Genomic DNA, 109,657 nt, shown 5'->3' on the forward strand with positions numbered 1-109,657 from the left:
AGTCAGGTTCTCTGAAGCCCCTCTAGGTATTACATACTTCCCTTCACTGACCCCAAACACTCTGGCGACGGTCATTCCAGAGCGATGTTTACCTGGCACAGGTAAATACAACCTGTTGATGAGCATGACCGGATATGAAGAAACCAACCAATCAACGGATCTGGTTCAAGTTTGGGACCGGTAGAACGTGCTGGTGTGACGTAGACCATGACCGTGCTCATCAGTCATCTCATGTGTAGCCATGCGTATAAAAGTGTGGCAGAAGACTTGAACCTATATATATATATATATATCTTACACAGATCGTAACGGCAGTTAACAGAGATAAGGACTCTTTAAACACTAAGCAAGAGGAAAATGGTTCTGTGAATCAATATTCGTTTGGATCCGTACCAGTACACCAAAAAGTTTGAACAAGTTGTAGTGATTTTTAAAAGACTTCGTTAAAAAGGTTTGTTTCGAAGTAAGTGATGTTATTCAACTTATATTTGAGATTTGGATTATACACCACTTTCATCCGATTTTGTATTTGAGATAAATCTTATATTACAATGTATATTTTCATGGATGTTTGCTACCAAGAATTTAGGTTCCTACTTTTTAATTTCTTTTTCAATTTGCCAAACTCCAAAACTCAAAATAATAATTATAATCAAGTCCTAATTAACTTTGGTCAAGGTGAATTTGTATATAGGTCAGACAGCGATGTTTATTCATATCAGGTACTATAGAGATACCTAGGGAATAACTACGGCCATTCTACAGTGACCCGGAAACGACGTAAGAATATTTTGCATATTATCGTGACTGAGATTCTATTTTGGAATACAGATTAGTTATGATTTGCTTTGAATATACAATAAGGATCAATTAAACTATTGTTAGAAACATGAAAAAGGAGGAAGCAATGAACTCACTCTGTTACCAATAGGTCTGTGGTTTTTATCGGCGAATATCATTCATTGTGGTGTAAATTATACATATGATAGGGACAAATGTGGTATCAGATGACTGTTGCGTTAGTGTGTGACGACACTTGTACCCACAGAGTGGGATCATGTAATCATGTAGCTTGATATATGAATGTATAGTTATATTTTGTTATTATTTTCAGCAGAAAACGTTTTTAATGTAATCAAATATTGCACAATATAATTATACAGATCATAAATACTGGTACTATTATAGGAATGATACGGGTCCCCTATCTAATTAGCATGAGGCCAGTGCTCTATTAGATATCGTACGCATAATGCATACAGTTAATCAGTCTCATTACATTGATGTCATATACTGGGTGAACCTGAGTTCCACCTGACGGTATCAATACCACTATAGTACGAGTCACACTCCCATAGATGAACCACTATCCATCATCCCTATTAAAATATTACTATTATGGTCGCCTTTCCTTTGGTGTTATGAACATTCATGGCGATGCATACTGATAATTACAAATATATAAGTGATTTATGGTAATGACTGAGAAGCGCCTGAAGCTTGTATATCACAGATCCTTAGAGCTATTCTGCTTAGACATACACCTTTATTTTGCTGAAAATTATCATATTCTTTATTTTTCTAATCGAAACATTTTATGGATACCAAGGATACGAACAAAAATGAAATCTCACTGATTCATCTTTTCGCCAATTACAAAATTTTCAAAGATGTAAAATTACCAATTTTACGAAATCATATTTATGATACACATTCATCAAAATAAATTTCAAATTTTCACTGTAACGATATATTGCTTAAAAATTTGATATTTGGAAACATGTAACTTATTGATTAAGTAAAATATAGCATTTCCATTAGAGCACATATTCTAGGGTACATATTGCTGGAAATACAGCGCCTTATTTCATACCTTCGGCTTTTGTCGGCATTCCTAACACACGTACATCATCTGTGATGTTACTAGCGTAAGCGCACATGTGTTTTTTTACGTTTTCCTTCTGGCTAATATGAGCAAATCGTGCTGGTATATGTCCACAGAGCGAGTATTTGAAACATCTAACTCACACATTGCCGTAATTCAATATTGTGTATATCAAATATTGTAATGTGCATGCATTATTTTCTTTGTAGATCCAGTCTGCTGGGGTCGACCACATGTTTTGTTTATGAAAAAAATTGTTGACATTTGGTTTCACATCTCTCGTGTTACTTCGAGATTGTCGCGACGATATTCGGAAGAGTTCGGAATGATTCGGCATCTTTCGAGCTTATTTTTGACGTGTACACGTTAAAAAGATTTTTTACTTCTATAATTAAAAATACTTCCAGTGCTGCAACTTTATAAAAAGTGGTAAAAGTAGAAAGTTTAAACCTCGTACAGACGGGGGAAAATGTGTATAACACTTAAACAGTTTTCACTATGACAAAAAGAGCGAAAGTGATAGACCATACAACTTTAAACATACTAAAGATGGGACTTTAAAGAACGAAATCTTAATCCAAACTACAACCAATTTAATAAATTATTAAAGCAAATTTTTATCATATAGACAATGCTAGTAATAGGGTATTCCAAACGATTTAACGTCTCCATAGAAGACAAACACTATACAAATCAGCTAAACTATTCCCTTGTCTGTCTATATAACACAGAAGGCAACCAAGCGAACTGTATAATGTCTTGTTAACAAAATGTTTCCCTTTTAAGATCATGCTACAATAAAACATGTCGGTCTGTCATAAAAAGTAATGGTGTAAAGCCTGTCTGTAAGTCCTTCATAAACCTGAAACTTGCCGACAGATACAGGGATCGTGGTCAATTATTACTGGTATCTACAGTGACACGTAGTCAAGTATTACTGGTATCTACAGGGATCGTGGTCAAGCATTACTGGTATCTGGGAGAGAAGGATTGAGCAGTGAAATGATTTTACTATCTGACATTGATGACCACTGTTATAGTCCCATTCATACTTAAGGCAATATACAAAAGGATAATGTGTGAGAATTTGTATCTCAAGAAGACTCTAATGTATTGAGTGCTTTGAAATTTATTCAAGGATTGGTTTCCATTTTTAAATATTTCTGTACCTACATAATATAGTTATAAAACATTTTTCAACATAGTATCGATGATGTTAATAGATGTAAATTGATCTTTACAGTTAGATATGTATTGTTATTTTATTATTTCTGTTTCAAATAATAGGGATTGTCTTTCATCAACAATGACACACCTCGTAACGCGTTGTTTCTGATTAAAATCACGAAATATTAACTTTAGTAAGATATTATTTTAAGGGTGATTGTTAAATTTGGATTTGGATTTGAAAATAAATCTTAACGAAAACTCTACCCATGTGCAAATATCTGAATAGAGGATTCATTCAAACAAAGTATTCCTAATTGGCTGTGTGTAATACATGTTTACGATGTGATATTTCAGACTTTAAAATCTAGGAAATAACTACGTATACTGTACTTACTAACTGATAGGTTTATTTTCTATTGATTGTTGTTATATTGGTATTAAATTATGTCACCAGTTTCACCTTCTTGCTGTATGACTTATATGTACACGTTTGACATGTATGTAATGAAGTGACACATGGAGTCATCATAGTTATATAAGATCAAACGAGAAGTCGACATTCATGATGAGAGTTGTGTAATATCATTAATAACATCATCACTGGCAGTCACATGGATTCGTCACACTATTAATTACAGCCGAATCACCAACAGATATAGACACATCAATTCATAGTTATAGGGAGGCAGTGTATCGGCCGTACGTGTCATATCATATCATATTGTAACTGCTGATTTTGTTCATGTGCGTATGCCATGTTGTTCATAGATTTCAGAAAGTGTTGGTACAGCGGTTTTATAAAATGTTCATAAAATTATCTTTATCACACCGATTTTGTTCATATGATTTGACTGACTTGTGTCAGGTGGTCAGGTAGCATTATCTCAGGCTGATCACACTGAAGAAATGGTTCATATTACATAAATTATAACCATTACATGTAGTTATACGTTTTTGTTAATGATGCAAATTGGGTTCTGATATATAATAGCTTCAATGCTTTCATAAATATCTAGCAAATTCATAGTATGTTTGATTAAGAGAGGATTAATGTTCATTTGAAAACTTGTTACAATTCAAGGTTTTAGACATTGGTATGACAAGAACTTAGTCCAATAGGATTTAATTGGTTATGTTCATTCAGCTCATGCTCACAACAAGATAATTAAGAGTTAATAATACATACTTTGTTGTTGAGAATCTCAGAAATACGAGTTTCACCTGCAAGCAAAGATGTGTAGCATGGCTTAATAATAGAAAAGGGCGTATATATTTAGATAGACAGCCTAAGGAGTAACCACTACGCATTATTATTATATAAATGTGGACCGAGACACTGTAGTTAGTTGTACTGCACAGCATGATTCCATGTTAACGTTGTGTAGACATACGCATCGTCATTGTTTACAACAGTATCGAACCTATATCAATCTAATTGTGAACGATGTTGGTACATTTAGGAAAAAAGTTAAAGCATATTGTTATTTTATCTAATATATACAATGGAATAGAGCACAATTTCCAAAACTCTTCATGTTATGAATGAGGTCAACATGAAAACGGTTTTAAAATTATTTGACACTCAATGATAAATGACAGTAAGGTGTAAACCTACGCTCAGAATTCGTTATCGGTATCTCGAGATCGGCAATATATCGGTAAATCATCTTCGAGTAATTCAGTCAAGAGAGTAGGGATTATGTTGTAAGCATTAAGATTAACGAACTATTCTAAAATGGGTGTTATTTGTAATTTAAGTTTGGTTTGGTTTGATTAGTTTAACGTCCAATTAACAGGCCCATTACCTTTCCGGAGCAAAATATAAAGGTTTCTTAAAAAACATTAATAACATCAGAAATCGCATACCAATGACCTAAAATAAGGTTACGACACCAAACATATGCAAAATTTCCTGCGTAATATATGAAACAGTGGCGAGTCAATTCGCTGTTTTGCCGTCTGGCGCAGTGATAATCAACCTACGCGCGGTATTTAGGACGACGGCGGGAAACATAATACGACCCGCGTTATGAAAATAAACATTTTATTTATTTTAATCAAATCGTTCAGAAGGTGATGATAAATGTAGTATTAACGGTAAGGTAATAATTTTTAAGACTCTTCAAAATTATCGATCTTGTTTTACATTCCCATTCTAAAAATTAAAAGCCGTTTCGGAAAGGTAGTAGGCCTTTAAGGACGTGCCAGGTTTGTTGGTGGAGGAAAGCCGGAGTACCCAGAGAAAAACCACCGACCAGCGGTCAGTACCTGGCAACTGCCCCACATGGGATTCAAACTCGCGACCAACAGGTGGAAGGCTTGTGGTCATATGTCGAGGCAGGTTAACCACTCGGCCACCGCGGCCCCAAACTAAGATGATTTAAGTTATATATTTTATCTTATAACAACTACACATGTGTTGGCATTACATGAATATTGTTCTTTAGCTGTTGGGATTAGGAATAAATCCAGGTGTAGTTATTTTTCGCACAAGAAACGAATTTTGGCAGTTACTTTCCTTCCAAAGTAAATTGAACTCGGATGTTAGCTAAATTATTGTGAAGCGTCAAAGCTAATTATTATTAACTTTTAAACTAATTCTGATGATACCATTTAATATTTCCTTATAGCTTGACATATCCTAATTTCATGCACAATAATATTTACTCATCAAGCGAAGTAAAATCTGAAATATACTTCCTATACTCTGTATATTTACACACAGTTAACCAAAGAAAATCAGTGTGATGACCATCTATGCGTCTAATATTGGAATAATACTATTACAGAATGTAAAACGAAAATTGGTTGAAGGTAGTACTGGTATAGTCTGTCGTTTGAAGATTAGTGGCTGTCAGAACTGGGTCATTTGAATAATTAATTATAGTCTATAAGAATTTTATAGTCACATTTATAATATAAATAAAACTGCCTAGTAATGTTCCTTTGTTAAACGCCCACCAGAAAACACACGAACATGTACATCATGCATTTTTCGAAGTCATAAAAATAAAAGTGACGTTTCAAAGGAGGTCCAACTATGTCACTGAATTTTTTATTAATATATTCCGCATGATTAGGTCACACGTTTACTGCAGTTCTATTGAGATTATACATTATTCCTTTGATACCTTATGGATTTCAAAAAATGGTTTTGCATGAGGAAATTGACGAGAAGCCATTCATTTGCATTAATGGGTTTGCTCTATGGTAAAATTCTTAGGAAGTATGTCCCTTAACAAACCATACAACAAAAGACAATATTGGCAGCAGCACAACATTTCTGTATAGGTTACAATTAAATATAGTCATATTCATACCCAAAATTATGCAATACAATAAGTTCTTATGACAGAAACATACTGAATGCTATAACATAAATACCTATCTATAACATAGATACTTATCATGTGTCTTTTTGTGTTTTAGAATTCCAGCCGACATGGGTACCGCCATGTTCGGTTTACTTGTGGGCGTGGCCACCATCACACTCTGCTCTGCTTTGAAGTAAGTTTTAATAAATGTTCTTTGACTATTAATTTATTATCACCCAGATTATGCGTATTTATGTCATGTGTTATATAACAATTTATAACGATGTAAATGTTCTATTATACTACGTCATGAAATTCTCCTTATGTTTAAAAATATCATAATAAATCTACATTTCATTGTTTTTTGTAAGTATAAATTGAGACTTTCATTCAGAACTATAAGTAATCAATTTAAATCAGTAAGACTTTCCCAATCTGGATGAAACCTTTATAAATGTTATTATCTCATTATTTCTCTAAGCAGAATTTTGCGAACATGTCATTGTCTTATAAACAAAATGAAGTTTCGATGTTATACAAGTGTATAAACTACGTAATGAATGGCGTAAGCCACAGTGGTTCAGTGCACTTCCATGTTTAGTGTTAATGGATGAGGCGCAGTGACTCGGTCGCATGGCGAGAAGACTGTTATCATGACCCTGCTATGACCGGAATACAGATATTTCATTTTAACAAAGTCTACCTGTTCTCTTGGGCTTTACAGTAAATGAAGATGAATGAGCCCCGCTCAGTGACAAATCAAGTAATTCCTGACAAAACTACCAGACAAAAATAATTAATTAACATTTCCGAAAGGAGAAAAAATGAAATAACAGGAAATTGTACTGGAGCATAACATTTCAGCGTAATATAAGAACATAAATAAAAAAAACCCAGTTTAAATAAACATTAGAACTATTCATTTGTTACCGAAATGAAAGATCTTTTATAAAGTAAAAAAAACCAAATGTTTTTCATTGTTCTGATTTTTTGTTGTGGTTTTATTCTCTCATTGATCACTATTACAAAGGTCGCATTTCCTGGTGTAATAGTTTTTGTTTGTACAGGCGTAAGAACTTTGTACCAACTGACTTAGTGTTAGCGAGTTCTGAGAGCTCCAGGTATTTCGACAAAGTTATGAATTTTAATGACTTCATTATGACATATATGTTTATGTACATGGCGTTACTATCAACATCTTAATCCACGCTCAGTTTTTCTGAGTTCCTGGCATGGCCATCAGTCTTGATGTGTCAGTGGTGAGAAACAAATGAGGCCGCATTTCAGCTAGAAACGTGTCAGAGTGTATATCACACTCGCTGATACCTCAGTAGTGACCGCTGATATTACGACAGAGTTTAATGTACGAAATATCACCAGCTCTTTTCAATTAACATTCAAATAGTTGTTTTTTAAAATCGGAGTAAGTCCTCATTCTTGACAAGTTACATATCAATGTCATGTATCACTCAACAACATTCGACTAGGATAAGATATTCGGTAAAAAAGTAATTGAATATTTTTTTTCTCCAGTGCAGTTGTGTTCTCCATAAATAAGATAATTATGTATCATTAATGCGGTAGAAACGCGTCATTTTAAAAAAAATATCAAAATCTCGATTTTATCAGACATACGATAACCCATTTTGGGATCAAAATGTTCAGTTATATTTCTCATATAGTTTTTTTTTATTTATTGCTTAAAACCAAAATTTGAGATTTTCTAACGTAAATCCATTATTAAAAATGATAAAACACATTCCATTTGAATCTTATTATGGATTAAAATAATTGATTTTAATTATTTATATACCGAACCTTTTCTTACCATTTCACCCTATACTACGATTGTACCGATTATAGATATGATAAATGTATGTTGTCGTTTTGATATGCTGACAAAATGTTTCTATAGTATGGAAGAATATCTGTGGTTTTAGCGCATTATAACTAACCAACAACAGGCATTATTTCCTTTTTAAATTCATAAATGTACACATTTTTAAATATGTGTCGTACACAATTAAACAGCATGACATGACATTTCCATAAATACACTATATGTAATGCGTTATCATCCACATAATTAAAATACATGTTTTTTCCTATTGTGTATAGTTTAACTGTACTTTCGGCATGATCGTTTCATTAATATGTAAATGACTTAGCCACGGTGGCATCTTTCCTTGCAACGTACCACAGTGTAATCATCCTGTCTAGGTGTAAATGTTATGTAACGCCCTATTTCATTTATGAAAATGTCAATAGGATATCTGTAGCACCTTCACTTCCAAATCACGTATCGAAGTCATACCGATTTCAAATAATTTCAACACAAGATTTAAATTCTGTTGTTTATAATTAGATATTCTAATGCGATAATATCTGGATATTTCATTTCTAGTTTAAATATTTCACCGTAAGAATTGTAGGAACCTTACGAAATTGAAATTAATTCACTGGATGAAATCTCGCTGCAGGAATTGCATAAAACTGAGTTGCCTTGGATATTAAGTGGTTTAACAACAATCGAGCTATCCCGTCTTACTGGTCAATGATCAATGATGTCAATGATAATATAGCCTAATTAGAAACTGAAACAAACTTTGATAGACACAATATGACAATTACATATCGATTTAGAGATACCGCCGATTAGCCCCACTTTTCGGTGTTTTAACGTCATATTTTGACGTAATATTTGTGCGGTCACAATTACCAAACAGTATATAGTATTTTACCGACGTGGTTTTGATATCTCGAAACCCTCTATTTTAATAGCACATCCGTAAAATTTGAATTTAAGAAGTTAGTTGTTATATTTGTTTTGTTTCTGTCTAGTTCCTATGTAGTGACCATGCCAGAAACCATCCGGCCAAACCTTGACACCAGGGTATATGTTCACATCCTGAGGTCCGAAGGCCCAGTCGACGTCACGGTGACGTTACAAAGAACAGACCAGGATAACGCCACAGTGGCACAGAACTCAAAGAGGATTCTCCAAACTACCGACCCCAATAAAAATGGTAAGGTAACACATAACTCAAAACTCAATTGTTCAAGTGTGTGATAAAAAAACCCACCATAATGATATTCTCAACTTATAAAACATATTAATAAACCAAATAAATACAATGTGTTCCGAACAATTCTAGTTTTCATATACACTGTAGATTTTTATATTGATAAAGCGTATTTCTCTTGGTATATTTTCTAATCTAGCTATTACAGGGAATTGACATTCGCCATGACAATTACTGTTAGAAATGTCCATACGGATGTTTTGTGTGATTACCATAACCTATATAATGGCTGTATATATACTTGATAGTGATAAAATTGAGCAAAATTAATGATATGTCGCGTTTGAAGAGACAAGAATGGTGTTAGGTGCATAACGTTATTATCTTCATTTTAATCCAGGGTTTCCATATAGTCTGTCATACATATGACGGATATACTGTGTGTTTTCACAATAATTACATTCTGATGGTTCTTATCCTGGTTTTATTTTACTTTTGTTTTGTATATAAATGACAAAGAAACTTATATAATAAATTATATTCTTATATAATTATTAAATAATTTCTTTGCTGCTTTGTTTTTAAAGTATATATTCAGAATGTTAATGCTGTGTTCAGAAATAATATTCAAAATCTTACGATATTGGACTGGATTTGTATCTGTAATGAGTGTACGTTTAATTAAGACAATGCTAACTGTTGTTGTTTTGGTTTAGGTGTATCCACCCTAATTGATGTCCGAGTTCCCAGTCACCTGACTTCGGGGGAGTACGGAATGAAGGTTGAAGGCACTGGTGGCCTGAATTTCGCTAACTGGACACAGCTGAAATTTGATAAAAAGAGCGCCTCTATTCTAGTCCAGACCGACAGAGCCATGTACAAACCTGGACAAACAGGCAAGTTTGAGAGTTTATCATCGAAATGTGCTTACAATATGTTGATATGGTGATTTTCTATTCAGCTATAACATATCAAAGAAAATACAAAAAGTTAGATTATTGTCTCACAAATTAAATTTAGAAACTGGTAGATATAGATATATAGACAGACAAAATCGAAAATGTATGTTTTGTGATAATGATTATATTATAGTCGAGTACCATTTTATAATTAATTGTAAACATTAGTAAGGTATTAGAAACCGCTTTGTAAAAATATATTATCATAATAAACCTAGCATGGCAAAATTTGTTCAACTTCGGGAAATAAGAAATAATAAGGAAATATCTAATTAAGGAAAATTTATTGTTATGGTATGACAAAATGAATAAATACATGTACTACTTGAAACACTCTACGCTAGCTTATGCGTGTTTTATTATATTATTAACTAAGTTTCGTACCACTTTGCACTCAATATAATCATGCACCTTTTCTAATGAATCATAACGTTCTTAGAAATAGTAATAAAAAAAGAATTTAATTGTGAGTTTAGAAGAGTACTTTTTTAGTATCATTGAATAGTACATCTTTGAACGACTTTGTGCCATTACGGAGATGATTCAATTACTGTGATCAGTTTACTTAATATGAAATTGAGCTTACAGACATCAAATAACATTAAAATATTTACGGGAATATATATATATATGTAACACAATTTTAATATCATTTTCAACTATACTAAATGTTTCGCATACCGAAAATTAAGATCATCAAGATTAAGTTAAACATAAAAACCGACGTAATACTGAAAATGTATATAATTAAGTTGGTTATTATTTAAATATCAGCTGTTAATCAGGCTTGTAGGTTCTCTACTGAAGTTTTAAGGTAGATTATTAGAGCAGGTGCTGTCTCAGTATTGTGTGTCAGCATTATATCAATTAGGTATGTTAATAACGTGTCGCTACAAAGTATACACGGCCAGGTAGCCCCGGGTTATCATAAATCACCTTAGCTACAGGTATGTAGATTAACTGTCATCATAGCCAGTAACGGGAGAAAAATGGCTCCTGTCACAAATCTATCAAAAAAGCTGTTCACTTGATCAAAACAGATCACTGATAAGATATGAGCTTTAATTCAGTACATTGAGGTGTATCAAATTATAGTGCATAGCCACCTGTGACATCATATATAACCTAATATATACAGGACCATAGTATCAAATGAGTGAAAATGGTTTCTCGTAATGAAAATTAAAACGAAATATAATTATAATGATATTTCAAGATTGATGTCCCAGAAAACACATCATGTTGTTAGCTGTAGAAAAAAGGAAAAGAAAAATGTATCAAGATATGAAAGAAAAAAATGTGCCATGTCATTTTCTCTTTCATATCCAGATACGTGGTTCGATATATCTCTCTCTCTCCTCTCTCTCTCTCTCTCCCCCCCCTCTCTCTCTCTCTCTCTCTCTCTCTCTCTCTCTTCTTGTTCTACATTTTTACATTATTTTAAGCACTGCTGTAAATATATCTTTATTTACAAATATCTATTCTAACCAGTTTTTGTGTAGTAGTGCATGTTATTTTGAAATATTGAAACTACTTTCACTTCAAAAAATGTATCACTATTATGCCCTATTTAATAATAATTTATTATTATACAATATTTTTAATTGCTTTATCAAGATCAAGATGTATAAATATTGATTTTTGCATATATTCGTTTTTCCTTGAGATGGGTCAGAAGATAATGCTTATCGCATTTATTATAAACTATTAAGTTAATCCTTACTCATTGTGCTTTCAATATTTCAATTTCATGTGCATATGATTTTATTTTAATACAATAATGAGTTGAAAAACAATGCCTTATAAATGCCAATTCTAGGTAACAAAAGCTGTATATGATATATCCTCATTTTGTATATTATTTTTTATGGTTTCAGTACGCTTCAGAATTTTCGGAATGTTGCCGGACCTTACCCTACTGGACAAACCTATGGATGTATCAATCTTTGTAAGTATAGCATGTACTTCGGGCACCATTGAATTTAAATACTAACTTGAAAATACTGTACTGACATTTGTAAATTGTACGAACATCAAAAATGCAAATCAAAATGGTTTGATTTAAATATATTCCTTGTTGCCATTACAAAAACATGGGATTAAAACAAATTATTACTATTACAACTTACCAACTCCTTCTTCAGGATATATAAATAGATAGTGATTTGCTATAACACTCGTACTGAACTTGTAACGTAAAACGTGAACATGAATGTGTCTGAGGTAATTAACATATATACAGATTGTATTATTTCTTTTAATTAAAATATATTATCATAATAAACCTAGCATGGCAAAATTTGTTCAACTTCGGGAAATAAGAAATAATAAGGAAATATCTAATTAAGGAAAATTTATTGTTATGGTATGACAAAATGAATAAATACATGTACTACTTGAAACACTCTACGCTAGCTTATGCGTGTTTTATTATATTATTAACTAAGTTTCGTACCACTTTGCACTCAATATAATCATGCACCTTTTCTAATGAATCATAACGTTCTTAGAAATAGTAATAAAAAAAGAATTTAATTGTGAGTTTAGAAGAGTACTTTTTTAGTATCATTGAATAGTACATCTTTGAACGACTTTGTGCCATTACGGAGATGATTCAATTACTGTGATCAGTTTACTTAATATGAAATTGAGCTTACAGACATCAAATAACATTAAAATATTTACGGGAATATATATATATATGTAACACAATTTTAATATCATTTTCAACTATACTAAATGTTTCGCATACCGAAAATTAAGATCATCAAGATTAAGTTAAACATAAAAACCGACGTAATACTGAAAATGTATATAATTAAGTTGGTTATTATTTAAATATCAGCTGTTAATCAGGCTTGTAGGTTCTCTACTGAAGTTTTAAGGTAGATTATTAGAGCAGGTGCTGTCTCAGTATTGTGTGTCAGCATTATATCAATTAGGTATGTTAATAACGTGTCGCTACAAAGTATACACGGCCAGGTAGCCCCGGGTTATCATAAATCACCTTAGCTACAGGTATGTAGATTAACTGTCATCATAGCCAGTAACGGGAGAAAAATGGCTCCTGTCACAAATCTATCAAAAAAGCTGTTCACTTGATCAAAACAGATCACTGATAAGATATGAGCTTTAATTCAGTACATTGAGGTGTATCAAATTATAGTGCATAGCCACCTGTGACATCATATATAACCTAATATATACAGGACCATAGTATCAAATGAGTGAAAATGGTTTCTCGTAATGAAAATTAAAACGAAATATAATTATAATGATATTTCAAGATTGATGTCCCAGAAAACACATCATGTTGTTAGCTGTAGAAAAAAGGAAAAGAAAAATGTATCAAGATATGAAAGAAAAAAATGTGCCATGTCATTTTCTCTTTCATATCCAGATACGTGGTTCGATATATCTCTCTCTCTCCCTCTCTCTCTCTCTCCCCCCCCCCCCCTCTCTCTCTCTCTCTCTCTCTCTCTTGTTCTACATTTTTACATTATTTTAAGCACTGCTGTAAATATATCTTTATTTACAAATATCTATTCTAACCAGTTTTTGTGTAGTAGTGCATGTTATTTTGAAATATTGAAACTACTTTCACTTCAAAAAATGTATCACTATTATGCCCTATTTAATAATAATTTATTATTATACAATATTTTTAATTGCTTTATCAAGATCAAGATGTATAAATATTGATTTTTGCATATATTCGTTTTTCCTTGAGATGGGTCAGAAGATAATGCTTATCGCATTTATTATAAACTATTAAGTTAATCCTTACTCATTGTGCTTTCAATATTTCAATTTCATGTGCATATGATTTTATTTTAATACAATAATGAGTTGAAAAACAATGCCTTATAAATGCCAATTCTAGGTAACAAAAGCTGTATATGATATATCCTCATTTTGTATATTATTTTTTATGGTTTCAGTACGCTTCAGAATTTTCGGAATGTTGCCGGACCTTACCCTACTGGACAAACCTATGGATGTATCAATCTTTGTAAGTATAGCATGTACTTCGGGCACCATTGAATTTAAATACTAACTTGAAAATACTGTACTGACATTTGTAAATTGTACGAACATCAAAAATGCAAATCAAAATGGTTTGATTTAAATATATTCCTTGTTGCCATTACAAAAACATGGGATTAAAACAAATTATTACTATTACAACTTACCAACTCCTTCTTCAGGATATATAAATAGATAGTGATTTGCTATAACACTCGTACTGAACTTGTAACGTAAAACGTGAACATGAATGTGTCTGAGGTAATTAACATATATACAGATTGTATTATTTCTTAATTATATTGTACAATATGTTTGTTTTAACATATTTTACGATACATTCATCTCGAATCTAAATCCGAATATCCAATATGTGCTGATTTATGTTTGGAAGCAATAAAGGTCTGCTGTGTTTATTCTGTACATGGTAAGACAGCATTGCATCTCACTAAAATGGTTTAAATTATAAGGGCATTAGTCTCTAAAGTAATTGATTGACTCCCTGGAAGGGGTATCTCTAACCCTTGGGAATCTCAAAGTTCGCCATACTGTTAACCCTGAGAGGTGTTTCATTTAATTTGCTCTAATTTTAAATGTCCATGAAAATTGATTTTAATTGAAAACATTGTTTGTAATACAACTTCAAAGGGTAATTCAGATACGTATTTCAAACACTATTCTTGTTATTTTTATGACAATATATCTCGCATATACTGTAAATATTGGTATTGTTACATAAAGTAGCAGATACAGTTGTAGCGTTCGGTCGGCTCATATCTAGTTCTCTGCTCATATTTAGGATCCCAAGAAAAACAAGATCCAACAGTGGACAGGCTTAACTGACCCTAGTGGCGTCATCAACGGCTCCATGGTGATGTCTGACCATCCGGTGCTAGGCGACTGGACTATTAAGGTCAACCAAGGGGTTAGTATAACAAATAGTTAGTCTGACATTGTACTAATCACAAGTTCAAGGATGAACAATGTGATTTTTTTCACTAAAAGAGTTATGTTTGAGGAAAACGAAAAGTAAAGTTTATTAAAAAGAAATAAATGAATAACGCTAATATGCTATCTAAATGATTTGTAATCATATTTGAAATAATTTTGTAAAGTAAAGCGACTGAAAGCATGACTAATAGCATTATACTATCAATACCTACCTTACTATTGTAGGCGGAAACACGGGAGAAGACATTCTCTGTGGCTGAATATGGTACGTCAATTTAGTTGTATAGTTTTATGATTATCATATGATTCTGTAGCTAAATACGTAACGTTGATATTGTTAACTGATATGTCATATGATTTGATATATTTTAAAAAATGACATAATGTAGTGTTGAACCATGTATATTATTGATACAATAAGATGAAACAGCAATGAGGTTTTTTTTAACTGTGTGATGATTTTTTAGTCCTTCCAAGTCTCCATTCCTTATTGTTCTCTGTTTTCTGTATTACCTAATTATTCTTTGGTTTTCCCAGTACTGCCGAAGTTCGAGGTTAAGGTTATTCTGCCGCCTTTTGGAGTGACAACGGACAAGACCATAACAGTGAAAATATCTGCTATGTATGTACTCGTATCCTGTTTGTATAGTTATGTATACTAGTATGACAAATATAGATAACATATGGCCAGTGTATAAACATCCAAACGAGGGTGTTTTAGACAGGGTAAAAAGTGCCTAGATTTTACAATACACCGTTGTCTTTCTGTCCTGAGCCATAAAAAGTTGACATTTTAAAGCAGTGCCATTAATGTATATTTTATCCGGCCGCAATATCAAAATATGACTTAATTAAATACGTAAAGACGTTAGAAATAATTTCATCTTTCCATTAATGTTTTACTTAGAAATAGGTAAGAAGAAAAAACCAATGCGCTCATTGTAATATGAGCTGTTTTCCGTCAGTGTCAAATACCGCTATGTGGTAGGTGTATTTGACAATGTCCGGCGAATAAACTTTTTTGATTTAGATGAAAACAATGTGGAACTATTAATATTAGGTGTATTATGTTTTCATGATATTTTAATCTTCCGTGTTGGAAAATGAATGCGATGGATTTAATTAAATATCACGTTGGCATTAAACTCATCATGCAGATTTAAAAAGGAGAATGTTTTGGATATTTTACGATTTCTTATGCAAGATACCATTTCGTGATGGTAACAATTGTTTTGTTTACATATTACGTGTATTTTTTTTTAAACTAATTAATTTGATTTCATTTAATGCTAGTTAATACACTCAAGCTTAGACGAAACTCCCTAAACTTACTCTCCTATTTCTAGAAAACACATTGGGTATATCGTTACGCACCATCCTCTTGTTTGAAATTTAACTTTGGAATTACAGACGTTTTGTTTATACGTGGTTTTTATTTTTTGTGGATCAGGTATACATTTGGAAAGCCAGTACAGGGATCTGGTGTATTCCGGATAAAGAGGAAATATGTCAGCTGGTGGCTACAGAGAAACAAAGGTTACGTAGAAGGCATCGATCATCATTTCAAAGTAAGTATGATTAGAACTAAAGTTCAAATGCATGAATTCGAAGTCATTCGCAAGAGGGTACACATTTTGTAATTGATTATGAACTCAAAGTCATTCGCAGTAGAGTACACATTTTGTAATTGATTATGAACTCAACGTTATTCGTAAGAGAGTACACATTTTGTAATTGATTATGAACTGGTAGTCATTCGTAAGAGTGTCCATTTTGTAACTAATTATGAACTCATTTACAAGTCATTTACAAGTGGATGCAAATGTAAATTGCGTTTTGGATTTACCATCCATAATTAATTCTAACCATATCTTGATATATTGTTCAAAACGCTATCACCTTTGCTGCCACTTTTGATCTTCAAACTATTACCTAAATCTTAAATGATATTATTACTGAACAAGTATTTTATGAGTATCCTTCATTACGTGAACGTACATATATGTATAATTGACTACTAATAGGAGAGGAATTAGTATAAGCTCTAAGCTTGTTTTCCCATCCTAGCTGTCTGTATGTATTGGTGTATATGTATGTATATATTTGAATAAATATTGTTTAAACTAATTGACTACTCCGTATTTCAGATAAATGGTGATTACGAGACAAAGATATCCCTGGATGAGATTCGGAAGATTGACTCTAGTCTATCGTGGACGGAATTTGTTGTCCAAGCCAACGTTACCGAGGGCATTACAGGCTTAAGGATGAACGACAGCGAGGAGATCATGTTCTATAATAGCGCAGACAAAATCAAGTTCGCAGAATCTCTTCCCAGTAACTTTAAACCAGGCCTAAAGTACACCGCCATCGTGAGTAACGGACTTTTTTTTAATGTTCTTATACTCGACCTTTCTCTACAATAATACCTTATAATTTTGGTCACTTTAAGTTTAAGATCAAGGGAACTGAAAACTTAGTAAAGTCAAGCCTGGCTTTAAATGACTCCAATGGAACATCGCAAAATGTCCTTTATAGACAGATGTCCTTTATACAAATGTGAATTATACAGCAATTGAAGTAAATGGAGTTGAAAGAGTCTGTCCTATATAGAAAGATGTCTTTTACACAAAAGTGTCCTTTACTGCAGGTTTGACTGTACTATAATAATTCAATTCTACAGTTGAAATGCTTTTATATATTAAAAACAGAAAAGTATCTTTCGTTGTTAGATTCAGAAATATATTTCTTAAGTATTCTTGTCGCATACAAGGTTAATGTAAACCTTGTTGTGTCGTTTACATAGTTACCACGTTACATCCTTTTTATACAGTTGCGAGTAACACAAAAAGACGACAGTCCTATTCCCAATGCATTAACACCAGTCCAAGTGAACGTCAGTTACCAATTCCCGATTCCACCGAAAACCACCACACCGCCTCCACCAACAACCTCTACTCAACGTCCATCAACGCCACCTATCGATGTCAATGGCACAGACGGGAATGTAACCGTTTTCCCAGTGATAGAACCAATAGATACATGGCCGACATTTGAGCGACATGTCTACCCGAGATACGAGACAGTTTATGACGACCCTCGGTCTTTCAAGATCCCTGCTGATGGTCTTATTGACTTTGATATCATGGTACCAGAGAACGCCACCTCCGTCAGCATTATCGTAAGTATATATGGAAGGCATGTCTAGTTACACTGTCTGTTAATGGCCTAGCATGGAAAAACTTGAGCGTGTATCCCGTGGAAGGCCCCTCAAGGAAAAATCGAAATATTAAGCGTAATAGGTCCTCTAAAAAGATTTAGAACATCACTATACCTTGACTCAATTACGTTGTTATAACCCATTTCTGTCAAATAACCCTACAGAACGCTTGTGTCAATTACTGGTTACTTTTGATAGTGTAATCAGCATTAACTTTTACATGTTTGTATAAGAATACAAGAATCTTGTCATAGTCGGGATACTATCTCAAAATTCAATGTCCGTTCTTTAGGCGAGATGCAATCACATGTGTTTCAACTTTATTTTACGAAAGAAACGTATAAAAGTTGTAATTAGAGTTTTATTATTTTCTTAAGATATGTATGAACTTGAACTGTAGTTGTGTTTGTATTGTTTTTGTAGGCCGAATACAAAAAGGAAAAGGATTATAAAGACCTCAGTTTAAGTGAATCTCCATCTAAGAGCTACGTTCAAGTCAGTCTTCTATCAGACAAGCTGAAGGTGAGATATGTAATTAAATTTGAAAGTTTTGTATATACTGTACACATCATTAATACTATGACATTTAATATATATATACATTTCTTTATTCGTTCACGATTGGAAAAAAAAGGTTTTTAGTACCATTATGCAAATATGAAAGCAGCATCATTAATATACTCGGGTATGCAATTTTAAAATGGTTAACTCTGAAGACTATATAACTTTGAGGCTTATATTGACAGTGTTGATTGGCGTTAATATTCGATAATATTTATCAAAGTCAATGTAATTACAATAACTAATATCATATATTACCTTTACAGCCTGGAACCAATGCAATGTTTGAAATAAAATCTACACAGATTGTTCCCGAGATTCGATATCAGGTAGGGATCTTAGTAACATTACTCAGGCATGCTTTCTTTGAAATGATATAAATAAAATAACTTCATAACTTATTTATTTTGAAAATATATAGGTACTCATTTACTGTGTGTTGACAGTAATTCAAATATTACTAGAAAATGTGAATGTGATTTATACCTAAATTAATTACTGTTTGTATTGTTTTAATTATCTATATGACATTATTCTTCGTTTTGGCTTCGATGTTTCTATATCAATTGTTGTAATGACTTAACTAATTGAATAATACAGTGACGTTTTGTATCTAGTAATATTGTGCTAATTTGGAATAAACTCATAGTTTCATGATTCATTAACAGATTATATCCAAAGGCATGGTTCTAGACGCCGGTACATTTGATATGCAACAGCAAACAGAGGGTGTTTTCCCCCTTCTGATAACCGCTGACATGGCTCCAAAGGCGAGAATGATTGTACAGTATGTCAGACAGGACGGGGAAATCGTGGCTGACGGAATCACCTTTAAAGTCAATGGGGTCTTCAAAAATCCTGTAAGTATTTAAGTACAGGGATAAAATGCATCCTGACGTGACTTTAAACGATATTTTGCAATAAAATCGACAGATACAAGTACATCTGTAGTCTTTTAGTATAATATCTCAGAAACACCAGTGACAAAGAGAAACAATATTAAGAATCCTACTCTATCCTGATCACGAACTCACGACTTACGGCACCCACTCACCTAGCCAAACATATATACCTGCCGCTAACACCACTGCGCCACATCCATGTCCTGAAAAGGACGTTTCGATGGTTGTACCGTTATTCTGATCACAGTGACAAATCATTGATTATGTGACCCACACGCATCCATGTATATATATACACATGGATACGAATGGCAGTTATAATGAATGTAGCCTTATCATAGGTTATACCTTTTATTTCTTTGTGTACTGATATATTCACTGCAGGCAACGGTTAAATATCATGTAACCATTATATATGAATCAAGGTTTAGAACAGTTACAATGGCCATCTTTAGCATACATTAATTTAATTTCTATGAATGTGTATTTATTACTCTAACTTAGTATACGTAGTTCATATAAATTTCAAAACTCTATTTTACTATTTGCAGGTGGCCATCAATTTCGATAGAAAATCAGCGAAACCAGGAGAGTCTGTTCGTGTAGATCTGGAAGCATCACCAAATTCTCAAGTCAACGTACTGGCCGTAGATAAGAGTGTACTTTTATTGAAAACCGGAAATGACATCACAGAAGATGAGGTACTTTGATTTAGTCTGGGAATGAATGACTTAGTTATAAAAACGTAACAATGACAATACAAGAAGAATGTTTTAATACTTAATTTTTAATGTACCCTCACTGAAATCAGTTTCAATTTTTGGCGTTTTATTAAAATAATAAATCAGACGTAGAAGTACTAATAATTTAAGTTCCCGATACGTATGTAGCAGTCATTTCACTATATAAATTTTAATTTAATGTTACTGGGAAACCCGTTCTGAGTATATGATGTAAATATATATTTGATGTAAAACAAAGAAGAGTAATGAGTATAAACTGTCGCCATATCTACAGGTAACTAGTGAGCTTCAGTCGTACGATAATGGAGGCGGAGACGCATTCCCTATCTTCTGGTTTTGGAGGTGGCCCATATCCAGCGGCGGCCAGGATGCGGCTGGAGTCTTTGATGTAAGATTTGATTATCTTCCTTTTGATTTTTACAATTAAGCATTTGCATATCAAAGATTTACCGTCCATGTGGGTAGGTATTTATTGACGTGATATATTTACGAGCATAACGCCATATTTATCATAGGATCTAATTTCATTCACAAAGTCATAAGATCACAGTCGATACATCATCTCAGGGGATATAACTCTGTAATATACAAGGACAGAATAAATGATGACATTTTTAGAATAAAAGGATCGATACGAGTAACTTAAATATAAATGTGTTCTTTCATTTTCCAGAACAATGGCATTAAAGTTTTAACAGATGCTCTACTTTACAAGAAACCCAATGAATGTACGTATACACATAATATTTTACTTTGCTAGAACTATATATAAAACTTATACAAATACAAACTTAAATTGAATAAGCAGGACATTAGTTATACATATATATTGTGAAAACATTTGTTATTAGTAAATTAACCATATTGTAAGATATTGAAATACACTAATTAACTGAAAGCTTGATTGACGGGCATTTCTAATCATTGACTTCACATGTTTCATACATACGTACCGATAGCTCTCGTCTTTACAAGAAGTTCTTAATTACTTTGAGTCATTTGGTTCATCAGACAAAATAATAAATTATAAATTGATCAAATCGTTTAATATATATATAATTGACTAATTGCGTACAATACACTATTGCATAGTCTATAAATCAATTATGTATTATCTATGTATAAATATTGTCTGCTAATTTGTAAAATGTAAATTTACTTGTTGCTTTTATTGTATCAATCACCTGGTTGTTGCAAGAAAATATGTTTTCCTGTATTGGTTGTAAAAGCTATGCTTCTGGGAATTTCTATCATTTATGCTACACCGAAGAAAGCACTGCACACAACTGTTCGTATAAAACACATGCTCGTTGTTAACGTCGTGCACGCTACACGAGACGTCGGCGTATTCGTTTTTCACGTTTTGCATTCATTTCGTGCACATGCATTCTTTATCGCTGGATTCCAGGCGTTTGCTAACATTTTAAAATCGTCTTCCGGTCATATCGGTCGCATTTCATTATTCGTGAATAGTTGGAGAGGCATTCACTGCATTGTAACTGCATTTACCGAAGTTGTAATCCTTGAAATATCACACCACTGTGGCTTTAATATTTACACCTTGCCATTTCTTTACTGCCTATTCGTTTCCCATTGTGACACATCGGACTCGTTCTTTATATGTTGGCTGTGGAATAAATGCTATATATTGTCAATCGAAACTTGTATAATCATGTAAAGTATTTTTTTAAAAGTTTATTTGTAAATCATTTTAAACTGATAAAAAAGTAGTCTTTTGTTGTAGTTTGCTTTCGCTACTATTGCGTTTCTTAGAAGTAATGTATAGACAATCTTAGTAAGCATACTTGCACATGCTTTGTTCTACGCAAGTTTTAATGCTTTCTATAAGGGGATGGCCGGCTCTATGACACTCCTATGATGGCCTTTGGAGCTATGGAAGTCATGGATTCGCCTATGGATATGGATGTACAAAATGCACCATCGCCAATGCAAAAAAGCAAGCCACAAGGATCGGAACTGAAAAAACCGTCGCGAGTTCGAAAGAAGTTCCCAGAAACATGGCTATGGGAAAACATTCAGTTGGGGTATGTAATTTTCTATCATAGTTACTATTTAATACTATAGGGATCGGACGACCAGTCATGTTTAACGATGTTGCTCGTGGCGGTGGTGGGAGAGTGATGATGATGAGAAGCTCATCTACGGCCAAGGCGGCCAAACCAACAATGGTAGCTAACGTGAAAAGAGTTAGGAAAAAGTTCCCTGAAACCTGGTTATGGGAAAGTGTGTCGTCTGGGTAAGTTAATGAGATATTACGTGAATGTAGGCACATCATCGATTATAAATTTCATAATGAATACGTTTTATATGTTACATATTTATTTATATATGTTATGTTATATCTTATTTTCTTTTGAAAATTTTGTTTTAAATACTTAGTGACTATGTAAGAATTTACCTTATAAAGATGTAAACCGAATACCTATAAGCCACTAGATTCAATGTAACGAGCAGACTTAATATATTTGTTCAATTTTGTTCACATATTTTATCTACAAATATGTAACGACATACAAAAATAACACCAGAAGGTTTTCTTGTCATAGCATTGACTTTAATAAAGCACTCATTTTGTGTCATTACGTGTTGACAGGACCACGGGACAAACAGAACTCTCTGTGACCGTTCCTGACACCATTACATCCTGGGTAGCTACAGCTTTCGCTGTCAACAAGGACACTGGTCTTGGGCTCTCACCTAATCCATCAAACGTACGTATATAGCTGATTACATCATGAAAACTAAAACTTGGTCTCTCACCTAATCCATCAAACGTACGTATTTAGCTGATTACATCCTGATAACTAAAACTGGAGTTGATTAGATATACTTTCAAATTACATCTTCATTGTATTTGTCTGTTATATCATCGTTAATAATACGTTTTGAATGGCTTGGTTGTTTAAAGTCAAGATTTTGGTTGCTTTTACAAACTCTACTCTAGTCCGTACCCGTTCTAATTTCTCAGCAAGGACTTGGTACCAGCTACGGCGGAATTATGAATTTAAAAATCTTTATACTACGGAGTTGGCAATTATCAGTTTAAAAGGAAATATAGCTTTTCTTTTGTGCTTGAAATATAAATGAAAGATTGTTTTAGTCTACATTCAAGAGTTATAACTTGCGTTAAATATAATTTGGTAAATACGTTCTGACAAGGTAGCCAATTAAAGGGGAATACCTTGTCTTCAGAAAATTTTATAATTTAAACCATTCTTAATTTCCAATGTAAAATATATTGGATATTCACATCTATAATGCGATTTAAGCACAGTATTTGCAATGTTTGATTTTCTTTGCAGCTGGAAGTGTTCATGCCATTCTTTATTCGAATGAACCTTCCGTATTCCGTCGTAAGAGGAGAGTTACTTGTCTTACAAGTGGACGTATTCAACTACAGACGACCAGCTTGGGTAAGTAAGCGGAATTCTGTATTATATGGAGTTGATACATAATGTATCAGCATAATGAAATCCTATTTCACTTGCAAACAGTACAAATATTTCAACTACTGATTACAACAGATCATTTTTGTTTGTTTTTATCACCTTTTCTATCGGATATAATACTTATGTGTATTTGATCTATTGATTCTAATTATATAAGATATTTTACAGACCTTGGTCGTCATGGAAAACAACCCAGACATAAATAACGTCATTTCTACTGAGTTTGGCTGGACAGACTACTCCACCAGAGTAGGGAGGTGGATGTGGGTGAGTACAAGGCATAGCAAGTGTAACGAAGGTCAAACTGGACACAAACTCATAACTGATCTTTGCTAATACTTGTGGTTATACTTTTAGGAATTCTTATAGAAGTAGTCACTTGTAATTAAATATTTATGTCTGTGCATGTACTGTATTCAACGTAGCAACACTTTCATTATCTTTACAGGTTGAAAGTGGAAAGGTTTCGTCTGCGTTCTTCCCAATTATACCTAGAAAAGTTGGAGATTTGAAAATAAAAATCAATGCTTTTGGATTGAAGTTCTCTGACGCCGTGGAAAGGAAATTGCGAGTAGAGGTATGGTTTTCTTTTATAATTTTTCTTTTAAAATTTTATTTAAAAACATTAATTCACGAATGACGATATTCAATTTTCTGACATCTGATATTAAAATGATCTAGTTAGATATTATTATATTCAATCTAGCCCTAAATACTTTCAATTTATTTAATTCAAAGAAATCCGTATTCTTGTAATTAGAATTTAGAAATGCATATACATTTAATGCTAACCGATAAGTTCCAAATAATAGTAAAAAAAAAATGGATGATGCCTTTTACTCGATGATTTAAACAACTACCTCATTATTTTCCTGTAGCCTGAAGGTACCCCAGAGGAGTTTAACAACCCCGTCCTTGTTGACCTTTCCTCCGCTACCACGTTTAGGACCAGGGTCCCAATCGACTTCCCTCAACATGCCGTTGACGGTTCCAAGCGCGTTCGCGCTGCTGTTATCGGTGCGTATTTGCTGCTGAATGTTTTCATTGATTCGACATTTTTTAAGTATATATATATGTCTAAATCCACTAAGTATAAAAATTGTCTCTAGAAATATTTTGCCTATGGTTCTTACCAGGTATTGTGATGAGTGCACTCTTTCACTCTCCTTTTCATATCTTATTGTTACTATGACATTCCTTACCAGGTGATGTCATGGGACCATCTATCAATGGCATTGAGAAGCTCCTGAAGATGCCCTACGGATGTGGCGAACAAAACATGTTGAATTTCGCCCCTAACATATTTGTCCGCCGTTATCTGAACGTCACCGAAAACATGACTCCGGCTATTGATGCTAAATCCAGACAATACATGATTAAAGGTGAGATTAATTATTTGATAACGAAACTTTTTACAAATTCAGTGTTCACAATACATATATGAGAGCAAATCTCCTTAATTGTACACTGTATGATTTATAAAGCACATAGTTAAGTGTTTACATGTAGTATATCATACATATGATTAAATCAGTATATATGCTCTATTGTTGGCCCAAAAATCCTTGTTGTCGATGGGCCATTAAAGTAAAAGACAAAAACTAAATGTGTTATTTTGTGTTAAAGGCTACCAGACAAAAACTAAATGTGTTATTTTGTGTTAAAGGCTACCAGACACAAACTAAATGTGTTATTTTGTGTTAAAGGCTACCAGACACAAAATAAATGTGTTATTTTGTGTTAAAGGCTACCAGACACAAACTAAATGTGTTATTTTGTGTTAAAGCTACCAGACACAAACTAAATGTGTTATTTTGTGTTAAAGGCTACCAGACACAAACTAAATGTGTTATTTTGTGTTAAAGGCTACCAGACACAAACTAAATGTGCTATTTTGTGTTAAAGGCTACCAGACACAAACTAAATATGTTATTTTGTGTTAAAGGCTACCAGACACAAACTAAATGTCTTATTTTGTGTTAAAGGCTACCAGACACAAACTAAATGTGTTATTTTGTGTTAAAGGCTACCAGACACAAACTAAATATGTTATTTTGTGTTAAAGGCTACCAGACACAAACTAAATGTGTTATTTTGTGTTAAAGGCTACCAGACACAAACTAAATGTCTTATTTTGTGTTAAAGGCTACCAGACACAAACTAAATGTCTTATTTTGTGTTAAAGGCTACCAGACACAAACTAAATATGTTATTTTGTGTTAAAGGCTACCAGACACAAACTAAATATGTTATTTTGTGTTAAAGGCTACCAGACACAAACTAAATGTCTTATTTTGTGTTAAAGGCTACCAGAGGGAAATGACCTATCAACACAGTGACGGATCCTTTAGTGCATTTGGTGAAAGTGACAAATCCGGAACTACCTGGTACGTTACTAATTACAGTATTATTTACTTAATAATTTTAAAATTGCCTTTATATCCGTATTTCGTATATTATAAGTTATTAATATGTCCTTGGACATTATGTAGTTGTTGATTGTCTTTATTCTCTGGTGTTGACTTCTGTTTCGCTCAACGGATGAACCTTCTGTCCCATGGCGGTACCCTCACTCTCTCTATTATTTCTTTAGATTTCACTTCTTTTTATGTTGCGATTCTTCCTAATGTTTTTTTTTCCTTTTCATAGTTTGTTAAGGTGTTTCCAATGTGCATTTTAAGATATTTTGTGATGTTTTACGATATTCAGATATTACATCTAGCCATTGCATGAAAGACACATTCTACAATTTAATCAAGATATAATTTCGTAAAATCTTGGTAGGAATATGCTGGTTTTTTCATTATCCAATTCTGGTTGTTACGATCATCTATTTCTCTGACCTGATCACTATAAGGGTGTAGCACCTTTCCATTGACAGGTTGACAGCGTTTGTGGTGAAATCCTTCGCCGAGGCGTCTGATATGATAACGATAGATAACGATGCTGTTGTGAAAGCAGTCAGTTGGTTGGTCGATCAACAAAATCCTAACGGAACATTTAAAGAGCCTGGAAAAGTCCTCCACTCGGCCATGCAGGTACGTACAGCAGGTTACCGTAGGCACGGTATGTTTGAAAACTTTTCTACCTGTGCGATTATTCAGACGAATAATACATGAGAAATAGCAAAAGTAAAATGTGTACAGAACTAAACTATAAACGGGGTAGAAATGCATTAAATCGGTAAAGTATAACAATGTGTTTGTATGTTTTACAGGGCGGATCTGCGTCCGGCGAGTCCTCACTGACAGCCTTCGTTGTCATAGCAATGATTGAAGCTGCCGAAATGATCCCCGGGGTAGGTTAATAAAATCTTCAATAGGCAGTTTATTTATATTTAGTTAAATATGATACAAATATACGAATGAAGAAATATTGCAGCTGTAGGATTTTCGAATATTTTCTGACAAATGATTTTGAAAATGTAATTTGTTATATTGAAGCTCTTTTAAATAATCTAATCTAAGTCTAATTCTCGCATCGCACATCATTGTTACCAAACATGTGAAGTATTATTACTATATCTTACGATATAATATCTGAGCCTCTAATCAATATTGAAGATATCTTATGTTTTTATATAACTCAGTCCTTTATTATTTTGAGCTAAATGTCTAAATTGATACCTTACGATACCAGGTGAAAGAGGCGGTTGCCAACGCGACAGCCCTTGCCGTACAGTTTCTAGAGGATGAGGCGGAGGCAATGTCTTTGTCGCCATTAGATGTGGATATCTACGAGGCGGCCATCATAGGATACGCTCTGTCCCTGGCTGGAAGTCCACAGCTTGAAAAGGCCATGGTTCCCATAGTAACAAACGCCAAAATACAGGGTTAGTAACTCAGGAAAATGTCTTATTTTACGATAAAAGTTTTCTCTGAATCATTTTGATATCAATTTATTATTATTATTGATTAATTATGTCTTTCTGTTTAATTTTGTTAGAGCTTAATCTGTAAACGACCTATTTCATATATATTACATACAGCTGTTATTTCTATCCATCGTGAATAATTCGTGAATTTTATTTTCCTCCGATTATTAAGGTATCACTTTACACACTGTTTGCATATTTTTATACAGATTATCATTCACTCTGAAAGTACTTTTTATAGCGGTAGTTTTTTGAAGCGCTTTTCGCACTGTCTTTGAAGCGGTAATTCATGTACAGGGCTTAACTTTGTAAAAGGGTATTTTTGGTATTGATTTATATCCGCGCTAATAGATTATAATTTCTAGTTTTCGGCATTTGCGCTAAAATTCGACTACGCTAAAATAAATCCTTTTATAGTATCACATAAATGTGGCCAACTTAAATTTTGTTCCGTCTGAAACAGATGGAACGATGCACTGGGAACGGCCAGAGGAAGAGCCACAGGTTGTCTACAGAAGATGGCGTCCACCCCATGTACAGTCGAAGGGCATAGACATTGAGCTTACGTCATATATCATGATGATTTACAGCAAGAGAGCCGACACAGATAACGCTTTACTTATATTGAAATGGCTGTCGGCTCAAAGAAATCCAGAGGGAGGGTTCTCATCTACTCAGGTACACAACAAATAATAAACCATATTCAACAGATAATGTTCACAATATTCAACAAATAAAGTACACCATGTTCAATAGATTCAGTTTACAATAGTAAACAGATAAAGTTCTCAATATTAAAAGATAACTTGCATTATCTTATACAGATAAAATACTCAATATTCAACAGATAGAGAAGTATGTTTTGTTTTGGACAAAAGAATGATTTTCTTATGATTTTTTTTCATTTACAACTTTAGTCACACCGTAATAACGAAACTTGTAGCCATGTAGTCTATGACTAACGATTATTCACGGCGGTTATTTATTTTACACTTTTGAATGGTATGATTCTGCTGTTTCTGTTCTCACAACATTTTCGCGGTTTATGATCATTAGCGAAATACGTAAAATTGAATCGTACGCGACAATAAGATGTTATACAGTAAGCTACACCTGTTTTACTGGTAAAATGTGATATTGAATGATGGAAGAGTTAATTAAATATAATTACAGGATACCATCATTGCATTACAATCTCTTGCTGATCTGGCAGCGCTGATTTACAAACCCGACTTCAACATGAGAGTACAATTGAAAAATGTGGAAAATCAAGCTGTGATACACGAATTCCAAGTGTCACCAGCTAATGCTCTGATGTTCCAAACTACAGACGTAAGTGGACCATGTGTTTATATGTAAACCTCAATATTTACGATTGCAAATATCATTTTAGGATTTTGTGTCAATTTGCACATATTATATGGATATTGAAGAGTGAGTGTTATTATAAAAGTGATGAATAGCTACATACGCCCTACAATATTAGAGATGATACCTAAAAATAAAGAATAGATTCATACATTATCAAATTACTATTTGTTGCAATCAATATATGAAATAGTGTCAATGTATACATCAGTTATTAATTGGAAAAATGACAAATGTAGCTTCTGAGACCACTTGCTGACATAATTGTTTTTTCTCGATATCAATAGATTCCAGAAAATGTACGACTTGTGGAAATTTCGGCCGAAGGAATTGGAATGGCTGTTGTAGAGGTAGGTTGATTATGTCAGAACATGTCAGTAAATGTAAATGTTAAAATAATTTCTGTATAAGTTTAGTCTATTTACTTTTTATACCATGAAATCATCTATAAAGTAATTTCTTTAATCTCAAAATAAAAAGTCAAGAACTACATCTTACAAATTCGATTAAAGACTCTTGACCGAAACCATGTATGCTTAATTATGAGAATCATTGTTCGTTGAATTGTCTAAGTTGTTCAGTCTAATGGCGAAACAGAAAGTTCAGTACTAGAGTTTTAGACATGTAAACCGATTCCTGTATACTTAGTTGTCGGTATAATTGTTCCAGATCGCGACTTACTTTAATGTGATGGATGACCTTAAGACGAAATCCTTTGATGTGAACGTGACCCTTCAGGAGGAGAGTATGACAGGGTTCCTCGTACAAGTCTGCGGACGGTCAGTGTGTCTACCTGTATAACTTATGACATGATTATTCAAATATATTTGAACTTCCTGTTTCTGCATATTCCATACTTTGACTTTCATAAACACGAAATACTGCCATTTTTAGTATATCTAATATTGTTTGTGTATCTGTTCTTGTTAGTACATCTAATAACAGCTTGTGAGCACACAAGTCCTTGCATGGCATTTTATCTTGCTACTTAGTTATTCGTTTTTTATTGAATGCTACTCTGTGTTATCCAGTCCTTTAGTTTGAATTACTGTCCTCATTTTCAACTCTTCCTATAATTATCTTTTTATGTCTCTGAATGCTGTTAAGTTTGTTTTGTATGAGTATTGTTTAGATTCGATAAGAATGTGGTATGGAATGCATTCCATATGTTATGATAGTGAGATGCTTCATGAAAATAATATGCATACCGAATAATTATATTGTTATGATGTTTTGTACACAGGTGGATGAGGAAAGGTGCCAGTGGTATGTCTATTATAGAGATTGGCTATCCTAGTGGTATGCAACCGGATGTTGACACACTAAATACTGACAGGGCACCGGAATACAAGCGCCTGGAGACTGCTACTAGAGGCCTTGTTCTTTACTTTGACGAGGTATGTGGTACTGTTACTGAAAACTCTCCGGCATTATCAGAGATATCGATTTAAGGTGCAGACATAATGACTTTACATCTAGTCCAAAATAATTACGCTATTTGCAAAATTCTTAACCATCCAACGTACTTAATATTTAGCATTGCGAACAAAAAGTGCAAACATGTGGGTCAGTGAGCAAAACTTTAGAATTAATATTATATCGAATGTCTGTCAACGCATATTGTGTGGTGTCGATTTTTGATAACATCCGGGTCTTTATAACCCCAGATTGAAAATCCATGTAACACGTGTTATAGATACCGGTATATATGTTAAAATGGAGAAATACTTTCATATATGATTTAATCTAGACAGGTCGCCATGTAAAAAGGTGGTATACACGATAATACAATTGTTCATGAACTTTGATTGGTCAAGATTCCCGTCTCGATTCCTCTCCAAACTAATAAAATGATCAATGGATCATTCTTGATACTGCATACAATATTTTATCCGAAGATGTCAGTTAAAGTAGTATGTGGTCTATACGGTATTTCTGTTTTGTTTTAGTTTAACAATGAGGCCCAGTGTGTCAGTATTTACATGGTAAGGACAGATATGGTTGCCGAGCAGAAACCCGCACCAATCAGGATATACGATTATTATGACACAAGTTAGTAATTTTCAATATCACACCTTTATTTCATTAGGTTCATGTTTAACGAAACCACAATGAGTGCTTGGTATCGGATTAGTGAACTTATACAGAATATTATAATTTTCATATTGAAGAAAGCTGGTTAAGTAAAGTTACATTATTGTTATTTCAGCAAGTAACTGTCGATAAATTCACAATTCAAAGTATCCAACAAACTAAAGTTTAATTAAATTGATAAATACTATTGGACAGCTTTTTAACTTATATATGATAAAACTATTATGTATTGGTTGCCAGTTTCATATAAGTACCATCATGACCTAATAGGTTTGATATTTTCGTATTATATGACACCTCTATAAAACGATATTTTTGCATTAAATGACACCTCTATAAAACGAAATGATTTCTGTTCAGGTAAACAAGCGACCTCGTTCTACTCGTCTAAAGTACTAGCTGACTCGACTGTGTGCGATGTTTGTAAGGATTGCTTCTGTAGACGACGGAACGCGCCCTAGTAATAGAACAGGTGAGCCTAGTTGTACAATGATAGGTTTTCAGCGGGGGAAAAGGTAAATGGCACACCTATTAGTAGGTAAAAGATCTAAGAAAAGCCTAGTAATACACAAAGGGACTCTGGTGTACATTTATAAATGTGATATATCAAATGAGAAAAGCAGAAGTAATGATGCATATTATACGTAAAACAATGCGATATTAGTAAGCTGCTCCAACATACAGCATTCGTTGTTCATTTACGTTGTTTTATTTTGTATTTTGTATTATCGTGAACTCACTGGATTGTGCATAAACATATTCTCAGTCCCTAGGATAGTGTGGACACTTATAACTTCATACCTATTATTTATAGGTACAGCGGCTACACCATGTCGAGTTTTAGTGATCCCTACCAGACGATGTGGAGAACATTTAGCGACACAAAGTGCCATTATTGTTTTACATCTGTTTAATTTAATGTACGCTGTAGTAATCTATTTCTCACTTTTATTGTTAATACATTGAAAAAATGCATTTGTTTTTAAAACATTACAAATACAGCGTCAATGTGCTTTCAGATGCCACATACGTTTTCATTGTGTTTGGTTTGTAGATATTTTAGTAAGCAGGCTATCATATGATCAATCTTCAGCACATATTTACATTATTGGATATTCATATCATTACAAGTTTAACGAAAAACCTACTTGAAAGTTGACAAGACCAGCGAAGTTAAATATGGTGTATCATATGTTTCATTCGATACAATAAGACTCATTAAGACTTCGCTATAAGATATATGATGATAAGGCGTTATCAATGTATTATATAACTATACTTAATGTAAAAATAGTGTTTTGTCAATATTCACACTCACAACCAGTACCCATCTTCATTTTTCAAGCCATATACATGTACAGTCATCACATACTAGGTTTTCCTCTTTTCCTCAATTATTCGTCACGTTTAAATAATGTTATATTTTATGTTTGTATATTGATAATATTCACAGTTGATAATAAAATTGTGCTTTATCACTATTGGTTTCGTTGATTCACTTTTACTAGTACGAGGTACTACTGTCATATAGGGATTGGATTTCGTTTTTATGTTAACCATGCTTGTATGGAGCAATTCCTCTAAGAATATATTCTATGGGGCGCGTTAACGAAATCCAATCCCTATATTTACACTCACACGACTTTTTATTTATATTTGATGCAATAAAATCGTCAGTTCAAAGTGACGTAATTATTCAATAAAAGTCGGTCAAAAATTGGAGGAGCTTACTCAATTGAACAGCGAATGATGACTCTTCACGTAAAATAGAATTATTCATCCACGACGACAAAAAAGTTCAATATTTTAGTGTAAAATAAACATGACAAACAAAATAAATTTCAGAGACAATTTTATTTAATCAGATCAGAACTTTAAATAGGTATTCAATTTTGCTAAAAGTTAATATATTTCGTAATAACATAAAGTATTTGTACTCGGCCACATGTGTGAACTCGGTGACCGTTATTGTGCAGCGAGGCGAAGCTGATGCACGCTTACACACTGGAGTTTGCCGAAGTTGTCGAACACCGCTATTCAAGTAGCTATTTTTTGTTTGAGATTGTCGTCTGACTTGACGATATTACATCCTTCGGAGCCATGTGATTATTTAATCTACGCTTAGATCCATCGCCATCGATAGATGGAACAACTTCACTTGTGTTCGATGGATACAATGTATTTGTGGTGACGCGTAACTGTCAACACGTGGATTAGCCTACTAGCGGTGCATGTTTTATAATACACATGATTAAATTCTCAAAGAACAAAGACATGAGAATATGTTTATAACTGACCTAGCTCTGTCAGAGGGTCTCACATCCGTCAACCCCAAAGACTCGATCGTAGGACACAGACACAGAGGTAATGTTTACATTTGACATCCATCATTTTTCGGATATTTTTTCCCGTTTCTTTATACAATTGTTAATTTTTAAAATGATTGTATCATATACAAATATAAAACATATATGTATTGTTTACATCTTTCAAAATTCTACGAAAAACAACAATATTCACGTAATGTTGCGTCAAAATGTTAACAAAGCCATGTGTTGCTTTTTTTTTTTAAAGTAGCCCCTTTACGTTGCATAGAACATTTTCATACGCAAGTTCAGAGTTCAATGTTACCATGCAGTTATGGTAAACAAAATCGGCTAGTACTTACGTATAGTGATCAAGCCTAGCAAGTGTAAATATATGTATTTGTTTCCGTGTAGTCAATCCGTATTTATTTACTGTTTACGGTTCATTTTTGGTCTGTTCTTTCATAATTGCATTAAGACATTGACAACCTGTTTAAGTGCCGATGGCTTGGGATTTGTCCCACCAATTGTAGACATTCTGCTGTTTGTTCTTTTCATTTTAAATGTATTATTAGATAGTGGTGGATTACGTGACCGTTTCGCTACCGCCTCGTCCCAACAGATTTAAGTGATATCACTGGTAGCATTTATAATAGTAGTTGTATTAATGAATACAGATTTTGCCAGGAATATAATCAAAATTTAATTGTCATATCTGATATCTTGTATCACAACGTACAATCATTAAAATGCTTCATTGTAGGATGCATACTTAGCATGCATAACTTGTTGGCACAATATTTAATAATTACTTTTGCATACTGCATAATTTACTACACACTTGGAGGTAAAATGTCAAAATATATAAAATGATACAGAAGCTGTCCTTGTTGAACAAATAAATATCCACTGTCTGAAATTACAGTGAAAAAAATATCCAGCAACTTTTTACTGCGATTCACAATTTAATATAGTGTGAGAGTAAATACATAGTGCATAAATACATGGTGAACTTAATGATGCATTCTTAAAATATTTCAGAATCCTTTTCGGGAGACACTATGCTGCCAGTACTGAAAATGTGTTAGTTTTTTTTAAAGCTAGAGACTTGAATAATATCATATTATAATAGATAAAATGCACATGTAGGTTTTAACTAAATGTTTATAAATGCCCCTACAATTATTTCTTACAGTGCCCTACAACCTGCCTGATAAAATAACAATATGTTTTTAGACTTTGGAAGACATCGATACATAAAAATTTAATATAAGAAAAATAATCTGGCTCTTTTATGCTGAACTGTTAATTATCTTATCTAATTTTCTTTGAATATAAAAAGCATCGAATCTGATCATTTCAAAACAATGCGATTGCGTATTCTAATGGCATAGAATTACACATTGTAATTGTAAATATAAAATGTTAGGAATTGTAACAGATAACAATGCTACAAAAGGAATTAGCACAATTTTACACCACGTACTTAATAAAGGCTAGATTGTAATACCTCTCAGAATCTTTATCATTCAACCGGATCAGATGATTACAGAAATGTCTTAACCCTGTTGGATTAGATTGTCAATGACTAACTGATGATAACAATACGCAATTGGTGAGCGCAGAATATCACAAACGCAAAGGTAGGCAACTAGCCTTCAACAATAATATATGATATTGAAGGCATACATTAAAATGCTTTGTTTACGTTCCTCAATAGCCAATATCTGGATTGCTGAAGCCTGTGCTATTGTTAGAGAATGTCTGTTAAGTTAGCGCCCTTTGTAGTATCACAGTTATAGTCTGTCATCCATCGTGATCTCTGTCATTTCTACTTGAGGAATACCGTTCTTTTCCTTCATTGACATGTGGTCCTCTGGAACATAGCCATTATTTTCAGCACCATGATACTCCTCGTTGGCTCGCTTGTACGCCTCCGAATATCTCCCTGTCCTATTCTCTTCCTCAGCAGGTCCCCAAGAATGTAAGGGAGTTGTTGCTTCTTTAAATCCCTTCAAAAGAGAAATTCAAAATTTCAAAAAAATATCATCAAATGCTATGTTAAAACCTAATACGTCGATGTCGAGATACCCAAACGACGTAGGTAACGTACAATGTACTGTCGATCAGTTCCACAACATTGTTATGCAACTCACCAAAATACAGCGTTCATTCATCTCAAAGATGTACTAAACACGTGAAATAATTATTTATTTTGTCATACATACCCCGTATCTTATCAGCTGGATTACTGCCACCACGAGGATCAATGCTATCGGTAGTCCGACCATTACCCAGCCGATTCCTTGTGCCCAATCCTCGAACACGTAATCACCATAGGCTGAGGGTACAAACTTTACCACAGAGGCCACGAGAATAGCCTGGAATAATTAATACTTATTTACCACGGAGGCCACGATAATAGCCTGTAATAAGTAATACTTATTTACCCCAGAGGCCACGATAATAGCCTGGAATAATTAATACTTATTTAGAAAAACGAGGAAGTATTACATAAAGAGGCAAACATCATATTTTTCAATTGTTTTTGTTTTCTTTGGATTTTTTAATCAATATTTCTATTGATAATAAATCAAATAAAAACTAAAGCGACTGTTGTATTGAGGTACAAGTACCAAGAGAAACCTTATTTTGAATAATAATTATTTTTCCGAATTTATTAGGTTTAGTGAATTTTTTGTACTGAAGTATAATCCCAGAAGTTTTAGATCCATTTACTAACACAGTCGCTGCATCTATATATATTACAGTGGTTTAAATTTCGCTCAGAACATGTCAGATGCGTACCAGTATGATTAAAGGTGATATCACTGCCCATGTAGCTCTCCAAAAAATGTTAGGTCGGAATCCGAGCATCATTTCAACATCGTCACAGAAATTCGTCAAACCTTTTACAAACATACATAGAATAATGTTTATCATATTGATATTATATAAAAGGATTATGAATCAATTAAAATTCATTCACAACATGTTCCATCTATACGTGTGGTTTGTATGTAGTTTACTTTTCGTTATATTAACGTAAGTAAGTAATATTTTATTTTCTTCATTTTTATAACTTTCCACTAAAAAGATTTAGAATTATGTTTTGGATATGTTTTTTTTTCATTTTAGGGCCTTAACGCGGCCTATCGGTCAATCAAGTTATTTTTAACTTTTGCTTCACAGAGGGAGGCTTATTAACGAAACAGACACATTACGTTTGTTCATTTATTCATTTTTTGTTCAGAAAACCTAACAGTACCTGAGCATATTTTATATGAGAAACTCTCCAATCAATTACTTTTGTATAAATGGATGCAATGTAATTTTAATTTACCTGTTTTGATTTAACAGATACATATGTTAACCAGTATCGTATCACAGTGTTAGTGTTTATATGATATTCTACCAACCACGTGAAGGGGTATTAACTTACCGTAGGACCACATGAGAGCCGCCAACTCACAGAAAGCTATAAACAGGATTCCATACGATCCGGAGTAATCGTTCATCAGTGTTAACACCAATATACCACCCTGGATAGGAACAAATGTTATCAACGAATTAAATTATATGGTAGTAGTTATGTTCAAGTACACAGAAGAACTGATGTACAGGCATACAAAATATCACTAGTTTAAACAGGGTCGAAAACGATAACTCTTAAGTTTGTGTATACAAATATCATGCGATAACTAAATATGGAAATTAGTATGAGATTCCTTCTGCAAAAGGAAATTGTATTGATAATTAGATGAAATATTGTATCAAATCAGGTAACCCTTATACGTCTAGAACCAATGTGTCAACTATAAGATATCTCCCTTTCGACGACCATCATAGCGAATTAAGAGGAAAATATCGGATGATTGCGTTACCTCCCCTAATAATCGTTTCAGGAAGGAACATTAGCGGATACTTACCTGTGTAACGTTTGTTAGGCCCAGGAGGAAAAGTGCCATACAAACAAACAACACCCAGTATGTCTTATATTTCCGTAGGACGCCAGGAAACTCGTCCGACAAGGCACTAATAACGCCCTCCACCATACCAAACTGTGGAGAATTGTTTTATACTCATAGCTACTTTAAAAATTAGGGGAACACATAATCTAGATCTACTGACAGATGAAATTAAAAGTTAAGGTAGTTGTAAATGTCGACGTACAGTCAGTACAGGTGCAAAACAATTTCTTTCTACCAAGGTCAAATTGTGCTGTAATTGACCAATTCGGTACCTACTATGTGGTCTTCTTATAAGGATGGTCTTTATACAAAATGATCGCTAATGCAGGTTTGATTTATTTACACTATTATCGAGAAACTGAAAAGATTACAAATGATTATAATATGAACTAATTTGTAGCTACTGTTATTACAAATATTAAAAAATATAATGTTCAAGAACATCAATAAGCAAATTGTATATCTCAAATTACCTGGCTAGACATTCCCAGAAGCAGCAACATGAAGAAAAACAGGAATGCCCAGATGGGAGGGAAAGGCATTCTAGCGATACCCTCCGGGTAGGCAATGAATACCAGGCCAGGACCTGTAGGATAACATTAAAATTAAGAATATATATGATCATTGTATTATGTTTTGACATTGTAATCACTTCTTATTTTACCCCTATTGATATTTTATAGCAATATTATCCTATTCCGGGTTTCCAATACATCATGCGTTTTCCAAAACTTTTTTTCGGTATTTTCTTTTATAAGGTGTGCAGATATATACTGCCTTTTTGTGTAAGCTGATGTTTTTTCTGTATTAATTGATTGCTGATTAATGATTATCAGAAAGTGTTTATATCTGTTTACTAAATCAAGAAAACAAAATATTAGGAGTCTAATACAAACCTGTAGTAGCGACGTCCTTGACCTCCTTTCCCGTCAGGTGAGCCATAAAGCCTAACACGGAGAATATCACAAATCCCGCGAATATACTGGTTCCGCAGTTAATAATGGCTACCAAGATGGCGTCCCTAAAATTTCACACGCAATTAGAATATTAGTTATAGTCTACTGTTTTTTGTTTATGTTGTATTGATAGATGAAAGATATACTCTTTACACAATTTTACTGAAAATATGTCCTTCATGACTTCATGAATGCATCATGTCAGCAAAACAATATTAACCAATTGCTTTACATCAATCGTCTTCCAAATTTCGAAGGTAATATTTTAGCAGATTTCTAGCCTGACAAATTAGCAGTTGACCATATTCTCATGTGATTGATGTCATCAACATTCTTCAGCAAATACGTAAGCAAACAAAATATAACTTGAGAAGTCGTTATTATTTTTAGGTCACCTGACCATAGGTCATGGTGACCTATTGCGATAGCCTTTTGTCCGTCGTCGTCCGTCGTGCGTCGTCCGTCGTGCGTTAACTTTTTGTTGTGAACACGATAACGAGTAAATGTGAACCGAGATTGATGAAACTTTGTATGTAGCTTAATATTAACAAGATCTCGGACGAATTCGAGTTTCAGGGTTGCTAGGTCAAGTTCAAGGTCACTGCTACTATTTTTAGAAAATCCCTATCAGCACTCTAGCTCGGACAAGTTTGAGTGTGAAGATTGCAAGAATAAAGTCAAGGTCACTGTTACTATTTTTAGATAATTTCTTTGTCAGCACTCTAGCGGCTTCACTCCTTGAGTGATTTTGATCCAACTGCACACAAATACAAAGGACTGAAAAAGTTTGAGTTTCAAAGTTGCAGGGTCAAGGTCACCGTTACTATTTTTAGAAAATCCCTATCAGCACTCTAGCTCGGACAAGTTTGAGTGTGAAGATTGCAAGAATAAAGTCAAGGTCACTGTTACTATTTTTAGATAATTTCTTTGTCAGCACTCTAGCGGCTTCACTCCTTGAGTGATTTTGATCCAACTGCACACAAATACAAAGGACTGAAAAAGTTTGAGTTTCAAAGTTGCAGGGTCAAGGTCACCGTTACTATTTTTAGAAAATCCTTTTCAGTGCTCTAGCGGCTTCATTCCTTGAGTTATTTTGATCAAACTTCACACAAATTTAAAGGACCATAATATTTTCGACAAGATACAGTTACAGGTCAAGGTCAAGGTCACTATTACTTTTTTTAGGTCACCTGACCATACGTCATAGTGACTTACTGCAATAGCCTATTGTCCCATTCATATTTACTTCAGCTTCTGTGTTGAATATAGAAGGGAAAAAATTAACACACCATGTGTTAAAGTCCATCATAGCTATTATGTTGGCCCTTAAATGGCAAATTACTATTGGATGTCAGGTGACCGTTAAGGCCCATGGGCCTCTTGTTATTTATAAAGATGTAACATTTTACCTACTCACCTATAACAGTTATTTTTGAATTTGTTATAACTGGCCATTGTTATAAGGCTTCCGAATGCAGGACCTAAGGAGTAGAATATCTGACTGGCTGCATCTATCCAGGGCTGTAAAAGTAGCATTCAAGTTAGTAAGAATAATGTAAAGAAGAGAAAGTATGGAACAGATACAATAGTTAAACATATACAATTAATAATTTATAGTTTGTTTGTTCAGGATCGATTTTAATTAACGCTTTGATTATTTATTAATCAACGATTAACTGTAAAATCAAGAAACATGTTTTTCACAGAAAGGGTGATAATTCCTTGTTCTTACCCTTGGATTCGCTAGTTCTTCCCATTTGGGAATTATGTAAAACTCTATCCCTTTCTTATAGCCTTCTAGTGTAACTCCTCGGATCAGCAGAGTCACCAATACCAGATATGGGAAGGTGGCCGTGAAATAGATGACCTGGAATTCAACAGAAAACAATCAACACCACTGAATCGAATGGTAAGGTTTCGGTACAGCCCAACTTGGATCCAAAGTTTTAGAGCTGCACTGAAAGAGATGTTAGGTTGTTTTATGAGGAATTTAATGACAAGGATCAAACAAGATAGTGTTCGATATAACAATATGTAAAAATGTTCATCAGAAAGAGATTATGAGTTCAACATCTAGATGATCGGATGGTGTAGTGTTTAAGCCTTTCACCTAGACGGCCGGGGTTCGATCCGCGGCAAGGTCTTGAAAAATGGCAGGGATCACATTCTAATCACGTGCGTTTTCTCCGAGCACTCCGGTTTTCGTCTCAATATAAGGCCCTATTCATCCTTAAATTCGGGTCATCGAAAATGATTTACATAAGTTGTATAACCTTTTTTTCAATCGATGTAAAATAAATCAATTGTATTTTATAAGCATCTAGATTATTCCTCACAACTCACTCCTAGTCTGGCTGACATACAAACCTTAGTGTCGTTGCAATGGTTAAATACTGGTGTGCAGGGTGCAGGATTATGGATGTGCAAGAATACTGAAATAAGGATATCGCCAAACACATTACCAAAGCAGGCAATACGTATCAGGTACTGTGTGAGCCGTTGGTGTATGAATACAATATAACCGAACCAACCTTTCCGGACGATTTGACGCCTTTCATCAAAGAGAAGAAAATGAATATCCAAGCTATAAGCAGAGTAACTGTCAATTTCGGGCTGATTTCGCCAACACCTCCAATGTCGTGAACGTCATTCAGTCTCAATACAAAGTTACTGTAAAAAGAGGGCGAAACGCATTAGAAAACTCTCCGGTGGCGCCTCTCTGATGTTACGACAGCAAATCCACGACTCCCTGGTCCCCAGGTCCTGCAAAGAAAGTTCGCGCACACACACGGCGTTAGCCAGCTATCTATTAGTTATGGCCGAGAATAACATGCTAAATGAACCAGATACAATGATAACTTACGTAAAATATTCTTCGCTTGAGGTTTTGTATAGGCTCTCGTAGCTGCAGTCAGTGAGATTCTTCTTGGTAAACTCGTACGTAAGGTTTTCGTATGGAAGTCCGTAATTCGGGATGGTCTCTTGTATGCAGGATACGTTCATTCGTTCTGTTAAAGATGCATTTGATAAAACTTTAAATATCCCTTAAACTCGTACCGTATAATCATCATAGAACGTAAAACAATATCCATGGCGCTATGGTTGGTATAAGTTAATACCATTGCAATTAGCTTATAGACATATCAATAATTCTGGAGCTGCAGCATAAATAGATTGTTGTAAGTCTTTTGGATAATGGGGCATAATGATGAAAATAACGAGATTATTCCATGACTTAAATGAGCATTGATTTGACCGCTATACAGGTATTTAGGGTTAATATATATGATAAACATTAATACGCCAAATATGTTATATTTCCCTCTGTATCATTTACCTCCTAGAATACTTACCAAGCTGTATGCTGAGTTTCTCTGTGTCGTTCATGCCATCCTCTATCAGCGTGAGATTGGTGATACAGTAATCGGAGTTCCATGGGTTACCACAGGACGCCCATGGTACGTCACTGTCGAAACTGACCAGGGATACCAGTAGGTAATACAGAGCGTAGGCTATCACAACGTTATAGTAGATCGCTACCATTGTGGACACACAGACGGACGCGTACCCAATACCTGTACAAATACATGGAAAATGTCAGTACATGGCTATACAAATGATTTGTCATGATACGTAACCTAAAATTTTTTTTTATGTTTATCGCTTGTCCTTTTTACGCTTTATTAACAGTTACCAAGTATTTTTAGAACCTGACAGGTTAAGGAAATACATTCTGAATAGCATGAGAAAAATACCGTCAAAGCATGGCAACTGTTCCAGAGCATAAATGGATGGTAATGGTTAAATATTTTAACCACTTAACTTCACACCTCCATATTTTTCAACAAATAACGCTTGATAGAGTACAGAAGAGGTATATTCAGATCGCCTTACCTTTGAAGAGAGGGTTAACTCTCCAGATAGACAGTGGCCCTAAGGAAGCAAATTGTCCGAAGGCCAACTCCAGGAAGAACACGGGCAATCCGACAAACGCCAACATGAGTACGTATGGAATAAGGAAAGCGCCTGGAACCAAAAGGAGTGACTTTTATCATAACTGCAAAATATGACATATTTATAATCGTGCGATTAATCAAGAATATGGTAGGTATAATATTGGCTGAATTCCATCATTTTACCCCAACTTATACTCAACATGTTAAATTAGAAATATGGTTGAATTTAAATGAAAAACACAACCGTCAAATCAGCTACCTATAGGCCTATTATATACATATCCCCGATAGGTAAGTTCAAGCTAGAAGAAATCTTACCCCCTCCATTTCTGAAACAAAGGTAGGGGAATCTCCAGATATTGCCGAGTCCAACAGCATACCCCACACAGGACAGGAAGAACTGGATCTGATTCCCCCACGCACCGCGCTCAACATCCTGTAACATACGTAAACAAACCGATATACAGCTCATTTATCCACGTTATCTTAAAGTGCAAATATACCTGGCCCATATCATTGTAAAGCATATCATCTAAGCACAAAGAAATTTGAAAATAATAATTTCACAACCCATGGATGTCCATGAAGTATCAATTTGTTATTTTTTAATTGAAATGCAGGTTTATCAGAAAAAATAATCTTGGACAAAAAGAAAAAGTAAATAAGTTAAACTAAAAAGTGGACAAATAAGCGTTGGTTAGTCAGGAAAAAATAAATGAGTGTTCACTGAAGGACCAGATTAGATCAAATTTACCATTTCGAAGAAACGATAGGAATATAAAGCAAACCGAGAGATAAAAATATATAATATGACGCTGACATTAAGATAGCATACACATTTAATAACGAAACCCAAAACCTGAAACAAATGTTACCACAAAAAGATAACAAATCCCCCTCCTTCTATCACTTGTTATCTATAAGGGACCAATATACATGTTTAAGGGTTTTTAGGTCTTCGGAGTAGCCGGTGATCCTCTATGGAGGAATCCCGTTGCCGTAAAATTATCGTGTCACAATTTGTAAGAAGAACCGGTGACAACATAGTTAACTGCGACGCAATATTATTCCAAATCATATTGTTTCAAAATTATCTACTAATAGACTTTGACTTTTGTTTGGTTTTTTTTTTGTATTTTTAAAGCATTGTCATGGGCTACGGCACCGAATGTAACAGGGCGAGAGTAGTGTGCCGCCTGCTAGACTCGATACCGCGACCCCAGACTGCGTTAAAGCAAAATTCCCTCCAACGTCAAGCTAGAAGGCGACCGTATCACTATTTACAATTAAAAAAACAAAATTTTTGTAATCGAATAGAGTTGTGCTTATAGGTATCACTTCCGACAATCTCCCCATTAAGTTTGACGTATATCCATCCCACACTTTTTGACACATATGACTCAAAGTTTGATTCTATTTAAATGCCAATATGTTCATGTTTAATTCAATATCAAATACTGCTAATATCGTGAAAATAAGAGATGAACTTTCTCACACCTATCGCTTTCATCTGAATAGTTATATCTATCTAGAATATATCTTACAACAGAAAGTGTGTATTAACCTGCATTAATTTCTACTTTATAGTGATATTATCTAGATACATATGCAAATTAATCTGATAAATGAAAGTCTCGAATAAAGGATAGAGAAATCAGCAATATGTCATTGATACTTTTTTTCTTTATTAAGGACGTGTTTATTCTAAAGTTCGCTGTTACGGGGAGCCAACAAGAAAACAAAAAAGACGATTAGGCAATTTTGACACTTTATGTCCGCACTGGACTGATGAATCTCTCTTGCACACAGTGTCACAATCTCCGATTGCACATTCAGCGTTGATAATGCAATAATGATGATAGCAATACATACACAATATGTTCACGACTACCTGGTATCCAGGTAAAATTGTATTGTTTTACCAACATATTTATCTTCAGTGATTTTGGGCGGTGAATGATAAATGGTTCCTTATCTCGCGTGACACACACACTCTGACATAGCTATGTTGTGGGGTAATCGCTACTGCCGTGGAAATTTTCCGCTGCGTTTTCAATCGACACAAGATTTTCCATTGAGAACTAGAAAAGGGCCGATAATTTCGTGGTATTCATATCCTTATTTCTGTTTTCTTCACCTATATTTGATATTACCTGTTTTATTAGCCATAATTATATGAGAGTACTTGTTCTATATTGTCTGATATGGAAGAGAGCATTTCGAGTACCGCACTTTTGTCTCGATGAGGTTGAGAAAGTCAAATGACACCAATAAAAATTTGAATGGTGTTGAAATATGACTTGGTCATCATGTTGTAAAACTATCTATCAATAGTACTTTAAATATGTCAATCTTCGACATCACGCCATACATAACTTTTACGAAATATTATTACAAGAAATATAGGTTTAACTTCTTAGATATTAGGAAATCGGTTTATTTACGTAGTGATGTTATTGTTCATACTGTGACTATCTGCCGAGAATGTAGGTTTAACTTCTTAGATATTAGGAAATCGGTTTATTTACGTAGTGAATTTATTGTTCATACTGTGACTATCTGCCGAGAATGTGACCAGCTATGACCTAGACGCTTGCGCTTCAGGATCGTCTGAGTCTCAGGCTTAGATTTTCTCCAAGAAGGAGGAAGTTTGATACCCGTACAACCAAACTAGGTAGTTATTTTACGGAATGACATTTAAGCGATATTATGGGATACTGTTATGGTTAGAAAAATCATAAATAGATTTTTTTCTTGTTGTAATATGAAACTACGAACTTTGGAACCGTGACATTTTCATCCACGAAAATAAAATAGAATCATTTTCTGTTTGAAGTATATGACATATACATAAAGTTCAGGAATATCTAAAGGATCATTCGACGATCTTATCAATGTCAAATTCACACGTAGACCTAAAACGCTAATGCTATCAGAAGGTATCTTCTATCTGTCATTTTATGTTAAAGTCATATATATTACCAGAAATGATTCGTAATGGTAGAAAAATCTGGGCTAGATTCCGGACAACTTTTGTGTTCAATGACAATGACGAGAAGAAAGAAGCGAACATGAACCTGTTACTGGGGGAATAATGTGATAGCGGTGTTATATGGCATCAAAACTGTAACAAATCTTGCTTTATATCGCCTCAGAATTTTATCAAGTAAGCTTCCTCCCTATTTCAAGATATCTATAATGAACATGAAATTTGAAAGCGACTAAATTGTCCAATACGAAAGCGCTGCATGCTATACTTATATTTTTACATGCTATTTTATAATCTTTAAATCTTTAGTTTTTAAATATTTTGCATAATATCAGCATATGCTCAAAATATATGTTATGTGTTTCGCCGATAAATGCAATCAGCACACATTTTGTCTTTCAACATCATGTGAAACAGTAAAATAAGTGTTTTTAAAAATTATTGGATCATCCTAAAGTAATTAAAGATATTTTACCTCGCAGTTGTTTAATGGGTTATTAAACCGATCAATCTCATTATAGATTATCAAACTGTGATATTATCAAATAAAACGGTTAACGATATACTAAAAGCATACACCATGCGAAATTGAACGACAAATTTGGCATCTTAATTTTCTTCACGAGAATATCAGTAAACGGGATTCTCACGACATTTACCGATTGGGAAAGTTTTTTCCGAATGATAAAAACTATCTACTGTTATCGATTTCAGTGCCGTATTAATAGTGACACTACATAAAGAGACTTTATCAATGACTTAACCGCCCAAACAAAAACTCCGCACAGCCGATAACGTACAAGGCTATGTTCTATCAGTGGTTTATCTAGGTTCAGATAATTACATTTTATCAGTATCATTTCTACTGAAACATATTCGAATCGTCTTGTTTAAAACACGCTGTGTCATCCTTCGAAAAATTGTTTCCTTAATATCAGCATGATTATTAAAGCATGTTAAGATCAATTCTAATTTAAGATGCATAGGGTTTGTTTTTTAAATACAAATCTTCTTTAGTTTATGTTGAAACACATCATATATAACTTTGCTTAAAAGTATGCAATATCCTAAAATTCATTCAAATCGTCATGTGCACTAATTTGAATATGAAAGATCTATTAAATCACCACGTGCGTTTGAAGGCTTGGAAATATTCCAGGCAATAAATTGCAGTAAACGCAAACATGTGACATTGAAAAGCGCCGTCTCTATGCCTGCCAAAGTGCAAATGAAAACTGTAATTGTAGAAGATACAACATTTTTACAGTTATAGATAAATGTAACAGCGACCTACCTCTGGGTTCGTCATATCGAACTGTCCGTGTCAAGCTTTAGATAATAGTAAACACAGGGTGTTGAATTTAAAGTTAATATCACAGAGGTAGACAGAACTCTGAGAGCTGATTGGTCAATCCTATCACAATGACGATATAGACCTTTTCTACCTGTTTGATTAAGTCCAGTATCTTATGTAAACATAGATAAAGCAATAAAAACAAGATATATGAAGACGGGACTTAAATCTTTAGAAAATAGGAAGAATATTCGCCAGATCCAACCGAAGATGGAAAGCATCTCATGATCATTCGATGCTTATTTGAGGGTTAACTTTAATATATTTTTTATGTTATAGAGATATAACACAAAAATAAACCACAAAGCTGTTCGTGATAAGGGTTCACTCAGATTGCTGTGGTATACAAAAATATGTCTACATAACATTAGCAAGTATATTTGAATTAAGCGTTACATTTCAATCTATTAAAAAGGTCTCAATTTTTAAGTCAATTAAATTGGGCGTTATAAGCATTATTGAATGATTCAATGCATGTTACTGAATGATCGTTAAAGTTGATTATAAAATACAATTCTACATGTATCTAATGCACACAGACTATTAGGCCCTTCATTTAGCACTGAAAATGAACGGATGTAGGTTTCGCTTACCGGGCACTATTTGTACAACTGATGTCACTTAAATAAATTGCTCTTCTTATTTCAACATAGAACTAAAAGAGAATTGTTTTTATGTTTCTGATAAATTTTGTTAGTTTTGCTATATTCTAGAATTAAAGTATACTTGTACCCGTGGTTTATCTATGAGACATAGAACTAAGAGGATGTAATCTTGACCGTTTCATGTCGTTATAGAGAGTAAACTTTGAACCATGTGATTCTATTTTCTTCTAATTCACACCAATCTGAGGTCGTTACATAGACCTGACTAGAATTAGATTTGGTGTTTATGAGGCTATGGAATTATTTCAAAGAAACTGTGTAAAGTTGCTTGTATTGTTTTAAATATCATAGACAATTTTTGTGCACAACGTATTCAGGGCCTGAAAGGAGCTTGAATACATTTCACCAAGAAAATTATGTCATGTAACATTTAGGTTAATTTTAAGACCCTTCTATGATAACAAAATAATGTCTGTCTATGTACTTGTCTAATTTACAATAATATTACAATACATGAGGAGTGAAGGAAGACTATAAACTGATGTGTTACAGAGACGAAACAGGATGTGCTTACAAATTTTCCTACACTTAATTGAACTTTTTATTTGGGGCAAAACAATGAATATCAAGTAAGCGAAAGCATGATCCACATGCTTTAAGATACAATATAACCATGGTATGGAGATAAGCTTCCAACTGTACAAAATATGGGGGACAGATCTAAACTCATCATAGTCCTACAATCCAGAAATAAAGGTACAGAAACAACAATTATATTGAAATACAAACTCATTATATTGAAAATAAACCGATCTATATACACACACTAGAGAAGGCAATCTGATTAAAACACAGATCCTACCACTCCGTTTATAGGTGAGCTGACAATATCACATTATCGGTCACGTTATTCTCTCTGTCCAATAAAAGTTCAAATGCATTTCTCGCTCAGATACATCAACTGAAAACGACATTTCGTCCCAAGATATATTTACACGCAGCAATGTTGTGTGTCTTTGGTCGGGATATCGATGACTATATACATGCATGGAAATGCTTTTGACAGCTCTCGTCCCTATCAAGATATTTGGAAGTAGTAACTTGATCGGGTAACTCGAAAGGTCACCAGAACATGAGCCGTATTGACAAGTTAACAGATCTCTATGACGAGGAGGGATAATAAAGATGTCTGTTTTAATCAGATTGTAGAGAAAGAGTTTTGAGTTCAATATTTGATTGCTATTAACGAACATTAACTGTGGCGATACAGATGTTTTCTGAAAGTCGTGTTATGTCGTATTTATCATAAAGACCTATATATACAATTGCCACTGTTTCTGTATCGATAAACTATGTTGGAGCGGATCTGTTTATTTCCATATAACTTAAGTGCAGAACATGACCCGATTCAGTGTGTATGGATACTTGTAAACATTGGCGGACTTCCTTTGACATTCTACAAAATCACGTGGCAATCTTTACAAAAAAACACATGTACGAGACAATCAGAGACATACATTAAAACACATTTATCTTTTAAAAATATGTTATTGCTATGTGACATGAATAAAATAACTGAAATATGAGAACTATTTTTTGTGACTTCATAGAAAAAAGGCAGGGTAAATACAGTCAACGGCACGCTTTTTTGAATGGCTGCTGTGCATGGAACAACATGATGGCAGTATAATTTTGACGGCGAATAACACAGGCCAATGATTGTATCTGACGTTTTTGTTAAATCAATTGTTTAAAGAAAAAAATTGTAAATACATGTAAAAGTCGGTAAATTGTACGTAAACGTAAATTAACCCCGTGCTCCATTTGTTTATCACCTCATAAACTAAGCAAAGTAAGAGGTTAATCCTTAAATAATGTCAGTGGTGTTATGGATGTCTGATTAAATAATGTCAGTGGTGTTATGGATGTCTGATTAAATAATGTCAGTGGTGTTATGGATGTCTGATTAAATAATGTCAGTTGTGTTATGGATGTCTGATTAAATAATGTCAGTGGTGTTATGAATGTCTGAGTGCGAATCCGCTTGGTTCAAATGTACATTGAACTACATTATAAATCTGTCTATATACTAGTACACTACTGACACACAATGAGTGCCGTACTCCTGCGCTGATGGAAAAATCCCATTCCAACAGTGTCAATGAATATTAAGTATATTAGAGTGTGATGAATTGCCTTCAAGGTTTCTTAGCAGATCGACTTGTGAAATATATCAAACTCAGTTGTTCATCGTATAGTCCCCTTACATACATGACTTAAGAATATTAAAAATATAACTAATAGTATGTTAATATGAATTACAACCTTTATCGTATCATATGATTTATAATTCCCTTTCTGTTTACATCGGGAATAAGTTAGATAATTCAGTGTACCCTTTATCGTAATTCCTCCTCATACATGAAATTTCGTAATCATTGTGAATCGTATCAACGTAACGGGGGTAATATAGGATAAAGCAGAACGCAATCATGTTACATGTATATCTGAAAATTGATACAAAGACGTTGAAGTCCAAATATCCGTATCTATCTGATTTTTTCATGATTTAGAAGAATTTTGAAGAAAAAACCCCATCTTAAATGTAAGTCAAGATGAACGATACTGATTCGGAAACTTTTGATAAAAAATCAAATAAATATTGAACATCACTAAGTGGGTCCCATTTTTCAGACAAGCCGAACCTAGCTGGCATTGTAATGTCATTACTGAGAACACCACGTGACTACCGTAACTACGTAACATTATTTCGAACTGTTCCGAGAACGAGTCATGAAATTTCCGACTTCCGTCCGGCAGCAATCGCAAATTCTATGGCGACCAGTTTAAAATGAAGGCATCTTTACAAGTATCGATTTTCAACAACTGCTGCGCTAAAGCTATTAAAAATTAATTATAAATATTCTTTGATATAACTTAATTTCAACTACATCTTCAAATATTAAATATATCGGGGTCGAATCTAACTTGACTTTTTGTAGTAGCCATTGGTCTTGTTTATTTAAGCTTTGAAGTCACTATTTTTTAATTTCATCGGGGTATGAAAGAAATTTCTTTCATACCCCGATGAAATTAAAAAATAGTGACTTCAATGCTTATAATTAATTTTCCAGGCTACTTTATAAAATGAAATACGTTTACACCTACGATTCCATTGATTTTTTTCCCAGCAACGTCAATATTTCTATTGTGACGTACGATAACGTCGGGTTTCCGCGCCATTCTCGGATATTTTTTTTCATCGTGGAATGAAAAAAATGAATAGGCCAATCAGAAAGCCAGAAACAAAGAGAAAATTAATTATTTACAAATAAAAAAAACAAAAACTCAATAAGCTTAAACGAAGCAAAAAAAAGATGATGATTATGAAATCTGATTAAAATTATTCGTTTATTAAGTGTTTAGTAGCGAAGGCAACGAACAAACCATGCACAGATGACTAGTCAGGCATAGGATAATGCTAAAAGTTCCTTATAAATTCATGGATATATTTGACAGGGGTTGAAATCTCATTCTTACAAGCGGTGTTTTTTTGTGCACGTCTGTATAACATTACAAACCGTCTGTTATTACATACGTTAAAACACTGCCTCATGTTCTACGTATTTTGTGCTTTGTACAATACTCTGATAAAATGTGTGGTGTGGCGATTTCTAGTAATACTCGATTTTGGAAAAAAAATCATACGCTAATTAAACTTTAGTACGATAAATACCTCCGACTTCTTAAATGGTAATCTTTGAGGAGACTTTTTTCAATCTCAACAACAAATTTGCCAATATTACATGATAAATTCCTACATTTCCGCTGTCATCACAAGAGTTCATACCAATTTTAATACGTGTGCTCTAACCCTATAACTTGATCCCTCACCTGTCATCTGTTATGATTATGATATGTCAAGGTAAGATAGCGGGTCAAAACAATGGTACACAGGATATGATCCCCGACGTCGTCAAATCCTACCAACCTCGCGATTCGGTAAACACAGCAGAACTTGAAGGGTTAAGAAATATTGACTTCGAAGGCTAATTTGAAACGAGGACAAGACTACTCAGGAATTTGGGTAATGCCGAGACAGAGTTTTCCATCATCTACATGTCGGGGTTCAACATCGGCAAGTCAACAACTGTTAAGTAAAGGTCATCTAGGACTGATCGTATACTTCTGTCTCTCACATTACGTAACGATAGTTCACAGCGCCACCTGGTGTAGAATGTGTCACTTTTGTATGAAGTTAAGCCGTAGTAGTATCACCTCCATGGGCTTTTTTGGTTTTAAGACTCAATTCCTCCACCACTACTACCACTGCCACCACATCAGGAGAACACTTTCAAAATCACATAAATTCACCATTTTCTATATTGTTTACACTTACGGAATATCCTTCCAGGAAATATCAAGTCCCTAAGAGAGTTACCTTTTAAATGATTCATGTACTTAGTATATATGTACAAGTACATATTACATGTATTAGTACAATTAGGTTAAATGTCGTATATATTAGAAATCTTAATTACAACCATTTCGCTTTTCTGTATGACATGTAGACTGGTTTAAATTCTCAATGTAACATTCCTTACTTTTTATGCTAAAAATTGACGCATTTGTTTTACAGTGTTTATTTAAGGCATGTAAAACTGTCTTCTATCATATATAACTGTCATCGTGTTACGATAATTCTACCTTGCCGAGATAATTATATGATGCGACCTAAAATACCACGATGGCAGAAATATAAATAAAGTAGTTATGCTTAAAAACAAAAACAAAACATCATCATGAATTGTCTATACAATAAACGTAGAAGTACTATTTAGTTAACCATATCGGTGGGGCGAAGGTATCTTACGTTGGTTGATTATCTTAAGAATTCAATCATCAGCTGACTGAAGTCAACCTTTTACGATATTATACAATAAGGTAATGTTCTAATGCCCTACCTGCAGGGTCACTATAAATAATTAATGTTATACGAAAAAAGTCATCTTTAATATCAAATTCGACATTATCCTCATCTACACCAGTAATAAGAACATCACTTTGTAAAAAAATCGATCCAATGATGTAATTCGCCATACTGCCATAAGATGAAATGTATCGACATAAACATATTTGGAAACTAAGCTAAAGTTTGATGCACCCATTGTAAGTATCACCGATGAGTAATGAGGTACATAGATCTGCCTTACAGAAGAACCCCATATGTTGTAGAAATCCTACTCATTCGATATAATAGATGACATTAGCAAATTAAGAGCAAAGCACAGCTCTTAATGTGAACCGACCACGAAAAGGACAATTTAGTTAGTTATATGGCGGCCGCCACTTAATTTATCTGGCGGCCGCCAGATAGCTATATGCCAGAAATTTAAGTGGCGGCCGCTATATAACTACTGGGCGGCCGCCAGATAAATTAAGTGGCGGCCGGCGGCCGCCAAATACATCATTTTCGCTATCCTAAAAAAATATTTCCGTACGTGAGCCTAATACGCTCCGTATCTTATCTATATAAAGTTTTTAAAGCAATGATTGGTGTGCATGAAATTTCTATATTAAATTATATGTCTTTTTTAATGTTGTTTTATGTTCAGATTATATTATTTATTGATAGCTGCCCGGCAAGTAGGGCATTAGAACAGTACCTGGTTCCCCGTTGCATGATCGTAAAAGGCGACTAAATTTGGGATATACTTTTCTTTTCGTTTAAACTAATTGTCTTCTTCCTAACGTCTCCATTGAACGACCTTACACCTTCTGCTCTTGCCCATCCTCGATAATCCAGGAATACCAAGGATGGTCCCTGTCCTGCTTAACGCTCAGCAAAACATAAGAGGATCGGAACAACTAGTTCGTCAGTTGTCAGTATGTCACCGGGTGGCATGTTACGTTCAGTGTCTCAAGCGCCACGCTTCAGTGAAATAGCACTATAAAAGGCAATAGTGTTTCTATTTTAAGATGACGCAAAGTTAATATAAAAATTATAACACATTACTTACAAGGTAGACTGTCCTTAAATTACATTTTTTTATCTATTTTTTGGTTAAAGGTGCTCCACCGCTGACAAATAGTTTGTTTTCTCTATCAAAATCAGGAGAAGACGAATTAGTATTTGATTAAACATAAATTATTGTTACAACGATGGGTATCGTTTTTAATAGTAATATTTGTTTTATAATTTAAAAATCTTCTCCAATGTTGAACTTTCAAGCAAAAAAGCTTTTTAAAGCCCAAGTCAAAGTTGAAAAATATCAATTTGCGAATGGTAGAGTATAATAGAGTATAATTAAGAGTCACTAAACAGCCAAGATATGTAGGGAATCAGTTATGTTGTAATGCATAATTCGAGTTATCTCCCTGTGGTCGTTGTAAGTGTTGTACTCCGCTTAAAATGTCATCTTTAGCTTTGCCCTGTCACCTTGAAAATTACTTCATGTATCACGTATCTGTGTGAATGATTTAAACTCACCGTTTTCCTTTTCGGCGTATTCGCCTTTTGAAATAGAGTTGACACCCACGACTCATCGATGAACAAAACGTTTAGATATAATTCTGGTATTTGACGGAGAACTTTACTTAGAAAGTGGATGTATATTATGCGTTATGTTTGATTTTTTATGATACAGAAATTTGAAAAAAAATGCATATGGAATGTGAAATCAAATGCACTACAGCTTGTTCTAAGCATTTTATACAGATATTTTTCTCGTTCTAAAGTGATGCGTTCAATCTCCCTATTGCATTTAGCAACATCCCTTCATTCCTAAACCCACATACCACCGTTAAATATTCCTTGTCTTGTTGCCACCTTACGTGGTCGTAGATATGATCTATTGGTGGTGATATCAACGATATTTGATACTTTTCACCACCAATAGACAATATGTACACGTGGCAACAAAACAAGGAATACCAAACGGTACGGTCGGTTTAGGAATAATTGTTTGTTTGTTTGTTTGATTAATTAACGTCCTATTAACAGCTATGGTCATGTAAGGACGGCCTCCCATGTATGCGGTGTGTTGCGTGTATGTTGTGCGAGGTGCGTGTTTTGGGAGACTGCGGTATATTCATGTTGTGTCTTCTTGTATAGTGGAACTGTTGCCCTTTTTATAGTGCTATATCACTGAAGCATGCCGCCGAAGACACCAAGCAACACACCCCACCCGGTCACATTATACTGACAACGGGCGAACCAGTCGTCCCACTCCCTGTATGCTGAACGCTAAGCAGGAGCATAAAATGTTTGTCAAAGCATTGTCTCTGATAGAAGAACTTGAAAGTGATTTAGTCGCTTTAACAAACCGCTAAGGAAGTATCCTGAACATATAATATACCTCGGTATCATGCACAAATATGTTAGTATTTATAATGAGTGTCACATGTATGTAATGACGAACACTACCACTTCAACCTGCACAAAAAGAAATATTACGGGGAAATTTATTTCATTGATTGATATTTTAGAAATGTTTGACCTTCTTATACGCATGAGTGGCATACAGGGAAACGGGTGCTGAGCACTCCATGAACATCATTCCGAAAATAAACGATGGCTAAAACCTGCCAAATGTTAACTATGATAACTGTAATACAAAAACTAAAATTATTCCAGTAACAACGTTAATTAATACAATACATAAAAAATGGATTGAATCAGTGCAGACATTATGTCTTATGTTCGGTGATCCTGCTGTGAGTGTTTGGATATTGCAAGCAGCTTCAACAACTCTTGCAGAGTTCTGTTGTCTAATCATGTCTTAATTTTGTCAGAAGAAATAAAGAATACAACAGAGAAGTCAGTACTGCTTAGGAAATCCTTTTTTAAATAAGGTACTAACTCAAAAGTTACATGGACATATGTATTTTTCAAATATCAAATTGGTTCTTTCTGGATTCTTCTACGTGCTGATAACATCTGTTAACAACCTCGACTGTTCAAACTACCTAAACGTCTCATGCGCGAGTATGATAAGAGTATCATCAAAAGTTTCAGGCAATTAGAAGGCAAGAAAAAAAATCTTTGGCTAGGCTCAGGAATCATCTACACTTCACGTTACACTATAAATATCAAGGAATAATTCCGAGCAGTTTAGTGATCAAACCTCAGCACGTGGATCCGGAGCAGACAGAATCATCATAAGGCTTGAAACTCTCTTACTAATGAAAGGATTCGACAGATTAATTACAGCTACCGGCCAAAACATTGCGGATTTGAGTGAGTTTTTATTCATAAATTTACCTTTCAGTCTTTACGAGGAAATACTTGTCTGGGTTAAGAATTCGTTTGACCGTGAGTGCGACATTACACGTGTTCGCCACCGGAACAAGGTCCAGCGCTTAACAATCGTCCACTACGACTACAGATAAACGTAATGATCACCAATGCCAGTGAGCAATACGTTAATGACACGAAGTCCAGGTGGGTGGTCAACCTATCAGATAAGATCTTGACTTCAATAGAGAAATCGGTATTGGAGCGAGGACTTAATTTTGCGGTAAGTCCCAATAATTCACCCATTGTCGATTTTATTACGGTCATAGAGACAGCATACAGGTACCTGGGCCCTAACTCGAAGGCAGCCTCTCACGTATGTACAGACTCTGTTAAGATCTTGAAAAAAACGAAACTACCTAATTCTAACTTAACGGGAGATGAACTGCATGTCCTAGCATCTTACCAGCTGAAAAGGGACGGGCTACTGTGATCATGTCCAAGTCTATGTACCAAGAGAAGATCGTGGTACTCCATGTGGATGAGAAAAAGCCTCTTAAGAAGGATCCTACTGCTAGATATACCACTAAACTAGTACGGCTTCTTGGGCCTCTTAAGGTCTAAGGATCCTGACTATTGACCAGTATAGTACTTATAATATCCTACATCCATGACGTCCCTGGAAGCTATTCCTCTTAGACGGATCACTTAATACACAGCTAGGTTCCTGGCCAAAATGCACTGGCAGGCCGTACAACTCACCACATCAAGACCAGCACAGAACTGGTGAAAATACTATCACAGTATAACCTGGGCCCAGATGAGTGTTTAGTGTTAGACGATGTGACTGCCTAGTTCACCAGTGTACCAGTACAGGAGAGCTTACGTATCATCCGACAGAGACTGGAGGTGGATAAGTCACTCGCCAAACGAACGATACTTTCTCCAACAGATCATGGACCACCTGGAAGTTTGCCTAGTACCTCTTACTTCGTTGTTGATTGTAAATTTTACCGACTGAAGGTGCGGCTATGGGGACCCCAGTAAGCCCGATCGTAGTCAACATCTTCATGGAACACTTCGAGAAATCGCTTCTGTGGACATTCGGGGACTGCCCAAGGTATTGGGGGAGATACGTGAATGATACCTTGGGCATCATACATAGCAATATGGTAGACGATTTCACTGACCATCTTAATAACTGTAACCCAGCCATAAAATTCACCATCGAGAGGATGAAAGACAACTCTATCCAGGTACTAGACACGTACGTTCGGCTTCGTGACGATGGATCCCTTGTGTTCAGTGTGTACCGTAAAGCACACATACCGACCAATATCTCCAATTTGACAGCTATCAACCGCTAGAACACAAACTAGGTGTTATAAGATTACTGACCCAGAGAGTCAAATCCATATGCTCCACTTAATCAGGCCAAAACGCAGGAAGAAGATCACTGAAGAAAGTTATCAGTGTTTCGGGCTAAATTAAGTGGGATTAGAACCTCCCAAGTAGCAGGACTAAGACCACTGAACGGGCACATCAACGCCAACAAGCCAAAGGATATATTACCCTACCAAACATCAGAGGCACGTACTTCGGAGGCCATTAACCGTAAAATTCGCACACCAAGCCCCATAATGCCATTCGGGGGATGTTGGTAGCACCCACAGACAAAACTACAACCATGAACAAGTGAGGTGCTATATACAAGATATCATGTGCTGACTGTCAATCAACATATGTGGGAGAGACGGAAAGACCACTCCGTAAACGGATGACTGAACACCACAGAGATTCATATCCTTTTGGCGCCCAAATAACAGATCACTCCCACAATGCCATACCAGACAACACCAAAGTGTTGGACCAAGATCCACGCTGGTTTCAGAAGGCCATTTACATCGCCGACTCCAAGCTTGACCTCGACCAGGACAAAGGACGCCACACCCTGCATGCAGCATATGCTAACCTTGTTAAGTCACATGACTAAGGGTTAATCCCCTGTCATATGACTGAACACCTCTAAGCCTGTCCCCTGTCATTAGGGCTGATGAAGCCTGCTGGATAGCAGGTGAAAGCTACCTGTGAGTAGATTGTTTGTTAAGTGAACCTGTTTAAACTTCGATATATAAAACACCTGTAGATCTTCTATTAACGCCTGTGCTCAGATTTGATAACGTCATCGACCAAGTGCAATGCCATCAACTTAACCTTTATATTTCTTGTGGAAATAACACATTGGTATCAACAGAACCATTGATTTCTCTATTGCATGGTTATACAGATACATTCTGAACCAACGTTGTGAAATTTATTAACATAATATATATGAAAAAATAAAGTTCAGCATAATCCAACAAATGATCTTATGTTAAGGATATTTAAATCATTTTAGATTTAGTAATTTTTTTTATTATATGGAATATGACATAGCAGAACTAGATCTGTTCCCCAGGATAATGAAACAGTCTTAGAATTTAGTTTTTGCTTAGCCAACCAAAATTCAAAATATTTTTGTAACGTCATCTGTGATTGGTACTGTCCAAACTTAAACTGTTTTAAACTTAAGACTGTTTCATGATCCTGGAACCATTTCAGGAGAGAAAAAACTGACCAATCACAGGCCTGTACCGAGACGTCCCTTCTTGGAAGATTGTAGAGAGCCCAACTTCAACACAATACCGTTAGTTAATTCTTTTAAAATACATTTACCAATTTATTGTGGCATATTAAGCCTTCAGTTCTGCTTTGATATAGTCCAAGCGTGGATATAGTAACAGTGATATAACCCCTGGGGTATTGAAGATGGGATAACAGAACACCTGGCTCTCTACTCGTTCTTATGGGAGGTCAAATCACGACACGATTATTCCAAAAACGTGAAATGGCAAATTATTTTAATGAATACTTAACGAGGTCGCTGGTAAATTGACCTCACAACCTGAGAATTATCAACTTCTTTTCCTAAACTGAAGAATTATATAGCTACTAAACTAGACAATGGTACTAGATTTGGTATTTCAGGAGTTTCTCCGGATTCGTAACCAAGTTTTTTTTTAAAAGAGTTGGATACAACAAAGCCACTGGTTTTGACGATATAAGTGATAAGCTATTGAAAAGTATCCATATTGAAATAGTTCCGTCTCTCACCTATCTCTTGAACCTTAGTATCATATCTGGCAGATATCCATCACAGTGGAAATTGGCTAGTCAGAGAGTTAATCCCCATCGTTAAAAATGGTAGTACTGCAGATGTAAGCAATTTTAGACCAATATCTGTTTTACCAATATTTTCAAAAACTCTTGAGAGACATGTTCATTGCACTTTTTACAAATACCTTTATGATAACCATCTTACTGTATCAATACAGCCATGTTTCTGTAAGAATCACTCCTGTAAAACTGCACTGCTAAATATTGTCAATTCTTGGAATATAGATTATGGTCTAAGTACAGGTGTAATACTAGTGGGTTTTAAAAAGGCCTTTGACCTTGTAGATCATAATGTTTTATTAGAGAATATGAGCATCTATAAAGTTGAAGCCAATTCCATGCTATGGTTCAAATCCTACTTTGAGGATAAAAGTCATATTATCACCGCATACACGGAATGCCGTCCTTACATGGCCATAGCTGTTAATAGGACGTTAATTAATCGAACAAACAAAAAAATCTTCTATCGAGTTTATGCAAAGTAACACACAGCGTACCTCAAGGGTCAATGTGAGTTCCCCTTATGTTTTTAATGTTTACTAATAACCTACTGTTACATGTTTCGTCTGCTACACACAATGCAGATAGACACCAGAGAGCATAAGTGAAGTTCTGCAATGAAACTTAGATAATGGTAGAGTCTGGTATACAGAAAACGAAATGTTGTTAAATGTAAAAAAAAAAAAAAAAAAAAATCATGTACAATTTGCTCTAAATAAAAGCAACGTAGAAATTGTGTAAATCTTAATTTATCTTTGTTAGTTGAACCACTGGAACATGTTAATAATGAGAAATTACTTGGTGTTTACATAGATGATGGGTTAATCATGTCATATCTATTTTATACTAGTCCATATTTACCCATGGAAGGCAAATTGAATATTATTATCTTATGTGTATTTCACATTTTTATATTGCAGTACAGTATGGTAAGGATGTAACTTAAATCTGATGGGCAAGCTTCTCAAGGCCCAGAAGCAGGCAGCTAGGTTTAGTATAGGTGTACCTTATGATACACCATCTCACGATATGTTTTACTGCCTTAAATGGATGTCCTTAGATGAAATGTTTTAAATTCAGAAGACTTTGTATGTTACATAAATGTTTTAACCAAAGTGTACCGGTATATTTTCTGTGATATTTTTTGTAATTGTTTAAATTTGCTTATTTTGTCTGTTAGTTTGAATAACAGATTTAGTGTTTTACTAACAGAAGGACCATGTGGTAGATAAGCCTTTGGCTTAACATGTAAATCCATTCTCAATAAATGAAGTTTATTTTTATCATTATTATGACACTACTGGCGCTATATCGCGTCAATATCTACACAATATCACATCTACACCAAACCGTATGTGAATTGACTCTATAGACAGATTTGTATGTAGTATAGGTAATTAACCAAAGCGTTTTACCCACATATTGAACGGCAAATGACTTTCCTACGATACCTTGACCTGGGCCATTAATGTCAATATTAGTCAAATAAAGGTTTATGTTAATGATAAACAGTATTCCTTGTAGATGTATTCATGTTTTGTTAATCGAATACGTTTTTTTTTATTTTCTCCTTAACTTTGTTAACAGATTATCTGTAATAGTTTATTAGATATCTTAAATCATAATTACCCGATTATGCATGCATTGCATGTTGTCTTAATACAACTAATCAAACTCAACGCCTTTTCTCCTTTTTTACGATTAATTTACTCGTCTTTTTAATCCTTTTGATATTTTGTAAAACGTCAAGAGTAATGAAGTTCTTCACTTTTATTGACATGTGTAGACGCCGATTTAAATCTGCATTTTGAATTCACACACACGTGATTTTGTGAAGAGGTGTGATGTTGTATACATATAAAGGGTAATATATGTAATTATCTGCTTGATTCATCCTTGGTTTGACGTCTTAATTAAACCTCAGCTCATGTAATTGATGTTAGCCGTATATTAGCATGTCTTCTATAGAATTAAATCTATTAGAAATTGTTGCAACAGACAGGCATAAGGACATACCTGGATATTTGGCAAAGCAGTTATCACTAGTTTTTAAGTGTCAAGCAAGATTACATCCACAAAAAATCTACCAGTACCTGCAGACAGCCAGCCAGTCAGACAGTCTGAGCACAGACTGACATCCTCATAATGTTAGTAACAAAACCGTAATTTTAGGTCTACAATCCAATAAAGCTCTTTGATAAAAGCTTTTGTCAACAAAGGCGTCGTGCTCAAGACGCTGTAGAATCAGATTAAACAACATGAAACAACATACAAGTTTGTTTTGTTACAGTCGGTAAGTATATATTCATATGGCTTTTGTCGTGGGTCTGGTTATATTGCTCTAATTGGTACAAGTTATATTCTATAACTATTCCGCATAAGTATGGCATATACTGTACCTAATTCTCCTATTACTTTGTACCGGGTTTAGGGATTGCAGTTTATGGGGTTTTTTTTGGCCAACAATGTCGTACGAAATAGTTAAAACATATCATCTCATCTTCTCATTCGATATCTGCTATCCAACCATAAACCACTTCCTCTTCTGGAATCACTGGTCTCATGCTTGTGGCACCTTGAAAGGGATAATCAAACATATCGGTTTGTTTTTATCAAATTATTTGTTAACTTCATGTCTTCAATCTTAAAGTATTAACCCCGGTTGTTGAATCTTTCAATATCATATATGTTTTAGTCTATGTTACCAAAATAGTTCAAGAGCTGATTTTCCTATGCAAATACTTATTTCATAAACACGCAGATGCCTATTCAATTTTGTTTAAAGTAACAATTGTTTTGCGGATATCGTGATAGAATACCAGTCGTTTTAACGCATGGCGTTCCTTAAGTGATATTTTCGTGAGATATGCCCCTATTAATTTCTCCTCCACCTTCACCGCCAGTATTTTATGCCACTGGATGTATGATAGCTATTTAGAGATGTTTGAGGACGGCATTCCTGAATCAGGAGTACTTTATACTTGAGTGTATTTGGGGGTAGAATTAGGTAGATAGTTAACCGCTGTCCTTGGCTCGGTCACCAGGCAGATCACTTTCGGTAGGTACACATAACACTCTCAGCTCTCTAAAGATTTGTAACGCGCCTTCACTTTTATATTTCCTTTTTTCTCGTTTAGAGGCACTCACCTGGCGTCTGGACACCTGGGTTTTCTACCTCTAGTGCATGGGTTACTTCATCTATAAGGTATGATTCTTCGAACATTAAATATGATATAATCATTAATTATATAGAATGTTCAGTAGTAAAATGTTGCTTACAAAATTAGGCATATCACCACGACGACCACAAAGATTGTTTGATAAGTTTAATCTCATACGATATTAAGTGATATAAATGGTTTAGTAGTAGGAATCATGTACTGGTGTTTTACGGTGATAGTTGATTTAAGATTACAAGCACAATTTTGTGTCAGGGAGCGTTTTACATATTCATTATATTATGTTGATCACAACGGCTGTAATGGTAATGTGTTAATCACGATGATTATTTGGAGTTTACGATGACTTTCGTTTTTTTATCAACTTAAGTTATCATGGAGATGCAAAGTCTATGATAAAATGGCTATCATGACATTGTGTTGTTTAAGATAAAAAGTTATCATGACATTGTGTTGTTTAAGATAAAAGGTTGTCATGATATTGTGTTATTTAAGATAAAAGGTTGTCATGGCATTGTGTTGTTTAAGATGAAAGGTTGTCATGACATTGTGTTGTTTAACATAATATGTTGTCATGGCATTGTGTTGTTTAAGATAAAAAGTTATCATGACATTGTGTTGTTTAAGAAAAGAGGTTGCCATGATATTGTGTTGTTTAAGATAAAAGATTGTCATGGCATTGTGTTGTTTAAGATAAAAGGTTGTCATAACATTGTGTTGTTTAAGAAAAGAGGTTGCCATGATATTGTGTTGTTTAAGATAAAAGATTGTCATGACATTGTGTTGTTTAAGATAAAAGGTTGTCATGACATTGTGTTGTTTAAGATAAAAAGTTATCATGACATTTTGTTGTTGAAGATAAAAGGTTGTCATGAGATTGTGTTGTTGAAAATAAAAGGTTGTCATGACATTGTGTTGTTTAAGATAAAAGGTTGTCATGACATTGTGTTGTTTAAGATAAAAGGTTGTCATGACATTGTGTTGTTTAAGATAAAAGGTTGTCATGACATTGTGTTGTTGAAAATAAAAGGTTGTCATGACATTGTGTTGTTTAAGATAAAAGGTTGTCATGACATTGTATTGTTGAAAATAAAAGGTTGTCATGACATTGTGTTGTTTAAAATAAAAGGTGGTCATGACATTGTGTTGTTGAAAATAAAAGGTTGTCATGACATTGTGTTGTTGAAAATAATAGGTTGTCATGACATTGTGTTGTTTAAGATAAAATGTTGTCATGACATTGTGTTGTTTAAGATAAAAGGTTGTCATGGCATTGTGATGTTAAAGATAAAAGGTTGTCATGACATTGTTTTGTTTTAAATAAAAGGTTTGTCGTGATATTGTGTTGTTTAAGATAAAAGGTTGTCATGATATTGTGTTGTTTAAGATAAAAGGTTTGTCATGTTGTTATGTTGCTTAAAATAAAAGGTTGTCATGACATTGTGTTTTCTGAGATAAAAGGTGGTCATGACATTGTGTTGTTTAAGATAAAAGGTTTGTCATGTTGTTATGTTGTTTATGAACTAGTTCATGTCACATTGATGAGTGGTGTAATGAATTTATCGTTTATCGGATAATTTGGTTATCTAAAAAGTTTGTCTTATATAATTTATTTTTTTGGATTTAGTTTAACTTGAATGACATTTATTTAGGTACATAATAACATGACTTTTACATTCATACACACACATATTAAATTATGTATTATTGAAAATTGATATTGTTTCTCAAATTGAATCAAAATTATTGTTTATACATTCGTATGCAAAGTGCAGACAACAGAGAGAATATGATAATGTAAATATTTACATGGCACCGCTTGTGTTGACAAGAAAGATTAATTACGTGTTGTAACGAAAATATAGATATTGTTGCGTTATTCATTTGGACATTATAAACATTATCATTTTATCCCAAGGGAAAAGATTCAATTTGACAAAAAAATGTTTTACATAGTAATGTTATTACCCATGCGTGTATCTTCAATTTACTTTATTATCTTCCATTTATGTCGAATTTCAACAATATTACTTCGTTTGTAAAATTCAATTATTGGTGAAATCAATCTTTTAAGAATAATTTGAATTAATGTATATCGCCGTAATTCATATTAAATTCATTACAGATTTATAAAAGTCATTTCCCTCTATGAATACTTATAAAAACAGCTTCATTATTTAATCCTCTACAAACTCACCTATCTACAAACATATAAACATAACTTTCACTCTTCGTGTATACTCATGTACTTATTCATAAACGGTATTTGGTCGATTAATTAAAAACGTCGGACGTGCTATATCATTATAGTATAAATATAATACGCTTTATTCACAATTCTTCGTTCATGTAAACATGAAATTAGAATTCTACAAAGGTTCACAGTCCGCTGACTTTGTCAGCAGGAATATCATAACTTAACAAGAGGTCTTTATCGTGTGTGCTCGCCTACAATACCGGTCTGTACACACAAACCAGATCTCTGAGTCCTTATACGAATTAAATTTCATTATATGTGTGGAAAGCGAGTACACTTAACAAGCTTTAGGGACCACATTTGAGAAACAGGGTTACATGTATCTCAACTAATTATAAATTCGTGTTTTCCCATTCATATTATGCGGAATTTAAATACTAGGGCGCCGGGATTTTTGGCAGTCAATATTTACAAAGCTTTTGACTTCTACTAGACACCTGAACGTGAAGTTAAGTTTATACTTACACCTGAAGTGGTGAAAATCCAAACTATAAATTAGGCCTCCTTGTTTTGTAACTGACCAGAACACTGTAGAAGTGTAATGGTAACATCTGCTTTTGCTCCAATCTAAAGGAGACAACATTTTCCCTCGAGTTTCATTTCGTCTTGTGCCTCAGATATATGTTTCATAATTTGATAGGTAGCCTCTTATTGTATTCTGTGTTTAGTTTGATTGGATGTGTTACAAAATAATTAAGTGTTAATGTGCATATTTCTTACTCATTAAAGTTCATTTAAACACCAATAACAATACACTGGCCTTATTGTCAAGGTGTTGAAGGGCTATATTTTCCACCAACACCAGATATTAAATTAGTTATGAAATTTTTCGTCTCTAAAAAGGCTCAATCCTTCAGTTATAATGTGTGTGTACCTATGTGACTATATCATCAGTTACATAGTGTGTACCTATGTGACCATATCATCAGTTACATAGTGTGTGTACCTATGTGACTATATCATCAGTTACATAGTGTGTGTACCTATGTGACTATATCATCAGTTACAATGTGTGTGTACCTATGTGACTATATCATCAGTTACAATGTGTGTGTACCTATGTGACTATATCATCAGTTACAATGTGTGTGTACCTATGTGACTATATCATCAGTTACATAGTGTGTGTACCTATGTGACTATATCATCAGTTACAATGTGTGTGTACCTATGTGACTATATCATCAGTTACAATGTGTGTGTACCTATGTGACTATATCATCAGTTACAATGTGTGTGTACCTATGTGACTATATCATCAGTTACAATGTGTGTGTACCTATGTGACTATATCATCAGTTACAATGTGTGTGTACCTATGTGACTATACATCAGTTACATAGTGTGTGTGTGTACCTATGTGACTATATCATCAGTTACAATGTGTGTGTACCTATGTGACTATATCATCAGTTACATAGTGTGTGTACCTATGTGACTATATCATCAGTTACATAGTGTGTGTATCAATGTGACTATATCATCAGTTACAATGTGTGTGTACCAATGTGACTATATCATCAGTTACATAGTGTGTGTACCAATGTGACTATATCATCAGTTACATAGTGTGTGTATCAATGTGACTATATCATCAGTTACATAGTGTGTGTACCTATGTGACTATATCATCAGTTACATAGTGTGTGTACCTATGTGACTATATCATCAGTTACATAGTGTGTGTACCTATGTGACTATATCATCAGTTACAATGTGTGTGTACCTATGTGACTATATCATCAGTTACATAGTGTGTGTACCTATGTGACTATATCATCAGTTACATAGTGTGTGTACCTATGTGACTATATCATCAGTTACATAGTGTGTGTACCTATGTGACTATATCATCAGTTACATAGTGTGTGTACCTATGTGACTATCATCAGTTACATAGTGTGTGTACCTATGTGACTATATCATCAGTTACATAGTGTGTGTACCTATGTGACTATATCATCAGTTACATAGTGTGTGTACCTATGTGACTATATCATCAGTTACATAGTGTGTGTACCTATGTGACTATATCATCATCAGTTACATAGTGTGTGTACCTATGTGACTATATCATCAGTTACATAATGTGTGTGTACCTATGTGACTATATCATCAGTTACATAGTGTGTGTACCTATGTGACTATATCATCAGTTACAATGTGTGTGTACCTATGTGACTATATCATCAGTTACATAGTGTGTGTACCTATGTGACTATATCATCAGTTACATAGTGTGTGTACCTATGTGACTATATCATCAGTTACAATGTGTGTGTACCTATGTGACTATATCATCAGTTATATAGTGTGTGTACCTATGTGACTATATCATCAGTTAATAGTGTGTGTACCTATGTGACTATATCATCAGTTACATAGTGTGTGTACCAATGTGACTATATCATCAGTTTACATAGTGTGTGTACCTATGTGACCATATCATCAGTTACATAGTGTGTGACTATCATCAGTTACTGTGTGACTATGTATATCATCAGTTACATAGTGTGTGTACCTATGTGACTATATCATCAGTTACATAGTGTGTGTACCTATGTGACTATATCAATCAGTTACATAGTGTGTGTACCTATGTGACTATATCATCAGTTACATAGTGTGTGTACCTATGTGACTATATCATCAGTTACATAGTGTGTGTACCTATGTGACTATATCATCAGTTACATAGTGTGTGTACCTATGTGACTATATCATCAGTTACATAGTGTGTGTACCTATGTGACTATATCATCAGTTACATAGTGTGTGTACCTATGTGACTATCATCAGTTACATAGTGTGTGTACCTATGTGACTATATCATCAGTTACATAGTGTGTGTACCTATGTGACTATATCATCAGTTACATAGTGTGTGTACCTATGTGACTATATCATCAGTTACATAGTGTGTGTACCTATGTGACTATCATCAGTTACATAGTGTGTGTACCTATGTGACTATATCATCAGTTACATAGTGTGTGTACCTATGTGACTATATCATCAGTTACATAGTGTGTGTACCTATGTGACTATATCATCAGTTACATAGTGTGTGTACCTATGTGACTATATCATCAGTTACATAGTGTGTGTACCTATGTGACTATATCATCAGTTACATAGTGTGTGTGTACCAATGTGACTATATCATCAGTTATATAGTGTGTGTACCTATGTGACTATATCATCAGTTACATAGTGTGTGTACCTATGTGACTATATCATCAGTTACATAGTGTGTGTACCTATGTGACTATATCATCAGTTACAATGTGTGTGTACCTATGTGACTATATCATCAGTTACATAGTGTGTGTACCTATGTGACTATATCATCAGTTACATAGTGTGTGTACCTATGTGACTATATATCATCAGTTACATAGTGTGTGTACCTACGTGACTATATCATCAGTTACATAGTGTGTGTACCTATGTGACTATATCATCAGTTACATAGTGTGTGTACCTATGTGACTATATCATCAGTTACATAGTGTGTGTACCTATGTGACTATATCATCAGTTACATAGTGTGTGTACCTATGTGACTATATCATCAGTTACATATGTGTGTGTACCTATGTGACTATATCATCAGTTACATAGTGTGTGTACCTATGTGACTATATTATCAGTTACATAGTGTGTGTACCTATGTGACTATATCATCAGTTACATAGTGTGTGTGTACCTATGTGACTATATCATCAGTTACATAGTGTGTGTACCTATGTGACTATATCATCAGTTATATAGTGTGTGTACCTATGTGACTATATCATCAGTTACAATGTGTGTGTACCTATGTGACTATATCATCAGTTACAATGTGTGTGTGTACCTATGTGACTATATCATCAGTTACAATGTGTGTGTACCTATGTGACTATATCATCAGTTACAATGTGTGTGTACCTATGTGACTATATCATCAGTTACATAGTGTGTGTACCTATGTGACTATATCATCAGTTACAAGTTGTGTACCTATGTGACTATATCATCAGTTACAAGTGTGTGTACCTATGTGACTATATCATCAGTTACACATGTGTGTGTACCTATGTGACTATATCATCAGTTACATAGTGTGTGTACCTATGTGACTATATCATCAGTTACATATGTGTGTGTGTACCTATGTGACTATATCATCAGTTACATAGTGTGTGTACCTATGTGACTATATATCATCAGTTACATAGTGTGTGTACCTATGTGACTATATATCATCAGTTACAATGTGTGTGTACCTATGTGACTATATCATCAGTTATATAGTGTGTGTACCTATGTGACTATATCATCAGTTACAATGTGTGTGTACCTATGTGACTATATCATCAGTTACAATGTGTGTGTACCTATGTGACTATATCATCAGTTACAATGTGTGTGTGTGTACCTATGTGACTATATCATCAGTTACAAGTGTGTGTACCTATGTGACTATATCATCAGTACAATGTGTGTGTACCTATGTGACTATATCATCAGTTACAATGTGTGTGTACCTATGTGACTATATCATCAGTTACAATAGTGTGTGTACCTATGTGACTATATCATCAGTTACATGTGTGTGTACCTATGTGACTATATCATCAGTTACATAGTGTGTGTACCTATGTGACTATATCATCAGTTACATGTGTGTGTACCTATGTGACTATATCATCAGTTACAATGTGTGTGTACCTATGTGACTATATCATCAGTTACAATGTGTGTGTACCTATGTGACTATATCATCAGTTACATAGTGTGTGTACCTATGTGACTATATCATCAGTTACAATGTGTGTGTGTACCTATGTGACTATATCATCAGTTACACAGTTGTGTACCTATGTGACTATATCATCAGTTACATAGTGTGTGTACCTATGTGACTATATCATCAGCTACAATGTGTGTGTATGTGACTATATCATCAGTTACATAGTGTGTGTACCAATGTGACTATATCATCATCATGTGTGTGACATGTGACTATCATCAGTCATAGTGTGTGTACCTATGTGACTATATCATCAGTTACATAGTGTGTGTACCTATGTGACTATATCATCAGTTAATGTGTGTGTACCTTGGACTATATCATCAGTTATGTGTGTGTGTACCTATGTGACTATATCATCAGTTACAATGTGTGTGTACCAATGTGACTATATCATCAGTTACAATGTGTGTGTGTATCAATGTGACTATATCATCAGTTACATAGTGTGTGTACCTATGTGACTATATCATCAGTACATGTGTGTGTACATATCATCATAAGTGTGTGTACCTATGTGACTATATCATCAGTTACATAGTGTGTGTACCTATGTGACTATATCATCAGTTACATAGTGTGTGTACCAATGTGACTATATCATCAGCTACAATGTGTGTGTATAATGTGACTATATCATCAGTTACATAGTGTGTGTACCAATGGACTATATCATCAGTTACATAGTGTGTGTACCAATGTGACTATATCATCAGTTACAATGTGTGTGTACCAATGTGACTATATCATCAGTTACATAGTGTGTGTACCTATGTGACTATATCATCAGTTACATAGTGTGTGTACCTATGTGACTATATCATCATTTACATGTGTTACTATGTGACTATATCATCAGTTACATAGTGTGTGTACCTATGTGACTATATCATCAGTTACAATGTGTGTGTACCTATGTGACTATATCATCAGTTACATAGTGAGTGTACCTATGTGACTATCATCAGTTACATAGTGTGTGTACCTATGTGACTATATCATCAGTTACAATGTGTGTGTACAATGTGTGTGTACCTATGTGACTATATCATCAGTTATATAGTGTGTGTACCAATGTGACTATATCATCAGTTATATAGTGTGTGTACCTATGTGACTATATCATCAGTTACATAGTGTGTGTACCTATGTGACTATATCATCAGTTACATAGTGTGTGTACCTATGTGACTATATCATCAGTTACATAGTGTGTGTACCAATGTGACTATATCATCAGTTACATAGTGTGTGTATCAATGTGACTATATCATCAGTTACAATGTGTGTGTACCAATGTGACTATATCATCAGTTATATAGTGTGTGTACCTATGTGACTATATCATCAGTTATGTGTGTGTGTACCAATGTAACTATATCATCAGTTATATAGTGTGTGTACCTATGTGACTATATCATCAGTTACATAGTGTGTGTACCAATGTGACTATATCATCAGTTACATAGTGTGTGTACCTATGTGACTATATCATCAGTTATATAGTGTGTGTACCAATGTGACTATATCATCAGTTACATAGTGTGCGTATCAATGTGACTATATCATCAGCTACAATGTGTGAGTACCAATGTGACTATATCATCAGTTATATAGTGTGTGCACCTATGTGACTATATCATCAGTTACATAGTGTGTGTACCTATGTGACTATATCATCAGTTACATAGTGTGTGTGTACCTATGTGACTATATTATCAATTACATAGTGTGTGTACCTATGTGACTATATCATCAGTTACACAGTATGTGTACCTATGGTGACTATATTATCAGTTACATAGTGTGTGTACCTATGTGACTATACATCAGTTACAATGTGTGTGTACCTATGTGACTATCATCAGTTACAATGTGTGTGTACCTATGTGACTATATCATCATTACAATGTGTGTGTACCTATGTCACATATCATCAGTTACATAGTGAGTGTACCTATGTGACTATATCATCAGTTACATAGTGTGTGTACCTATGTGACTATATCATCAGTTACATAGTGTGTGTACCTATGTGACTATATCATCAGTTACATAGTGTGTGTACCAATGTGACTATATCATCAGATATATCAGTTAATAGTGTGTGTACCTATGTGACTATATCATCAGTTACATAGTGTGTGTACCTATGTGACTATATCATCAGTTACATAGTGTGTGTACCTATGTGACTATATCATCAGTTACATAGTGTGTGTACCTATGTGACTATATCATCAGTTACATAGTGTGTGTACCTATGTGACTATATCATCAGTTACATAGTGTGTGTACCTATGTGACATATCATCAGTTACATAGTGTGTGTACCTATGTGACTATATCATCAGTTACATAGTGTGTGTACCTATGTGACTATATCATCAGTTACAATGTGTGTGTACCAATGTGACTATATCATCAGTTACAATGTGTGTGTACCTATGTGACTATATCATCAGTTACATAGTGTGTGTACCTATGTGACTATATCATCACTTACATAGTGTGTGTACCTATGTGACTATATCATCAGTTACAATGTGTGTGTAACCTATGTGACTATATCATCAGTTACAATGTGTGTACCATGTGACTAACATTCAATGTGTGTGTACCTATGTGACTATCATCAGTTACATAGTGTGTGTACCTATGTGACTATATCATCAGTTACAATGTGTGTGTACCTATGTGACTATATCATCAGTTACAATGTGTGTGTACCTATGTGACTATATCATCAGTTACATAGTGTGTGTACCTATGTGACTATATCATCAGTTATATAGTGTGTGTACCTATGTGACTATATCATCAGTTACAATGTGTGTGTACCTATGTGACTATATCATCAGTTACATAGTGTGTGTACCTATGTGACTATATCATCAGTTACATAGTGTGTGTACCTATGTGACTATATCATCAGTTACAATGTGTGTGTACCTATGTGACTATATCATCAGTTACATAGTGTGTGTACCTATGTGACTATATCATCAGTTACATAGTGTGTGTACCTATGTGACTATATCATCAGTTACATAGTGTGTGTACCTATGTGACTATATCATCAGTTACAATGTGTGTGTACCTATGTGACTATATCATCAGTTACAATGTGTGTGTACTGACTATCATCAGCTACAATTGTGTGTGTACTATGTGACTATATCATCAGTTACAATGTGTGTGTACCAATGTGACTATATCATCAGCTACAATGTGTGTGTACCAATGTGACTATATCATCAGTTACATAGTGTGTGTACCTATGTGACTATCATCAGTTACATAGTGTGTGTACCTATGTGACTATATCATCAGTTACATAGTGTGTGTACCTATGTGACTATATCATCAGTTACAATGTGTGTGTACCTATGTGACTATATCATCAGTTACATAGTGTGTGTACCTATGTGACTATATCATCAGTTACATAGTGTGTGTACCTATGTGACTATATCATCAGTTACATAGTGTGTGTACCTATGTGACTATATCATCAGTTATATAGTGTGTGTACCTATGTGACTATATCATCAGTTACATAGTGTGTGTACCTATGTGACTATATCATCAGTTACATAGTGTGTGTACCTATGTGACCATATCATCAGTTACATAGTGTGTGTACCTATGTGACTATATCATCAGTTACAATGTGTGTGTACCTATGTGACTATATCATCAGTTACATAGTGTGTGTACCTATGTGACTATATTATCAGTTACATAGTGTGTGTACCTATGTGACTATATCATCAGTTACATAGTGTGTGTACCTATGTGACTATATCATCAGTTACATAGTGTGTGTACCTATGTGACTATATCATCAGTTACATAGTGTGTGTACCTATGTGACTATATCATCAGTTACATAGTGTGTGTACCTATGTGACTATATCATCAGTTACATAGTGTGTGTATCTATGTGACTATCATCAGTTACATAGTGTGTGTACCTATGTGACCATATCATCAGTTACTCAGTGACTCTATCATCAGTTACATAGTGTGTGTACCTTTTTAACCATATCATCAGGTAATGGCTGACTACATTCCGGAAAGGAAAACAAACAATATAGTGTTTTACAATTACAATATCAGCATATATATATAGATGGCCTAAGATGAAGTTACAACACTACACAAATGCAAATTTTTTTGTGATTTTTTTCCAATGAAGAATAATTCCGCTGTTTTGCCACATGATGTAGTGATAATCAACTCGCGCGCGGTAATTAGGAGGACGCTAGAAATCATAAGACGACCCGTGTTATGAAAATTAACTTTTCATTTAACTTTTGATAATGTTTGACATGGTGAGTGTAGTCAGCTAATACCTCCTGAAACCTAATAAGGTATCAACTCGTTTTACAAGTACTCTACACGGGTGAACAGCAGTGGATGACATCTGTAATCGGATTATATATAGGGTATCAAGTACAGTCTAACCCATTAGGTAATATAAACATTCCGCGTGATTGACTTTAATACCATGTACCGTTCTTAATTAACTTCGCCCAAAAAGAGCGTCAATTGGAGTAATTTTACGGCCGTTACGGTTCAGCTATGAATACAACTATTTGCTTATGATTTACAACTACTGAACTAGCTCTAAAAGCAATCAAAATAATACTTTTTAAATATAAATTATTATATTTTTCCCGAAACAAACTTGAATTACTAATTTTATCATCAAGATTGAATTAACATTTAAGTATAAAAGATGTCACCTGTATATCATGTGAAGTTACTTAGCAGATATTTTATTATCGATAATATATATATATAAATATTTATCAATTAAGGACATTTGCTAAGGTCCATATAATTTTATACCGCTGTTATACACCCTCTGTCATTATTTAATTCTACCTCTACTTTTTATATAGGATATGAGAAATAATATCTCCGTTATAAGAATATATAACTGATTTCAAATCCAAATAACGTTTGCACATAGACACATCATATTAGTACAAGGACTGCTTTGTGCCACATCGTTTTTTCGTCTTGAAAATTGACAACTTCTGTGTCTTGTGTTTACTAGGCGAAAATATGAAAAATAAAACACGTAAAGAAGAAATTGAGGCACGTTAATTAGCGGCTTAAATCTGCATCTATTTGCTTCAAAACATTAAGTTTGTTATCGTTTTGTCTTCTTGCAACCTTATTTTACGGCGACTTCATTTTGCGTTTTTAAGTATAACGCATTTTTCACGACGGTGTAATTTCATGATTTTCGGGATACCTACTATAAAACAGAGAAAGGGACGACAGTCGCCATATTGGGTTTTTTACCCCCACGTGGATTAAAGTTAATTTTTTCACAATAGTATACCCTTTTTCCTAGAGTCAATACCTCTGACTAAACCACAGGGACCTGGCACGGTTTTTTTTAAACTAACAGTATATATAGATATATATATATATTATAGTATCAAGGGTATGAACTCGGCGGACGAGAAAAACGGACCTATTTTTTTAAAACCATGATTATTTTAATAAATGGGTTATATACAGTATTGACGGATATCTTATCTTAAAGAGAAATAATTCATCTTTCCATTGAGTGCTTGATGAACAAAATTGGCCAAGTATTGACGAAGTTATGGCTTGATGAATCGGGAAATTTACGAAAAATATGCTAGGTAGACATTTCCCTGTCCGGTCGAAATGTCGTCTCGGCTCTAATGGGCACCTAAAAAACCAAGCCAAAACCACAAAATCTACGCTTGTGGTGGTAAACAGTACCCATAACTGTGTTCATCCACAATCTCCTTTGGAGGTGTCATGACCCGTACTTTGTAGAAACTCCATTTAAACATCGTGTAGCTCACTTACTTTAACCGTCACCGCCATGTTCATTTGTTTTTCGGAACGCTTCTCGAGTTTACCTACAAACACAACATTACATAATTTGCATAATGTAGTCACGATATGTAAAGTCGAGAAGCGTTCCGAGAGAAAAATGAACATGGCGGTGACGGTTAAAGTATGTGAGCTACACGATGTTTAAATGGAGTTTCTACAAAGTACGGGTCATGACACCTCCAAAGGAGATTGTGGATGAAAAAAGTTATGGGTACTGTTTACCACCACAGGCGTAGATTTTGTGGTTTTGGCTTGGTTTTTAGGTGCCCATTAGAGCCGAGACGACATTTTGACCGGACAGGGAAATGTCTACCTAGCATATTTTTCGTAAATTTCCCGATTCATCAAGCCATAACTTCGTCAATACTTGGCCAATTTTGTTCATCAAGCACTCAATGGAAAGATAAATTATTTCTCTTTAAGGTAAGATATCCGTCAATGTTGTATAGAACCCATTTATTAAAATAATCATGGTTTTAAAAAAATAGGTCCGTTTTTCTCGACCGCCGAGTTCATACCCTTGATACTATAATATATATATGTATACTATTGGTTAAAAATTTTCGTGCCAGGTCCCTGTGGACTAAACCCATTGAATGACATTGCAGGGGAAGCCACTCTAATCGCTCTTCACTAGAACGTTGCTTTCGATGTCACAAGTCAGAAAGCGCCGGTAATTTTGGATTAAAATATTGCGTTTGACTATATAGACATCGTTTATATGCTTTTGCATGGTTTGTGTGTGATTATGGATTATCGGAGGACTGATGCGTGACTATGACTCTAGGGGAAAAGGTATACTATTGTGAAAAAATTAACTTTAATCGAGGTGGGGGTAAAAAATCAAATATGGTGACTGTCGTCCCTTTCTCTGTTTTATAGTAAATATCCCGATTTTTTAATAATTTTTCAAATCTCGTATTAAAAATAAAATCACATGACTGTCATATATACTCATCAGACCATCCACTAAATACAAAAATGAATGACAACATCCATTTTCATTGAGTTGGCCCTCTGTGATTAAGAGATGGAACATATTGGATTTGCTATTAATGATGAAAACATGTTTGTATCTACTTTCAGAACACCGCGATGGGTATAAGATCTGACACGTGATAATTAGCACGAGGAGTCACGAGTGATAAACATGTCGAGGAGTCAGTTTAATGACAGGATTCTCCGTGGATTCATATTGTCAAGTGATTCTCTATTCGAAATCCGACAACTGTTGGATAGACGACAAAAGACGAAATTTTCCGAAGGGCTTTCACCAGAAGCCAGGCTAGTACTAAAGCAAATGGACGATGACACTCGAGGGAACTATAATGTAGACTCGGATGATAATTCCGCTGGTGACAATGAGCAGAAATACTCAGGGGGCAAACGTGTCCAGATTTCAAAGAAGTCTCCGCGTAAATCTGGAAAGACAAGAAAACAAATTACATTTACAGACTCTCCTAGAGAAACAAAAGTTAAATTAACTACCCAAACAAGGGACGTAATCAATACAGAACCATCCTCAGCACGTGAGGTTAAAGGTCAAAGATCAGCAGACCTTCTGACCAGCGATCCAAACCCCGTCGACAAGTGTCGAGAGTGGGTAGCAGGAAACGACAGACATATAGTGGCAGGAAGTAAACTGGTGTCTACCTCACATGGAGTATCCTCCTAGTTACCCACTACAGACAGGGTGGGAGTATGTCACATAAATAATCCACATAACTGGGTCATCTTATAACGGTTTTCAATCAATTTCCAGAGAATTTACATGAAACAATTACGTTGTTCAATGAGACGCGACCTGAAGAATATGATGAGATGACAACATATTTGTTAGGACAAGGGAATGATTGTTACAAAAAGATTTAATTATTATTGGAATGTTTGATATTAATCTAATTGTGATAATGTACTTAACTAATATAATGTGCTCGAAATACTTGTTTTGGTATTAATCGAAGTAAAACGTTTTAGCGGTTTGTGTGCTAAGAAAGCATCTTTACTCATATCTATACTTGGTCATATATCGTTAGTGTAGCTGTTTAATCTAAGTATTACTCATATATTTTTGTACTTAACATGTTGTACACTTTTAATTAGACTGCAGTATGAAAATTTGGTACACTTTACATTTTTTATTGATTATTTATTGTAAAGAAACTTATTCTCGCGCGCGATTTGTTTCCTCCGACGAAATGTTGAGAACTCATAATGGGTGGGTATAGATTACTTATTAAATCGCCATAATAAGTCGTGTAACATGAACACTCGAAAATAAGTTTATTTACAGTAATGAACTGTACAGGTGATTATCTTTATTTTCATTAATACCTTTATTTTACTCCATTTTTAACTAACATGAGCATCAATTCATCTGGAAATTATTTCACACTGATGCTCAAGTATTGGAAATTAGGTTTAAAAGGAAACAACTCTGGCTGCAGGAAAATTTTTAAATTTCAAGTTAAGAAATGTATGAAAATAATATCTCGGTTGTTTTGACATGTTTAGCAAAATAGCAATCACAGTTAATCCTCGACAAATTGGTAGAACCTACTTGGAAATCCAAAATGAGTTAAAGTAATTAAATTCATTATAAAACTTGTATCAAGCGTTTGTCATCTTTGCTACATAGTATTTCATACACAAAAGTATAAGGTATATCGATTTCGAGAGGACGTTTGAAATACGGAAGTTCTCATTAAAATTCCTACATTTTTTTTTAATTTTGGACCTTGCAAGTCAGTTTATTAACTATATATTTAATTTATTGTTTTTGTATAATGACGCAAAGCTTTGGGTTCTTCAAAATGGTTTTATTTTATTTCATTGTAGGCCATGGATGTCGACAAGGGGATCTCATCTCTCTTTATTTGTTTATCATGTGTGTTGAAATCATTGGAATTCTTTGAAGAACTAATAATTTAAATGGAGACATACAAATATCAAAGAGTTGCATACTGCAGACGAAAAAGGTTTTTTTTCTGTATTACCATCTTTGTCGATTTTCAATTTTTTTATGTTGCCCCATAACATTTTTTACGATTTCCTAGACTTAGAACTTATTCGCGTCTATAAAACGGTGGTTGGGGAATAATATAAGTATAAAAAGTAACATGGATCCGGAGAACTGTAAACAGAAAACCCAGCTTCTTACCTTATAATATAACATCATCTTCGTTGTTAGTATCTTTATGTGACATTATATCTGACCTACTAAATAACTAATATGTTCACAAGTGAAGGTAGATAACTCTTTAGTGTATAACCAGAATTGATTTGAGAGATGTGTGCTTGATAATGGATATTATTTCCACTATTCATATGAAGATGTTTTGTAGAGTTTAGGATTTCCAACCACCTTATACATAATATTTACAGTTCAACTAATGAATAAAAATGCATACAACATTTGTCTTGCAGGAACTATAATGTAGGTATAAACCTAAATATATTTTCCAAAAAGTTAAGAGACTCTCATATACGTGCCTTATTATTCAATAACCCTTGGTTAGAAGAGTCTTGAAACATTTCTGATGAAAAAATAAACATGCATTGTGATCAGAATAGAGAGGAGGATTAACAGTTTTTCAATATATAATTCAACAAAGAAATGTTAATTCAGATATTGTGTAAACCTTCTTTCTAATTTCAAGATTTCCATTTCAAAACAAATTCGCGAAGATTAACATTCGCAGATTAAATAATATTTTAATGAAAAATTACCATCAATATGCCAGATATAGATATTCATTCACGGAGATAAACTTTCGCGATTGTGCTTGGGTTACTGAATTCGCGATTCTGCTTTGGTTACAGAATTCGCGAATGTGCTTGGGTTACAGAATTCGCGAAAGTGCTTGGGTTACAGAATTCGCGAATGTGCTTGGGTTACAGAATTCGCGAAAGTGCTTGGGCTACAGAATTCACGAATGTACTTGAGTTACAAAATTCGCGAATGTGCTTGGGTTACAGAATTCGCGAATATGATGGGGTTACAGAATTCTCGAAAGTGCTTTGGTTACAGAATTCGCGAATGTGCTAGGGTTACAGAATTCGCGAATGTAAATTGCACGCAAATGACAGTTAGTTTACAGTAGTGACAATTACCTTCAGTCTATCTATATTGATAAATATGTGTAATGCTAAAAGTACATTTGCATTTGATGGATAAACAGCAGCAGCTAAATTAACATTTAAATGCAGATTTATCGGAGAACAAGAAGGTATCCGGAAATCTATGATGCTGATGATGATGAGGAGGAGGAGGAGGATGGTGGTGGAGGTGGTGGTGGTTACAGGCGCGTAGCTGCCATTGTAAGCACATAAGCTCATGCATGCACATCATTTTGCCTTAGTATGTGTATTAAGGTCGTGAAATTCCAATATTCGAGGGATGATTGGAATGTACTGGTCAGTAACTTTGGAGGCTTATGTGTATGGTTTTTTGTAAAACTCGTGTGAAAGTGACAGTATATACATTGTAAAAGTATTGGAAATTAATAAATAAAAACTATATTTTGTTTTACCTGATAATATTCACGACTAGCCAAGCTCGTCTCCGTATCAAAATCAAATAAATAGTGTAGGTCAAAAAGCTACTTTGGTGAGATTAGGTCCCTCATGATGGACTGCCAGTTAAGTTTAGGAGGTTAATGGAGTTGTTTTGCATGAGAGGAACTTTAATTTGATTCAAAACTAGACATTTTGGGTTTGGAAGTCGTGGATTAGAGATCAATGTATGGAGAACATTAGACTGGCTACCAGTCTCTAGAATATTAAACAAATCACTAAAAATTGGCTTGGTTATTTTTGTCTCTACTACATGCCTGATTCTAGAAGTTTTAAACTAGGGGAAGATAATCTAGTAAAGAACTCTGCTGAGAAAGTCTGATCAGCAACTTAGGGTCTGGTGGCCAGTCTAGGAGAACATAAGTGGTCGAGTTTTGATTTGGTGATGCTCACATCTGTCTCTTAAAATGAACTCCCCCGGACCCCTTTCATAAACCTCCTCGCACCTGCGGCGCTCGCCTAAAAAAGTGGTTACACATCTAACACCCTTCCGCTACGCGCCTGGGTTAGGAAAAATAAAGCTGTATATGAAATGGCGTGATGACACTCCTAGGTGGTCGCACGGAAATTTGTCAATTCTAGGAAGTGAACTTTACTTGCGTAATGTGCATGCAAACTGATTTTGACTTCAGCTTGATGAAGAAGCGGAAATACCAGCGGTAGGAACTGCCAAAAATCAATGGCGATGACGTAGTGACAGCGATTCAAACGTAACCAAAAATAACGTCAGACCGGTATACCGCAGGAAACTTGTACAAACGACCACACCTCTCACACGGAAACAAACAATTAACGACAAAAGGAAGGTCTGGTCATACCTTCACGTGCTATTGTAAACACACAGCGATATTAATTGTAGTTGATATTTTATAGTATTTTAATCATGTTTAGAACATTTTGTTTCAAAATGTCTTTTATCAAATAATCCGATTACGAATGATAATTTCATTATAGATGCAAAATTCCTTGGGATTTCATTATAAAATTGTAACCAAATGTAAATATAAGCATTGAACGTCTTTCAGTTTGCATTCATAGCCAATATGAATGCAAACTGAAAGACTTTCAATGCTTAAATAACTTGAAGTGCATTTCCGTGGCTTCATTGTGACGAAATGACTTGTTGTCAGTGAACAATGACGTAATGTCAGGATTTGAGGATGTCATGAAAATGGCAACATCCGCTGTATTTTCGGCGTTACGATTATTTGTTATTTAGGTTGATGTAGTTATATGATAAAAAGTATCTTACTTGATTTGCTGAATTTCGCAAAAATAACAAAAATAAGCTAACACTCATTTGCAAAATTAGTATATGAAATAATCCCTTATTCAGATCCTATATTTATGAAACTAGTGACAAATACGAGCCTTTATAATTCAAAGACAACAGTATCTAAATGATTGAAAATAATAACGGAAACACTGTGTAATTTGTTTCATTTTGTTATGATTTCACTTTGGAATTGTATGATTACACTGATAACCTATTAGGATGGCAGTTATTGAATACACCGCCCACTACTAATAGGTCATAGAGATTTATTTCGGATCACATCCCGCAAGAGAGTTAATGTAAAGTAAGACTTTTAATTTAATTTGATAATTTAACGCTTTACTGTCTAGAATGCTACCATACATAGTTTTGAATTGCTCATAACGTTGCATATTTGACATTTCACGTGTAAGAATGAATATCTTTCTAACTCCGATGCTTCTGCAAGTGCATATGACCAGAACAAAATGTACTGATGTGTTTGAAACATGCATTACTTAGCCGGTACTTAATTTGTCGACACCGACAACAAGCAAGTGAAACTCCCCTAAGATACTGACCACTAAAAGTGGAAAGGTTTTAAGTACAATATTATTCTAAATCATAAAGAAGGAGACATCGCCGTGAATGTTGGGAACATTAAGGAGTGTTTAGGTGAGAAGTTTCGTTTACTAGTAAACAGTGGAGGTGTTACACAGTTTAGGATCACCAGTTCTACGTTTAGTGAGAAGAGGGAGTAAACAGTGGAGGTGTTACACAGTTTAGGATCACCAGTTCTACGTTTAGTGAGAAGAGGGAGTAAACAGTGGAGGTGTTACACAGTTTAGGATCACCAGTTCTACGTTTAGTGAGTAGAGGGAGTAAACAGTGGAGGAGATACACAAGTTAGGATCACCAGTTCTACGTTTAGTGAGAAGAGGGAGTAAACAGTGGAGGTGTTACACAGTTTAGGATCACCAGTTCTACGTTTAGTGAGAAGAGGGAGTAAACAGTGGAGGTGTTACACAGTTTAGGATCACCAGTTCTACGTTTAGTGAGAAGAGGGAGTAAACAGTGGAGGTGTTACACAGTTTAGGATCACCAGTTCTACGTTTAGTGAGAAGAGGGAGTAAACAGTGGAGGTGTTACACAGTTTAGGATCACCAGTTCTACGTTTAGTGAGAAGAGGGAGTAAACAGTGGAGGTGTTACACAGTTTAGGATCACCAGTTCTACGTTTAGTGAGAAGAGGGAGTAAACAGTGGAGGTGTTACACAGTTTAGGATCACCAGTTCTGCGTTTAGTGAGAAGAGGGAGTAAACAGTGGAGGTGTTACACAGTTTAGGATCACCAGTTCTGCGTTTAGTGAGAAGAGGGAGTAAACAGTGGAGGTGTTACACAGTTTAGGATCACCAGTTCTGCGTTTAGTGAGAAGAGGGAGAAAACAGTGGAGGTGTTACACAGTTTAGGATCACCAGTTCTATGTTTAGTGAGAAGAGGGAGTAAACAGTGGAGGTGTTACACAGTTTAGGATCACCAGTTCTGCGTTTAGTGAGAAGAGGGAGTAAACAGTGGAGGTGTTACACAGTTTAGGATCACCAGTTTTACGTTTAGTGAGAAGAGGAAGTAAACAGTGGAGGTGTTACACAGTTTAGGATCACCAGTTCTACGTTTAGTGAGAAGAGGGAGTAAACAGTGGAGGTGTTACACAGTTTAGGATCACCAGTTCTACGTTTAGTGAGAAGAGGGAGTAAACAGTGGAGGTGTTACACAGTTTAGGATCACCAGTTCTACGTTTAGTGAGAAGAGGGAGTAAACAGTGGAGGTGTTACACAGTTTAGGATCACCAGTTCTGCGTTTAGTGAGAAGAGGGAGTAAACAGTGGAGGTGTTACACAGTTTAGGATCACCAGTTCTGCGTTTAGTGAGAAGAGGGAGTAAACAGTGGAGGTGTTACACAGTTTAGGATCACCAGTTCTGCGTTTAGTGAGAAGAGGGAGTAAACAGTGGAGGTGTTACACAGTTTAGGATCACCATTCTACGTTTAGTGAGAAGAGGGAGTAAACAGTGGAGGTAATACACAGTTTAGGATCACCAGTTCTACGTTTAGTGAGAAGAGGGAGTAAACAGTGGAGGTGTTACACAGTTTAGGATCACCAGTTCTACGTTTAGTGAGAAGAGGGAGTAAACAGTGGAGGTGTTACACAGTTTAGGATCACCAGTTCTGCGTTTAGTGAGAAGAGGGAGTAAACAGTGGAGGTGTTACACAGTTTAGGATCACCAGTTCTGCGTTTAGTGAGAAGAGGGAGTAAACAGTGGAGGTGTTACACAGTTTAGGATCACCAGTTCTGCGTTTAGTGAGAAGAGGGAGTAAACAGTGGAGGTGTTACACAGTTTAGGATCACCAGTTCTACGTTTAGTGAGAAGAGGGAGTAAACAGTGGAGGTGTTACACAGTTTAGGATCACCAGTTCTACGTTTAGTGAGAAGAGGGAGTAAACAGTGGAGGTGTTACACAGTTTAGGATCACCAGTTCTACGTTTAGTGAGAAGAGGGAGTAAACAGTGGAGGAGATACACAATTTAGGATCACCAGTTCTATGTTAGTGAGTAGAGGGAGTAAACAGTGGAGGAGATACACAAGTTAGGATCACCAGTTCTACGTTTAGTGAGAAGAGGGAGATATTTTATCTTCTTCTAAGCCTTCATATAATCACAACACCGGATGATGTGGGAAAAAACGCCGCACAAGATGAAACAAAGTCTGCCTGACACCGAAGTCACCATTTACAGATGGAAAATATTCCCATTGTTCTTCACCTATACCTATAATAAATTCATATCTTGACTTTGATTTTGATTCAGATATACATATCTCCATTGATTTTTAAAAACATAAACCAGCAATTCATCCAAATAATTTCTATTTTTTTATGAAGATCATACTTTGAATAAGAGAATATTTGTTTCAGAAATTCCGGATGTTGCACTCTTGTTTTGCCGTTTCTTGAATAGCTATTATACAACATCTTTTTTACAAAGAATGTCTTCACGTGTCCGTCAGGAAGGACGTCAAAATATCAGATTATAAAACATGAATAAAATCAAAAAACAAATAATCGAAAAAACGGAAAAAAAGAAGAAAAAAAAAACAAATAAAGAAAAGGTTTTTGACCATTTCTCCTTCTCTCCGTAATCAAGAGACCAGTATCCCGGTGGTATTTCGAAAGTCAATTGATCATCTGCGGTAAAATTAATTATTACACAGATTCCAAGGTTTCAAAAACAGTTTGTTAGGTGTATGGTAAGTTTCCATTTTTTAATTTGCTGAAAATTCGGACCCTAAAATGAATAACTTTTTTGACATATAGGTACCTACAGTAGATATGGTCTAGTTCATAAAAGGCAGTTTGTAAACACCAAACAGAAAGTAAATTAAAAAAGAAGAGAGACATTTCGACCACTGTCTCAAGACGGCGAATTCCCCGAACACCAAATCTGGTAAAGATAAAGGGATGTGTTTATGTAGGGAACCCTTTGAAGTTTAGTTATAGTCTGTTTCAAAATCTAACACCAACTAAACAACTAGCAAACGCGAGGATTCTGTTGTTGCCTTCACCATCGTCAAACAGTAGAAATTGTTCACTAGTCGATGTCTCTGTCCATCTTCCATCCAGGTTGAGGTCGGCCATGGTTTTTGGTAGTGGTGGAGTCTGCTTACGACGAGCTCTGTAAAGTGATGACTTGGCACTGTAGAAGATTGGCAGATGCTGGACCATAGCTTTGGAAGAGTCATCCCAGTCGTTGTCTCGAAGTTGGTTGAGTTCCTCGTCGAAGATAGATGGTTTGGGTCGCACGGACTCTGCACAGCGGTTGCTAATCTGGTTCATGATCTGCTTGGCAACAACGTAGACTGGGTCAGAGGCACGTGTGTGAGGATGTCTTCCGAAATTGACTGGTATGTCGTTCAGTGTTGAGAGGGAGGCTGAACAGCCGGAAGTCGAGCATCTCCAGAAGGTCCTGTCGCCACTTTTACGAGTCTGTCTGTAGATGAAGCCGTCATGGGATAGGTTACGTCCGCCTCTTCTGTCGATGATGAACTAAACGTTGATCTGTGCGTTTGCCATTCCGTGTGTGATAAAATGAAATTACAGTTTATTGGAAAATTCTAGTACAGATGTTTTACAAAATCTATATTACTTAAAACTGAAAACTAAAGCAAGTCAGAAATTCTAAGAAAATGATGAGAAATCAAAAAATCTAGTACAGTAGTTCTATCAAATATTTACACTAAAACTGAAAAGAAACACAAGTATAAATCAATAGGAAACAGTAAATTGGAAAATTCTAGTACAGATGTTTTACAAATCTATATTATTTAAAATTGAAAACTAAAACAAGTCAGAAATTCGAAGAAAATAATGAGAAATTAAAAAATCTAGTACAGTATTTCTATTAAAGGGACAATTCATTCTAAGAGAACATTAAAATTTGTACATATATCGGAAAAAACCCAGTTCTAATGGAATTTAGATCAGTCGGTTTTACTGTGATGTGCCTGAAAAGCCCATGGTGGTGATATGTGTGTGAAATTTTCAAACTCGCTCGCTGTCCGCCATTACACATTGTGGTCGAACTTCTTGTATGCCGAACCCTGTCCCTTGCTCGTAGAGTAATGCAACTTTTGTCTATAACTGCTCAAATCGCTCTGACAGTAGTGTGTTTACCTTATTAGGTGAATTATCTTGCCTCAAAATCATTTTGTAACCTTCGCATGTAGTTCATTTGTTTAATGTGCGTGACTTTGGCTCGGGTATAGGTACAGCGCCCATATTCTACCTGCTTAATCGTATTGATCAACGATTTGATATTTCAACGATATTAATTAAAATACTTAACAATGACGTGGAATTTGTCAATGTTTAACGTTATTTGTTTCATAAGAAATATAGAACAATACATTTATACCATATTCCACTTCTTGGTTATGTTAAAGAATTAGCCTGAGTGAATTGTCCCTTTAAATATTTACACTTATAATGCTGAAAAATAGCACAAAATGTATAGACTCGGACAAAGTCTACTGATACAAAGACAACTTGATAATTCAATGTACAATGTTGACAATTCAAATATCAGAGCTAGTATGATTTTTTTCTGAAATATGCCACTGTTTTATACACTATTCTACAGCAGCTTGGCAATAATTAACTGTTACTGATTTACTGATCACCTATCAGATGAGTTGATTTACCTGAGATTTACCTGTGATCTTGCAATGAGAACAATTCTGAGATAGACTATAACTCACTACCAACACACCTTAATCCCTATGTAAACACCCCACCCTACCCAGAGTTGGTGTTCGAGGAAGACCCCCCTCAAGACTGTTAGAAGGTCATGAGTGGGTGACAGGGAACTATAATCGCCAAGGTCTGCCTCACGTAGAGTTTCAACGTAAACAGTCCAGGAATCTGTCTATAAATAAAGTGTTGTTTTTCTACGATGACATTTATAATCTAAACAATTTCCATATTTGATATTTCCAAATATACCGTAATTCTGACAAAACAATCATATTTTTTCTGAAACTTCGGACAGTTATCGAAAAATACTAACTCTAATAATGATTGAGCGTACATGTAACTGAGAATGTTTAAATGAAAACATGAGTTATGCAATCAATACATTTTGGATAGTGCTTTAACACTTGTACGATTGTTTTGGGAAACTCCTTTTAATATTTTCTTCTCTTGAAGTTGATTTCTCTCTATTTTGTATCCATTTGTATCCAGGCCATGTTTTTGTGAACTTGATCATCAAAATAATCAGATATATTTTTCATTAACTCAAAAAGGATGTACAGATCGAGAAGTGTTTGTCGATTTTTTTTGTCGAAACTGCAATCATTTTAAAACTTATGAATAATTTTATTCTTTTCATTGTTATCTGTGTACTGTCCAATATCCTTGGTATTTTTGGGGTATTTGTCACTGACTAAAGTATCTAAACATATTCTATTTGCTGTGCAGAAGATCTTCTAATTCTGGTACTATGATATATACCCATTTGTAAATATGTCAAGAAACCGTAGAACAATTGAACAATGTAATGTAATATAATATAATTTAATAATTAGTTAATATAATGTATATAGCACCAGATGAACTTTATTCTTGAATAATCGACATTTTACAAAATTAGGTCAACGTTTGCTATTTTTTGACAATATTTTCCAAATGTTTTATTTTTAACACATAAATGCATTTTAATTAAAAAAAAATTCAAAAATATAATTTGGTTCCAACAAAATTAGACAAAACAGAAAATTTACCCTCATGTTTAACCTCCAATAACTCACAAGGGACACCGACCTGACCTTAATTATACGTCATCTCATAATGTCCTTACCCCCGGGTATCTGAAAGCAAAAAATAATGCTTATCGGTCATGGCCGCCAGAGGGGCCCAAATTGACACTCCTCCTTTATTTAATAACAGTGCAGCAGAGGATGTGTAAAACATGTAAAATGCATCCACTAGAAATTAAAAAAAAAAAAAAAAAAAACCTGATAATTACAAGGAATCATTTGACGCAAGGCAATCATGATGTCCTAAATTGCATAAACTCTCTAAAATAACTGAAAATGAAATTTTGTGAGAAAACATGAAGCAATAACAGGATATACGTTTGTCTTTAACCTTTTGGACAGATGTCTCGACTTGTTGACAGGAAACGATATAATCCAATGTCTACCTCACAGGAAGGAGGAACCGGCGTAAACAGTTCATTCATAAAAATGAAAATAAAAACGTTTTAAAGGTTTATTACAGTTACTTGAAGATATTTGTGGATTGTTGTGGCAGTAATGCTGTAATGATTAATAAATGTATTCACATTTATATACCTTAATCATCCGTACATGAAACCAAGTTCAATGTGTTAAGTTAAACTTTATGTACCTATTGCATTTATATGTCTTTTAAAGTTTGACTGTTCCTGGTTCATGAATATGAGACTGGGCACTCTGTTTGAGGAATTCACATAACATTCCTTTCATGACTTGACTTATAATTCCAGGTTCAACACAGTTGATTTATTGCTAAAAACGCGACACCACGACAGCTGGCAGTCGCATTATTGAAGATGTGTGAAAAATAAAATCTAGTACGAAACTATAGGTGGATGGCATGTACTGAAAAAGTGTCTCAAAACAGGATGTGAGGTGAGAATTAGTGACAGACTTTAATGCGGACTTTCAAAATAATGCGAATGGATGATAGGAAACGAAGAAGACCTGTCCTGAAGAAACATCATACGTATGTAAGCTAGCGACTATATCGCGCACATGATAGCATATACTCACTAATCAGGATGAGCTCTTAATTTGTTATTCATCACTAAATACCCACATTTTGAGAATTATACTACTTTTAATTCATGGCTTTGATTTTGTAAGTACAAATAAAATCTGAAAATGATTTTTGCAGAACTGCAAAAAAATCATTAAATTTACATCAATATTACGGAAACCCCATATATGTCATTAATGTTTCGAAAACCCAATATATGTCATTAATATTACGGAAACCCCATATATGTCATTAATGTTTCGGAAACCCTATATTTGTCATTAATATTTCGGAAACCCCATAAATGTCATTAATATTTCGGAAACCCCATAAATGTCATTAATATTTCAGAAACCCCATAAATGGCATTAATATTTCGGAAACTCCATATATGTCATTAATATTTCGGAAACTCCATATATGTCATTAATATTTCGGAAACCCCATATATGTCATTTATATTTCGGAAACCCAACATATGTCATTAATGTTTCGGAAACCCCATATATGTCATTAATATTTCGGAAACCCCATATATGTCATTTATATTTCGGAAACCCAACATATGTCATTAATATTTCGGAAACCCCATAAATGTCATTAATATTTCAGAAACCCCATAAATGGCATTAATATTTCGGAAACTCCATATATGTCATTAATATTTCGGAAACTCCATATATGTCATTAATATTTCGGAAACCCCATATATGTCATTTATATTTCGGAAACCCAACATATGTCATTAATGTTTCGGAAACCCCTTATATGTCATTAATATTTCGGAAACCCCATATATGTCATTTATATTTCGGAAACCCAACATATGTCATTAATGTTTCGGAAACCCCATATATGTCATTAATGTTTCGGAAACCCAACATATGTCATTAATGTTTCGGAAACCCCATATATTTCATTAATGTTTCGGAAACCCCATATATGTCATTAATGTTTCGGAAACCCCATATATGTCATTAATATTACGGAAACCCTATATTTGTCATTAATATTTCGGAAACCCCATATATGTCATTAATATTTCGGAAACCCCATATATGTCATTTATATTTCGGAAACCCAACATATGTCATTAATGTTTCGGAAACCCCATATATGTCATTAATATTTCGGAAACCCCATATATGTCATTTATATTTCGGAAACCCAACATATGTCATTAATGTTTCGGAAACCCCATATATGTCATTAATGTTTCGGAAACCCAACATATGTCATTAATGTTTCGGAAACCCCATATATGTCATTAATGTTTCGGAAACCCCATATATGTCATTAATGTTTCGGAAACCCCATATATGTCATTAATATTACGGAAACCCTATATTTGTCATTAATATTTCGGAAACCCCATATATGTCATTAATATTTCGGAAACCCCATATATGTCATTTATATTTCGGAAACCCCATATATGTCATTAATATTTCGGAAACCCCATATATGTCATTAATATTTCGGAAACCCCATAAATGTCATTTATATTTCGGAAACCCCATATTTGTCATTTATATTTCGGAAACCCCATATATGTCATTAATATTTCGGAAACCCCCTATATGTCATTTATATTTCGGAAACCCCATATATGTCATTAATATTTCGGAAACCCCATATTTGTCATTTATATTTCGGAAACCCCATATATGTCATTAATATTTCGGAAACCCCATATATGTCATCAATATTTCGGAAACTCCATATATGTCATTAATGTTTCGGAAACCCCATATATGTCATTAATATTTCGGAAACCCAACATATGTCCGCATCTACAGTACTGTCCCGTGATATTTTACACTGTTTACCTGAAAATGGCCAAGAAGCCGAAATTTGTGAAAGAGACATTTACACTGTTTGAATTATATAAATATATATTCTTCCTCTAGAGAACAAGTGTTCCTGAATATGGTCGGCATCACCATGTGGTTTCATTTATCAAAACAAAAAAATTAACACGTACTAGCCATAGATGCATTCAAAGAGCCCAAAATGGCAATCCATAAAAATAGTTATAAGGACAAAATCAATTTCATAATTACAATCACATGTTAAGTATCATACTTTGAAACAGCATTGGATTTCAGGTCTTGAAAACATTTTAACTAGGTAGGAGAAGAAATTTATCTAATATTTTTCAAGATTTTTCAAAGATTGACGGTCAGGAGACAGAAAACAAATTCAGTTTCAGATTTTATTTCATTCTTAGATATATACGTAAACTCTGAAACACACAAGTATGTAACACACGAGGTCACTATACATAATATAGACATCCTTGTGTAAAGGGCACATAGCGTGACAGTACATCATATTACATGTATATATTAGTGATGGACATGTTCAGTAAATAGTTTTTCTTTTCTTTTTTCAAAACTTTACATATATTTGTCAAAACAGTTATCTGGTATGGTACATATAGTAATTAGACTTTCATAACACAAGGATTTGATCTATACCAGTAAGGTATATACATAATGTGCATATATTTTAAACGTTTCACCATTTGATTACTGCATTAAACCAATAATGTTATTCGTTTCCAACATCAGTAAAACACAAATTACAAGTGCTATTTACTTCAGGTGTTCCAGTCCATCTTCCAGTTTCTATAGGTAAATCCATGTTCTAAATTTTATGATAAAGTTTATAGTTTAACACGTTATCTTCTTAATTTTAATTTTCAAATTCTATTTTCAGATTTTTTGCCTATCTGTTGGCTTTAATTTACAAGATATGTTTTTCAAATTCAAAATTACTTTTAAAATAGAATAATTACGACCTCTTGTTGATTTCTCGATACCACTAAAAGCATTTTTGTACAAATTGATCTCGTAATCTTGTTTTATGATAGAATGTATGTATTCTCTATTTAATGTACATACATTCTGGTACTCCCATTTAGTACATCACCTAACAGAATACTGGATTCTGATTGGCTACAAACATTTCTACTATTTGCAATAGACATACAAACAAGTCCAATCTAAGGGTGATGTACAGTACTAAACCCATTATGGCCTGTTTGAGAGGGCACTATTGCCCTCTCAACCAAGCCATAATAGATAAATATAATTCAAATTCGTTTCCTAGAAAATATTTTTAACATTGTACATCCATTTATAAATTCCATAATAACATTTGTTTGCAAGTTTAACATCATCCTATATAAATTGATCGAAAGGTAATAAGTAGTGGTCATTTGTTTCAGAACATAATTATTACGCTTTGTTTTTTAAAGATGTGTCCATTTAGTAAATTGCTTAAATCACATTTGAATACAATGGTCTGTTCTTATTTATTAAATGTGTAACAGGAATAGAAACCGAAAAACACAACGGACGAAGAAGAAATCTATGGAGGATAATATGGATCACAATTCTAAGCGTTTAGTTTTATATTTTATTACAGTATCCATTAAAGTCCCATTATGTTTTCGTAATATATTTAATCGTTGAAAATTACCAAATTTCGTCAAATGATGGAGTTGATATCCTGATGGCGATATTTCTTAATTGAAATGTCGTAGTTAATCAGGATTGTAGCAATGATGGGGGATTCCGTGGTTACGCTCTGTTTGTGCCACAGGCCACACGTGGGTAAACATCACATATGAGAACCGCTATGTATCACCTTTGACCCATTGTATGTTAGTCAACTGATAGATATTGACAGAAACGCTAATGCATTGCCATCTTATTTTCGTCGTTTTTATAAACGAGTGTCTTTAACCATTGATTGAAAATCCTACTTAAAATCTTTAAATCTTTTAAAAGCTATAATCAGAGATTGGTCACATGAAAACATTTACGGAGTTAACAATGGAAAGTCAATTACTTGAGAATAAGCAAGTATTAAGCGAACAAACAGTTTTGCACGATACCATACAATGCATTCTACAATGTATACAGGTAAGAGCGAAGCAGGTACACCCGCTAGATAAAGAGGCAACTGAGGGGTATTCTCTACTTAGTAATACTTTGTTCTTTTGTAGTTTTGGCGTACAAGTGTGTGTTTAAAGTTGAATAGAGTAAATAGTTCCACTGAAGTATTGTGTTTTTATTTTGGAAAGAAGAACCAGTTTTATAAGGATGAACATTATAAAACATTGAATAAATCTAAACATGTTCTATTTCCTTGTGATTATCCGGGTACCTACAGGCACATAGGCTATTTTCATATTTACACATTTACGTGTTCTATTTATATATATTTCTATTGTCAGTTTTTGTCGAAACTGTACATATTTGAACAAAATTAAGTATAGATAAATTCATAAGGATCATTGATGTTTAGTTTGTAGAGCATTCATAAAAACATTAAGTGCCAACATTTATAGTTTATCACGTTACCTTTTAAATTTTAATTTTCAAATTTCTATTTTCAGTTTCAAAGGGCCATATTTCATTTCTATTCTGTTTTTTGCCCCATTTTCGTCGACTGAAATGTTCTCAAAATTCACATTTGAACGAAAAAATTGAACACTTGAAGCTTATTTCACATTTGACTTATTAGATCAAAAGAAAACTAGAAGAAGCATTAGAAGACTTAGAAGTTAATAAAATATAAAAGTTTGTACTTAAAAAATAGAAAACTGAAACTTTAGAGTTAAAGGATAACATAATATAAAAGTTAACGCGTAGAATTGTGACAAATATCTACAATATTGTTCGCAGCCAATTAATTTCGGATTTTCATGTGCACTGACATTTTCACGTACATTTCATGTCACGATTCACATATTGGACTTGTAGTTGAACCTTTTTCTAGGCAATTCATCTTCGCGAATTTTAATACCTCGGATTAATAATTTGGTATACAGAATATATAAGATTCCGTTATAAAAGCGAACATAAATGTGAAAGTCATTACATGTATTGATTTTCACTTTACCTTAACCATTATTTCAGATCTTTTCCTTCGTGATTTTTTTGTTATTATTGCTCCTGTTCTAGTGTGTGTGTCCTGTTCTAGTGTGTGTGTCCTGTTCTAGTGTGTGTGTCCTGTTCTAGTGTGTGTGTCCTGTTCTTGTTGTGCTGTGTGTGTGTCCTGTTCTAGTGTGTGTGTCCTGTTCTAGTGTGTGTGTCCTGTTCTAGTGTGTGTGTCCTGTTCTAGTGTGTGTGTCCTGTTCTAGTGTGTGTGTCCTGTTCTAGTGTGTGTGTCCTGTTCTAGTGTGTGTGTCCTGTTCTAGTGTGTGTGTCCTGTTCTAGTGTGTGTGTCCTGTTCTAGTGTGTGTGTCTATGTTGTCCTGTTCTAGTGTGTGTGTCCTGTTCTAGTGTGTGTGTCCTGTTCTAGTGTGTGTGTCCTGTTCTAGTGTGTGTGTCCTGTTCTAGTGTGTGTGTCCTGTTCTAGTGGTGTGTGTCCTGTTCTAGTGTGTGTGTGTCCTGTTCTAGTGTGTGTGTGTCCTGTTCTAGTGTGTGTGTGTCCTGTTCTAGTGTGTGTGTCCTGTTCTATGTTGTGTCCTTCTATGTGTGTGTCCTGTCTAGTGTGTGTGTCCTGTTCTAGTGTGTGTGTGTCCTGTTCTAGTGTGTGTGTGTTCTAGTGTGTGTGTCCTGTTCTAGTGTGTGTGTCCTGTTCTAGTTCTAGTGTGTGTGTCCTGTTCTAGTGTGTGTGTCCTGTTCTAGTGTGTGTGTCCTGTTCTGTTCAGTGTGTGTGTCCTGTTCTAGTGTGTGTGTCCTGTTCTAGTTGTGTGTGTGTCCTGTTCTAGTGTGTGTGTCCTGTTCTAGTGTGTGTGTAGTGTGTGTGTCCTGTTCTAGTGTGTGTGTGTCCTGTTCTAGTGTGTGTGTCCTGTTCTAGTGTGTGTGTCCTGTTCTAGTGTGTGTGTCCTGTTCTAGTGTGTGTGTGTCCTGTTCTAGTGTGTGTGTCCTGTTCTAGTGTGTGTGTCCTGTTCTAGTGTGTGTGTCCTGTTCTAGTGTGTGTGTGTCCTGTTCTAGTGTGTGTGTCCTGTTCTAGTGTGTGTGTGTCCTGTTCTAGTGTGTGTGTCCTGTTCTAGTGTGTGTGTCCTGTTCTAGTGTGTGTGTGTCCTGTTCTAGTGTGTGTGTGTCCTGTTCTAGTGTGTGTGTCCTGTTCTAGTGTGTGTGTCCTGTTCTAGTGTGTGTGTCCTGTTCTAGTGTGTGTGTGTCCTGTTCTATGTGTGTGTGTCCTGTTCTAGTGTGTGTGTCCTGTTCTAGTGTGTGTGTGTCCTGTTCTAGTGTGTGTGTCCTGTTCTAGTGTGTGTGTCCTGTTCTAGTGTGTGTGTGTCCTGTTCTAGTGTGTGTGTGTCCTGTTCTAGTGTGTGTGTCCTGTTCTAGTGTGTGTGTCCTGTTCTAGTGTGTGTGTGTCCTGTTCTAGTGTGTGTGTCCTGTTCTAGTGTGTGTGTGTCCTGTTCTAGTGTGTGTGTCCTGTTCTGTGTGTGTGTCCTGTTCTAGTGTGTGTGTCCTGTTCTAGTGTGTGTGTGTCCTGTTCTAGTGTGTGTGTCCTGTTCTAGTGTGTGTGTCCTGTTCTAGTGTGTGTGTGTCCTGTTCTAGTGTGTGTGTGTCCTGTTCTAGTGTGTGTGTGTCCTGTTCTAGTGTGTGTGTCCTGTTCTAGTGTGTGTCTGTGTGTGTGTGTCCTGTTCTAGTGTGTGTGTCCTGTTCTAGTGTGTGTGTCCTGTTCTAGTGTGTTCTAGTGTGTGTGTCCTGTTCTAGTGTGTGTGTGTCCTGTTCTATGTGTGTGTGTCCTGTTCTAGTGTGTGTGTCCTGTTCTAGTGTGTGTGTCCTGTTCTAGTGTGTGTGTCCTGTTCTAGTGTGTGTGTCCTGTTCTAGTGTGTGTGTCCTGTTCTAGTGTGTGTGTCCTGTTCTAGTGTGTGTGTCCTGTTCTAGTGTGTGTGTGTCCTGTTCTAGTGTGTGTGTCCTGTTCTAGTGTGTGTGTCCTGTTCTAGTGTGTGTGTGTCCTGTTCTAGTGTGTTCTGTGTGTGTGTGTCCTGTTCTAGTGTGTGTGTCCTGTTCTAGTGTGTGTGTCCTGTTCTAGTGTGTGTGTCCTGTTCTAGTGTGTGTGTGTCCTGTTCTAGTGTGTGTGTCCTGTTCTAGTGTGTGTGTGTCCTGTTCTAGTGTGTGTGTCCTGTTCTAGTGTGTGTGTCCTGTTCTAGTGTGTGTGTGTCCTGTTCTAGTGTGTGTGTGTCCTGTTCTAGTGTGTGTGTCCTGTTCTAGTGTGTGTGTCCTGTTCTAGTGTGTGTGTCCTGTTCTAGTGTGTGTGTCCTGTTCTAGTGTGTGTGTGTCCTGTTCTAGTGTGTGTGTGTCCTGTTCTAGTGTGTGTGTGTCCTGTTCTAGTGTGTGTGTGTCCTGTTCTAGTGTGTGTGTCCTGTTCTAGTGTGTGTGTCCTGTTCTAGTGTGTGTGTGTCCTGTTCTAGTGTGTGTGTCCTGTTCTAGTGTGTGTGTCCTGTTCTAGTGTGTGTGTCCTGTTCTAGTGTGTGTGTGTCCTGTTCTAGTGTGTGTGTCCTGTTCTAGTGTGTGTGTGTCCTGTTCTAGTGTGTGTGTGTCCTGTTCTAGTGTGTGTGTCCTGTTCTAGTGTGTGTGTCCTGTTCTAGTGTGTGTGTCCTGTTCTAGTGTGTGTGTGTCCTGTTCTAGTGTGTGTGTCCTGTTCTAGTGTGTGTGTCCTGTTCTAGTGTGTGTGTCCTGTTCTAGTGTGTGTGTCCTGTTCTAGTGTGTGTGTCCTGTTCTAGTGTGTGTGTCCTGTTCTAGTGTGTGTGTCCTGTTATGTGTGTGTGTCTGTTCTAGTGTGTGTGTCCTGTTCTAGTGTGTGTGTGTGTCCTGTTCTAGTGTGTGTGTGTCCTGTTCTAGTGTGTGTGTGTCCTGTTCTAGTGTGTGTGTCCTGTTCTATGTGTGTGTGTGTCCTGTTCTAGTGTGTGTGTCCTGTTCTAGTGTGTGTGTGTCCTGTTCTAGTGTGTGTGTGTCCTGTTCTAGTAGTGTGTGTGTGTCCTGTTAGTTGTGTGTCCTGTTCTGTGTGTGTCCTGTTCTAGTGTGTGTGTCCTGTTCTAGTGTGTGTGTCCTGTTCTAGTGTGTGTGTGTCCTGTTCTAGTGTGTGTGTGTCCTGTTCTAGTGTGTGTGTGTCCTGTTCTAGTGTGTGTGTCCTGTTCTAGTGTGTGTGTCCTGTTCTAGTGTGTGTGTCCTGTTCTAGTGTGTGTGTCCTGTTCTAGTGTGTGTGTCCTGTTCTAGTGTGTGTGTCCTGTTCTAGTGTGTGTGTCCTGTTCTAGTGTGTGTGTCCTGTTCTAGTGTGTGTGTGTTCTAGTGTGTGTGTCCTGTTCTAGTGTGTGTGTGTCCTGTTCTAGTGTGTGTGTGTCCTGTTCTAGTGTGTGTGTCCTGTTCTAGTGTGTGTGTCCTGTTCTAGTGTGTGTGTCCTGTTCTAGTGTGTGTGTCCTGTTCTAGTGTGTGTGTCCTGTTCTAGTGTGTGTGTCCTGTTCTAGTGTGTGTGTGTCCTGTTCTAGTGTGTGTGTGTCCTGTTCTAGTGTGTGTGTCCTGTTCTAGTGTGTGTGTCCTGTTCTAGTGTGTGTGTGTCCTGTTCTAGTGTGTGTGTGTCCTGTTCTAGTGTGTGTGTGTCCTGTTCTAGTGTGTGTGTGTCCTGTTCTAGTGTGTGTGTCCTGTTCTAGTGTGTGTGTCCTGTTCTAGTGTGTGTGTGTCCTGTTCTAGTGTGTGTGTCCTGTTCTAGTGTGTGTGTCCTGTTCTAGTGTGTGTGTGTCCTGTTCTAGTGTGTGTGTGTCCTGTTCTAGTGTGTGTGTCCTGTTCTAGTGTGTGTGTGTCCTGTTCTAGTGTGTGTGTCCTGTTCTAGTGTGTGTGTCCTGTTCTAGTGTGTGTGTGTCCTGTTCTAGTGTGTGTGTGTCCTGTTCTAGTGTGTGTGTCCTGTTCTAGTGTGTGTGTCCTGTTCTAGTGTGTGTGTCCTGTTCTAGTGTGTGTGTCTGTTCTAGTGTGTGTGTCCTGTTCTTTTGTGTGTGTGTCTGTTCTAGTGTGTGTGTCCTGTTTTGTGTGTGTGTCTGTTTAGTAATGTGTTCCTTATTAGTGTGTGTGTCCTGTTCTAGTGTGTGTGTCCTGTTCTAGTGTGTTGTCTGTTTAGTTGTGTGTGTCCTGTTCTAGTGTGTGTAGTCCTGTTCTCTAGTGTGTGTGTCCTGTTCTGTGTGTGTGTCCTGTTTCTAGTGTGTGTGTCCTGTTCTAGTGTGTGTGTCTGTTCTAGTGTGTGTGTCCTGTTCTAGTGTGTCGTGTCTGTAGTTTGTATAATGCTTGTTTCACTGATTGCTAAATGAAATATATTTTATTATTAATTTTCATTTTATTACAAACGGCTTACACCAGAGACTTAATCCGCAGGTTCTCTAATATTAACATTAATATGTAGTACGAAAATCAGAGGGGATGTGTAATAAAAATGTAGGTTGCAACATAGGAGGCGGTGTTAAAATAAGCGAGTTATAGAAAGGTAGCTCCATACTTTTTGGAAAACCCATTTCATTTTTTTCTAACTGGTCTTATTTTTTGTAAAATATATGCCGATTTCAAATCTGTAAAGAAAAATGGGTGTTCTCGAATTACTTTTTGGGATATTTAAGCTTGAAATATACCAACCATAATTTTCGTTATTTCCCAGGACCGTTTCTATGCGTAATTATATCACGTCTTGCCATATTTTTGCCCATAAAAAAATAATGAATAGATAAAAAAGGAAATGAAAACCCATGGTAATATATTTTTTTAATATCATATAAAAACATGGGGTCCTTGATCAAATTTTCACAACTTTGTAAGCTTGAAGTTTGTAACTCACAACCCTACCCCCATTTCATCCAGTGCTAAGATGGGTCATAATTGACTATTTGTTGAAAATCATGCCCCAAAAACGTTCCACGCAAGTTCTTGTGTGTTTTTTTTGATATTATATCTGGTTTATGTCTGTTTGTTTTCATGATTTCGATGAAGGTGTTTGAAAGGAAATCTAATTGCGATTTTTTTTAGAATTCCGGAATTTCGGTTCGGACGGGTCCTCTCTTATCATTTATTGCGACGAGCGTTTCTTGAGATATCAATTTTCACTTCATTGCTTTTATTTGATTAATCTAATGTTTCTAAACATTCGTTAATATCTGTAGACAGTTTTCACCTATTGGAAAAATATCCAAGATGAATGCCGTAGCGTATCGGAAACCATTCTGGAATTCAAAACAAACCTCCGCAGAATCCGGTCTAGCGTCATGTGAATTGGCGCGGTTTTCAATAGTATGGACCTACCGTAAAAGGTCCACGTCCGTCAGGAGAAGCACCGCGCGTGGATGTCCAAAGGTCACCAAGGTCTTTCTTAGATCACCAGGGTCTACCACACACGGAGCATCAGCGTACTAATGTAGTAAACAATCCATTTCTAAAAGTAAACCTTCTGTCAATAGGCGTGTTGTTGTTCGGTCTAAATGAATTGTTTGTTACAGAGATACTTATATTTATCCGACCAGAATACAGAAAGAAACACCTAGCTCAGAAATGTATTCCTGGAATTTAAAGAATCGAAAGTTATATAAATGATAGGCTTCCGTTACATGTGAAAACTAAATACACTATACCAGATTAGATGCAGTTCGCAACAAAAATGAGAAGAGTTGTGAAAGACATTCTAATTAAAAACTAATATATTTGTATGCGTTAGCGTAAGGTACAAACCTTTCTTCGGTGCAGAACAATGCTAATTTCGATTTACATTTTGTATGAAGCCTCTCTGTTCTGATCGTTGGTTTCGATTTACATTTTGTATGAAGCCTCTCTGTTCTGATCGTTGGTTACGGTATATCCTTTCCGGAACTTATCATCATAAAACTGAATTAGATATTTCAAGAGAAATGCATTCACTTGTTTATTCTAAACTAACATTACGCAAGAGAGTTCACTTCCTTGACTCTCCACAATGACGGAGAGTCAATTTTAGTGTGATTATAAGACGCGAGATGAGCATTGTGTTGATCTTGTCAGTCTGATAATGTGTCTGGATGAGGTGTGATGTTTTTTGTCTCTGACAGTATGTTTCAGTGTGGTAGCACTATAAAAAGGCAAAGAAAAACAACACGAACACTCTACAGTCTCCTAAACCACACACTTCACCGCATACACGGGAGGTCGTTCTTATATGACAATGTCTCGTCTTATATGACAATGTCTCGTAATAGGTTGTAAATAAAATAAACCAAGTCATCAAAACAGGATATGGAGTAAAACAGGATATGGAGTAAAACAGGATATGGAGTAAAACATGATATGGAGTAAAACAGGATATGGAGTAAAACAGGATATGGAGTAAAACAGGATATGGAGTAAAACAGGATATGGAGTAAAACAGGATATGGAGTAAAACAGGATATGGAGTAAAACAGGATATGGAGTAATACAGGATATGGAGTAAAACAGGATATGGAGTAAAACAGGATATGGAGTAAAACAGGATATGGAGTAATAAAACAGGATATGGAGTAAAACAGGATATGGAGTAAAACAGGATATGGAGTAAAACAGGATATGGAGTAAAACAGGATATGGAGTAAAACAGGATATGGAGTAAAACAGGATATGGAGTAAAACAGGATATGGAGTAAAACAGGATATGGAGTAAAACAGGATATGGAGTAAAACAGGATATGGAGTAAAACAGGATATGGAGTAAAACAGGATATGGAGTAAAACAGGATATGGAGTAAAACAGGATATGGAGTAAAACAGGATATGGAGTAAAACAGGATATGGAGTAAAACAGGATATGGAGTAAAACAGGATATGGAGTAAAACAGGATATGGAGTAAAACAGGATATGGAGTAAAACAGGATATGGAGTAAAACAGGATATGGAGTAAAACAGGATATGGATTAAAACAGGATATGGAGTAAAACAGGATATGGAGTAAAACATGATATGGAGTAAAACAGGATATGGAGTAAAACAGGATATGGAGTAATACAGGATATGGAGTAAAACAAGGATATGGAGTAAAACAGGATATGGAGTAAAACAGGATATGGAGTAAAACAGGATATGGAGTAAAACAGGATATGGAGTAAAACAGGATATGGAGTAAAACAGGATATGGAGTAATACAGGATATAACAGGATATGGAGTAAAACAGGATATGGAGTAAAAAGGATATGAGGTAATACAGGATATGGAGTAAAACAGGATATGGAGTAAAACAGGATATGGAGTAAAACAGGATATGGAGTAAAACAAGGATATGGAGTAAAACAGGATATGGAGTAAAACAGGATATGAAGTAGTACAGGATATGGAGTTAAACAGGATATGGAGTAAAACAGGATATGGAGTAAAACAGGATATGGAGTAAAACAGGATATGGAGTAAAACAAGGATATGGAGTAAAACAGGATATGGAGTAAAACAGGATATGGAGTAAAACAGGATATGGAGTAAAACAGGATATGGAGTAAAACAAGGATATGGAGTAAAACAGGATATGGAGTAAAACAAGGATATGGAGTAAAACAGGATATGGAGTAAAACAAGGATATGGAGTAAAACAGGATATGGAGTAAAACAGGATATGAAGTAAAACAAGGTATATTGCATAGACCTACCCGACAGAAACATTAGATGGCAGGAAATAACGGTCACTTCCCCTTACATCATCTTTTAGATTACCTTTTCTCTGGATATTCTGGCTGTGATATGTCCTAGCAAAAGGACATGTATTGATAAGTGTATATGTATATATTTGACAAGAATACGAAAATATATTTTTCGGAATCCATTTTTGAAAATTGTATTTTACAAAGAGAAACAAAAAAAAATATTTCAATGATTGCCATGGAAGGACGAAAAGAGCATAAAAGTCAATATGTAGACGGATCATTTTCATATTAACAGGACAAAAATATTTTATTTATAGAAAGATTTGGTCAGATTTAGCTATACTGCTTCCCATATTTAGGAGCCCAATCCCCTCTACCGCATCTACAGTTTCCTTGTTAGGTAAAATGAGACATCATTACGTTTGCTAGTACAACTCACTTAAAAAGACTTGTTCTAAATAAATGCTGTTCATGTCTTATACAATTATCCTATCAAGAACAAAAAAAAATATTAAATATGATAAGGTAGGAAACATAATAGCGTATAATAGAGCAAAACATTGGAACATTGGAAATGCCATGTTCACTAATAAAAACATATTCAATATAATTAGGTAGGTGGCATAATATTTTTTTATAATTTATTTTTATTCAGTCTTCATATGCAATACACATTGAACAATCTTTTTCTTATTATCATTCTCATTGTTATCATCCTCAACCACCTCTAGACATTGTTATCATCCTCAACCACCTATAGACCATACAAAATACTATCTTCATCCTCGACCTCACCTAGACCATACAAAATACTATCTTCATCCTCGACCTCACCTAGACCATACAAAATACTATCTTCATCCTCGACCTCACCTAGACCATACAAAATACTATCTTCATCCTCGACCTCACCTAGACCATACAAAATACTATCTTCATCCTCAACCACTTCTAGACCATACAAATAATTTCTTCATCTTCAACCCCCTCTAGACCATACAAAATACTATCTTCATCTTCAACCTCCTCTAGACCATACAAAATACTATCTTCATCTTCAATCTCCTCTAGACCATACAAAATACTATCTTCATCCTCAACCACCTCTAGACCATATAAAATACTATCTTCATCCTCAACCTCCTCTAGACCATACAAAATACTATCTTCATCCCCAACCTCCTCTAGACCATACAAAATACTATCTTCATCCCCAACCTCCTCTAGACCATATAAAATACTATCTTCATCCTCAACCACCTCTAGACCATTCAAAATACTATCTTCATCCTCAACCTCCTCTAGACCATACAAAATACTATCTTCATCCTCGACCCCCTCTAGACCATACAAAATACTATCTTCATCCTCAACCACCTCTAGACCATACAAAATACTATCTTCATCCTCAACCACCTCTAGACCATACAAAATAACCCTCTAGACCATAAAAATACTATCTTCATCCTCAACCTCCTCTAGACCATACAAAATACTATCTTCATCCTCGACCCCCTCTAGACCATACAAAATACTATCTTCATCCTCAACCACCTCTAGACCATTCAAAATACTATCTTCATCCTCAACCACCTCTAGACCATACAAAATACTATCTTCATCCTCGACCCCCTCTAGACCATACAAAATACTATCTTCATCCTCAACCACCTCTAGACCATTCAAAATACTATCTTCATCCTCAACCACCTCTAGACCATACAAAATACTATCTTCATCCTCGACCCCCTCTAGACCATACAAAATACTATCTTCATCCTCAACCACCTCTAGACCATACAAAATACTATCTTCATCCTCAACCACCTCTAGACCATACAAAATAACCCTCTAGACCATAAAAATACTATCTTCATCCTCAACCTCCTCTAGACCATACAAAATACTATCTTCATCCTCGACCCCCTCTAGACCATACAAAATACTATCTTCATCCTCAACCACCTCTAGACCATTCAAAATACTATCTTCATCCTCAACCACCTCTAGACCATACAAAATAACCCTCTAGACCATAAAAATACTATCTTCATCCTCAACCTCCTCTAGACCATACAAAATACTATCTTCATCCTCGACCCCCTCTAGACCATACAAAATACTATCTTCATCCCCAACCACCTCTAGATCATTCAAAATACTATCTTCATCCTCAACCCCCTCTAGACCATACAAAATACTATCTTCATCCTCAACCTCCTCTAGACCATACAAAATACTATCTTCATCCTCAACCTCCTCTAGACCATACAAAATACTATCTTCATCCTCAACCCCCTTTAGACCATACAAAATACTATCTTCATCCTCAACCACCTCTAGACCATACAAAATACTATCTTCATCCTCAACCTCCTCTAGACCATACAAAATACTATCTTCATCCTCAACCCCCTCTAGACCATACAAAATACTATCTTCATCCTCAACCACCTCTAGACCATACAAAATACTATCTTCATCCTCAACCACCTCTAGACCATTCAAAATACTATCTTCATCCTCAACCCCCTTTAGACCATACAAAATACTATCTTCATCCTCAACCCCCTCTAGACCATACAAAATACTATCTTCATCTTCAACCTCCTTTAGACCATACAAAATACTATCTTCATCCTCAACCACCTCTAGACCATTCAAAATACTATCTTCATCCTCAACCTCCTCTAGACCATACAAAATACTATCTTCATCCTCAACCCCCTTTAGACCATACAAAATACTATCTTCATCCTCAACCCCCTCTAGACCATACAAAATACTATCTTCATCTTCAACCTCCTTTAGACCATTCAAAATACTATCTTCATCCTCAACCTCCTCTAGACCATACAAAATACTATCTTCATCCTCAACCCCCTTTAGACCATACAAAATACTATCTTCATCCTCAACCCCCTCTAGACCATACAAAATACTATCTTCATCTTCAACCTCCTTTAGACCATACAAAATACTATCTTCATCCTCAACCACCTCTAGACCATTCAAAATACTATCTTCATCCTCAACCTCCTCTAGACCATACAAAATACTATCTTCATCCTCAACCCCCTTTAGACCATACAAAATACTATCTTCATCCTCAACCCCCTCTAGACCATACAAAATACTATCTTCATCTTCAACCTCCTTTAGACCATACAAAATACTATCTTCATCCTTCAACCCCCTCTAGACCATACAAAATACTATCTTCATCTTCAACCCCCCCTCTAGACCATACAAAATACTATCTTCATCCTCAACCTCCTTTAGACCATACAAAATACTATCTTCATCCTCAACCCCCTCTAGACCATACAAAATACTATCTTCATCTTCAACCTCCTCTAGATCATACAAAATACTATCTTCATCCTCAACATTCCAAACATCCTCAACTATTCATCGCAACATCAAACCACGTCATTTGAATTCATTCATTCAGCACTCACTTTATATATCCATCCATTCATTAACTCAGCACTATTATCATTTATTACATTTTTCGCAGTGACATATAAGGTTTTACCTTGAATATAAAAGCGATATACTTCACTCCAGCTAAAATATCAATTTTGATATTTCACTCGCTTTTGACCAATCCAAATGTAGCATTGACAGCTGAAAATAAAATTTTGATTATTACGTCATTAGTCTGTGCATAAAAATGACGTCATATCTTTGTGAAGAAATATGACGTTATGCTCACAAAATCACAACGTCATAATCGAAAGGGCAAACAACTCTGTAAAATACAATGGCTGAATAACCTTTGGCGGAACTTGTAGTGATGGTCTTCTGTAAATGAAAGCAAGAAAACAAATGTAATGAGTAGAATATTCCTTGCTTCTCGATGAATTCCAATAACATTTCGTCTCGTGAGATGAAGACTTGTCTCGTGGGATAGAGACATTGATATTTTTTGGAAACTTCAAAGTTTCCACCTCACTTGATGAATTATAACTGGTATTCATCAAAACGAAAAAGAAAGAGACATAAATAAGAGAAAATCGGGGGAAGGTAGGCTAGTCAGGATAACCTTGAGAATCCCATCTTTTAAAAATTCACCCGGTGGATGGTGTAGATATCAAGTATATGGTCGTTCCTAAATTGTGTAGGAATAATTGTTATATACATTTGTTTTTGTTGGACACAAGTTACTAATGAATATTAATGTTCACTAGAAAAGAAACGTTTCTTTTACATTAAAACAGAAGCAATCGATAGAGCCGAATGTCATTAAATAAAATGGTTCCGTAGTAAAAGCTACGATTTGTGAACACGTTCTTAATCTTTGACCTTTCGGTAATCACGACAATTTCCCTCAGTTTCAGCCCAAAATTACTTTCATTTTATAAGTTAATGAACTTTAATAAAAACAAAGACCGATAATAAATATTAAATAAATGATGCAGTTTAATTTTAATTCCAAACGAAAATAACGCAGGAGGTGAATTTATCAAAGTTTACAAAAATACAAAACATATATTTTTCGAAATCAAGCAAGAAAGGCTTCAAAATGTATCTACAGATATCATAACACAGGACCCAGATTCTTTAGACGTGACAGAACAAACATGGAACATCAACTTAGACGATACATTAAAGAAACCTTTTTTCAGTAGTAATGTTTATTCGTCTCGTTGAAATGTTTTAATTATATGTTTGACAAATGCACAAGTAAAATACGTTGCTTTGAAATTCACTCTTGAAACTTTTAAAAATAAAAAAAAAATGATTCAAATTACATTGCACAAAGTATATGCTTACATAGAGTCAGCAAGTTATGATATGATGCGTGTGCTATAAACTGATGGTAAGAATCCACTCCCTTACTTGAGGGGAAACAAGATTTGTCATCAACCAAGAAGACAGTCCACGCCAGATCTAACAATGTTTTATCAACATTAACAGTCATGTTGTATATTAAATCTGTTTCCATTCAGTGGCTTGGAGATGATAATGGCAATGAGAATATATCATTTCTATACACAAAGTAAAACATTTAGAGAATTATAGTACACGTGCAAATTTACTTGGTTGAACATAATGGACATTGGATAGACGTTGGAATTTCATATATTTCGAAGTAAATTTTGCTAGTGATATCAATTCCTCATAACCAACAACAACGAAATATACCAAATAAATTCTTAATGATATGTTTGTGAACGTGCATGAAAAATTGTTTCGAAGAACGAAGAACTTTTTCCCAGGAGTTAAATTTGTTGGACACAAAGTATTGTAAAGTGAACAAAATTTTAATTTCCTAAATTATATCATAAGAACAGAAGCAGTAAAGCTTATTAACGGAGTTCAATGCCATCATATATTATATATATTCCCCCTAGCCCTGGCACTAGACTTAGACAGTCTTATATAAGATATACATGCTGAATAGTCTGGGTTTCCCTTAGCCCTGGCACCAGACATAGACATTCTTACAAGAGATATACATGGTGTATAGTGTGATATTCCTCTAGCCCTAGCATCAAACTTAGACAATCTTACAAGAAATATGCATGGAGTATTGTCTGGGTTTCCTCTAACTCTGGTACCAGACTTAGACACTTCTTACATATGACATGGTGATATTGTCTGGTATATAGTCTTGGGTTTCCCATAGGAGTAATTATATGGATTTCCTCTAACCATAACACCAGACTTAGACATTCTTACAGGAGATATGCATGGTGTATAGTCTGGGTTTCCTTAATCCTGGCACCAGACTTAGACAGTTTTAAAAGAGATATGCATGGAGTATTATATGGGTTTCCTCTAACCCTGGTAGCAGACTTAGACATTCTTACAGGAGATCTGCATGGTGTATAGTCTGGGTTTCCTCTAGCCCTGATACCAGACTTAGACAGTCTTACAAGAGATATGCTTGGTGTATAGTCTGGGTTTCCTCTAACCATGGCACCAGACTTAGAATTCTTAGAAGAGATATGCATGGTGTATATTGTGGGATTCCTCTACCACTGGCACCAGATTTTTTGTAGGAAAAAACCCCAACTATATTGTCTTGGCACTCTGATAGACAGGAATATTGATGACATAGCCCATATCACAACAGACATCTATCTATAGGTGAGATAAAATCGATTTAACGTGTATTAGAAATAATAGCGTTTATTGTTTTTCGGACACTAATATTTTCAGAGATATTTCTGAGACATTTTTTTATCATCTGAGACGTAGGAGTATGTATAATATTAATGGAAAATCCATAAATATAGCAAAAAAATAGTACGTCAACAGTACGTAATTATGTATTTGAAAACAAGATAAAAATAACAGAATAGTGAAATCATTATATGGACAGGTCGGCTGTACGGGAGCGCCCACGCACACAGTATGATCAGGGGAACCATCAGATGGTCGGCGCTCCTAAACCATCTAAATATAGTACGTTGTGTGTGTTAGGGTAATTAATATGGCCATGTCTGGCTAAGTATAGCTCGTGGGTCTATTAATAGCAATTGTGTATTGCGTGGCTGTCGCCGGAGTTAAGACACCGAGACGTCGAGGATGCGAATCCAATAACATAGTGCGTGCCGATGGTGTAAGAGGGTGTGGCCAGCGATATCTACTATAATATACATAGTGTATACTGAAGGTGTGCTTTGATATTATCATGAAATTTTGTAATGTTACCATTAAACATTTAAGGAATAATTTGAATATATTTCTTTAAGTTATGTAGTTATATCACAATAAACTGGATGTACTCTAAATAAACCGCCAAGTACGCTTACTTTTTGTGTTATATATCCATAAGATTCTATTCAAATTAATTCTTATGATTCAATTTACTATATATAATTTCTTTAGAATTCTAAATTAAGGGACTCTTTTTTTATGAAATAATTACGCCGTTGTATCAGCCAATCACAAGCGACGTTACAAACGACGATTTCATTCTTTTTTTCCTTTATGGACTCATAAATGGAATTTTAAGCCAAGAAGCAAAATTAAGATATTGCATGACATTTATCAAAACTTAGTTATAATATACATACGCATCTTGACAAAACAAACATAGGTGAGCGTATGAAGTGAATTTGAATTATATCAAACGAATGTCCTAATTGTAAGCCCAATAAAACATAGCGATCGCGTTTTAATAATTTAAATAGTACATTCAGTTGTCATCATATATTGAATCGTTTAATCTAACGATAATTGGTTGACGAGTCTCTGTTGAGGAATACAGTCATGGAAGTACTGATGTAAGGTGAATACCCTGTAGGTCGGAGGCGTAGTAGTCACTGCACTCTGATTTTTTCCAGATCATTTATAGGAGTGTGGTCTTCATTCATCGCCGACGAATGGTGGTTTTTATCTATACGGAACAGGAGCAATCGAATTAGCATTTTCTTCAGTAACAAAAGTTACTTACATTACACTGTTACGATCATTGAAATGATTGAGATTCTTATTTCACAAAAGTATTTAATTTGATTAATTGTATAACAAAAACATCCATGGAATTACGCCCTGTATGGAATAAAGTACATGTCTGGTTGTGCAGACAACAAAGGCAAATCAATTTATTTTAAAAATATTTTTTTGTGTCATTTAGATTTTAAGATTGTGTATGCTATGTCGGTGATGGAGCATCGTTGATTATCAAGTCAAAGAAGGAGGAAGGACAAATAAAAGTAAATATCTACCTGGTAAAACACAAATAAGTCTTTATCAAAGGTAAATATCTATGTGGTAAAACACAAATAAGTCCTTATCAAAGGTAAATATCTATGTGGTAAAACACAAATAAGTCCTTATCAAAGGTAAAAATCTATGTGGTAAAACACCAATATATCCTTATCAAAAGTAGATATTTACTTTTGATAAGGATATATTGGTGTTTTACCACATAGATATTTACTTTTGATAAGGATATATTGGTGTTTTACCACATATATATTTACTTTTGATAAGGATATATTGGTGTTTTACCACATATATATTTACTTTTGATAAGGATATATTGGTGTTTTACCACATAGATATTTACTTTTGATAAGGATATATTGGTGTTTTACCACATATATATTTACTTTTGATAAGGATATATTGGTGTTTTACCACATATATATTTACTTTTGATAAGGATATATTGGTGTTTTACCACATAGATATTTACTTTTGATAAGGATATATTGGTGTTTTACCACATAGATATTTACTTTTGATAAGGATATATTGGTGTTTTACCACATAGATATTTACTTTTGATAAGGATATATTGGTGTTTTACCACATAGATATTTACTTTTGATAAGGATATATTGGTGTTTTACCACATATATATTTACTTTTGATAAGGATATATTGGTGTTTTACCACATATATATTTACTTTTGATAAGGATATATTGGTGTTTTACCACACATATATTTACTTTAGATAAGGATATATTGGTGTTTTACCACATATATATTTACTTTTGATAAGGATATATTGGTGTTTTAACACATATATATTTACTTTTGATAAGGATATATTGGTGTTTTACCACATAGATATTTACTTTTGATAAGGACTTATTGGTGTTTTACCACATATATATTTACTTTCGATAAGGACTTATTTGTGTTTTACCACATA

General features: G+C 34.8%; 3 protein-coding genes across 8 annotated transcripts; 2 read left to right on the forward strand and 1 right to left on the reverse strand.

The window, feature by feature from the left end:
* Positions 1 to 278: 278 nt before the first annotated feature.
* LOC138327571 (CD109 antigen-like) lies at positions 279 to 33,038 on the forward strand. Of its 4 annotated transcripts, none has more exons than XM_069273761.1 (36): positions 279 to 463; positions 6,485 to 6,562; positions 9,211 to 9,395; positions 10,109 to 10,288; positions 12,229 to 12,299; positions 15,177 to 15,302; positions 15,554 to 15,593; positions 15,866 to 15,950; positions 16,779 to 16,896; positions 17,476 to 17,700; positions 18,162 to 18,509; positions 18,972 to 19,070; positions 19,376 to 19,438; positions 19,778 to 19,969; positions 20,563 to 20,712; positions 21,029 to 21,142; positions 21,428 to 21,482; positions 22,604 to 22,799; positions 23,369 to 23,486; positions 24,078 to 24,188; positions 24,393 to 24,491; positions 24,673 to 24,801; positions 25,103 to 25,241; positions 25,430 to 25,606; positions 26,530 to 26,611; positions 27,106 to 27,262; positions 27,442 to 27,522; positions 27,864 to 28,056; positions 28,562 to 28,776; positions 29,272 to 29,430; positions 29,754 to 29,816; positions 30,136 to 30,245; positions 30,710 to 30,863; positions 31,416 to 31,518; positions 31,921 to 32,032; positions 32,375 to 33,038. In XM_069273761.1, exons 2-35 carry the CDS (start codon positions 6,498 to 6,500, stop codon positions 32,019 to 32,021), a joined length of 4,503 nt encoding a protein of 1,500 aa, XP_069129862.1. In that variant the 5' UTR covers positions 279 to 463; positions 6,485 to 6,497; the 3' UTR covers positions 32,022 to 32,032; positions 32,375 to 33,038. The 4 variants fall into 4 exon arrangements, with proteins under 4 accessions (XP_069129862.1, XP_069129864.1, XP_069129863.1 ...); XM_069273763.1 differs by lacking the exon at positions 22,604 to 22,799 and adding an exon at positions 22,840 to 23,011; XM_069273762.1 differs by having other exon boundaries at positions 279 to 451.
* Positions 33,039 to 33,399: 361 nt separating this feature from the next.
* LOC138327572 (sodium-dependent proline transporter-like) lies at positions 33,400 to 47,073 on the reverse strand. Of its 2 annotated transcripts, XM_069273767.1 has the most exons (15): positions 47,033 to 47,073; positions 43,068 to 43,185; positions 42,688 to 42,819; positions 42,147 to 42,368; positions 41,657 to 41,801; positions 41,325 to 41,463; positions 40,526 to 40,660; positions 40,211 to 40,314; positions 38,734 to 38,858; positions 38,311 to 38,423; positions 37,796 to 37,927; positions 37,309 to 37,408; positions 36,675 to 36,775; positions 36,095 to 36,247; positions 33,400 to 35,878 (listed from the first exon to the last, which is right to left on the reverse strand). In XM_069273767.1, the coding sequence occupies exons 1-15, from the start codon at positions 47,045 to 47,047 to the stop codon at positions 35,663 to 35,665; spliced, it is 1,950 nt and encodes a 649-aa protein (XP_069129868.1). In that variant the 5' UTR covers positions 47,048 to 47,073; the 3' UTR covers positions 33,400 to 35,662. The 2 variants fall into 2 exon arrangements, with proteins under 2 accessions (XP_069129868.1, XP_069129867.1); XM_069273766.1 differs by lacking the exon at positions 47,033 to 47,073 and having other exon boundaries at positions 43,068 to 43,236.
* A 14,292-nt stretch (positions 47,074 to 61,365) lies between these two features.
* LOC138327568 (uncharacterized) lies at positions 61,366 to 77,883 on the forward strand. Of its 2 annotated transcripts, none has more exons than XM_069273757.1 (3): positions 61,366 to 61,442; positions 62,287 to 62,354; positions 76,362 to 77,883. In XM_069273757.1, exon 3 carries the CDS (start codon positions 76,426 to 76,428, stop codon positions 76,948 to 76,950), a length of 525 nt encoding a protein of 174 aa, XP_069129858.1. In that variant the 5' UTR covers positions 61,366 to 61,442; positions 62,287 to 62,354; positions 76,362 to 76,425; the 3' UTR covers positions 76,951 to 77,883. The 2 variants fall into 2 exon arrangements, with proteins under 2 accessions (XP_069129858.1, XP_069129857.1); XM_069273756.1 differs by lacking the exon at positions 61,366 to 61,442 and adding an exon at positions 61,980 to 62,207.
* The last annotated feature ends 31,774 nt before the right edge of the window (positions 77,884 to 109,657 follow it).

Source organism: Argopecten irradians, chromosome 7 (genome assembly GCF_041381155.1).
Source record: "Argopecten irradians isolate NY chromosome 7, Ai_NY, whole genome shotgun sequence".
Classification (NCBI taxonomy): Eukaryota; Metazoa; Mollusca; class Bivalvia; order Pectinida; family Pectinidae; genus Argopecten; species Argopecten irradians.

Excerpts from the sequence above, each read along its gene's own strand:
- LOC138327571 (XM_069273761.1), top strand. The coding sequence starts at position 6,498 with ATGGGTACCGCCATGTTCGGTTTACTTGTGGGCGTGGCCACCATCACA. Across the intron at positions 19,071-19,375 it reads TTCTATCAGACAAGCTGAAG|CCTGGAACCAATGCAATGTT; the intron begins GTGAGATATGTA and ends TTACCTTTACAG. Across the intron at positions 21,143-21,427 it reads ATGCGGCTGGAGTCTTTGAT|AACAATGGCATTAAAGTTTT; the intron begins GTAAGATTTGAT and ends TTCATTTTCCAG.
- LOC138327572 (XM_069273766.1), bottom strand. The coding sequence starts at position 43,221 with ATGAGCTGTATATCGGTTTGTTTACGTATGTTACAGGATGTTGAGCGC. Across the intron at positions 37,409-37,795 it reads GCCTAACAAACGTTACACAG|GGTGGTATATTGGTGTTAAC; the intron begins GTAAGTATCCGC and ends GTTCCTATCCAG. Across the intron at positions 36,248-36,674 it reads TATCACCTTTAATCATACTG|GCTATTCTCGTGGCCTCTGT; the intron begins GTACGCATCTGA and ends TAATTATTCCAG.
- LOC138327568 (XM_069273757.1), top strand. The coding sequence starts at position 76,426 with ATGTCGAGGAGTCAGTTTAATGACAGGATTCTCCGTGGATTCATATTG.